Below are 138381 nucleotides of genomic sequence, written 5' to 3'. Positions count from 1 at the left end.
AAAAAAAAGAAGGAATGGGGAGGTAAGGAGAAGTGGAGGGTGATGGAGGAGGTGGATTAAGGAGGGGAGGAATGAAGAGGATACAAGGGAATCTGGGGGATAAGACGTCGAAACGACGAAGAAAAGGGAACGATGTAGTAGAGGAAACAAGAAAAGAAAAAAAGGAAAGGAACAAAAAATGAGGGGGGGGAGAGTGACGGGAGGCGGAAGAAAGAAAGAAGAAAGAAAAAGAACGGAAAAGAATAACTAGAGAGTACAATAAAAGAAGGAACGGAAGGCGAGATACGAAAGACAGAGGAAAGAGAGAAAGGAAAGAACGGCAAAAGAGAGACGGACAGGCACGCACCTGACACGAACTTCGTCTCCCTCCCGCCCTCTTTCCCTGTCTCCCTCCTCCCTCTCTCCTTTCCCTCTCCCTCCCTCCCTTTCCTGTCTCCTTCCCTCCCTCCCTTCTCCCTTCCTCTCTCCCTCTCCCCTCCTTCTCTCCCTCCCTCCCTCTTTCCCTCTCTCCCTCCCCTCCCTCCCTTCCCTCCCTCCCTCTTTCCCTCCCTCCCTCCTTTCTTTCCTCCCTTCTCTTTATCATCATCCCATTCCAGGCTGTGCTGCCCATGTACTCACAAGTGCGAGGCTATCCTCGGAGCATGCTACTAGGAGCCATAAACGCTAAAGAAAATGGACTCCCCTTCTCCCAGATGTTGTTAACTGTCACTAGCTCCTCTGCTGGGGGCAGGGACACATGAACTTCCCCCTCCTCCATGCTGGCATGTTGACTGGCTTTGGTCTTGTGTAGGTTTTGTGCAGACAAGCCCAGCTGCTGAGAGTTCATGGGTCCTGTTACATCCAGAAGACACTGCTTCACTTCAGGTCATCCCAACCCTTGGCTGTTCCAATCTTTCCTCCCGCTCTTTCCAGATGTTCCCTGAGCCTTGTAAAGAATGATGTCCCATTCACGACTGAGCACTCCACAGGCACATGTTTTCTGCACTTTAGTTAGTTGTGAGTTTCTGCACAAAGAAACTTCTTTAGTGAAGTCTGAGAGCTGCGCTAACCTATGGGTATAGAGATATAAATTTAGAGGGTAGTTTGATGCTATGAGTTTACCACTGGGGCCTATCAGCTCCCCAACCATGGGTTCTTGACCACATTTCCAATACTAGGCATACATTTTCTCCTGTAAGGAGGTCTTAAATACGATCCAAAAGTGGTTGGTTACATCCAAAACATTTGTACCATTATTGCACCCATGGGCATCTCTTGCCATGCTAGTTAGTCCTTATTATAGCTTGTAAGATTCATGGCTGGATAAGATTGCATGCACTCGTGCACACACACACACACACACACACACACACACACATGCAGAGAAAGAGAGACACAGAGAGAGAAACACACACACACACACACACACACACACAGAGGCAGAGAAAGAGAGACACAGAGAGAGAAACACACACACACACACACACACACACACACACGGGGGGGGGGCAGGGGAGGGAGACAGCAGCCTGCACAGCACTTTTAATACTGTAGAAACTAGCCAGCAGGGAGGAAGCTGCCTAGTCAGTGCTAATTTGATTTCTCCAAATCCTGTGACAAAAGTGCATGGTGTCTTTAGCAATAGGATCTTACTGTCAAGTTCTGGTGGGCAAACAATAGAATGGAAGTAGCTTGTACAAAGGCTATGGAAGTCAGAGGGAGCAGTGACAAGAATATGTTGAGATGTTAATTAAGAGGTTACTTAAAAGAGATCAGAGGGTTTATTGGAGCAGGCAGACTCATGCCAGAGCGCACCATGCTCTTAGGCAGCCTTCTAACCCAGCCCGTGACTGATACCTCCAAGAGAGATACCAGAACCAGTTGAAGAAGAAAACATCTAGACTCTTCTACGTCATCAGGACCTGAGCAGGCAGGAGGGTAAAGTACATAAAGCATTTGCCAAATCCTCTGCCAGGCAGAGGTACAACCAGAAAAGAACCATCTGGAACCCACTGTCATTTCTGGTACCTGATATGAGTAGAGAGGAAGTCAGTTGGCCACACAACCCAGAGAATGTGCAAAATAAATAAATAAATAAATAAATAAATAAATAAATAAATAAATAAATAATACAGAAAACGGGAGCAGATGCCCATGCAAGTAACTAGACCAAAAGGAGATGGCCTGAGAAGAGTCAGCTTGGTGCTCTGGAGTCTCGGCTCCAGCTGTGGCGGAGGACAGCACACTCTTGCCTGGAGTTGCCGAAAGCCTCGCTGCTTTTGTAATAAGTCCCTGGCTTTGCCTTGTCTTCAGTGTTGGCTGGTTGGTTGATTTTAAAATGAGTTTCTTTGAAGGTAAGGATATGAGTTCTCCTTAAGCATTAATTAAATTGTCTTCTGTGGGTTGTTTCCCCATCACTCACTAAGGTTGGCTTCACAGGCCACACTTTTCCTATATCTGGAGAAAACTAAAAGAGAGAGAGCAGCCCAGAAAACAGAGCCTTCAAGGGGAGGCATGTGGCCTCAAGGTTACAGAGACAACCAACCTCTGGGGGAGTGTGGCCTTCAGATAATCCCATGACCCCTGATACTTGTGGGACAGAGACAACACCAAAGGATGGATCCATTGATTATGTGTGACCCCTCAAGATCTAGCTATCTCTGGAAACACCTCTCATCACACCCACAGGTGTGTTGCACTAGCATCCTCAACATGTGTCATGTAGTCATACTGATTAGAAGCTCCATCCAGGGTGGCTCACCAGTGCCCCTCTTTTTTTCTGGATTTGGGCCAGAAGGGTGTTCTAAACAGATACAACTAAAATAGAGAGTCCAATGAGGTGTTTCCTCTGGGGCGTCATAGAGTAGAAGTGAAGAGTCTCATGGAAGGCTGGTTTCACACACCCCATACCTACTAAGTCCGTGTACCATGTCATGGAGTCACTGGAGCCTGGACTTGTGGTTAGTAGCTCGGAGCCCTGGGGCTCCTTCATGGGAGTCACTCGGGAAACAGTAAAAAATGAGAAAAGGGAAGAGGGGGTGGGGAAAGCTGGGTGCAGGCCAACCGTCTAGCCCTTCCGTTATGTAATTGATTTGTAACATGTTTTCCGAACTTAAGGCCATACTCAGGACCATATTCCAACTAAATGCCTTCAGTTGTGAACTTTCCAGCCTGGTGGCGAAGAACAAGGTTTGGGGACAGAGGCCGTCTTTCACATTGCAAAGAGCCTTCAAGCTTGTCTCTTACCCAAAGAGACTCAGTATTGAGTGGTCCATCAAAAGACATTTATGACCCCAAAAGGTCCATTAAGTGGCTGAGGACTATCTAGTACAGATAAATGTCTAAATGTGGTTAAGTCAGAATAACAGACAAGCCAGGGACATGGGTTATGACATGTTAATTTTCAGCTTGCTTCAGCTTGTCATTGAGCTTATGAGGCTTGTGGCATGCTTCTGTTGCATCTGCCACCAGGCTGCAATTTAGTGTCCCCTGAAATCTTTCTTTGGGTTGACTGGGGCAGAAAGAGATTCCTGACGGCAGCCTTCGTGGCCGTGGGCATCTGTGGCTACACTGCTGACGTTCTTGGTGTGGAAAATGGAGCGGGAGGAAAACAAGAGCCAAGGCCGTCTCTTCTCTGGAATGAACAGAAAAGAAAGGCCAAGGGGTGGAGCGTGAATGGCAAGAGGTCGCCGCCAATGTGGGGGCTGCTACAGGCCTCCACTCCCTTCAGAGCTGGGGGACTGTGCCTGAGTGCAGAGAGGCCAAGCCAGTCTGACCTCCAGCCTTGAGAGATGGGTTAACTAGTGTGCTCACAGGAGATTCGGTTAAACATCAGGTGGGCTCCGCCTAAGCAAGGCACGCCAGGGAGAAAGGAGGTGGTGGGGACGAGGATAGCCACCTTACGTCCTCAGCCCTTAATAGGATGGGGTTGCGTGGCCTGGTGTCTCAGGCCCTCTCCTGGACACTACAGCTCTCATTCTCTTTTCCAGTTGACCCATCCCTTTTCCAAACAGCAGACAGATGTCTCGGCATGGCTGCTTGGATTACAGGTATACTCAGGGTCGGTCTCACCCTGTCTGAAAACTCTGTGGGAACTGAGACTCTGACACTCCACGTCAAGACCCTGCCCCACTCTGGACCTGACATTCTGCTGTCATTCTGGTTTTAATGTGGGGGAAAACCCCGGGTCCGAGTGTGGCAGCAGCCCGAGACCTCAGAGGCAGGAAGAGTCTCTAGCTCTGTTTCCAGAGAGAGAGAGAGAGAGAATAGGAGCTTCTAGAAAAATAAAGTCAGGGCCTGGATGAGGTGCTTGTTAGAATTCTGCTTCAGTCTGCCTACCTGTGATGTCATTGCCTACCTGTCATGGGGGCGTGGACCTGCCCAGGGCTATATAAAAGGACAGTCCTACCTTGCCCCTCCCTCTTCCTCTTCCTCTTCCTCTGTCCCCTTTGTCTCTCTCTCTCTCTCTCTCTCTCTCTCTCTCTCTCTCTCTCTCTCTCTCTCCTCACTCTTCCTGTCTCTGTCTCTTTCTCTGAGGTACCCTTCCTTCTTCCTTCTTCCCCCATGCTCATTTAATAAACTCCTCTACAACATAATATCTGGCATCTGGTACCTTATTACCTTATATCTTATTGCCGAAATTATTAATCATAAAAGTGCTGGCCAGCATCATGCCGGAAAGTGCTGGGACAGAGCTGCTGCAGAGGCCAACGGTGCTCATGCCTCCTGGTTTTGATTGATGGGACCACAGCAGCATAGTAGAAAGTGATCAGATTGTGAATGGGCTGGAGGAGTACAGCCACTGCCAACAGCCAGCGGAGATAGGACGAAGGCCCTGGCCCCGCCCACTCCCCCGCCCCGCCCCCCGCCCCACCTCACTCCGCCTCCTACCTCTGTGCTGTGCCACCCGGATCCTTCCTCCTATTCAAATGAGAAGTGGGAAAGGCAAGGGCACGTTCACTGGGTTCCGTGGCTTGGACTATATAGGTGCGTGTTTTATTACTTGATTCAATCTCAGCAAAACTTCATTTTCCAGACGCTGATAGGCACCGAGTTTGGGTGATGAGGTTTGAATACTGAGCGGTTCCCTTCGTTCCTTGGTTCCTAGGGTGGTGCTATCAGGAGGTACTTGAACCTGAAAGAGGTGGGGCCTAGTAGGAGGTCTTCCGGTCACAGGGGACACGACTTTAAAGGGCATCATGTCCTCCTGGTCCCACTCTTCCTTTTACCCCCTTCTCCTTTCCTCTCCTTCTTTTCTGCCTCTTCTCAACGTTTCGCTCCGCAGCCCTCACTAGAAATGAACCATCGCAGCCGCCGTGCGGTTTATGAGCAACATAAACGTTCTCCCCTTACAAGGTAATTGCCCCAAGCCTTTCACTTTAGTACCACTAGTCAACTAATACAAGAAACTTCTTCCAGGTCACGGAGCGAGTGAGGTAAGATACGGGGAGACCCACACATAAACAATCTGGATCCAAAGCAAACTTCTCACATGTGTTCCCGGAGACCCCGGGAGCATCAACATGACCTGGGAGTTTGTTAGACACAAAAACTCCTGAACCGTATCTGAGGGTGTACTCCTATAATCCCCACACAGGAAGGAGAAGCAGGAGGATTAGGATTCAAGGTCATCCTCCACTGGGTAGCAAGTTCAAGGCTGGCCTGAGACCTAGCCTCAAAAGTGTGGGGTTTTTTTTTGGGGGGGGGGGGGTAGGAGCTTTATTCTCTTTATTCCTCCACTCCCGAGAGTCTGGGGGTGGGGCTACCGGTGTGGTCTCAAGTCTGCTGGGGATTCTGAGTCCACTCAAGTTTGGGAAGCACTACCTGCGCCATTTCCAGTAAGCGCGGGGTCTCATTTCCTTACAAGCCTACGTGAAATTGACTACAGCCGATTGCATCTTGTTTTGAGGGTATTGGAAGGAAATTGATGGAGAATATCGATGTGGGAGTTGGATGGGAACACAGGGGCCTCCTGGCTCCTTCCAGTTAAAGGAGCAAAGAACCGCAGGCGCCAGGGAGAAGCCCGGGTCTCAAACTGGCATTTTCCCTGCCCCTTGCTTTTGACCTGTTTATGCAAAAATGCCTTCTTAAAGCCTCTTAGATCACTGGCTCCAAGGCAGGGCCTCAGCCATTAATAATGCAGACCTGCACAAAAAAGCCAGGGTGCTTCCTTTAATTTTATTCTGATTTTTTTCATACACACACACACACACACACACACACACACACACACACACACACACACACACACATGCCTTATCCTTGTAGAATTAACCTTTCATTTCCCAGGTCTATTTCTGGAACTTTATAAGCCAAACTAGCGCTTCTCAGAACCTCTCCGTGAACCAGCACAGGCTGTCCGTGTGCACTGCACAATCCCGCAGGAGCATTCACAGATACATACAGCCTTTACCTGGAGTTATGTCACGCTGAGAGACCCTGATGCTGGTCTCCTGCCTCTCGTTGGCCTGACTCCTGTTGGCAGCCTCCCTGTCCTCCCTTCCTCGTTGGCCTTGCCTCATTCATTCATTCATTCATCCATCCATCCATCCATCCATCCCAAGGCTATCCTGGTTCATATTTTTGCCTAAGTCGAATGGCTGCCTCTTCCTGCTCCCCCCCCCCCACCAGCACCCTTCAGGGTACCCAGTACTATCCTTCCCTGCTTGGAGAGCCAAGGACACTGGGGTTTTTTAGATCAGGAGCAGAGTCCCCCATGAGTTGTCCTGTCCTCTACCCGTTCTAAACTCCCCCAAGTAAATGAGGAAAGGGACATCCTCCTGGAAGAAGCCCAGCAGAGTCAGAAAATGAGTTCTCAAGAGAAGCCAAAGCCTTGTGTCTCCTTTTCAACAGGGTGGCTTTGAGAATGGCCTGGGAGAAGCATCTCTGACTCTGGGCAGGGGGTGTGGAGAACAGACGCGATGACCTTGTCTGACTGAGCCAGCAGGCTGTGAGCCTGGGGATGAACTGAGGCCACACCCTAAAATCTGGACCTCCCTTTCCAGAAGGCTCCAGGCTTCTTGCTCACGGTACCCTTTCCACCTGTATTTCTTGCACGTCTACAGCCCGTGAGCATTTCGACTGCTTTTGGAACAGGATCAAGATCCCCACTCTGAAAGAGACCCCGCCTTCACCCAGCACCGCAAACCCTGCAGTCTGTGCTCAGTCAATAGTCTGATTCACAGGCCTACTGCAGGCTGTTTGTTGCCAGCTCTAAGGGATAGGTACATCCCCTTATTGTGGTCATTAAGACCACAGTCATTGAGCCCACATCTCCAGTGGCTACCCATCCCTTCTCAGAGAGGGAAAAGCATCTGCCACAGGCAGCAAGCACTGTGTCTTATGTTTGAATGTTCAGAGCCACTAAGGTTCCTCCCACTTCTGCTCCCCCCTGGGCCCCACCCCTCCCCCCCCACCCCCGCACTCTCCAATAAGGTAATGAAATTTAAGATTTTAAGGAAATGAGATGCTAGGCTTGTTGGATGATACACTGGGTAGTGACTCTCCAAGTGCTAGGGGCTCAGAATCCCCTGGCATGCTTAGGGAAACATGGACACTTTCTTAGTGTTTTAAGAGGTAGGAGACATGGACCAGGGGTTAGCATTTCTTCCAGAAGTCCCAAGTCATGCTGACTCAGCAGGTGGGTACAGGCCACACTGTGCAACTGTCAAAACTACTTGAACAGAAAGCTTAAAGCACTGCCCTTTGCCCCGCCCACTGCATGTGAATCCTGTTGCCACCTCCCCCCACCTCTTAGACCTGGGGCGGGCGGGACTGTGTGTTACTGCGGTGTGGAGTTCGCATTGTGAAAATAATGACAATAACTGCACCTGACCCTCGGGGCTCCATGCGAGCTGGCCAGCTTTTCTAGGAAGCACCAGACAGTGCATTTTCTAGGCTCTGAGGGTTTGAACAGTCTCGGGAGCAGCCACTCAACGGCGCCACCGTAGGAAAGCTGCCACAGTCCTTGGAAGTGCAGGACTGGCCATACTCCAGAGGCAAAAATAGGCAGAGAGCAGGATTCAGATGTCGGTTAAGGGTTGCCAACCCCTGATTTAGCAGAAACAAGAAATGTCTGGGAAAGTCAGCCTGCTGCTAAGAGCTGTCTAAAGTAAGAGTGAAGCGGCCACTGCCCAGTCTATGTGGTGTCAACACAAAAACCCAGCGCTCCACCTCCAAGAGAATAAGAGGGAATTGTATTCCAGAGCCAAATACACGTAACCGTGGTTCAGGAACACAGCTTCTGGTTACCTCAAATCCCAACATCGCAACAGATTGGAGAAGTTTCTATAGTTGTAGGACAAAGTTACAAATCAAGGCATGTTCCAAACACATCGGTGGAGACATTGGGTAGGTGGGTCAGAGCAGAGTGGAAAAACCTCTGCTTTAGGCCTTACTGTCTGATGACATGTTTAGCCTTTGTGACGGTAGAAGCCAGGGATCTGTTTTACATTCTAAAACGACTGGTGAGACGGAACGGGGCTCACACTGCAGCGATGGAACACTCCAAGGTCAGGTAATGGATGAGCGAATGGTTGACGGAAGAAGTGGGCGTTGCTGAGGAGACAGCATCCTCCAGCCAGGCCAGCAACACTGTCCACTCAGCTAGTATTCCGCATTAGCGGCATCTCACTCTGGGACACGGAAAGAGCCAACATTTAGTGGGCACATATTCCTGTGCACCTGGGTTAATTTTATTGGTCTGTTTGGCTGGGACGAGGGGCAGGGGACAAAACATTCCACCCTTCTGGATGTTTCTCTGAAGGCAGTTTTCTATGAGGTTTAGCATTTAAATTGACATGCTGAGTGACGGTGGTAGGCCAAAGTAGAATCCTGACCCTCCTGGGAGTCAGAGGGAATGTCACCCGCCTGGGCGGGGGAGCGGGGGGGGGGGGGGAAGCTTGAACTGGGACAGCAGCGGTTTCCTTGGCCTTTAAATAAGGAAAACCTAATTCATAAACCAAATGTTTTCACAGAATGAGGAAACAAGGTGGAAAACCTGCCGGGGGACCATCTTCAAGGGTTCAGATCCTGAGACAGGGAAGGGGCATCAGCACAAAGTGAAGACACTGGCCACCTGTTGCCTCTCAAGCAAGTGCACCCCTCCCCCCAAAAATAGCTCGAACCGTCTTTATTTATACAGTCACAATGCTGCTCGCCTGAGCAGTGACGTCATTGGTTACTTTATTTTAAAAAAATCACAGCATCAGCACCACAATAAGCCCCTCATTATGAAAAGCCCCCAATAGTTTCCCTTCCTCCTTCCCCCCTCCCACTGGGTCAATCCTTCCCCCTCCCCTCCAGCCATATTTCAAACTACAGAGCACAATTTCAGCAAGCCAAAAATAGATGTCTAGCCAGGCACGTCCTGTGGACATGAGCACATACGCAGCTGGCAGCAAATGCAGTCACATGGTGGCACGACGGGGTGCTGAGAAAGGTTAGCCATTTGTGGCTGTGAGTTCCCTCATCAATAGCATCCTCTGCATCAGGACTTGTTAAACTATAGACAGAGACGTGCGCATTGCACCGAGCAAGCAGCTTTCCTGACATGCAACCAGTCAATTTCTATACCACTTCCTAAGAGCCATGTTCTAAGTCTCCATCGATCAGGCACAGCCTCCCCGCTGTTTAAGTCTCTGCCGATCAGACACGGCTTCCTCAGAGCAGTCATGAAGCAGGACCCCTCGCTCTCCACAACTGCCCACAAGCTTACTCAGGGTGACTGAGTGTTTCTCTAGGGACGTGATTTCGTGTCCCAAGATTCCCAGAACTAATGGTCACAGCTGGAGGATCCATAGAGACAGAGAGAGGAGAAGAGGGTTTTTCCCTTCGAAAGAGTATTGAGAAAAATGGAACCATCCCTAGCGCTTTCAGCCTGCGTCGCCCCGGCCTTGACCATGACCCACAAAGGGACACTGTATTGCTAAGAGTACAAACAGCATAGCAAAAGCAAGGGCAGCTTGTAGCGCACGCGATCTAGGCAACAAGCATAGAGGCCACTAAATTCACCACAGGTCCTTGCCAAGGGCCTTGTCACAGTACAGTCCCATCAGCGAAGCACTTGTATGCCATTCCCTGCAGATGCAGGTTTCCATGGCCACCACCAGAAACCCTTACTTAGGCGTATGTGTGAGTATCTGGAGAAGACCTCCTAGAAACTACTGCCAAGTTGGAACTTAAGAGGCGTGGACCTCAGCGGCATGTCTCAGCATAACGGGCTCCGCGTGGACGCGGCCGATGCCTAGCTAGGGAACGCGCACACAGTTCGATGAAGGGGCTGCATTCTGAGGTGTGAGAAAACAGGATAAGGAAGGCAAGGTGCCAGCCTGGAGCCTGGGGAAGACAGTGCAAGGACTCAGACCTCTAGTGGGAGAAGCAGATGTGGGCTTAGGGAGAAGAATCTCACCACTTCCAAATGCACAGGCACAGGCAAGGCTTCTACCTAGTATGTGTGTATATGTGCGTGTGGTGTGCACAGGCCAGAGAGCAACATCACACATCTTCCTGGGTCACTCTCTCCCGTACTTTCTGAGACAGAATCTCCCACTTAACATGGACTCACCAGTTTGGCTATGCTGGCTTGTGTGTGCTGGAGCTCCCAGAAGGATCTTCCTATCTCAGTGTCCTCAGATCTTGGAACTGAACTCAGGTCTTCTGTGCTTGGATAGCTAGCACTGTACCAACTGCGCCATCACCCAGACATACCACTTTCTCTTCCTTCCCTCCCTCCAGTCCTGGTTCTTGCATTCCTCTTGCCAGACACAGTGGGAAGTCATTGCAGGGGTCCTTAGAAACGACAAGCCTCTGACACAGTGAGGAAAAAGAGCACACAAAGTTTAAACATCAGGAGACAGGGAAAACAGAGAGCCATATGTTGAAGATCATTAATATTTAATACTGATTTATAATTTTAGTATAATCAGCAGTTACTCCTTAACCAGCCTTATACCCAAATAACCACACAGAGAGACTACAATATATTTAATTAGCCTAGAATATAATACTGAGCAATAATTACTCCATCCTAAACCTCCAAGCTAGCGTAGCTTCCTCCCATTCAGATTTTCCACATTATGCTTGCTTTTTACTCATCTCCTAGGTCCGGTTTATTTCTCCTGGTGCTTCCTGGTCCTCTCCATGTGGATCCCTCCTGTCATTCTTGCTCTTTCTCCTCCCCCTCACTGGGCCAGGATATCCCACCCTATTCTCTGTATTGCTTAGCATTGGCTAGTTGTCTTTTATTGGCAATACAGAAAATAAATGGTGTCATGTTCACAGAAACTTGAGACAGGAGATACTTAGAATAAACATCACAATGCAATGTCTGGATTGAAACCAGATAGTGGTGATTGGGGGGAGGGGAGGTAAAGAAATCGGTACTTGAATGAACAAGGGTAAAGTGTACACAGTTCACAAGAACATTGTACCAACAGCCACATTGGAGGCTGCCTTCCACAGCCCACAGTATAGCTTATTGAAAAACAGACCAACATTCATCTTTTTCTCTAGGTGTCCTCCCCAAAATATCATCTGATTACTTCCCTTAAAGCCAACTCAAATTCCAGAATCTTGTCATCTGCCTTAGTATGGACGCGTCTCCTTGCTGTGCTTTGAGCACAGTTTGTCCCATTCCATCACACCTTGAAGGACAGGGGTAAGCCATTCACCCATGCTCCAGCCCAGCACTCAGCAGTGAGCTGAGCAGGTAGCACTGAAGAGCCGCTGCTGCTGTTCCCAAGGGTAAAGAGGGACGCACACAGGAGTCACAGCCCATAGGGATTCTGAAGTTCACTCAGCCTAAGTGAGAATTCTCTGCTATGACTTGAGACCTGGAACTCACTCTCCATGATACTTGATGCTCCTCTCCGTGTCTTCCTTCATCTTCTTGGACAATTAGTTTCTGTTTACAGTCTGCAAAAGTCTGAGGGTCCAAAGACCCATGAATTGTGTTCTCTTTGTGCCAATCAACCGCAGTGTGCCTTTCAGCCTAACCCTGAACACTTGAGTCTGCTGACTCCTCCTCATCTGCATTCATTCGCTTACTCATGAGGGAGCTGGAGAAGAGAACAGAGACACATATCTAGATATGTGTGAGTGTATGTATGTACAGCCATGCTCTGGGCAAGGGGTAAAAGCTGTGTTGTATATATCAATGTGGGGTGTGTGTGTGTGTGTGTGTGTGTGTGTGTGTGTGTGTGTGTGTGTGAACATGTATGTAAGTACACACATGGATGCAAATATGTGTATGTGTGTATGTATGAGTGCTTGCATGGGTTGAGTGTCTGTGTGTGTGCGTGTATGCGAGTGTGTGTGTGTGTTCGAGAGTATGCATGCTTGTATGTGTGAGTGTAGCTCCTACACAATTGGTGTCCTTCCTTCAGGAGAGAAGCTGGGCACAGGCAGGCACACCGTGTGATAATAAAAGAGGATGACGAAGTGAGGAGCGCTAACTAGAAAGCATTTCCATAGGTTCAGCTATCAGGAGTGTGAGCGGTGCGCTGGGATTTGAGCGCATGAACAGGACCTTTGCTGTAGGAACATGGACGTTTTGTGAGAACTCCTTCCCATCAAAAATCTGAGGTCAGCCTGAGTTGCACAACAAGTTCAGGCAAGCCCAGGTATGGAGGGAGACGCTGTCTCAAAATGAGTCAATAAATAACATTTCCCAGCGGTATAATTTATGTATGTATATAGTTTTAAAAACAACATAAAATCTTAACTGCAGTGAAGGAGAATGGTTTATATAAAAATGTCAGGTCAAAGTGTTCACTCAGGGCTGTCTTAGCAGCCACAGTGAATGAGCGTGTGTGCCCCTCCCCTTGGTAGTGCTGCAAGCCAGACTTCCACGTGCTATGGAGCCACAGTAAATGAGAGTGGTGCCCCTCGGTAGGGCTGCAAGCGTGACAGCCATGTGTTATACTGGCAACTCAAACACCAGTGTGGCCAGAAGTGCTGGTAAGTTCTAAAAAACCTGGTAATACTCCAGGCAAAACAAATTGTAAATCATTCCTTGATTTCCAGAGCTGTGGTCCTAAACTTTTAGCTTGTGAAAAAAGAAAAGAACTTAGTATGTATATGTTAAATGGAATTTGGTTGAGATTTAGGTAATTAAGGGCTAGAGAGAAGGTTCAGTGGTCCAGTGCACTTGCTGCTCTTGCAAAAGACCAAGTTTAGTTCCCAGTACCCACACCCAGGCCCCACCCCACAGCCAAATACAGAACCAGCAAACACTGGTTGGTGTCTTACAGGAGCCATGGGGCTTGTGGTTCTGTTGGGAGGGTGCTTGCCTCACATTCCTGGAGCTCCCACCACTGCATACAGCCATGTGTGGTGATGCATGCCTCGAATTCCCGCACATGACACGTGGAGGCAGGAGGATCAGAAGTTCAAGGCCACCCTATCATACATATTAAAGTCATTGTCAGTTATTGGAGGACACTGTGGCTTGAGGTTGCAAGTCCTCCATAGTTTGGAAAGCCGGTTCTGAACTCAGTGCTAGATGGAGGCCTCCCTCCCCTGACAGGGCCTCCTACTCTCTGCCTGACCTCCGCAGGAGAGTGGCCTTAGGTAGGGATGCTTCTAACCACATCTGGTAGATGACCTTTGGCACAGTTCCCACCCCCCCCCCCGTGTCTATAGGATAATTAGGTACTGTGTTCCTGTTCATATGACTGGACCATACTGCCAAATGCAAATAAAGCATCCCTGGCACTTCTAGCCCCATCCAACGGTGTACGCCTATCCCAGGAACCCTACTACCTGCTCCTCAAGAACTATATAGCCTTCGGTCACTCCGAATAAAGTTGAGTAGTCTCACTGAAGCTGGCCCCAGAAGTCATTTCTGTTGTACTCACGGGCCATCGGAATCCCCAGTTCATCTCTTCTGCTCCCTTGTCCCCAGGGACTGGTGGCCGATGGCCCCTGGAACAAGGGAGAGAGCCACAGCCAGTATGGTCTACATGAGACCCCGTTTCAAAAAGGGAAGTTGGCCAAGCACAGTTGCAATTTAAGATTGTCCAGGCACTGCAATGAAGGAGTAAGATGAAGCAATTAAAAAATTACTTTTATAGTGTCTCTTATATAACCCAGTTTACTAAAAATAATACCATCTCACCACCATAATCCATGCCAAATTGTTAGAGAGTTTTGTACTTCTTATCCTAATGAATTTTTGAAATCCATGATGATGGTGGCACTCAGACGAAGGACAGCAGGTTACCAAGAAGAGATTTGATACCCTATGAGCATATACAGGGGGAGGTAATCCCCCTCAGGAATAGTCATAGGGGAGGGGAATAATGGGAAAATGGGAGGGAGGGAAGAATGGGAGGATACAAGGGATGGGATAACCATTGAGATGTAACAAGAATAAATTAATAAAAATAAATAAATAAATAAATAAAAATTATAGCTTCTAATAAAAAAAAAAAAAGAAAGAAAGAAATCCATGATGATGTGTCTGTTTATGCATTTCAGCTCAGGAGAGCCACACTTTGTGTGATCTATGTCACAGGTGGCTGCTGGCTGTTGTCCTCCAGAGTCTCAAGTCCCCTTCCTTGGCACAAAGATGCCTTTTTTTGAACTCTTTGTCCTAGACTTTTTTCTTTTTTTGAAACATAGAAAATACCGAATAAGGTTTTTTTGTTTTTTTTGTTTTTAGACAGGCACGGGGGCTCCGTAATGCAGGGAATACACTGTTCAGAAGGAGCCACAAGGGTGAGAGTTGGACCAAGTCATACTGCCCAGCTTTCACAAAGAGCCAATAGCCACAACTAACAGCCACTAACCACACATGACTGAGTGCTGACTGCAAATTGAAGGTCCCCTGGAAAACGATGAAAACAGATGTTCTGAAGATGGTGACCTCTCCTCATTAATTTCAGAATATACATGCCTGTTAATTCCCCCCCCCCTTTTTTTTATTGCTGAGCTCCACACAGCAGCATATCCAATATCAATGGGACTATCCATTGGGAACATTCAATATATCAAATCTGAAGGTCATGGAAGTCAGGGCACTTAGAGAAAGGGAGGAGAAACAAGAGAGTGGGGTGAGGGAGCACCTTGGGGTTCAGGGAGAGGCTGCCTTTGCCTCTGGCTCTTGGTTTGAGGCCTGAGCTGAGAAGAAAGCACCAACCTGGGGCACACAGACAAAACCAGAACTCTCTGGAGCCTGAGGAAAACAGACAGTGGGATTTTCAGGAGCATGATTCACTCTGCACATCTTATGACCTAATGCTCGCTGTCATGCACTAGTTGCCATCATCACTACAGGGTGTGCCACACAGACTCCAGCCAGGCAAGCAGGGCATCTTCTTCACAAAGTGCTGGGCGGACTGTCGGGGCTTCGTAAACTCCAATTTCTTTTCCCTTTTATGACCTATTCTTACAGACTTGGTAGATGAAATTTATAGTGGCTGGTGACTTCAGGGACCTCCCAGCACTGACTGGGAAATGGAGAATGCAGTCCACCTGGGCTAGATTCAAGGTGACTTTCTCCACAAAGTAGAGGCTCCAGAAAAGTACTGTGGCTGATGAAGGCCCAGCTCCCAGCATGCCCACACCTCAGCCCATCGACTGGCTAATGCATGCAACCTCGGGAAGGGAGAGCGGTGAACGAACACGGAGGTGACTCCCTGGAGTCCCTGTTGTCACCCTAGCATGGCTGCCCAGGGCAGCAGCTGTAGCAGCACCTGCTGGCTGGGCCCTGGGAAAGAGGTGTGCTTGTCACCACCCATTGCCTCGGACACCCAAGGACAGAAGCTCACTCTTTCCCATTAAAAGTTTGCTGAAGACCCCCCCCTCCACTCTACCACCCCCCCCCTTCACCTTCCACCCCCAGGGCTGAGGACTGAGACTTCAACCATTTTCAAGCAAATCAATGATTTGCGCTCTGTCAGTACTTTGGGGAAACTTCAGTTTCCTTCACACAAGGGCGTTCTCAAGAGCTTTTAACTTTCCTTCTTTAAGGAGGTCGTAAAATGCCCTCAGCAACCTGCAGGGGCTCAAACAAAGCCTTGGAGAATGTCCCTGCCTTCCTGTTCTTCTTTTACTCTTGTTTCACATCCTACTCCGAGGCAAGGACAACAGGAGAGGAAAAGGCATGCAGGTCACCCAGAGCCCCAATGAAGACTCACTCTACCTGGGAGCTCCTCCCAGTGAAGTGGGAAACAGCTCACAGGAGGCTTGGCTCAGCTTTTCTGACTTTGCTAATATTGATGGGGTCACTTTACCAAAGCAGAGTCAAAGGACTAGCAGCGATCCCCCAAATTACAGCCTTGCGTTTGATAGCTGTGCCCGTTTTATAGCCACACCTAGCCTAGACAGGGGAAGTGAGGCCAGCGTCTTCTGGGATGTGTAGAAAACAGTCTACTGTGTCCCTCAGTGCCAAACAGGAAGTCCCCCCCCCCCGTTTCTTTGCTAGCCACATGGGATTTGTGGGCTTCTGGGGAAGCATGGTTGGTTCTCACTGGGATGGGTAAGGTATGGTGGGAGTCCTGAAGACTCTTCCACTCTGAGTTAGAGCTGCATGTGGTACCCAGACAAGCACACCTGAGGGCACTGCTGAGTACTGTCTATGGTCTGTATGTTATGATAAACCTACTTTGAGTTTTGAATACGTGGGCTTATTTACTATATAACAAGCAAAAGTAAAACAAAATTTAGCAAGAGATAGATGATGACAGGTAGACAGGAGGACGGATGTATAGCAACATCAGATACCTAAACTATCTACTAGAAACCCACAGGGGACGTCCCTTTAAGAGAGCCAGCTGGAGATCCCAATGGACAGAGTCCTGGTGCAGAGTGTCACCTTAGGAGAAGCTTTCAAGAAAAAGAACAAATAAGAGAGATGGCATTAAATCAGGGGTCACAGCATCCAGCAGAAATGACTGGGGAAGTTGAGGGAGGCAGCTGGAATTCCCAACTGAGCTGTCTCTGCACAGAATGCACTTCTGGTAGTTGGGTTTCCAGCTTCCTGTTCCCACATGGGCAGTTGCCTCTGCACAGACACATTTCTGGTGGCTGAACCGCCGGCTTCCTGTCCCCATACCAGCACTTTTATGGAGAAGCAACATAATGTCTGTTGGAAACAGTAGCCTTCTAGCTGCTCTCAAGGACACAGTGAGTTTAACTCTTGGGCTGGTTTGTTGTTCTTTTTCTTCTTGTGACAGATTGGTTGGGTGACAAGGGGTCTTAAGGACACTTTGAACAAACATGCCTGAAGGTAGAATGGCAAGGGAAACCCCACTTTCAGACCCAGCTCCTCAAAGCATCACATGACAACATACCAACACGATGCTCCTGAACCCAGATGAAAAGTAACTGAGCACTGCGTCCTCACTTGCAAACCCACCTGGAGCAGCACAGAGACTCCCAGATGGTCTAAGCCCTTTGCCTTCCAGTCTCCCAAAGTGAAACTGAGCCCCTCCAGCACAGCCTGCTGCCACCTGACTGTCCCAGCACATGACAGCCATACTTGTCCTTGGAACAATATGGCAGCCATTGTGGATGGTGATGCAGCATGTTACTTGCTGGCTTGGGCCCCTCTGCTTTTTCTGAGTTAGAAATCATGGATAGGAAGAGAGGTTTTTCCACTTGCTGATGTTCCATGGCTTTTATTCCTCGGTGTTGGGTAGCAGGAAGTGATGTCAGTGGCAGGCAACGCCCTCTGGTATGATGGCTGTTCTGCAAGCCTTGGGTAGTGGGCATTTAGTTTGATACATGCTATAGCTCTTGAGGAGGCCCAGGAAGTCAAGATCCATAGGCCTAAGGGGCAGCTGCCATTGTAGCTTCTAGGCAAGCTTAGGTATCAGGATTCCTCAGACCTTGACAGTGGCCAGTGTACAGCATCTGGACCTGGAGTGTCTGAGACTTTTTATCCTAAAGCTTGCCAGCCTCTCTAATTTCTCCGTTCCCCTTGTTTCCATCCTGGTCACTGTCTCCCAGTTTAGCAGCCTCCTGTGATAGCCTCGGGTGCTTTTGGGAGGCAGCTTGGGGCACCTTTTCACAGAGGCCACCGCTGTTGCTTGCGCTGTCGCTGGTCTTCAGTCTGTGGCTCTGTCTCTTTCACAGCTGTCCACACGGATGGTCACGCGGTGGCTTTTGCAGCTCATCCTGTGACTGCTTAGTTCCACTCCATCCTCAGCTGTCAGACAACCTTTCCAGTGCTTCCATGGCTCTGCAGCCTGCACCACCATCACTGTCACTCTGCTGTGTCCCCACCGTCTCGGATTTATCATTCTTCATGTTACCAGCCGAGTCAGCTCTAGGAATGGCAGCCAAGAAAGGACCACAGGAGAGGACCTATGTATTGGATCTGATGTCAGCATCCCGAGAGAGGCAGCACAGGAGGATGTCTCTCGCCTGATCAGTTGGTGAGCTTATACAAGCGAGAAGGGATGACTGACCCAACCATGTAACGAAGGCTTGGCTTGTGCTTGCACCAGTGATAGCAGTGTCTCTTTTAAACCTGCCATATTAGTCCTCCTCTACTTGGCCACCAAGGGGAGTGTTCCCTTCTGTAGCCCAGATGGAAATGGTTGTAGGGTCATCTAGAGTTGACTTATGATAGCAAAAACTGTGTGTTACAAACAGGCTAAAGGCCCTCACTACAGCTATGTAACCTCAGGAAGCAGACAAGATACTTGTAGCAAGTAGCCAAGTAAGTAATAAGTAACTAAGCAAGACACTCAAGGTTTCTGCGAGGTGTTCAGGTCGCTGATGCTGGCATCAAGGCAGACTGTCCTTGATTGTCCTCTGCTCAAGCAGCCAGGACAGCAGGGAATCAACAGCAGCCAATCACAGAGGTGAGTTACTCTTTCCCATTAAATTGCATCTAATGACTGGACATTAGATCCGATCACAGAGCTGACTTGTCCCCCCAACACCTTCACCTGTTTACAGGAAAATGAACACAAGGAGCACTGCTTCCAATAAAAACTTGAAGAATTTATCATTAATACTCACAGTGATGAACAGATTTTAAGAGTGCCTTCACAGCCTAACACAGCTGCCCAGTACTCCAGGGAGAGGTGGCTCTCTCTTCACCTTCCTCACAAGGATCCCTCTTCCAACGGATTGAAAACTGGATCTTAAATAATTAGTTTTAAAAATGATTATATGCAAAAAAGAAAAGAAAACCATATCTTCCCAAGCATGGTGGCACAGGCTTATAATACCAATATGGGGAGGAGTAGAGGCAGGGCGTTCAGAAGTTCAAGGCCATCCTTAGCTACACGGGAGTTGAAGACCAGTCTGGGCCTCATGTGGCCCTGTGTCAAAAACACACAAACAGGCCTGGTGAGATGGCTCCATGGGAAAAGCAGTTGATGCAGAAGCCGGCCAACTGGAGCTCAATCCTAGAACCCATGTAAAGGCAGAAGGAAAAACCTGGCATTACAAGATTGACCTTTGACCTCAACACACATGCCATGTGCATGCACCCCTCCCTAACACATGCATGTCACGCACACATAGAGGGAATACTAGTAAGCCACCGACTCAGCAGAAACCTTGCTTGTAGGCCCCTTGTGTTTCGTCTGTTGCTCATTCTCACACATTGAAATGAAACATGTCAGAAATGTCACAAACGCGCCAACAGGACAGAAAACTGGCATAAGATAAGTAGGCAAGGGTGGCGATCCCAGAAGGCTTCTTGGCTGCCACACAGCTTGAAGAATAAGGACTACCATGGGAGGGGGTGCCAAGTAAGGATGGTATGTGGGAAAACAGAGGGGGGGGGACACTGGAAGGCATTCAGAAACATGAGAGGGAAATCTGTCTAGGAACAAGAGGCCGGGGAGACCGGAACCCAGGACCTCATGTGGTCCAAGAAGAAATATTAGAGAGAGAAAAAAAGCCCTAATCAGAAGTGGAAAGACCCACACATGGACAGTGGATGTGCTGTTGGGAGGACCAGAGACCAAGAAGAAACTGTGCACGTTTGGAAAGCTGTAATGGTGCCTGGCAGGTGCATCTTTCCACCTCACCTCCCCGATGTCATGTCATCTTCAGCCCTTGAGACAGGCTCTCTCTCTGACCTGGAAGCTTGCCATATTGACTAGGCTGGCTGGCCAGCAAGCTCCCAGGATCCACCTCTCTTTAACCCCTGGGTATGATGGCTGGATGGGATAGCAAGTCTTTTTTTTTTTTTTTCAACTTGACTATATCTGGAATTAACTAAAAGCCCAAGCTGCTGAGTACACCTGTGGGGGAGCTTTAGTTAACTGGCTCAGTTGAGGTGGGAAGACCCATCTTTAATCTGGGCCATGCTTTCAGCTGGTAGCCTCTATAAAGGGCAAACTAGGAAGGAGCTTTTGCTCTTTGCCATCTTTCCCTCGCTCTCCTTAACAAGTCTGCATGTTCACTGGTATGAGAGCCTACTTCTTCTGGATTCCAGCATACACTGCAGACCAGCGGAGACATCCAGCCTCATGGGATGAACAGCAACTGAATTCCTGAATTTCTCATGGGAGACAGCCGTTGTTGGATTAGCTAGGACAGCAGCCTGTAAGCCATTCTGATGTAGGTCATGCATATATGCCTCCAAATCATGCGTACAGCTGCTGCTACACACTGAGGTGCATTCCTCACACTTGACCCTCAGTGTGTCTCATATTCCTTCTTAATAAATAAGCTTTCCAACCTTGTTCCATTCTCACTGGTCTTGTAATTCTTTTTTGTTTTGTTTTGGTTTTTTTGTTTGGTTTGTTTGTTTGTTTGTTTGTTTGTTTTTCGAGACAGGGTTTCTCTGTGTTGCCTTGGCTGCCCTAGACTCACTTCGTAGACCAGGCTGGCCTCGAACTCACAGCAATCCACCTGTCTCTGCTTCCTGAGTGTTGGCATTAAAGGCATATGCCACCATACCCAGCTCTGTAATTCTTTTCTGTGTCACCAAGTCAAAAATCTGGGTATCCTAGAAGAAACCGATCAAACCCTGAAAACCTCTCAGGCTACAAAGCCCTGAAGACAGGATTGCACTTTCTGGGGCCAGAGGCACAGTGGACTCTTTAGGGAACCTGGGTCTTACCTTCACCAGTATTTTAGGATTCCCAGAATGCCAATGCCCTGCGCCCTGAGTCAGAGAGTGCTGACATCCAGGGATCACAGAGGGATGTTTTAGGCTGTGGGTTTTCCAGGTTCTAGCCTAAAAGGAGGTTAGCCAGTCTTTTCCTGGCTCCCCAGTATTTTGCTCACTCTACTTTATTCTTTCAGTTTTCACTTGAAAAAGTCAGCAGAAACACATAAGGTTTTCATACAGAAGTATCTAACATATAAAACCAAACACAATGAAAATGAGGGCTGGGGGGCTGGAGAGATGGCTCAGTGGTTAAGAGCACTGACTGCTTTTCCAGAGGACCTGGGTTCAATTCCCAGCACACACACACACACACACACACACACACACACACGCACACACACACACACACAGAAGATCCCAACTGCCTATAACTCCAAGATCTGACACCCACGACACACATGCAGGCGAAACTCCAATGCACCGGTGCACTGAGGCACGCAGTGCTCTGCTCGTGTCCTTGCATGGTCTTTCCTCCATGTATGCACAGTGGCGGGCAGGCCTGCTGTGTCTTCTTTTCCTTTTGAGTTCTGTTCCCATTCATGAGGTTTCCTACTGACACCCAAAGCCCTCCAACCCGCATCGCTTGTGAGATGAGAGACACAATAATTTGCAGTCCTGATTCTGCCACGTTGCCTGGTTGCTGCAGAGCTGGAAAACAGACAGGCCCGGGCATTTGGAGACTACCCGTCTTGGCTCTGTGGCCCAAACTGCTGACCCCAGCTGCCCTGCTCAAGAGCTGGCATTTTACTTTGCCTTCCTTGCTGGTATTTAGGGATCCCTGGACTCCAGAGTGAGAGGGAATGACAAAACATCCCATAAATTAGACAAAAGCTGGAGAAGAAAGAAAATGCCCAAATCATAGTTGTTTTGGAAGTGAAAGAGATGGATTGTCACCTAGGGGGAGGAGTGAAACTGAAGGGCGTCCTGTTCCATCTCATCTGTGAGGACAAGACCATTCTGGGGATCACTTACTGTCAGAATTTCCACTTGACAAACAAAACCCCCACAGAACTCTGTAACCTTTCGAAGCCCCTATATCACCGGGCAAAGATCAACTGAGGAGATCAACGAGAGCCCAGGATTTCTCTTTAGGAAATGGAAGTTTCTTACGAAACCAGAACTTCTCCACTATATGTTGAGGCTAATATGTAGGACCAGGGCAGCAATGTGATGGTTCAGGCTCACACGTTAAATAAAGGCTTGGTTTCTTCATGGTAGAGTCAACCATGGATAGGTGATGGGGTCATCAGGCCTCTGTCCTCCTCAGTGGATTAAGTCATTCATGAATTCCTAATGTGATGTCATCACCAGATACTGGTAGGTAGAGTCAAGTTGGAAGAAATAGGCTACTGGGGGAGTTCCTTTCAGCAGTGTCTTGTCCCCGGTCCCTTATTGTGACTCTCTAATGTCCAGCTGCTGTAATGTAAGCCTCCACTCCTGTGACTCTGCCACAATGATGCTTTGTTTCAGCACAGGACACCTAGGCAACGGGGACTGCATCTATTTTAGCAGGACCACAGGACTAAGTGTATGGGAAGGCCACAAGCAACAGGCCATCTGTAGCCTACATGCTGAGCAGTGTCATTCTCTGTCAAAAGATTACTCTCCATAGTAGGAGGAGTTGCCACCATTCACAAGGGTTTAAACATTTCCTCTCCTCCTCTTCCTGAAGCACTGGCCTCAGGAAAGGTCAACCCTTGGTTGCATCAGCAATCTCAAAGCCAGACAGGAATGCTGGTGCCTGCTGCCAGTTCCCAGATGTGTCTTTTTTTTTCTCCTCCCAGGCAAGGTAAATCTAGAGTCCATTTTTGTTGATTATTCTTCTTCTTTGTCCTTGGGGAACATCCATCTAAGTGCTTTGACTAGAAGATTAGATAGATGGCGTGAAATCCCAGGAGAAAGAATCTAGCAAACGCGCTTCTCGTGGCTAGCTGGCTACTCTTCAAGCTAGCAGGATATCTTCATTAGTTAATGGGTCTGTCCAAAGAATTGATAAAGCTGGTGAAGTATTGATCATTTTGATCAGCATTATTTAAAGAATTCCTGGACTGGGTTAATTGTGGTGTCTTTTCTGGGTGTGGAAAAGGGCAAGAATTGAAAGCAGTAAGAGCAAAAAGTGTAGTGAAAACCCACTGTGAAAATAAACAGTGGGCTTTGCCATTTCCTGTCACTGTTGAGCTAGATGCCCTCTGAAGTTATTTCCAGTTACAAAAGCAGCTTATAAATTTATTAAAACATGAGTCACTAGTTGTTAAAGAGCGAGCCATTTTATCCTATGGCTCCCCAAATTCCATTTTTTCCCTTTCTCTCCAGAACAAGTGCCTCAAACACCTCTTACACAGGGTCCTTTACATATTGCTTAGCCAAAATCACCCAATAACCCTGTGTGGTGTGTGATGCCTCTCACAGCAGAGGCACGGAGAGCTTAAACACCGGCCCATGACAGCTCTAGTCGAGAAGGACGCGGTGGAGCCCCAGCATCTCACACTCCACAGAACAGCATCGCATGTCAACCACGCGCTGAGCAGAGAGCTAAGAAGAGAGAACCCAAGAGCATCACCAGACTCTGTGCAGTCATGTGTTATGCCAAAGGTAATGGGTGGAGAATAGAAAACACGGAGTAGGAATATGGCCCATCCACACACACCTAACTGACCCTGCAGGACAGAGCACATTAGGATTTAAGAATACAGTTCCCACGAACCATTCCTAAGGAACTGATTTGAGAACAGGTTTTAAACAACCAAAATTCCAGTGAGACATGGGCACATGGACTTGTGAGGGACAACATATGTTTACTTAAGCAGCTTAATGGTGGAAATATGGGAGACAGTAGGCTTTGTATCACTGACAATGCATGCACCAGTTGTCCTAGTTAGGATTACTATTGCTGTGATGAAGCTCTGTGACCAAAAGAAATATGGAGGTGAAAGGATTTATTTGGCTCACATAACCCAAGTCACAGTCCACTGAGGGAAGCCAAGGCAGGACTCGAATTAAGCAGGAACCTGGAGGCAGGGCTGATGCAGAGCCCATAGAAGGGTGCTACTTACTGGCTTGCTCTCCATGCAGTCTGCTTTCTTGCTGTCTCTCTGTCTCTGTCTCTGTCTCTCTGCTCTCTCTGTCTCTGTCTCTCTCTTTCCTCCTCCTCTTCCTCCTCTTGCACCTCTTTTTCTTTTGGTTTTTCGAGACAGGGTTTCTCTGTGTAGCCTTGGATGTCCTGGACTCACTTTGTAGACCAGGCTGGCCTCAAACTCAAAGAACCACCTGCTTCTGCTTCCCTGAGGGCTGAGATTACAGGCATGCACCACCACACCGTGCCCAGCTCAGCCCACTTTCTTATAGAACCCAAGACCACCATCCTGGATATGGCACCACCCACAATGGGCTGGGCCCTCCCCCATCAATCAATAATTAAGAAAATGCCCTAAAGGTTTGCCTATACTCTATGGAGACATTTTTTTCTCAATTGAGGTTCCCTCCTCTCAAGTGACTCTAGCTTGTGTCAGGATGACATGAAATAAGCCAGCACACAGGTCAACCACCGAAATATGGAGAGAGAAAGTGGAGGCCACATGGAATATAGAAAAGCCCTGAGAGGAAAATACTATTATTTAGAATAGTACACTTGGAAGGATCCTAGAAGAGGAGGGGAAGAATTACTTGCTACTATCATATAGCATAATGTGAGGAATTGATGAGTAGGATTCAAATAGAGGGATGACACGTCATAAGTAAAAGTGAGCACACATTTAGGATGCTCACCTCCCCTTCCTTTAAGCGACTTCAGGTGCTCTGTGAGGGTGGTTTACCCTACAAAATCCCGCAAGCCAACAGACTCAAGTCTTTGCGTTCATTTTAGGAACACCCTGAAAACTGCTCAGGCCATCGAGGGTACAATATCCGAAAAGCCACCAAGTATCCAAAAGATGTCACTTTAAGGAAGCAATGTGTGCCATTCCAGCAGTATTATGGTGGTCTGTAGGTGCGCCCGGGCCAAACAGTGGGCCTCTGGGCACAGGGTCAGTGGTCCAAAAAGAGTGCTGTATTTTGTTGCACATGCTTAAAAATGCAGAGAGCAAGGCTGAACGTAAGGCTCTGGATGTAGATTCAGACAAACCCAAGTGAACAAGGCATCTAAGGTATGCTATCACACTTACAGAACTGATAGCCAGATTAATCCATACATGGGCTCCCCTGCCACATAGAGATAGATGAGCCTCACTGAGGAGAAACAAACTTCCTAAGCCAGAAGAGGGGGTTGCATAGGAGAAAGACATCATGGAGGAAACAAAATGTAAGGTGTGGAAATAAATCCAGGATAAAAGAAATGCAATTAAAAATAAAAACAATAACAAAAAACAACACTTGGACAAAAATATAAACCTTTTTTTAAAAACAAGGTTTATTTTATTCTGATTTATTTGTATACATGTGTCTGTGTGCCTGTGCCTGTTAGTGCAGGTGCCCACAGAGACCAGAAGAGTTCATCAGATGCCCTGGGTCTGGAGTTCACCCGTGCTAGGAAGTGAACTTGGTATCTCTGAAGAGCAGGAAGGCTGGTGGCCTAGAGCCTGGGCCTTGTGTGTGTATGTTCGTGTGTGTGTGTGTGTGTGTGTGTGTGTGTGTGTGTCTTTGGATCCTGAAAACCCAACTCTTCCTCCCAAGGCTACTGTGTGCTGCATCTGTGAAAGCCTGTGTTTCCTTTTGGCAACACTGCTTGGTTAGCTTCCAGCTGCCTTTGGTCCACTGCGTGATAACCTTTTGTGAACTCAGGCCCATTTCCCCTCTGCAAACTGTATATAAGATGCTGCATTTCTTTATCAACTAGTCTGGCATAAGATGTAGATTGTGCAAGGCCTCCTGACCCCAGCTTCTCATCTCCTTTATTTTCTCATCCCCCCGGTACTTCTTCTCAGGAACCTGTCACTGAAGAATGACCCTCCTGGTCCAGGCCAAAGAGCAAGTGCTCTTAGCCACTGAACCATCTCTCCAGCCCCAAAATACACACTGTTAACCACAGCGGAGCTATCTGAGAGAACACATAAGCCAGGAGCCGCTGTGAAAGAATATGAGGTGGAGTAAATGATTCATATCACTAAAAATAATGCACTTACCCAACCCATAAAGCTAAACAGAACTTCAGATTGTCCCACCCAACAAAAATAAGCTCTATTTCTTTATAAAAATAATTTAATTTCTTCAGATTACAACTCAATTGTTATCCCATCACTTGTATATAAGCTCCATTTTTAACATCTTATAAAAAAGAGATTAGGATATGTTTAAAAAATTTTCAAACCATTTTCAGTAATCTCGGGATGACAGACTGATAGCATTGTTCTGTTTGTGTGTGCTATCTAGCATAAAGGAAAGTGTGTGGTTCTGATGCTATTTAGTGAAGCAGAATTTGTGTGTTTGTATGTGTGCATGTTTGGCATGCCAGTGTGCATGAGCATACATGTGGAGGTCACAGGTAAATGTCACATGTCTTTGTCAATCTCTCCACCTTATTTTTTTTTAAGACAGTGTTTCTCACTGAATAGCTAAATTACCTCCAGACAAGCCCCACCTCACCAACACTGGAATTGAAGGACCACTTGCCACTCCTGGTTTTATATGTGGGCGCTGGGGCTTGAACTCTGGTCTTCATGTTTGCATAGCAAACACTTTACAGACTGAACCATCTCCCCAGCTATGGGAAGAAGGATTATTAATGGAGTAGAGAGAAGATACTGGTGTGAGACATAAGAGATTGAAAACTTTGTGGTTCTGAATTGAAGTGTGCTTGTCTTGATATGAACTCAGTGTTTTATCTCTATGAGAAAATACAATATATGTATTTCTTGTTCTATTCGTTTAAAGGGCCTAGAATCAAGATTATAGTCTCTAAATATCATTCCTCACTGTGTTGGTTTGGATGAAAATGGTCCCTTTAGGCTCATGTATTTGATGTTTGGTCCCCAGTTTGTGGAACTGTTTTGAAAGGATTAGGAAGTGTGGTCTTTTTGGAGGAGGTGAGTCACTGGGGGTGGGCTTTGAGGTTTCCAAAGGCCGAGACAGGCCCAGTTAGCTCATTCTCTCTCTCTCTCTCAGCTCCCACTCCAGCACCATGGCTGCCCACTAGCTGCTATGCTCCCTGTCATGTCATGATGGTCATGGGTGCCAAGCCCCTGGAACTGTGAGTTTCAGTAAATGTTTTCTTTTATAAGAACTGACTTGGGGTGTCTCCTCACAGTACTAGGAAACTGAACAAGAGAGCAAGAAAGGTCTTGGAAAGATGTGCATGCAATGACCCTTAAAAATACTAGAAAATAGGAAGCTTTTTTTTTTTTTTTAAATGCTGAGTTGTTAAAAAAAAAAAGCTTAGCAATCAATCTGAAAAGACTCCACTCAGGTGAGACTTTTACTAAGTGATCTAACGCTGTTATATTAAAACCTTGATTCCTCAGAGAGGCCCCTGCTTCATCCAAAACAAACCCTTTGCTCTCTAAATGGCTGCAGCGCCTTCCCAGTGCTTACTAACTGTGGAAACACCCATCACTCTGACTGACTTGTTTGTTGCCCATTGACACAGACTGGAAGTTGTACATGGACAGGGAGTTGTCTTCAGCATCTGGGATGGTGCTGGTGGGTAGGGGTATTGTTGGGAAAAGCATAGCTCAGTGACACACAAAGCTGATGTAACTTGGCAGGTGATTTCTTTTTGTAGAAAGGCTTTGCCACAACTAAACCCAGGCTAGCAAGCACACTTGACCCAGGTCCATCTTTTGTCCCTCGAAGAAGGTGGTGACAGGATCTTGTCCCACTAGTTAAGAGTTTGGTTTTATAATTCGACTGGATAGACTAGCCAGGGCAAAGGGAAAGGAAGAGGTTCAGGAAATACAGGCTCTTTTAGACTGGCCTAAAAAAGACATTCTTATAGCGTCCAGATCAATAGTTTTATGATTTCCAAAAGGATCAATCCATTATCGAGTAATACCTTGCTGAAGAGCAGTTGACCGGAAGTTAAGGGTGAGATCCTGCAGGCTGGGAAAAGGGGAGAGACAGCTAAAAAACTGGAATGAAGAAGGCTGTAGGGTGAGGGAAGAAGAAGTTAGTGTAAAACACCAGACAGAACCAACTAAGGAGGAGAGGGTCCCGTGGGCCATAGTTTACAAATACTTCAGTCCAACATGTTGGTGTGGGCATGGTGGCATTCATGGTGTCAGGCACATGTGGCAGAGAGGCGTCTCATGTCTTTAAATATAAGGCAACAGAGATATTGAGACAAGAGCCAGCGCCAGGTATAATCTTTAACAATCTGGACTCATTGACCTACTTTCCCCAGTCAGACTCTACCTCCCAAATTCCAGAGTCTTCAAACCAAACCAAACCAAACCAAACCAAAAACCAAACCCATGGCCTGGAGGCTGAGAGACCAAAACATGATTGGAACCCTAAAGGGGGACAGAATACAATGCTCAAGCCTGGGTGACTGGTTCGCACTAAATCTTTCACACCTGATTTTCTCTTCCCAATGCTGCCTTCCCTCTGAAGACATGTGTCTAGAGGGCTCCTACCACAGGCCTCGAGGTTAGGCCAGGTACAGCTGTCTAACCTTGGGCAGAGTTCTCCATTGTTTTCAACCTGTAGTTTTTCATGATGGAACAGGCTGAAGAGTTCTTAGGAGAACTTGCTCTTGGAAAATGTAGAAAGTGAAAACTAAATCGATGGTTGTGACTTCTGGCTCAGTATCTACGCATACATGTCACGTTTTGGGGACTTCCCCACTTCATGAATCTGTGCTTTATTATTATTATTATTATTATTATTATTATTATTATTATTATTATTATTATTATTATTATTTATTTTTATTTCAAGCGCATTGGTGTTTTGCCTGCATGCATGTCTTGTGGGAGGGTATTGGATCATCTGGAACTGGAGTTACAGATAGTTGTGAGCTGCCATGTGGGTGCTGGGAATTGAACCAGGGTCTTCTAGAGGAACAGTCAGTGCTCTTAACTACTGAGTCATTTCTCCAGCCCGAATCTGAGCTTCTTGAGTCAAGGGCTGAGGCTGCCCCAACATCTTGGTTCCCACACAAGCTTAGGGTAACTCACTCCCTATACAAGACTCACACCTGACCAGTGGGAAACCCCCTCCTAACCTCTAACTATGGATGCCCCATTTGAACCAGCCAGATGCTGCCCAGCTACTATGCTGTATTTTAGAAACATGTTGTTAGTGTCTTTGAAATCACTTACATCCTTCACTCAGCAGGTTTATTTAGAATCTCGGGATTGAAGCTGTTCCCACAGTGAAAACAGCAAAAAAAGCTTACTCAACATTATGCATCAACAGCAAGGAAAAAACATTTTCATAATTGAAGTGACTTTCAGTTTATGTGTTCAAAACACATTCAGGAGCAAGGAAAAGCCTCCTACTCATCCTTCTCATCACGAACAAACATTTTCTCTTCCCACATAGAACTACAAAGAGGAAAGAATGAAGTCTCCGCACGGAGGGTTTTTGGAGTGTGGATATGAAAGAAAGAGAAGGGGTGCTAATGGCCAGCAACGTCAGTCTCTCCTCTAAAGAGCCCTCTGTCCTTGCTGTCCATAGCAATTAAAAGAACCGGGGACTCATCGCCAAAGAGTCACAAGCTCCCTCTTCATTGAAATCTCTGCATGTACAGCCTGGATGAGTCAATAGAAACCTGTACGTATTTGTTTCATTTTAAACTCAGAAGGGACAGAAAGGAAACAGCAAAAATGGTCCTGGGGCACACTGTATAATTAGTGTAAACTGAAGTTTCTAGGAGAAGCCATACCTGTGTTAATGGATTCTACTAGGCTGATTGACTGATAAGTACGTCCTGACTGTGGTCTAAGGCTATCCCACACACTACACGTCTGATCTGACCTTGGAAGCTAAGCTGAGTTGGAAGTGTACCTGGATGGGAAAACTTCTGGAGTGGGGAGCCTTGGAATATTCAGATATTCTAGCCCCTTAATAGCATTTTGCACCCACTTTCTCTATATGACCTAACAGTCTTTTCTTGGGTAGCTAGTTGGACACAGGCAGGCCTAGAGGTCACTGAGTGTGGGCTCTTCTCCTCCTGATCCCAAATCAGCATTGGCCCCTACCGCTCACGTCCCTGGTAACACATTACATTTAAGGAAGAGAAAGTCCCACAAACACCCTCCTTGAAACATCATGAAAAAAGGGCAGACATCTTAGTTGACTTGCCCTAAACCAACTTAAAGTACCAAATAAGAGAGAGGAGGGCGGGGCTTTGTGGAGGCCCATTTAAGGGAAGACCAGTTCCTCCTGAAAGTGCCTACTTTTTCATAGATTTGTTGTTTTTATTTTTGTCTTTTCTATTACATGGTTTTTGGTCAAAAGAATGAGATCTGAGTCATATCCCTGCCCTGGATGATAACATTATAGTCTACATTGCTAAAAGATCATAATACTGACAACAGTATTGTCCGTTCAAGAGTTAATTAAAATAGACTTGTCAATGACTTGGGCAGGAAACCACCCTTTAGGATTACTATCCATCCCAGAAACTTCAAGAAGCATGATCCACCTGAAGACATGCTAACTAGGTGGGAGAAATAATTATCCCCTCAATGATATATGCACTTATGTACCCTAGAGACCCCTCCCTTGGAGTGGCTACTTACAGAGTCTCAGGGCCAAGCCTATCTATTCACTTCCTGCATTCTGACTAGAAAAGTACGATTTCCCTTTTCCCTCTTTCTGTCTCACCTTTTGGATACTGACCAGCATCCTAAACCTGCTTGCCCTGACACTTGGACCATTTTCACTTTCTCTAAAGACTGGCCCCCAACCTAATGCACCAACTCACAGGCTTGCCAAGCCTGCCTGCTCTCCAGGATGCAAACTCAGAGTCCATGCCTCTCCTCCTCCTCTCCATCTCTTTCTGCCACCTTGCGGGTGCTGTTGTTTTTCTCGAACTCTAACAAGACTGTCTTTGAGTTTCCTTTCAAGTGAGTCCACTCTTAAAAGTCTTTTGTCTTCTAAACAAACAGGCAAATGTGATCCTCTCTGGGAAGAGCTATCAGGGAAAACCTTTGGAAGGTATTAGCTAACCAGTTTTACCAACCCTAAAGCTAGCATTATCATCTAAGACCCCGCTTTCCTGTTATCTGCCTATCTGATGTTCCTACCAATGTATTTAGTGCCTTGTTTGATAATTTCCTCAGGTACTGTGTCTATACAACCTTCAAATATATTATTTTTTTCAGTGGAGTGTAGGCATCAGACAAACCAGTGTAAAACCTAGAAGCCCTGACTATTCCGGCACTGTGGAAAGACAGGGTTGTGTTCGTGTTGTTTCTGACTTAGTGTGCTCATGTAATTGGGCTTTGCATTGGCATCAATTACCAGTATCCATGAAGTACTTGACCAGCTGTGGTCTGGGTTAGCACGTCTCCACAAAGCCCATGAGGGCCAACATGGATAAACTGAGCCCCCTCCTCTCCCCTTGCCATTATCTGCTTCTTAGAGATGCACGCTACACTTTCATTTATGCTGCATCTGAGAAGTCTTGACGGGAAATAAAAGATAATAGATATTGGATATCTATTTAAACACAGTAGTGTAAGATTCTGTTCCAAATGAAGTCAGTCAAAGGGCTTCAGAAGAGGTCTGTATTAACAGCTCATGTGTGGCTGCTAGAAATGCCATCGTGCCGTTTACAATTATTGGTTAGCATTTTACACTTCAAAATACCTAAAGGCTCCTTGGCCAGGTGGGTAAGTTTAAGAGGAAACCTGGTTTGCCCTTTAGGGGAATTCCCATTGTCTGTGAACAATCAAATTCAAGGTTGAACCCACTTAGGATTGTCATTAGCAAAAATATGAAGATTAATCAGACAATAATCTCTTTACCAGCTGCCCAGAGTGGATAATAGGTTTGTCAGTGTAAGCTACATTTGGAACTTAACCTATGTCTGCGATGGGCAACTGTTCTAGGCAGTTGGTTGATGGCAGCTACAATTTTGACAAATCTAATTACTGCTTCAAATGGCTCCTGATGACTTGTGACAGTTGAAATTCTTTATAAGGATGGCACAGGAGGCGGTAGTATCTGGCTCCTCCATTCCCTGTCACATAAGCTGGCCAGGACAAATCGTGAGCTGGAAAAACTCCCACCATTCACTGAAAGGCTATAAAAGCTAGGTATTTCTTGTTTTAGGGCAGTGGTTCTCAACCTTTCCTAATGCTGTGACCCTTTAATCAGTTCTCCAGATCCCCAACCATAAGATTAATTTCATTGCTACTTCATAAATATAATTAGGCTACTGTTATGAATAGTAATGTAACTCTCTATGTCTTCCTAAGGTCTTTGGGGGGTCACACCCCACAGACTGAGAACCACTGTTTTAGAGGCTTTCTCTGGAGTCTCCTCTCTGCCCCATCATCCTATCCCTGACAGATCTTTCATTACTATTGTTACAGTAAAAATGTATCGGTTCAGCCTAAGATGCTAAATAAAGATACAGAGTCCAAAGCGTACTTTAAAGCTGCTAGCACAACGCTCCAGGCAGAACCTATACTGATACAAATCTATTCCTAAACTATGGTAAACGAACTATTCTAAACTGATATACCCCAAGCACTTATCACTATAATGATCAACAGGCCATTAACTCCCCCTTGTCCACCTTCTCAGTCAACCGTGTCTGTCTGTCTGTCTCTGTCTGTCTGTCTGTCTGTCTGTCTTTCCTGCCAAACCTCCTCCTCTCCAGGAAGCTCCGCCTTCCACTTCCTGTCCTTCTGCCCAGCTGATTGGCTAAACAGCGATAGATATTACATCCACTCAGCATTTCTCCACAACTATTACTTTAAGTTATGCCATCTTGTCCTGCAGCTTCTCTCCAGACCTCAGGGAAAGCCTCTTCTCCTTAAGGACCTACTACTCTGTTTTAACGTATTCCTAGGTTGCACACTGCTCCTTTCCAATGCTCTCCCATCTCAAAGCCTGCCCACAGACTTGAGACCCTTTCGCCCAATGAAGCTAATTGAGAAGGGTAATTATGTTTCTGCTCCTTTCCAGGAGCCTACTTGTCACATTTTTCTTTTTCTCTACATAATAGTTCTTATGTACACAAACCAAAACGGAATTCAGGACTTAAAAGGAGACTTTCCATCACTCATTCACAAGTGGCCATCTGGGCAACCGAGCTTCCGCAGGGACAGTCCAAATAAGGCTCTGATCCGACCCGAACCAGCAAATGCCTTCTTTGCTGTGCTTCTGAGTTTGCCCTGAGAAACTGCCTCTTAACTACCTCTAGTGGAGGTCTCAGCCATTTCCCACTGGAGCTGCTCGACTCGTGAACTGTTGGTTGAGCAAATGGATGCTTTAAAGGTGGACATTTTGAGGTTGGAAATGTAGCTCCGATTATAGAATGCTTGTTTAGTACACAGGAAGTCCCGCCCCGGCGCCACACAGAACCAAGTACGGTGGCGCATACCTTCAGTCTCAGCACTTGGGAGATGGAGGGAAGAGTGCAAGGTCATCCTCAACTACATATCTAGTTCGAGGTTAGCCCTGTTTCTAAAAACAAGCAAGCAAACAAACAAACCAAAAACAAAACAAAAAACCAAAAAACAAACAACAACAACAACAACAACAAAAAACCCCACAAAACCCAAGCAAAGTTGGTATTTTAATAATTGGAAAATAAGCTCCTAGTGTCTAAATATAGAAATGTGTTACCACAGATGACAGTAATATACTGTACCGTTAAATATGTGCATTAATAGAAAAACATAGTGCGGAGAGAACAGGATGAAGAAAGTTATTTTGCAGAACTGACATTTGATGTATCTGAAAAACAAGTACAAACAGGGAAAGGGGGCTGCGGGGCGGGGGGGTCGTGAGCAGCATAGAGGAAGCAGCGTCTGCATTCATACAGAAACTGCTGCTGTCCTGTCATGGCACCTTTGTGCTATGGTACAATACTGACGACGTTCAGTGAAGAGGAGTTTCATGGATGGTCAGACACTGAGTCAGGAAGATACAGACAATGTAAGAAGAACAAGGGCATGATGGGAAGGGGATGTGGAGAGAAGGCCCATCTGGTAGCAGTGTCCCACGGAAAATCTAAAGCAGCCAAAGATTTTTAGGTAGAAGGGAAAGTCCTAGGAGCTTGAAATATGCTCCAGCCAAACTCCCTTTCTTCATAGATGAAGAGATGCTCAGAAGGACAGTTTGCACAGAGTTCTGGTGACAATATTGAGAACAGATGAAGAAGGTGGAGCTGAGTGCCCAAGTGTGGAGTAATAGCCAGTGGCTAGGGAATGATCCATATGAGGTGACACTGCGAGCTGTGATGGATCACACCTATAATCCTAGGGCTGAGGGTGGGGGCAGAAGGATTGCTATGAATTCAAGGCCAGCCTGAGCTTCAGAGTGAAACCTCATCTCAACAAAACAAAAAGAAATAAGATCTAGGATCTTGTATTAACTATTTTATTAGTTTGCCACTTGAATGTATTTTTAAATCAGAATTATTCATTTTTCACATGATTCTCTTGACCTGTGTCACATTTTAGTGATCTGAAATAAGGTGCAGCTCCCATCTCTTGCCTGCAGGTACCAAGCAGGTATCCTAAATTAGCTGCAGGATGCTCTGCCCTAAGCTGCTGATTTTTCAAGGATGAACTTCTGTGAGTTTAATTGCAGACAGAGTGCCATGCTGCATTTTTAAAGGCAATTCTTGTGTGTGTGTGTGTGTGTGTGTGTGTGTGTGTGTGTGTGTGTGTATGCATGCATATATACTGTAAAGCTGATTGAAATGTACTTTAGAGAAGGGACAACACAATTCTGGGCTTTCGTTGAGTATCATAAAGTTGCCATCATCGGGCCCGAACTGGCACCAGCATACCATGTTACTACCGAAACTGATGAAGAGATGGTTGGCAAACCTAAAACGCATAATCAACTCTCATCTTTACTGGGCATTCCTAACATAAGGGGCCAGGAAAAAAAAAAATGATACTCAACTTCACAGCCTCCTTGGCTTTCAGAGGTAGCCATGTGATAAAATGATGATAAATGATTCCTATCACCTATCAGAAATATAAAAGATACAAACCAACCCTTGTTTATTTAATCTATATTAATAGTGTAACCCATGGGTGTTTAAGACAACGCATGCTGAGAGAACTTTATGGGTGGGTGGGGGGCTTTCTGGGATCACTGCTTTACACTTAGTGGCAAGGGCATCAGAAGAAATACGCTGTCCAAATCTGTTTGTCCCCCCCCCCAACAACGTGTGTACAAACAAACAAAGATTGGTTACAAATTGAAGTTCTATTTCTAGTGGAACTGGGAGACAGATACAATCTTCACATGGAAAGAGAGTCAGAAGGGCTGCCAACGTCCTTTATTTGGAACAGTGAGGGGCAGAGAAGCAAGACTGGCCACAGAACTCTTCCTGGACTCAGGCTGGTTCAGGCTGGGCAGGGCTGCACACAGCTGAGAAGATAGAATAGCCATGGAGTATAGCAGGCGACCCTGGGCTGGATTTCCTGCAAACTACAGTATCATTTAATTCAGGAAAACTACCAGGTGACAGATCGAAAAATAATGTCTCAGAGGTTAAGAGCATTGGCTGCTCTTCCAAAGGTCCTGAGTTCAATTCCCAGCAACCACATGGTGGCTCACAACCATCTATAATGAGATCTAGTGCCCTCTTCTGAAATGCAGGTGTACATGAAGGCAAAAACACTGTATGCATAATAAATAAATAAATCTTAAAAAAAAAAAAAGAAAAATGGGAAGAAAAACATGAGCTCAGAAGTTACAAAAACAAAACACAGCACATTGAGCAATGCAATGAGACAGAGAATGAAGAGTTGCTTGTTCCTTGGGTCACAGACTGAGAACAGTGCTCACAACAGGAGTAATGGAAAGTTGAGACATCATTTATCTAAAAAAAGGGCTGCTTGGATACTGGACACTGGTAAGACAGTGTGTGTGTGTGTGGTGGGTGGGGTGGGGGCTGTCTCTATAAGAAGTCTAGAGGAGCCAGAAACCCAAAGTGTACCTGGCATTTGGGCTGGTTTTACCCACATGTCATTCTAAAATCTGAAAGGGCAACTGAAGAGTCAATCAGAAGTTGGGATGTTCTTAGGGAAGGCGGAAACACAGGCACAGAAGGACAAGGACACGTGTCCTTTGGGTTTGTGGAATGCTGGTGGGTCACCAGGGCCCAAGCATAATCTTTAGTCCAGGCTGGGTCACAGGGAGATCCAGGCAGCCTGGTCTTAAAACTCAATTAGAATGTCACCAGTGTGACAACAGTGACTCCCAGAATCTGCAGAAACAATAAAGACTGGATTCCAGGGTGGCAACTCAGATCCTGAATGTTTCCTACAGACAACTTTGTAAACTTTATTTTGTAAGTAAAGATGAGTAAGCCTAAAGGTAGATATATAAAAAAGAACCACCAGAAACACAGACCCAAGAGTAATACTAAATATCAGTATTGTCAAACACACACTCAGCTGTTGGCATCCAAAACACGGGCATTTAGAGAACGCAGGTAGTGACAATAATGCATTATAACAGCTAAAATAGAACAGAAGTCCATGCGTTCATGCTGACAAAAATGAAGAAGCAAACAGGTAAGGAGAGCAGCTCAAGCAGAACACTGACACGTGTGGGAGAAAGGAGAGAAGCAGACACAGCACTTGGCCCTCAGCATGGCAACAAACGTGAACAGACATATAAAATATAGACAGCGTTAGCATACTGTTCTTTTATGTCTATGTATCTTTTCTCCTTCAGTTACTTTCAAACATGTTCTCATAAGTAACATGGAGTTACTTTTCTGCACTTAACAATTCCTATCTTTAACTGAAATATTAAATATATTATTATATGATGTAACTTAATGAATACACTTGATGATGCTGATGCTGATGATGGAGACAGGGTGTCACTATGTAGCCTTGGATGTCTTGGAACTTGCTATGTAGACCAGGCTGACTCGTAGAGATCTGCCTGCTTCCCGAGTGCAGGGACTAAATGTGCACACCACGCCTAGCTACCCACGGCTTAGACGTGTCCCACCTGGCCATGTTCCTATTTACCTTTTAGAACAGGCCAGGTCTCTCTTGTAACCCACTATCCCCTGCTGTGCCTCTCAGCTCCACAGTCTGCACATTATAGAAGACCAGTTATCACCAGTTATCTGCACAGCAGCGTTTTGTCCTATTTCAGTAACACCGGACCTAAGTTTAGTGACACTTACTCTAAGAGCTGTGCTGTGGTAAATCCGCAGCATCACTTGCCGTAACAGAATCACCCACGCAGTGATAAATTCACAAGGGCTTTGGGAAAAATGTCCACACGTTGCACCAGACAGCAGCACTGAGCCACATGTAATTATTTTATGTCCTGTTACGGGTTACGTTGGTCACATTCCCATGAGGCTACTGCATCAGGCGGCACTCAGACCACCATTGTGGAAAACTGCAGAACAGCACTGCCCGTTCTGGTGCTGAGCGACAGCAGTTAGTACCACAGAAAGCAGATCTAGTCCAGCTGTGAGCACACGCCAGGCTCTCCAGTCCTTCAGCCCCCAGTGCTCCTCCCATCTTTGCCCTGCTGGCCCTGCCCTGCCCTGCAGTTTTCAGGTCTCATCTTGGCAACCTAAGACAGCAGCTACCCTACCCAGTCTCTGTTCTTTTATTTCCCTGACCAGCTTTTCCCTTCCTTCTAACTAATGCAATTTAGAAGTCTACTTACATCCCATTTTGCCTCAGCCGCTGAAACCGACAAACCGGCAAGCGTGCATTCCAAGACAGTGTAATAGGCAATCTGAATGTGAAGAAATAACTCCAGAGTTGAGAAATTCTGCCACAGCTCTATACAGAAAGTTACTAAACAACAACTTCACCTTCAGAATAGAGTCTATTACTAGGTCCAAAATGCCTACCTGGAAAACGCAAAAGGACTAGTGAATAAAGGAAATGCACTATATAGACTTTTAAAGGAGAAATTGACCTTTTTCTCCTCTGAGAAGGGATTTAACCCCAAGACACTAAGCAAGTAGTCTACCTTCAAGCTATATTCCCAGCACCACAAACCTTTTAAGATTTATTTTCTCAAGTTATGTCTGCCTGAGTCTGTACACCCGAGTGCAGGTACATGCAGAGGCCAGAGGCATCAGCTCCTTGGAGTTGGAGTTCCAGGTTGTTGTGAGCCTTGGAGAACCAAGCCGGTTGCCGTGTGGGTTCTGGGAAGAACAGCACTACTATCTCCAACCCCATCTACCTTTAAAACAAGCAGCAGGGCTCTTCTGGCAGCCCCTTCCTGAGGCTCTAAAGCGCCATCAATGGCTTCACTTCAGGAAGAAAGTGGATGTTCTGTAGACTTAATGTTCCACAGATAAAGACAAGTCAGAAGTTCCCAATGTGGCTATGAGGCAGGATGGGCAACATCAGAATTCAGTGGCTGGTGCTCCCGAAGACCAGCTCTGGGAATAGTGCGCTTACGTTACTGCCTATGCATACTTGCAAACTTTCGTCAACAGTGAGGCTAGGTGAAGAGCTGACTCAGCTGTTTGACCATGCCGTTCTCATTTACCTTACACTGCAGATGCACTTCTGCCCTTTCTCTCTAACCAGCAGCTACACTTAGGAGGCACCATTACAGCAAACGAACAAGCCTGTTAGACCTCTAAGTACAACAGCCCATTCCTACAGGCTGGAAGGTGTTTTCCAGGATATTAGGTCTAGAGCTCTTATTAAGAGACCGAACAAGACTTGGGCAGCATTTTTTTTTCTGTGTAACACTAAGTTTGGAAACAAGACTGAATAATCTTCACCTGGGACTATGAAGTTATGGAAAAAGTGATCTCATGCAAAATGGATGATCCTAAAGCTTTCCTTTGCTGCCTAACGAAAAGAAAGGCAGATTCAGCCATGAAGTTTCCATATGGACATATGAGGCAGGCAGGGTCTTTGTAGCTCTGGCTTTCTGGAAGTTTGCTAAGTGCACCAAGCTGGCCTCGACCTCACAGAATCCCCCCTGCCTCAGCCTCCCAAGCATGAGGTTTAAAGGCATGCACCACTACCCCTAACATAAATAAGTAATTTTAGATATTCTCAGCACAAGCGGACAAATGAAGTCATAATTTGTGTCATGTTTCACAATCTTGGAAGCTATTAGTTCTAGGACTTTAAATTTCTTTAAACAATTAAAAAAAAAATTTAAATCTTAAAGCTATCCACTTCAGTGAAGAAGTGGTTTCCTGCTGGCACTCACTCTCAGAGGTCATAACTGTCTGTTGTTTTCTTTTTGTTTAGAGCATCTGGAAAGAGAAAATGACACCAGGAGATTTACTTAGATGTCTCCTTTCTCCTCTGGCGATTTATCTTAGAAATATTCTCAAAGCTACTTTGAAAACAAGATTATTTCCTTTGCTATGTGGATATCCTACAGAACAACTGTTTCTTGAGATTGATGTAGAAGAAACTCAAGGCAACAGAACTGATGTTCTGAAGGATTAACTAATAGATCTGCTTAGGAGCATTAATCACACAGAATTCAGCTAAGGGTGCCCTGCCTCCAAACACCCCAAACATAAGTAGTATGCTAACCAGCCGATTAGGGGTAAGGGAAATCTAGGCGGCAACGATGTAAATGTCTGTCCATCAGGATGGACCAGCCATCAGGCCCATCCCCAAAGCACATGCCTCTAACTGGCAGTTCAAAGGGGGCAGTGCAGGGTCACAATGAACGTTAAGTCCTGTCTGCCATAAAGCCCCAGTTCTCATCTTGAGAAAAGCATAATTCTGCCAGGTGGGTGAGATGACCCTAGGTAACAACTATTCAAAACAAACAAACAAACAAACAACACTGGTGTACTTAAGAAATAAATCTGGCAGTATCTTTGCAGTGTAAATCTTCTCATCTGCAAAAGTGGCTGGTCTCCTGTCTCTGTTAAATTTGTTTAAAGTGTAACCTGGAGCCAGGACCTAACAGAGATTTAAGGATGACTGGTATAAAATTCATAAGCCTGAGGTATATGCAAGCTGGCAAAATCTTTTATTCACAGCTGACGCTTAATGTGGGCTTTGGCCCCAGCCAGTGTGATTATTGAAGAGATCGTCTTTGATCTCTCACTGGGAAGACATGCTATTTCTAGAACAAGATGGACAGGAACACACCAGTGCCATTATGCAATCCTCAGAGACGGGAACGTGAAGCCAGAGACAGGAAACACAGGCTCATGGCTTTAACAAACTCCACGAAAAGCCAGGAGTGGAATCAGACATCTCCTTTACTCTCACCTCAGTACTACTGTGTGCCCAAACCCCTCAACATGCAGTCAATCCCAAGTCCTCCTAAGAAGACGCACAGAGAACAGAGTGCTCTAAAGCTTAAAAAAAGCAGACTGTACACAGGACAGGATGTGGTGGCAGACTGACACCTGATGACAGGCCCGTGAGCTCTCCGCTTGCTTCCAGGGTCACAGAGCTGGATGTGGAGTGCATCTTCCAATACCCTCACACACAGGCAGGGAACTATAACGCTGATGGTACAACAAGGAAAGGGAACGCACATTTATTAAAAATAAAATAGCACACAGTCTCTGATAATGAACAATTAAACCCCACTCAAGAGTCCAAAGACTTCCAATATATAATGTAGCAATATACATGTGTAAAAAAAATCCCATGGAGTCATTTATTTTAGAATATTCAAAAGAAAAAACAAAAAAGCGCACTTGGGCTTCCTTTAGGTGGAGACTGCCTCCAGCTGTGTGTCAGGCCGCTCCCTCGGTGCTCGGTCGGCACCACAGCATGTGCAGCAGCTTGCATCTACGCCGCCTTTCTGACTAAGGTCAGTTTCTGTACGATAATCCAGAATAAAAATCAGTGCTTTTATATCATAGGATGTATTCACAGGCTGGAAGAGCAGGGATAACCTGGTTTCCTAAAATCTTCAATTTTTAAAGAAGACACAGACGAAACTACTAAATCTAGATGCTTTCACATTATTTTGCCTGAGTGTTGATTACTGTATAAAAACTAATGTACAATCTTAAATAAACCAAAACCAGTGTCTCTAAAGATAGAAGTTCTTCACTCGCAGTGTGGCTGGTGAATCTTCTGTCTTTGTAATTAGCAATGTCTTCAAAGCAAAGACCTCCAAGGAAGATTACCCACTGCTGAGAAGATGGAACCAGAGGGCTGTCCTCAGTTTCTGCCTAGGACACACACAGCTCCTGCTGGATACTGGACGGTGCTAATTTACTGTCTTCAGCCTTTTCTTGTCCAGGGGCATGGCAGGTGGTCTTCCTCTTAAACAGCCGTAGACTCAGCCGAAGCAGCTCGTTGTCCACCACTGGAGTGCTTGTGTACGCCTGCTTCACGGTTCCCTATTTGGAGGAAACAAAAGCAACACACTGTGCTGGGCAACAGTGGGACAGAGGCAGCGCAGCTCCAGCCCAGCCCGGATAACAGCTGAGCACTGACCTGAACTCTTCTGATATTAAAGCGAATCTGGGCTCTGTTCAAGACCAAACAAGCAAGGCCAGAGGGCACCTTGTTTAGCTCTTACAAAGGTTTCCCACCAAGTAATTAGCGAGCACTGCAGCCAAGCAGAGGCGTGTGTGCTGAGCTTCTGCTTCTCTTGAGGGAGACAACAGCGTCCACCCCCTGACTGACACTTGTATTCAATCCTGCTTTTGCCGACAAAGTGCAAATTCTGAGAGAAGAATCACTTCTTCCTCATTTTGCTTTCACAAGCCAAACATTCTTCACTCCTTATTAGTCTTGTAACATTTGGGCTGAAGAACTGGATAAAGTAATTTTTTATGTACAATTCTATGAGGTTTAATATACATACAGATTTGTGCAAATATGGTGACAAAATCCCATATCCTCAACCCTAACCCTGGTAACCACTGATGTCTTCCACTGTTTACCTTTCTCAGAATGTCCCAGAAATACAGGACAAGTCTAAGCTACTGCCGATGTTAGTCCCTCTCTTCAGCACAGTGCCTGAGATTCATGCATGCCGCTCAACATGCCAAGCGTCTGGTTATGTTTTGTTGGTAGTGACTACCTACTGCTTGGCTGTGTGACAGTTCATCTACTGGCCCCTGGAAGTGGTTTCAGTTTGGGGAGTGTGTCACCAAGTTTTAACTGGTTGGGTCTTTTAGGCCATCAACACAGGTAAGTAACAGAATGTCAGTGCAGTCTTAATCTATACACATCTAGTCATGTGGCCTAACTATACTGGCATAATGTCTGTTTAAATATTTCACCATTTTGAAAAACTGAACTGTTTTCTTATTAATTCTTGAGAATATTTTCATATATTTGGAGTATTTAAGAAGTGTATTCTGGCTGGGCATGGTGGTGTGTGCCTTTAATCCCAGGACTCAGGAGGCAGAGGCAGGCGATCGCTGTGAGTTCAAAGCCAGCATGGTCTACAAAGCAAGTCCAGGACGGCCAAAATAACATACAGAAACCCTGTCTTGAAAAAACAACAAACGAACGAAGTGTATTCTGTAAATACTGTCTCCCATTGTTTGTCTTTTTCTTTTTTTATCAGGCTCTTAATTTATGAAGATAAAATCATTATTTCATAATAAAAATTAATTTAAAAAATCAGAACTATTTTATACTCTCCTCTGCCCCTCTTAACTGGTCACATTTGTGTCTGTCTACTTGTAGAATCTGTTCACTTTCATTTAGCTGAAATTCTATTCTTTTACCAGTACTACATTATTTTAAATATATTTTTTATAGTAAATATTGAAACAAGTAGTAAATTCTCTCATTTATTGTTAGTGGTTGGGTTTTGTGTAAAACCAATATGACCAGATTCCACAAGAACTCTAGAATCAGCTTGTTCATCTCTACAAAGAGATCTTGGTTGGGTTTTTATTAGAATTTTATTGAATCGGCAGAGCAGTTTTTGAGAAAACAATACTCTTAACTATTGTATGATATGATCTTTTTTTTTTTTTCCTTTTTAGCTTGATCTGTAGATCATACTAAATGATTTAGAACACTGGCCAGTCTTTCATTCCCAAGGTAACCCATATCTGCCTGCAGTGCAGGATTCACTTCATATAGTTCTGAATCTGACTTCCCAACATCTCTGAGCGTCTTCACCACCATCTTCCCAAGAAAGGATGAGCAGCGGTTTTCCTGAGGTGTCTCGGTGCTGGAGCTGCAACATGAGCTGGGAAGGGCCCCTGTGTTCTTCAGCTTTCTGGAAACACTGTATAGAATCAGTGTTTTTATTGCTGTCCATCTTTTCTTTTTAATACTTAGAGTGGAAATTCCACTTTTTGGAAGATGTGAGCTGAAGCAGATGTAAAGCTAACTTAAGCTTTCTACTGCTTCTGCCACAGGTTTGGCTGTAGCCCTCCATCACAGAGCCACACCCCAGCCTCTACTACTCTCCTATCACTTGTGATAGCTGTAGTGACATCTCAACTTTTATTCTCATTGCTGCTCATTTGTATTTCTCCTTTATCGGTTTAGCAAGGCACTATTAATTTCTTAAATAAAACAAACAAACAAAGAAAAAAACAGCTTTTGGTTTTACTATTTTCTCCAATGTCCTTTTATCTTCGATTTTCTTAATTGGCTATTATTTCTTTCCTTTTATTTGCTATCTGTGTGCTATTTTAATACTATGATGCTAAAATGATATTTAAACAAATTTACAATAGCTAAATGTTTTTTCTTGCTATTTTCTAAGGCACTTTATACTAACACACTTCAAAGTAATTCTCCTATAAAGAGACAATGTCAAATATATGATTAATGGTTCTTTCACTTCTTGTCACTGGAGAGGAATCTATCTCTTCTCCCAGGACACAGTCCTGTTCGTACTTCTCTTTTAAAGTAAGATAAAACTAATGTGCGTCTTCTTCCTGAGGCTGCTGAGCATTTGAACTGTTCCTTAGTTTTACCCCTTCCCTTCAGCTTGTGCTGTTATCTGTAATGCAGGCTCAAGATCCTCCCACCTCAACCTGAGCAGCATTCACAAGCCTGCACTACAGGCCCAGCTGGTGCTGACATCTTTCACCCTGAGAAATCTGAATGCTTGCAATTCTTTCTGCAGAGGGGCAATGAAGACATGTATAATGAGTTATTAAAGTGTCACAATGTGTCATGTGGTCCGTTAATTATCTGCACTGGAAATTACAAGGTGTAAGTTTCTAAACATTCTCCATGAGATTTTTTAAGGGTGTCTGAGTTGCTATAGTTTTTGAGGAACACAACAGTACATTGGGGAGAAACCAATAAGTGCCATAAAATATTTTTATACAAAGAGGGCAGTATCTTGAAGACGCCAGCACCTATTAGAAGCAGCTATAACATGACACAAGTGATAATTTACAAGTGAAGGATAAAGATGAGGGTGGCTATTGTTAGTGCTCAACTGCAGAGGACTCACTACAAACATGCCTAGGGATGGGAGTGGGGATACACAAGACAAACGCTGAATTGAGAAAGGCAGCCACCAAAGATGGCCACCCATATGCAAAACAGGAACAATAAAGGAGAATGACGACTGTAACTTTTTCAAAAGTCATCTTGAGCCAGGCCTTTATATAAGGAAGAGGATAGATGGATGGATGGATGGATGGATAGACGGACGGACGGACGGACGGACAGATAGCCAGACAAGACAGTAGCGGGAAAGAGAGACAGAAGGAGACACAGAGAGGGAGACAGAGAAGGAGGTAGGCAGACAGAGGTGGTAGAAATCAAAGAAATGGAAAGACACACAGAAGGAGAGACATCACCCAGAGAAGCCAGAAGAGGGTGCACAAAATAGCTTAGAGGGCTGACATCTGCCTAGCTCTAGTGCTTTAAGCTTATAAAATAAATTACAGTCTCTCTGTTAATTATTTTGGGAGTTAGCGGGGTTAAAGAAAAACTGTTGCTTTATTACTTTTATGCTACAACACTCACCTACAGTCCCCGTTTCCCAACTTTAAAATGCTGAAGACTCTCAATTTCCCATCAGACTCCTCTCTAATCCAAAGTAACTCGTGTTTCTTATCTTCATTATTGTCTAGTAAATGCTTATATACACTCTGTATGTTTGCTTTTCTCACAGGCAAAACATTTCATGAAAATGGAAGTAGGAATGACAACTGCCATTCTCAACAACGACTCATCAATACTACTGAGGATGAAATGTGAATTCTTCCTTTACATGACTGGCTGACTACGAAAGCAAAGTCATAAAACAATTAAGAGGAAAAACATTATTCCTACCACCCACTGCGTGGTACCTTTTCATTCTTCACAAGCTGCTTCCGGATTGCAGAATCTCGTCTGAAACATAACGCTTTACAGCATGGCCCCAGGTCACTAAGAAGACTTGCTCGCTCTTCCTTTCGCAGTAGAGCAGCCATGTTGAGAGCGCCTAGTTCATGTTCGAAAAGGCTCTCTGCATCTTTCAATCAAAACAAGCACACATTAAGTTTCCCTGAAAGAGGAAGTGTCACCACTGACTTAACTGAACACTTCAAGAACCTGATTTACTCAAGTTAGCAACCTTAGTGACTTGTCAAGGCTAGCAGCAATGGTCTCCTGTGAAAGGACCTTCCATGTGTAGACACATTTCTAGCCTGCATAAACACAATAGTGCGATGCTATTTTAATTTAAGAGTATCAAAGCCGACTTCAGAGGGAGAGTGAGGCCACTGATTACTACTTAGAAGAAGGGTCAAATGAGAACATTTAAATCAAGTTCAGTGTCTGGCCTAGCATTAAATGCCACGTACAGCCCTGTATCTCAGAACTCTTCCACAGCAAGATACAAATGTAGTCATGGCAGAGACAAACCTCTATAACCTCAGTTAAGAGCAGTTAGTTAAGTAAGTGTTAGCCAGATAACACCTTAGACAATTTACAGTTTTAAATCGTACCATGTAAGGGAAGAGAAAACACTTAACTTGACACACACTGACTCTCTCGCTCAGGAAAATTTTGATAAAAAATTCAACTGGGATAAAGTAAGTAAAAAATTGGGGTTAGCATGAGTTATTTTCTGAGGGCCACAGATCTAACAAAAGTAAAAACAATGTGGCTAGAACCCTTAGGTCACTTTTCAGGTTACAAAATATTCACATACAATTTACTAATAGTATTAAAATGGAGAATTTTACTGATTATGGGAATAGGCAAAAGGACATGGGCTCACAAAACATAAAACACCTCCCTCCTGCCAAATTTTTGTTTAAACTTTTAGGAACATAATATAAAGTCCTAGGTAATGGTGCTTTCACCTTCTCTCTCTTCCCTTGTTTAAGTATCTGCTCAGCCTCTCATTGACAAAAGCTACAAAACAAACAACAGAACAAAACCACCAGAATCCATACACTAAAAGGTTCAGATTTGCTGGGCGTGATGGTGTATGCCTTTAATACCAGCACACAGGAGGCAGAGGCAGTCGGATCTCTGTGAGTTCAGGGCCAGCCTGGCCTAGAAACTAGGGCTATTATACAGAGAAACCCCATCTTGGAAAACAAAAACAAAACCAGAAGTCTCCAGAAGTTCATTAAGGTGAACAATAATTCAGATGAAGTATTTTCTGAGAGATAATGCCACTCCACTGCAGCACTGTTGTCAGTGTCTCACCTGATGGTGTAACTGTTCCAACTACACCTCACAGGAACAGGTGGAGACCAGGGGGCAAGCAGGTATTCTCTGGGCGACAGACCAGGGGCCATACCCACCAAGCTAAACCATCTGTTAAAGGCTCAACCTAGACATTCCGGTTTGAATATATATATTCCTCTGCTTGTTGCCAGGTGAAAAGGTTGCAAGACACATATTTTGCTTGGGAAAAAAAACCCAACTTCATGGAACTGTTTGTTTAGTTCTAAGCAAACCTCTGTGCATTCTGACATACAAACTTCTTTGTTAAAAAGCAACTTCCTCTCCTACAGTGCTGCAATTGAGCCTGGTGCCTGGTGCTTATGCTCTGCTGCTGAGCTAAACCTTCAGGCCTCAAAAATATTTTTGTTATTTTCTTTCTTACTTTTCCAACCTCTTTTTTTTTTCTTTCCAGAATCAAGCTTTTCTTGAACTTAAGAAATAACACTCCTAAAGCAGTCCCTAGAACACAGGCTGTATAAGCCAAGCAAACGGACCCCTTCCCCGGAGCACACTGACTGCTACAGTACATCTCACAGTTAAGGCAAACAAAGCGCACTTACCTCTGGGTTTTTCTAGAAGCCGCTGACACGTTTCTTTAACTTTAGTAAAGAGATCAGAACCTGCCAGCCTTTTGGAAACCCCAACTCGTAGCAGAACAGCCCCAGGCGTGAACTTTAGGAGGGCCGCCCCAGGCTCTCTGGGTTCTTTTGGATGCTTTGGCATAAGTCCAGACCAGTCCACATCGATCACATCTAAGGGATCTGTAACAAAGTTAAGGAAGTAAAGACAGGGCTTTATTTTATACCAGAAACCCAGTCTGAGGCTGGAGAGATGGCTGCAGGTAAATGTGCCTGCAGTCAAAGCTGTCAGCCTCAGTTTGAGTCTTGGAACCTACACAGTGGAAGAACTGACTCCCAATGCTCCACACACGCCCCGAGGCATATGCCCACCCTCAACAAAAAGATGAACGAATGAATGTAAAAGAGTAATACAGTGAATACTGACACACAGCAGATGATCTACCGAAAAGGATGTGACAAATTGCATCCATAAGTTAGGAAATATAAGGTCAAGTGAAGTAAGTATATTTTTACATATCCTGACCAAGCAAAGTGTCTCCTTATGATAAAAACAACAACAAAATGAAAAAATAAAATAGGTGTGGGGCACAATCCCATAACCCCAGGGCTTGGAAAGGTACAGGCATAAGAATCAGAAGTTCAAGGCCATCTTCAGCTACATGGCAGGTTTGAAGTCAGTTTGAGTACTGCTGTCTCAAAAACAAAAAATAAGTGAAAAAGTTGCACAATGAGAGCCTGACTGAAACAGATGGTTCCCTGAGTTCACAGTGCCCACTCAGTGAGTCGGGCAATGCTCACCATAGTCATGGAACTGACACAGTGCAGAAAAGGAACTACATTAACCGTGTTCAAACAACCTTCATCTATTTTTGAAAGTGGTTTAAGTTGGCTGAAGCCACCACAGTTGTGAAGTCCTGCACCACATACCTGCCATGTTGGACACTGGCAAGCAGCTGGGATATGGTGAGGTTCTGGGTGAGATAATAAGAATCTTAAACTCTGGAAAAGAAATCTTACAATTCTGCTCTTCACTAGGACACTCTTTTACACAGGCAGTGTGGAAAACCACAGATGCACATACTCTGACATGCCTTCTACTGGCCTCCCTTACTTAAGACCTAACAGAGTGTAAGTGCCCCTTACTTCTCACAGCATGGCCAAGAACCCCACACTCCAGTTCTTCTGAGCTCTGGGTGCATTACCTGGCATCTTCTCCTCTTCCTGCTGGTCCTCTCTCTTTTCTGCATCCCCTGCCAGAATTTCATCCAATTCGTCATCACTGATGGGCTCATAGCCTTCCCCAGCACCAGATCCTAATGAATGTGCATCATCTAACTTGGATTCGTCGTCTCCTGCTGCACAGACAAATTAAGTTCATGTCATAGAAAGACAGATAGACAGACAAACAGATAAAAGAGAGTGATATCTAAATGGAACTGAAAGGCAGAAACTATTGGGCACAATAAAAGGTCATAAAAAAGTTGTTTTATAGCTGGCATGGAGTCAGACACCTTTAGTCCCAGCACTCAGGAGGCAGAGGCAGACAGATCTCTGTAAGTTTGAGTCCAGCCTGGTCTACAAAGTGAGTTCCAGAACAGTTGGGATTATTGAGAAACACTGTTTTGAAAAACCAAAACCAAAACCAAAAAGGTGTTGTTTTAGCTAGAAAACTACGTTTTGTAATCGAACACTTGATAATTTAACCTGAAAACAAATTTTACTAGTTACAATCTTAAATGTTAAGAATACAATAGCAATATCCAAACACACTGTAAGGTCACACTTAAAATATCAGAAGTAATGCTGAGTATGTACACTGTATTAACTGACAGTTTCATACCTGTATACACTGAGTTTTGGCCATTCTACCCCTGCTTCCCTCCCTCCTGGAGTCCTTCCTCACCAAGTCCCTCCTCCTATCTCATGTCTTCTTTGTGTGTTAATTTTCAATGATACCATCTCAACACTAAGAAAAATCTAAATAAACTCATTTTCAAAACTCGCAAACCTATTTCAAATTGCATTTTAAGCTCAAATCTTATTCTGATATTCAGCTCATAGCACAAACTTTCTAGCACTGAGGCACAAATGTGAAAGTGCTTTTAAATTCCCCTACCTCTCAATTCTGCTTCTTGATCTCAATATTTTCTTCTCCTTACTGAGTAAAATTTTTGGAAGAATGCTGTAATAATATATGATCAAAGTGTTTTTTATGGCATTAGTAGCATAAATTCTATTTTGTTTTTTCATCGACTTTTTCCTTCAACTATTCCCAGGCGAAGCTTTTATTTCCTGCTGAGTTAGTTGTAAACCTAGTCCCCAAACTATAAATATGCTTAATTATTTCTAAACTACATATTTTATGGATCTATAACCCTTGTTTTCAAACTGTAATAACAGGCTCATGGGAATGCATCTGCAGCATAAAAAGTATGAGGCTATGAAATGTTTCTAATAATTCTAATAGTTTTTCTACTTTTCAAAAGAAAAATCTCTTTGTGTTGGTGTATGAGGTCACTGTACAGCACCTTAGTGAGCTTTCACACAATGAGAATACCTTCTTCTTTGGCCAAGCTGAGCAACGAGGCTGTTACGAATGAGAGAGGTGTAACCTAGGGTTTTACACCTTCTTGGCCAGACTTATTTTAATGCTCTGCAACTTGGTCAGCAGAGCAGATTTTCGATTTCTTCTGTTTGGAAATCTTGACTTGATTAATGCATTTCACAGCCCACAAGCAAAGCATCTGCAGGGCTGCCTTTTAGACTGTCAGGCCTGGTTGCCTGGGCAGCAGCAACAGCTGGACTGGGTACTACTCTCAGCTAAGTGGTCCATGGAAGCACTGGTGGGCCTCAGACACATGCATCAATGAAAACCCCACGCCAACATGGGTACCAAGCCATGAAAGCTGCACCACTGTGGCCCTCAACTTCTTTTGCACAACAGAGTCTCCCCTGCCAACAATGGTTTGTTGACTATTCTTTACTGGAAAGTTGTGTACTTTCCCAGTATCCCCACTAATTCATCTCCAAGGCAAATTTTATAGTAATATATTTCTAAAAATAGATATACATAATAGAGTTAAGGTTGTTAAGTTTGCCTAACTCATTTTTTCTACCTTAAGTTGAGTAAAATATTTACATGATACAGCAAATGACTCACTTCTAAATACATATGCCATATTGTCTGGAGTCACAATAAATAAATGATATGTTCAGGGTGAAGCCTGTGACCCAGTCCTAGAAGACCTATAATAACAACAGTTCAGTTATATTCCATTGCATCCCAAGTACTTCCATTAGAACCATAACTTTTGACCTGATGCTACTTATACTCAAAGTTGAGATAAAAATGTGATGTGATGCAAGCTGAAGATAAATGTTTTTGTTAAATGGGAAAAACAGGCATGCTGGGGGTTAGTAACCAACAAATCTAACACTCCACCTGTGTGTACTGGGGCTTTACTACACAAGCCAGTGTGACTATATAGCAAAACAAGACAAACAAAAACTAATAGCCTGGGGACTTGAAAGGTAATGTCAGAACAATGATTTAAATTCTGACAGTGAAACTGGAGAGTCTCAGGAAGGCAGAATTTCCAAAGATTTCTCAGAGAAGTCATCCCGTTATCCTGGGGTTTATATAATCCACCACAAATACCATGTGGAGAACGCACATACGGCAGAGTGTCAGCAACACAGTGTGTCCTGACACAGTCCTCATGACAAAGGAGAAAAGCCATGACTCATAAAAAGGAGGGGAGGGAAACACGGGAAAGTCATTCTGCTACGGTGCAGGGAGGCTTATGCAGACACAGCACAGTGGAGGCTCAAAGGGCAGCTGCCCTCAGCAGGGAGAGCTCCTGAAGACAAGCAAGGCATTAAGGTTCTGGTTTGAGTAAGAGATGATAAAAGGGAAAAGGAAGGATGGAGAAAGGTGAGAGACTGGAAATGCTGTGTCAGTTGTCTATGGCCTGGGAACAAGTATTTATAAGCAAGAATACTTTGTTATTTTTTTAATTGTCGTATGACAGGTTTGGCCCATAGTAAAACTCACTGATTTTACACCTTTAATCCCAGCACTCGGGAGGCAGAGGAAAGCAGACTGCCATGAGTTCAAGGCCAGTCTGGTCTACAAAGCGAGTCCAGGACAGCCAAGGGTACACAGAGAAACCCCGTCTCAAAAAACAAAACAAAACAAAAAACAAAACAACAACAACAAAAAACCCAAACCAACCAACCAAACAAACAAAAAAAGCCACGAAATCATGGGTTTAAAGGTTTAGACTTTCTGTATAACTAAACTGAGCTGAATCAAACTGTAGCGAACTGAACTGATTGAAGTAACTTTGACTGAAGTCACTATCCTTCCTCCTTAAAATGAATCAATTTGTGTGGCATAGTGGGAAAGTGAAAGGAGGGGAGAGGCAGTGAGGACTAAGGTCCCAAAGACTCAAGACTGGCTAACTGGGTCTGTCAGATGGCTGATGTGGCCCTGTGTTCTAACTGGAGGCCAGGGAGTGTCACCCGGCTGCTGCAGTCAATCTGCCATCAACCAGTTTTAGGGAGCACTGTGATGATAATATGTTCATTTTCAACTGTCCTAGCAAACAGGAACTAGTAATTGCTATTTAATTCCTCACTTCAAATTTCTTCATGTGTTGAGACAGGGTTTTGCTATGTAGGCCAGGCGACCTTGAGTATGAGTCTCCTGTCTCAGCCTTCCTGGAGACAGGACTATAGGTGTGGTCATCATGCTCAGATGACCTTTTTTTTCTTTTAACATGTTAAGTAAAAGAGGTGATGTTTATTAAAGGCTACAGACGATGCACCTAAGTGACCTTTTATCTGAATGTTAGGCAGCAGCAGGAGCGACTGTTCTGTCTTTTGATGCTCTGCTCCCTTTTACTACTTTTCACTACTTCCTTATTTCACTAAGCTCTGCGCAAGGCTGCCTGGACACTACTGCTAAAACGACGCTCTTCTACACTCACAGGCTTTCCTTCTTCAAGTACTCCACTCACAGAACAGAGTTGATTGTCTAGTGACTCACAGGTGACTTAGAAAACGCTGTCCTACAAGGAACTGGGAAGAGAATGGGGCAATACAACAGAGAACAGCGGTACCCTCACCTTCCAGACTCTCTGTTCTTCCAGCTTTACCCACATCTTCAAATCCCTGCAGCGACCCCAGGGCTCTATCCATTCTTTCCTTATCCAAGGCCACAGAGTCCCGGGAACTGCTGTCGAGGTCTCTTTCATGTTCGCTCTCCAACTTGGCTTCACTGCGCTTCACAGATTCCGATTGAGAAGTCTCAAAAGTTCTATCTCGTTCTCTGTCCCTTTCCATGGGGTCAGTGATCAGTCTCTCTCTCTCTCTGTCCAAGTCTCTCCTTTTGTCCCGTTCTCTGTCTCGTTCCCGCAGTCTGTCCCGGTCTCTGGTCCGTGGCCACTCTTTATCAGCGTCCCGGTCCCAGTCCCTCTGCCGGGGGTCTCTGCGGTCCCTCTCCCGCTCCCTGTCATGCTCATACCTATCTCGTTCTTGGAGTCTGTCTCTACTGTCAAACGACCCAGACCGTGAATGAACCTGCCGATCCGACTCAGGAGAGCTTCTTCGTGAGCTGTGGCTTCTAGAATCCTGGCGATCTAAATCAAGTACGCATATGTAAAGTTAACACAAGAAGCAGAAACAGAATGCTTCAATTTATAGTTTTTAACTTTTATATTTTCCATGTATGTTCTGTTTATACACTCTGTATATAACTTACAATTTATAACGTTTGTATTTTCTACTTATGTTCTGTTTATATACTCTGTATTTCTACATCTGTAATTCCATACATTCAAACTCATTTTAAGGAAAAATTTGCCTCTCAATTAAAGTGCTAATTAAAATAGTCTCTCAAGTGTTCTTGTCCATTTTCACTTTCACCCCCCCCCCCCACACGACCAGGTGCTGATACAGTTGATTGCTCTAGTCTTTAATCTCTTCCTTATCTTGTTTTCTATAGTGAAACCGTGGCACTGGCTAGGAGGGAGTTGAAAGTAAAATATGTAAGCTTGATCAGTACAACACACCACTAAGATCCTGATGTGAATATTCCGCTGCGTATGCATCTTCATAAGGTCAGTATTTCAGTGGCAAAAGATGAAATTTTAAAGAAATCGTTATTAACCTTTTGTTCTGTTTTGAACTTGCATGCAGTTTCAGGCAGCATGTAAAATAACCAGTTGGCACTGCTTTAGAGTTATAATCCGGACAAAAATCACAGAAAACACTAATTGGATCACAATTCAACTTTATTACCTGAGGAAGTACTTCGACTGGGTTCTCCACGCTTTAACTGATCAATTCTAGACTTTCTCTCTCCTGTGATTTCCAAGCTCTTTGTTTTTTCTCTGTCTCTGGAACCACTATGCAGCACTCTCTTTCGACTACCCTGGTCATCCCCACTTCGATGGGCAGAATCATTCGACGGGGAACGCAGGCGACCAGAGGTGTGGCTACGGTGACTTCGATTGCTTCCAAGGCTGCTGCTTCTCTTTTGGTCCACCAGCTTGCGATGTGGTGTGTCTTCTACTGTCATATGAGGTGCCTCTACTTTCTCCCCTCGTGTCCTGTGGCATTTTCTATGTGAGTCTTCACTGGCATTGGCATTGGAGGTGGCGGCAGAGCTGGGAATAGCAGCAGAGGTGGCGGCAGCAGTAGCTGAGGAGGCCAGAGCAGTTGCTGCAGTACTTGCAGCAGCCACAGGAGGCGGAGGAGGGAGCAGAGAGGACAGAGGGGAAGGGGTACTTCCAGGAGTGGCGGTGGCTGCGCTGTGCTCTGGTTCCATCCCCTCGGTGCGGTCAGGCACATCCTCATCTGACCAGTCACTGAAGGCTGTATCTTCTTTCTTCAGAGCATCCTCAAGGATGCTGCCATCCTTGTCAGTGGAAATGTCAATCAGCTCCTCCTTGATGGCCAGAGGAGGCGTCCGCGGGCCTCTCTTCCGTTTATTCTGTGGGGCCACTTCTTCGTCAGAAACATCAGAATCGCCTTTGGATCGTTTACGCTTTTTTTCGATGTTTTTCTTCTTCTGTCCTTTTTTTGGTGAAAACACCTGAGCATCTTCAGACGTCTCAAGGTTGCCCCTCTCTAGTCCAACATCATCCTCTTTTTTTTTCTTAACAGGTTTCTTCGGAGCTTTTGCTTTTTTCTTTTCATCGTGGGCTCGATCAGAGCCGTCGCGGTCTCGCTCTTCGGCCTGGCGATGGCTCAGCAGGTCTTGCGCGCGCCCCCTTGAGCTCTCCATGCTTCCTGCCGGCTCCCTTTGCCTGTCGCCAGAAGAAACCTTCTCTTTGAGTTCTTGCTCTTCATAGCGCCGTGAACTCTCTTTTCTCTCGGATTTGCGATCCTCCTCTTTCCATCTACACTGCCTGTCGTCTGTGAGGTGTGATGGGCTGAGAGAACGCGATTCCTGTGGTCGCACAACCTGGCTCAAGAGTCTATGTTTTTCATCTATACAAAAAAAATAAAAGTACTCACATCTTCATTAGGTCAGTAAACAGAACATCTCATTTAAAGTACAAACTGACTTTTCATTCAAAACCTTCGAAATGGCAATAAAGATAAAAACACATCTCTAACAAGCAATATTAGGAAGGGATAGTGGCCTTGTGAAAATGGTATTCCTAACACACCACATACGTTCAGCAGCACAGAACAAGAGCAGTTAAAAAATCTGTTCATCAGTTGCAATAAGGGTGGGCTCACAGCAACAGTGAGCATGCGCAGACAGAAAACAACTACTCACTCTTGTCATCCCCACTGTGGTAGGTGTCGCTGTCTGGAGAATGCTCCCGCCGGCGCTTGGGGGACAGCCGGGGGCTGGGACTCCCTTCGCTTCTATAGCGCTTCCTAAGTTTGGACAAATACAAGTTATAAGGTTCTACATTGGAAAAAAAAAAAAGACTTCTGTACTCAGCTTTTTACTGGTGTTTCTTCACTGTAAGTAGAACGTACAATTGCAGGAAAGCTGCGCTGTTACAGCTGTACTCACAAAGGCAGTGTGGGGCTTCTAATACAATTTATTTTACTTCATTTGCTAAAATGTACATCTGTGAGTAAAAAATCCAGAGGCACATTCCTCTTATCACACACAAGGAACACTCAAGGCACACTTGTCAGATCTAAATCCTACAAGTTGGTAACATACAGCAGAAAAATCAATACAATAATGTATTCCGTACTATAACTTGTCAATTTTATATGCCTCGTGCTGAGACGAGGGATGAGCATAATCAAGAGTTACACTAGGAGTTAAGAGCTGTGAGTGTGACTTACAGCCACATTACTTTCAGGCAACCTAAGTAAGTTCCTGGAGGTTCCCCAAATCTAAGTTCTCTCATCTGAAATTGGGAGAAAAAGCAAAATCCCTTCTCATAAGACTAAAGAGAATTAAATTAGTTATGTGGTAAGCCCAGTACCATGCAGGCACACTGTGGGTATGCTATAAAAATTCCTTACTGTATTTGTTTTCATAACTAAACTTTAACTGAATAGTGGCTTAGACACCCTGGGTAAACTATTCTAGAGTTTTCTCATATGCTCATTAAATTCTGACTTTTTTTTTCCATTACATTCTAAACTTTTAAGAGCTAACAGTGTTTTTAGATACCAAGGTCAAAGCTAAGAAAGAAACACAACTTCTTACATAGATGAATGATCCTGTGAAGGGGCAGCCCCAGGCATAGCATGACAACTCACAGGCCACAGCCTGTGCACTTCATTGTGCAATGCTTTTTCTGCTAAGAGGTGGTCTGTTCCACACTGTTTAAACTGGGCTTGGCTCGCACTTGCTATGCACGAAAGAGAGAAGGGAAGGGAAGTCACACTCAACATGGAGAGGACTCAAAGGGCTTTGGGGTTTCAGAGTTTGAACTACCGCAGGACCCAAGGCTGCAGGGAGGAGAGGTAAGACGCTGCGATTGCTAGACAGGTGATGAAGGCATACTCTGCTGAGCCCAGGTGACATGGCTCACCTACAGAATCATCAGAAAGCGTTTATTATTTGTCTTTAACTGCTCACTTTTGGGGTGAACTGTTAACACAGCAAGGAATAGCTCATAAAGCAAAATTTAAAACACAGGAAAAGCCAAAGTTAGAATAATAAAACAAACACTATGGTAATTCAGCAAAACTACATAAAACAATGAATTTTTGTCTTTTTTGTTTTTTTTTTTTTAAAGTTCTGTGTAAGTTCAGGGCACTGAGATGAAAAAGCAACGAGAAGATGAAGATATTAGTCTCATTTAACTAATTTTTGGTTACATGGTTCCTAAGTTCCTAGGCTCAACTTTTGGCTTGGATAGATATGAAAAAAAAAAAATCAGGGAAAAAATGCTACTGTAACACAATAGACGCATGAAAAAATATTAATCAAACCATGGAACCAAAGATAAACCAAGATAAAGACTTAAAATTTTTAGTCTTAGAAGACAGAATTAGAAAGAAATGTACATTTGCCTTACAGGTTTGAATTCATTATCCTTTTTGTTTGTATATTTGAGACAGGGTTTTTCTACATAGCCCTGGCTGTCCTGACAGACTTGCCTGCTTCTGCCTCCCACCATCACCTGGCACATTCATTATTCTTAACATGGAGCGAGGTAGAGAGCAGAAACAGACTAATATGGAGAAACATAGCCCTGGGATCCATAAATAGAACTCAGAACTAGGTTTCTAGACAACTACAAACATTTTTAAACACCAAATAAATATATGTATGGTGTATGCATGCATACACACGAAGCAACTCTGCAGTACAGGGAAGCAGAGCACAGCAAAGCATCGGATAGAACACCCGACTTGACTGCGCTAGAGGTCCCGCCCTCCTTACTTGGACTTCCTCTCCTCGTGGTTGTCTCTGGGGGTCCTGTCCTCTCGGACATCCTCACGCTTCTCCCTCCGGTCATCACGTCCCTTGTCTTTATCTTCCCACTCTCTCTGCCGTTCTCGTTCTTTTTCTCTGGCCCTTTCTCGCTCTCTCTCTCGTTCTCTCTCCCGCTCTCGTTCTCTCTCCCGCTCCCGTTCCCTTTCCCTCTCTCTCTCTTCTCGCTCTCGCTCCCGCTCTTTTTCCCGCTCCCTCTCTCGTTCCCTCTCTCTTTCTCGCTCTCGATCATGGTCACGATCTCTCTGATCTCTCTCTCGTTCTCTCTCCCTCTCCTTCTCTCTTTCTCTCTCACGCTCTCTAGCTCTCTCCCTTTCTAGTTCTCTTTCTCTTTCCTTTTCTCGCTCCCGATCTCGCTCCCGCTCTCTCTCCCGCTCCCTTTCTCGCTCTCGATCCCTATCTCTGTCTCTAACCCTTTCATCTCTTCTCTCGTCTACTCTGTCTATTCTTCGTTCCTCTCTTCTTTCATCGCGCTCAAGCTCCTCACTCCTTCCCTGATGTCGAATAGGTGAGCTTGGTCTTTGATCTACAATAAAAATCAAATTTGTCAGTGATTGATTTGTCAGATAACCTACAGGTCAGTCTTAAATTTTATCTGAGTATAGCTCATCAGGTTACAGTAGCAATAAATTATAGATCAAGTACTTCACTTTTGATTTATCATCTAACCCTTATATATACACACCAAAGAACAGCAATAAGTGAGAAAATAAAGCAATGTTTAAAACTTGAGGCTGGCTATTAATCTCTAATAAGCTAGAATTATTGGTACTGATGTCCAAACACATTTGTCATGTTATATGACAAAGTCGCTTTTCTCCTTTTACTTTTGCTGAAATCCATTACAACTCTAAATGGATCTACTGTATAACTTTTTTCCAGCAGTTCTATGCTTAGGAGGAATTTCTGATTTAGAGATTATAACCAAAAATCACCATCATGAAACAGCCTGAAAAAACAAATATGGCAATTTTCCAGCAGTTCCTATCAGTGACCTGGCGCAATAGCACCAGAAACTGGCTGTCCAGTCACTTTAATGGCAGTGAAACCTTTATGATGCCAACCAACACTTCCTATCTTAAAGGAAAACATAAAGGACCTAAAAATGCCACAATAACATGCCAAACTGTCTTCTTTCTGATCCCTCCTAAAAATGTATTCTTCAAAGCTGTGCTTTCTTTATGTGTGTCCCAATTCTGTTCTATACAGGTAGACTGGTTTCATTCTAACACTTGTCTCTTTTCCAAACCCTATCTCTACAGTTGCTTCATTAACGCAGAAGGAAACTGTTCAGCTCTGTTAGATGGTGACATGTAATCAACAGTCTAAGTGGTCGGTATCTTTGCCTTCAGTTCCCCGACCAGATGCATAATATGTTTCTCATGAAAACGCTGATCCACATGCTTAAAAGCAGTTACTTGTAGGCAGGGGGGCCACACTCCAGCCTCAGAAACTAATGGTTGCTACTTGGGAGCAGATGAGTCTTTCAGACCTGTATGTCTACTTATGCCATCACACCAATCTAGGTTTTCCCACTGTTCCTTCCAGCTAATTGACACATGCTCTGGGCTAATGTAGACAATACCTCTTTAGTTAAGGGAGCTTTCCTGATATTCCGCAGAATTGTTATTTGCCTAACAGAATTTTGCATAGCTCTGGCAATCACTCCGTCTTGGCTATCTGTCTGTATTGTGCTTACACTGTGAAAGTGGGAACAAGGGGTGCCTGAGCATGTGCCCACCCTCGGCCTCTCTCCAGCTTCCCTCTGCTCACTGTACTACAGCCACACTGATTTTCTTTCATATTCTGGGACATGGTAGGGTACTTCCCATCTCAGGAATCTGTAACTACTCTTTATTTCCAACACAATCTGTCATCTTGCAAAGCTAGCTGCTTCTCTTGCCTTACACCTCTACATAAACACCTTTTCTTGATGTTTAATAGAACTCTAAAGTAAGTAGACTGTATCAAAGAGACTCTGTTCTGCATCTGATCCTTATGTATTTTCCAGTGACCTGGCTACAAAATGGATTAAAAGATCATCTAGTAGACTGTCAGGATTCTTGTACTAGAGATGTACAAAGGAAATTAGCTACAGCAAGTACGGATTCTCAAGACAGAACATGAGCATCATGTTCTTCTGCATTAGCATACTTTACCCCCTCCATAGTTCCCGCCCTCACTTCCTCTCTTTTTTATTTTATTAGCTGATCTCTGACACTTTGTAAAATGACTGACAACAGCTAATTATTGAGTAGCCAGGAGTTTTAGCTGCAGGGGTTAAACTGGTAAAGGCACATGATAATCTACCTTCTTTAGAGAGCTACCTCCCACATACAATAGGGCAACCCCAGCTCTTTAGATCTGTTTATTAGGTTCTGGTAGCTACCGATATACTTCTGCACCACACAAACAAAGATTATATAAATAGCTTTAAATGTTACCAAGTATAGACCCTAAAATACATTTCATGTTAAAAGTGACTTGATACCAATTTAAAGAACCATTCTCCCCTAGCTGTTGAGCACTAAAGGATACAAAGCTGTTTGACAAACCTCGCTCTCGGTTGTCCCGACGGTCTCTTTCTCCATGCCTTCTCTCAAAGGAAGAGTCCCTTGTTTGATCTCGAGTGTCTCTCTCAGGGTATCTGTCTCTTTCAGGATAGCTACTTCGAGTTTCCCAGCTATCATGATAGTTGCTGCTACTACTATGGCTATCCATTTGGGAACCTCTTGTTCCTCGACTTCCTACACAAAGGACGTTCAAAAATATTTAACAGACACACTTTAATCAACAAGCTTATCAGTCATAATCTTTCCTCAAAACAGTATAAAATTTTAATTTTTTTTTGCATTCTATAATGTTATAAACACTGTTAAACAAAGGACTGACTATGTCACAGTAAGCTAAGCCACAGTTTGTCCTATCTATAAGGAAGTCATGTGATGGGAACATAAAGCTACAAAGACTGACTTACACTAATTCCTCAAACGGTAAAACAAAAAATTTAAAACTATTTCTTCATATTTAATACAGATACAGCATGAAAAACTGAAAAGTGGGTATATATATTATTACTTTAATTGTATGTTTATTGTGAAAACATTCCAATATAGATCCAAGGTAATTTGACAACATGAAGTAGTCTGTGAATTTTTTTTTTCTTAATTAAAAGATGTGAGAAACGGGCATGGCTGAACAAGACTGAACAAGCTTATAATCCCAGCAGGAAAAACAGGAAATCAAAGGCAGCCTAGGCCACAATGAGAACCAAGTCTCTAAACAAAACAAAACAAAACCCAACAAAGTAAGATGTGAGAAAAATAAATGATGTTCATAGTAACAAAATTCGTAACAGTCACTAAATTGGAAGGTACCTGCACGCCTCTCAGTGGTGAGGGGCAAACAAATGATGTGGATCTACCTAGCGTACAGTCACACTGTGTGGTAGAAGAAAAATGACTACCAACAAATTTTATGTACTCCAAGAAGATTGTGGTAAGTAAAAAGGCCAGTGCCTGTAAGATTTATACAGCATGACTCCATTTATGAAACATTAATGAAACAAGAGACCTGTTAAGAAGTTACCACAAGTCCAGGATGGGGAAGAAGTGAGTGTGGTTACAAAGGAGCAATGCACATGAGGAGTCCTTCAATTGTATAATGATCAACCTGACGAGGAGAAGGCACTACGACTCCTCATGACAGGATGTACATGCACATACAGACACACATGCGTACAGGCTGTGGCCATGTTAATTTCTTCTTCTGACGCTGTGAAGATGTTAACACTGGCAAAGCTAGTGCACAGAAGCTTCTTGTTCATTTCATTGTAATAGCCTATGGATCCTTCAAAACAGATATTTAAATGTTTAAAATATATAAAATTTTAATGGGAAAAGGTATAAATTGATATGCTAAATAGACCTGAAATAAGAATTTAACAGCTTTTCATAAACTGCAAAGTTTTCTAATATTTACATGAAAAAGTAAAGGATGAAGAAAAGCCTAGAAGCTAGGTATTGATACATGGCTATATTTCTAGTGCTGGAAAAAGAGGGGCAAGGAGGAGCTCATGTTCAGGGCCAGCCTGGGCTTCAGACGAAGAACAAAACAAACAAGCAAGCAAACAAACAACTCAGCAAGCAAACAAACAACTCCCTAACACAATAACCAAGACAATTATAAAGAAGTTGAAAGACCTTCACACTTAAATGGGAGTAAGTCTCTAATAACCCAACAGCAACTAATGAGAGGCCTAAGAGATGTGAGTCTGCAGAACTTGGGAAGAGGTTAGAGAAAGGGATGAGGAGGGAGGCTAAATTAACTAAATTTCAGTAGTCTGGAAGCAGGCAAAAATATTTCAGTTATTAAATTAAGAAAAATTCTATGTGATGGTTTGAAGCAAGTATAAATACTGAAGAATACATAAATCAATTATTTTGACATCAATTTTGAAAATACATCATTGTAGTATATGTAAGTGACCCCCAAAATTCTACCAGAGAACTCCTACAGCTGATAAACACCTTCAGCAAATTGGCTGGATACAAAATTAACTCAAAAAAGTCAGTAGCTTTCCTATATACAAATGACAAACATGCAGAGGAAGAAATTAGGAAAACTACACCCTTCATGATAGCCACAAGCAATATAAAATATCTAGGAGTAACTGTAACCAAACAAGTGAAGGACTTGTTTGAAAAAATAACTTTAAATCTCTGAAGAAAGAGATTGAAGATGACATCAGAAGATGGAGGGATCTTCCTTGTTCATGGATCGGGAGAATTAACATAGTAAAAATGGCCATCTTAGCAAAAGCAATTTACAGATTCAATGCAATCCCTATCAAAATACCTAAAAAATATTTTGAAGACATTGAAAGATCAATTCTCAACTTCATATGGAGAAACAAAAAGCCCAGAATAGCAAAAACAATCCTATACAATAAAAGATCCTCTGGAGGAATCTCCATACCCGATCTCAAGCTATAATATAGAGCAACAGTAATTAAAACAGCATGGTACTGGCACAGCAATAGGCTGGTGGATCAAAGGAATCGAATTGAAGACCCAGAGATGAATCCACACACATTTGGTCACTTGATTTTTGACAAAGAAGCCAAATCCATTCAATGGAAAAAGGATAGCATCTTCAACAAATGGTGCTGGTCTAACTGGAGGTCTACATGTAGAAAAATACAATTAGACCCATATTTGTACCATGCACAAAACTCAAGTCCAAGTGGTTAAAGATCTCAACATAAAACCAGAGACATTAAATCAGTTAGAGGAAAAAGTAGGAAGAGCTTGGAACACATTGGCACAGGAGACAACTTCCTGAACAGAACACCAACAGCCTAGGCCTTAAGGTCAACAATTAACAAATGAGACCTCATGAAGCTGAGAAGCTTCTGGAAGGCAGGAGACACTGTCAACAGAACAAAGTGGCAACCTACAGACTGGGAAAAGATCTTCACCAACCCTACATCTGACAAAGGTCTAATATCCAAAATAAATAAAGAACTCAAGAACTTAAACACCACCAAACCAAATAACCCAATTAAGAAATGGGGCTCAGAACTAAACAGAGAATTCTCAGCAGAGGAATATCAAATGGTTGAGAAACACTTAAAGAAATGCTCAGCATCATTAGTCACCAGAGACATGCAAATCAAAACGACACTGAGATTCCATCTTACACTCATCAGAATGGCTAAAATCAAATATTCAAGTGACACCACATGCTGGCGAGGATATGGAGAAAGAGGAACACTCCTTCATTGCTGGTTGGAATGCAAACTGTTACAACCACTTTGGAAATCTATCTGGTGCTATCTCAGAAAAATGGGAATAGGGCTTCCTCAAGACCCAGCTATTCCACTCCTTGGAATATACCCAGAAGATGCTCCAGCACACAACAAGAAAATTTGCTCAACCATGTTCATAGCGGCCTTATTCATAATAGCCAGAACATGGAAACAGCCTAAGTAAGTGTCCTTCAGTAGAAGATTGGATAAAGAAACTGTGGTACATTTACACTATGGAATACTACTCAGCTATTAAAACCAAGGAATTTCCGAAATTTGTGGACAAATGGACTGAACTAGAAATGATTATAATGAGTGAGTTCACCCAGAAGCAGAAAGAGTCAACTGGTATATACTCACTTATATCTAGACACTAGCCCAAGGGGCATGTCCCATGAAAGTCTTCACTTAGCAGGAAAGTGGGTCAGAGAGGTGGATAGCCTATTGGGACTTTAGGTGAAATAAGCATGGGAGAATGGAGGAACTAGAAGGATCTAGGGGGTCCTAGAAACCTACAAGAAGAACATTATGATGGGGGGAATCTGGGCCCAGGGGTCCTGCTCAAACTATGACACCAGCCAAAGACAATATGGGCAGTAAACTTCGAACCCCTACCCAGATCTAGCCGATGGACAGGACATTCTCCACCGATGAGTGGAGAGTAGGGACTGACTTTCATACGAACTCTGGTGCCCCATTTTTTATCACGTCCCTTGATGGGGAGGCCTGTTGGCACTCAGAGGAAGAATAGCAGCCTACCAAGAAGAGACGTGATACCCTATGAGCATATACGGGGGAGGCGGTCCCCTTCAGTCACAGTCATAGGGGAAGGGAGTAGGGGGAAAGCGGGAGGGATGGAGGAATGGGAGGATACAAGGGATGGGCTAACAATTTAGATGTAATATGAATAAATTAATAAAATATTCTAAAAAAAGAAAAAGATAATACTATTTGAATAATTATTTGGTCACGTACACACTAGTTTATTAGAAATTGGTTTCTTATGATTTTGTTGTATTTGTAGCAATTTTTATAGCACTCTAAATTAGTCAGTAGAGTGGGCATGACTTACCCAACTCCACTTAGGTTTTTCTACTCAAGTTACTAATTCCAATAAGGAATTCAGCTGACTGCAAATTGTTCTCATAAAACGCTAATAAATGTAAGAAATAATGTATTTAGAAAAGAAAATTTAGTTGTTTAATGCTTTTGGTATAAAAATACAAGATACAGTTCATTAACATGCCAAAAATCTTACCCTTTTCGGGCAATTCAGGACCTCTCCCCCTACTTCTGCCCATGCGGTCATTTCTAATTTCACTTCGAGACTCATTTCTAGAGTCATTCCTTAGCTCAACTCGAGAACTCTCTTCTCGCAGGTGGTTTCTGCCATAACTGCGGGTTTCTTCCTGGTACACATCCTCCTTCCGGTGACCATCCCGAGCATCCCGGGCATCGCGAGCATCTCGAACATCTCGCACGTCTCGAGCATCGCGAGCATCCCGAACATCTCGAGCATCCCGCACATCTCGAATATCCCGGGCATCGCGAGCATCTCGGGCATCTCGAGCATCTCGGACATCTCGAGCATCCCGAACATCGCGAACATCCCGAGCTTCTCGGTCCCTGTAGTCATGGACATCCCGAGCGGATCGAGAATCTCTGGGATCTCGGCTCTCCTTGGTATCTCTGCTATAATCCCTCATTTCTCTAGAGTCCCGGATGTCTCTGGAGTCTCTCAGTTCTCTGCGGTCTCTAGTGTCTCTCCGGTCCCGGCTATCTCGCAGTTCTCGGTCATCCCTGTGGTCGTGTTCAGACTCCCGCTCTTCTCTGGTGTCCTTTTCCCTATCCCTTTTGCCTCGAGTTTCTGTAACACAGTTTCGGGAACAACTCTAATTCTGTTTACAGTTTTAGGTAACTAGATATGTTTCACACAAAGCTCTTAAGATTTTATTACAAAAAGATTCATGTTTTAAACAGAAAAAGAGAGAATAAAGATAAAGCACAAAATTAAAGCAGGTGTGATGGCATCCACCAATAATCTTGGTTCTGGGGAGGTAAAGACAAGGCCATCTCTGGGCTGTCTAGCCTACTTAGTGAGCCGAGGTTCTGTGAGAGAGGGTCTCCAACACAAGGTAAAGAGTAATAGGAAGATATGCAATGGATACACACTATGGCCTCCACATGCACACACACACACACACACATGTATACATGTGGACAGCACACACACAAAGCACAGAAAGGCATGAGAGCTATTACTCTATACAGCATCTCAGTCTGAGCTGGGAGAGCAGATCTAGGGTGAACTTAATTTTCAGGGGCCCAGAAAGAACTGTTCTCTTACCGCTGCTGGGGAGTCAAGCTTAGCACTCACACACAGGAAGAGCTCTGTCACTGGGCTGTACTCCCAACCACTACTCACTACCCCATTGTGACCTACACCGAGAAATCCCATGAGTCAACTGCACTGACTTGGACTTTCCCCTGACCTCCTTTATCAAACCTTCCCAATGCTTTTAAACTTGGATCCACTACCTTCTTCTTTCCTTTCTTGGGTTGTCTGTCCGTCCGTCCGTCCGTCCTGTGATGCTGGGGTCTGAACCTTACAGTCTCACAAATGAGCCAAGTCCCTAGCTCATTTTTTTTCCTTGCTTTTTTATGAAACATTAAGAATTAAAAAGTGATACTTTAGCACTCAGACAGCCAAAAAGTATTCAATACAATATTTTAGAAGGCAGCACCAGCTTACATACTTCTAAGTCACCACCTGTGTGTACTTACTATTTTACATTTCCCTGCATTTAATAAGCCTTTGCTACTGCTGCAGTCCGCACATAACAGAAGACTCAGCACAGCACAGGCTCTTCTAGTCCTTATGTAAGGATAGACACGGATGTGCAATTTTTGAAAAACAAAACTCAACAAATACGGAGTATACCTTCCCTCCTTTCGTGACGCCGGTCATGTGACTGTGATGTCCGTTCATGATCATGCCTTCCTTTTTCTCGCATTGGAGAGCGATGTCTTGGAGGACTTTGCTTTCTCTGAGGAGAAGACAGACAATGCGATGGATAAGGAGAGGCAGAACGTCGTAAGGATGGAGTTAACGTCCGCTGGTAGGATGGGGAAGGAGTTCTTTTCCGACGAGGAGAAGGAGAATGTCTCTGGATAGAGGATCCTGACTGTGAGGATGACGAGTGGTGTCTAGAAGACAGAGGAGAATGGTGCTGTCCCGGGGAGGAAGACCTGTGCGTGAAAACAACAAGATACTCATTCAGGAGTTTTCAATTCCTGACAAGGAAAAATTTTAAAAATAAGATGGAATATAAACTAAAGACTGGAAGTACAGGTAATAACTAAAGAGACATTTTAATTCACAATACTGTAAAAGTACAAGGGCATTGGCTTTTAAAGATATAACTCATCTACAAGTCAAGTGCAAACAAAAGCTCTAGAAGAGATCTTGGGGATAGATCTATAACCAGCACTTTACTGAACCAGCATAATCCCTAGCTGCAGTCTACATATGTGTCCTCATGCCCACAAGTACAACAGACGGTCACCACTTCAGAAGAGCACAGCAATCAGAACGCACAGTTGTGGAGCCCTGGCCTAGCTGCTACATCCAAACACAACTCTTGCACCTAAGGTTCAGGGATCACTACAGAAGTAGGAATGGAAAGATTCTAAGAGCCAGAGATTGAGTCTCCTAGAAATGTCAGAAGGTACACCTATAAAGTCTCACCAACATGACTGCCTATACATTAGCTTAACAAGGATGACACCAAGAGACATGTTAACATGGATGGGGGGTGAGTTCATGAGGCTTCAATCCTAGGCAAAGAACTATAGGCAACTAACAAATACTTGAAGCAGGAGAAATAGTCTTCCCTAAGGAAGAGCATACCAACTAGTCATCCAATACCAAATGGTCAGCCCTGAAAATAGACACACAAGTAACATTATACAGACTAAGACGGTCATATTATGTGGTTAGGAAACAGAATGAAAACACACACACACACACACACACACACACACACCAGAGAAAAAGGAGTCATGAATTTGAAAGAAAGTGGGGGAGAGTACATGAGAGTTTGGAGGGAGAAAAGGGAAGGGGTAAATACTGTAATTATATTTTAATTCCCAAAATACAATTTAAAAATCAAAACAGGAACGACTGCCACAGAACTGCGGTACTGCGGTTCTGAGTTCCTTTCTAGGTTACAGCTAAAATTGATCTAAGTGGCCTTCTCCAGGCTTGGGCTTAGTTTCTGGTGATATGCCTAAACACACCAGGAAGATTGGAATCATTGGGAAATACGGGACCCACTATGGTGCCTCCCTCTAGAAAATGGTTAAGAAAATAAAAATCAGCCAGCATGTCACGTACACTTGCTCCTTCTGTGGCAAGACAAAGAGATGAAGCTGTGGTTCACGCATGAAAACAATGACTGGTGGAGCCTGGACCTACATCATCACTTCTGTCATACTCAAGTTTGCAACCCAAAGACTGAAGGCACTGAAAGACCAGTAGAAGAGCTATCATTTAAGACATGCCTATACTGTAATAAATGGCTTAATTTACGTTTTAAAAAAAATGATTAATGACTTTAAGCTTTTGTCATAAAAGTCTTAAACTTGCTTGGTTAGGGTTACTCTAACATATTTTAAATTATATTCTGTTATGCTCATAGATTGTTGCCTAGCCCAACTGTCATCAGAGGGCTGTCATCCAGCAACTGATGGGAGCACATGTAGAAACCCAAAACCAAATACTGGGTACAGCCAGGGGAACTTCTACAAAAGATGGCGAGGAAGGACTGCAGGAGCCAGAGGACTCACGGACACCACGAGAACACAGCACACAGAATCAACTGAGCAGGGCTCATAGGAGTTCACAGGGACTGAAATGACAAACATCAACCCTGAATGAGTCTACGCTATGTCCTCTGCATAATCCTTATGACTGTGTATCTTCCTGTTCCCATGGGACTCCCAGCAGCAGGAGTGGGATGTCTTTGACTCTTACCTGCCCTTGGGACCCTTTCCCTCCTACTGGGTTTCTTCCTCCAGCCTTGATATGAAGGTTTGTGCCTAATCTTATTGTAACTTGTTGATATCCCTGGGAGGCCGACTTTCTTTCTTCTTTTGTTTTTAAAGGGAAACAGTAAGGGAATGGATCTGGAGGTGAAGGGAGGTGGTGGGGGCTCTAAGAGGCGTGGAGGGAGGGGAAACTGGTAGGGAAGTCATGTATAAGAGAAAGTAAACTTGAAAAAGCTTAAAAAGAAAAAAAAGATTCAAGAGTATCTATAATATTCTTTGATGGCTGGCTCAAAGAATACACACATACAAATTCCAGTAATTAACCCACACTATCTTTTAAAGATATAACATGTAGCCCATTTCTATTAGATCTTGGTACCTACATCATAGAAGGAAAACTACAGTTCAAGCTTAAGATAGTCAAATTAACACATTAAAGCCACAACACTAATCGATCACCAAATAATGGTTTTATCATCTTAGCCATATTTTCTTCTCAAATACCCATTTAGGTTTCAGAAAACTGTTGATTTAAAGATGTTACACTTTCTTCTCCACTACTACTTTAAAAGTTAATGACCAGTCAGGCATGGTAGCCCACCCCTTTAACCCCAGCACTTGGGAGGCAGAAATAGGTGGATCTGAGTTCCAGGCCAGCCTGATCCACAGAGTGAGTTCCAGGAGAGTCAGAGCTATATAAGAGAGATAACCCATCTCAAGAAAAAAAGAAAGAAAGAAAGAAAAGAAGAAAGAAGAAAGAAAGAAAGAGAGGGTTAGGGGAGGGAGGAAGGGGCAAAGAGGGGGGAGAGATAGAGAAGGGGGGTTGGGAGAAAGGAGGAAGCAGCAGCAGTCAATGAGCAAAAATCATGAAAACAAAAAGACTGCAGCTCCAGACAGGAAGTAGCAGCTATGGCTGAGAGCCTGACTGGACCCTAATCCTCACAGGCACTGCTTAGATAAAAGGTGTGCACTAAGCAATGAAGCCAGCTTGTGCTAGAGTACAGTAAAAATACATAAGCATTTCCACTGAAGACAGGAGGTGAAATCCTAGCCACCTGTAGAGCACAAACCCAGTTTCTACCATTTTGGTCCAAAAATGGAGTCCTAGTTTTTTGTGGTGGTTGCTGTTGTTTTTTTTACCATTTTAGCTTAGTTTTAATTTAAAAGTATTCCCTCATTTAATCCTGACTTGAACCCAATGAAGTGCATTATGCATATTTTGAAGCTGAAAAAAATGTTAGAGAACAAGTAACTTGCTTGGTATCTATGTAGAAGCAGAATCAAGTAAAAATTTTGATACCACTAACAAAATTTTGATTACACTAAAACTCAAAAAGAAAAGACTAGCCACTTTCTTGAGAAGCCCCACACCTGTCATGGAAAGTGAGTGTTGCATCCTTTCCTGTGGCCTTCCTTTAGTTCCTGTATTAAAATCCTTCTGTGGAGAGGAGACTCATGAGGAGGCCAGAGCAAGATGTCAGCAGCTTCCTCCATCAATCCCTGCCTTGAGAGAGCCTTGGGAAAGGCTCCCGGTGAGCTAGGAGGTCGCTGCATCAGCTAGGCTGGCTGACCAGGGAGCTCTCAGGTTCCGTCTGTCTCCACCCCACAATGGTGGTGTTACAGACATGTGCAGCCATGTCTGGCTTTTTGTTGGCACTTGAGAATTGACCTCAGGTTCTCATGCACACAGACCAAATGTTCTTACCCAGCAAGCTATCTATTTCCTAAAAATCTTTTCTAATTCCAACTGCTGGGGGTGGGGGTGAGGGAAAGAAAACACGGTCTCTGTAAAGGATTACACTTTTCAAGGGAAGCACTAACTTTAAATAATTATCCTGAGAACTAATCAAGAATGAATCTGACTCTCATCAAATTTGTATTTCAAAAATCTTTTAAACCAGCAAGATAATTAACACACATAAAAAAAATCTCACATCCAAGAAATTAAGGACACCATGAAAAGAAGAAATCTGAGAATAGGCATTGAAGAAAGAGAAAATATCAGACTCCAATGCCCAGAAACTATTCTCAAAAAAAATCATAGAAGAAAATTTCCCCAATCTAAAGAAAGAGATGCCTATAAACATACAAGAGGCCTACAGAACACCAAATAGAATTGACCAGAAAAGAAAAACTTCCCGTCACATAATAATCAAAACACAAAACATACAGAACAAAGAAAAAATATTAAAAGCTGCAAGGGAAAAGGGCCAAATAACATTTAATGGCAAACCTTTCAGAATTACACCCAACTTCTCAGCAGAGACCATAAAAGCCAGAAGGGCCTGGACAGAGATCCTGCAAACCCTAAGAGACCACAGATGCCAGGCCAGACTACTTTACCCAGCAAAACTATCAATAACCATTGATGGAGAAAACAAAATATTCCATGACAAAAACAAATTTAAACAGTACCTATCCACAAATCCAGCTTTACAGAAGGTACTAGAAGAAAAACTCCATCCCAAAGGGTCAAGCTACAACCAAAACTACTCAGGAACTAGATAACTATACCATGGCAAAAACACAACTACACAAACGCTCGACTAGAAACAACATCAAAATTAAGACTCTTAACAGTCACTGGTCATTAATATCTCTCAACATCAATGGTCTCAATTCTCCAATAAAAAGACACAGACTAACTGAATGGGTGTATAAACAAGATCCAACATTCTTCTGCATTCAAGAAACACATCTCACCCATAACGATAGGCATTACCTTAGGGTAAAAGGTTGGAAAAAAATATTCTAAGCAAATGGTCACAAGAAGCAAGCAGGCGTAGCCATTTTAATATCGAACAAAATAGACTTTCAACCAAAATTAGTCAAAAGGGATGAGGAAGGACACTTCATACTCATCAAAGGTAAAGTCAACCAAGATGACATCACAATTCTGAACATCTATGCTCCCAATACAAGGGCTCCCACATTTGTAAAAGATCTGCTAAAAAAGCTTAAGCCACACATCAATCCCCACACAATAATAGTGGGAGACTTCAACACCCCACTCTCACTGAAGGATAAGTCATGGAAACAGAAACTATGCTGAGAAACAACAGCATTAACCAATGCCATGGTCAAATGGATCTAACAGATATCTATAGAACCTTTCACCCAAACAAGAAAGAATATACCTTCTTCTCCACACCCCATGGAACCTTCTCCAAAACTGATCACATCCTAGGTCACAAAGCAAGCCTCAATAGATACAAGAGGATTGAAATAATACCTTGTATCCTATCAGATCACCATGCTCTTAGGCTGCAACTCAACAACAACAGAAATAACAAAAAGCATACACCTACGTGGAAACCAAACAACTCTCTGCTAAATGACACCTGGGTTGGGGAAGAAATAAAGAAAGAAATCAAGGAGTTTCTGAAATTCAATGAAAATGAAGGAATAACATACCCAAATTTGTGGGTTACATTGAAAGCAGTGCTAAGAGGAAAATTCATAGCACTAAGTGCCTTTAAAAAGAAATTAGAAACATCACACAACAGCATCTTAATGACACAACTGGAAGCCCTAGAAAAAAAAAGAATCAGAAACACCCAAAAGGAGTAGACGTCTGGAAATATTCAAACTCAGGGCTGAAATTAACAAATTAGAAACTAAGAAAACAGTCCAAAGAATCAACAAGACCAAGAGCTGGTTCTTTGAGAAAATCAACAAGATAGACAGACCGTCCGCCAAACTAACTAAAAGGCAGAGAGAGAGAGAGAGTATTGAAATCAACGAAATCAGAAATGAAAAGGGAGACATAACAACAGACCCTGAAGAAATACAAAGAATCATAAGATCCTACTTCGAATGCATATATGCCACAAAATTTGAAAATCTAAGGGAAATGGACGATTTTCTTGATCAATTTCACTTGCCAAAGTTGAGTGAAGAACAGATAAACAAGCTAAATAGTCCCATTTCCCCTACAGAAATAGAAGCAATCATTGATAGTCTCCCAACCAAAAAAAGCCCAGGGCCAGATTGTTTCAATGCAGAATTCTACCAGACCTTCAAGGGCGAGCTACTACCAATACTCTTCAAGCTACTTCAAAAAATAAAAATGGATGGAACATTACCAAATTCATTCTATGAGGCCATAGTCACATTGATACCTAAACCTCACAAAGACTCAACAAAGAAAGAGAATTTCAGGCTAATTTCTCTTATGAACATCGATGCAAAAATACTAAATAAAATACTGGCAAAACGAATACAAGAACACATCAAAGATATCATTCACCATGACCAAATAGGCTTCATTCCAGGCACGCAGGGATGGTTTAATATACGGAAATCCATGAATGTAATCCACCATATAAACAAACTGAAGAGAAAAAACCACATGATCATCTCTTTAGATGCAGAGAAAGCATTTGATAAAATCCAACACCCATTCATGTTTAAAGTTTTAGAGAGATTGGGGATAAAAGGCACTTTCCTCAACATAATAAAGGCTATATATAGCAAGCCAATAGCCAAAATCAAAGTAAATGGTGAGATACTCAAGGAAATTCCTCTAAAATCGGGAACAAGGCAAGGCTGCCCACTCTCTCTTCAATGTAGTACTCGAAGTTCTAGCCAGAGCAATAAGACAACAAAAGGAGATCAAGGGTTTCCAAATGGGAAAGGAGGAAGTCAAATTATTCCTATTTGCAGATGATATGATAGTGTACATAAGTGACCCTCAAAATTCCACCAGAGAACTCCTACAGCTGATAAACACCTTCAGCAAATTGGCTGGATACAAAATTAACTCAAAAAAGTCTGTAGCCTTCCTATACACAAATGACAAGCTTGCAGAGGAAGAAATTAGGAAAGCCACACTCTTCACATTAGCCACAAGCAATATAAAATATTTAGGAGTTAATCTAACTAAGCAAGTAAAGGACTTGTTTGAAAAAAATTTCAAAACTCTGAAGAAAGAGATTGAAGATGACATGAGAAGATGGAATGATCTTCCTTGCTCATGGATTGGGAGAATTAACATAGTAAAAATGGCCATGCTACCAAAAGCAATCTACAGATTCAATGCAATCCCTATCAAAATACCTACACAATTTTTTTTAAAAGAAATTGAAAGTTCAATTCTGAACTTCATATGAAAAAACAAAAAACCCAGAATAGCTAAAACAATCTTGTACAATAAAAGGTGCTCCGGAGGAATCTCCACCTGATCTCAAACTGTACTATAAAGCAATAGTAATTAAAACAGCATGGTACTGGCACAGCAACAGGCTGGTTGATCAGTGGAATCAAATCGAAGACCCAGATATATGGTCACTTGATTTTTGACAAAGAAGCCAAATCCATTCAATGGAAAAAGGATAGCATCTTCAACAAATGGTGCTGGTCTAACTGGAGGTCTATGTGTAAAAACTGCAACTGGACCCATATTTGTCACCTTGCACAAAACTCAAATCCAAGTGGATTAAAGACCTCAACATAAAACCAGAGACACTAAGTCACTTAGAAGAAAAAGTGGGGAAGAGCCTGGAACATATTGGCACAGGAGACAACTTCCTGAACAGAACACCAACGGCCTTAATGTCAACCATTAATAAATGGGACCTCATGAGGCTGAGAAGCTTTTGTAAGGCAGGAGACACTGTCAAGAGAACAAAACGACAGCCTACAGACTGGGAAAAAATCTTCACCAACCCTACATCTGACAAAGGTCTAATATCCAAAATATATAAAGAACTCAAGAAATTAAACACCACCAAACCGAATAAACCCAATTGAGAAATGGGGCTTGGAACTAAACAGAGAATTCTCAACAGAGGAATATCAAATGGCTGAGAAACACTTAAAGAAATGCTCAACCTCCTTAGTCATCAGGGAAATGCAAATCAAAACAACTCTGAGATTCCATCTTACACCCATCAGAATGGCTAAGATCAAAAACTCAAGCGACACCACATGTTGGCGAGGATGTGGGGAGAGAGGAACACTCCTTCAATGCTGGTGGGAATGCAAACTTGTACAGCCACTTTGGAAATCTATCTGGTGCTATCTCAGAAAAATGGGAATAGGGCTTCCTCAAGACCCAGCTATTCCACTCCTTGGAATATACCCAGAAGATGCTCCAGCACACAACAAGAAACTTTGCTCAACCATGTTCATAGCAGCATTATTCATAATAGCCAGAACATGGAAACAGCCTAAGTGTCCCTCAGTAGAAGAGTGGATAAAGAAACTGTGGTACATATACACTATGGAATACTACTCAGCTATTAAAAACAAGGAATTCCCGAAATTTGTGGATAAATGGATTGAACTAGAAATGATCATAATGAGTGAGTTAACCCAGAAGCAGAAAGAATCAAATGGTATATACTCACTTATATCTGCATACTAGCCCAAGGGGCATGTCCCACGAAAGCCTTCACTTACCAGGAAACTGGGACAGAGGGGAGGACATCCTATTGGGACTCTAGATGAGAGACGCATGGGAGAATAGCAAAATAAAAGGATACAGAGGGTCCTAGAAACCTACAAGTAGAACAATATGACAGGCAGATTTGGGCCCAGGGGTCCCGCTCAAACTAAGGCACCAGCCAAGGACAATATAGGCAGTAAACTTTAAACCCCTACCCAGATCTAGCCAATGGTCAGAACATTCTCCACAGTTGAGTGGAGAGTGGGATATGACTTTCTCACGTACTCTGGTGCCTCACATTTGACTATGTTCCCTGGAGGGGGAGACCTGGTGGCACTCAGAGGAAGGACAGCAGGTTACCAAGAAGAGACTTGATACCCTACGAGCATATACAGGGGGAGGTAATCCCCCTCATGGGGGGGGGGGAATAAGGGGAAAATGGGTGGGAGGGAAGACTGGGAGGATACAAGGGATGGGATAACCATTGAGATGTGACAAGAATAAATTAATTAAAAAAAAATCTCCAACGAAGTACTAGCAAGTAATTTATACAGCATTTTAAAGGTACACATACCCTGACTACATGGATTTATTGCTAAAATGCAAGTGTGTTTGGTTGAACATTTTGAAAAAATGACTATGCAATATACCATACTAACTGAAAAAACAAAACATACTCAGGAATACCAATACACAAAAACAGCTGACTAACCTCCGTAGAGCTGGGCATGGAAGCACATCCCTTTAATCTCAGCACTCAGGAGACAGAATTTAAGGCCTCTGTGAGTTTAAGGTTAACGTAGCCTACATAGCAAGCTCCAAGCCAATTAGAGCTACATAGTGATACTGTATCTTAAATAATGATGATGATAATAATCAATAAGTCACTTATAAAAAGGTCACAGTAAATATATCACTCGTCAGAGAAAGACTGAAGCTTTTCCTATAATACAAGGTTAAATAAGTGAGGGTGCCCTTTTTATCCAATACAATATGTAAAAATCTTAGCCAGAGCAATTAGGCCAGAAAAATAAATGTCATTAAAATGGGAAAGAAAAAAGTAAAAATATTTGTAGATGATAGTATCTTGTATGTAGGAAACCTTGATTCTACAAAAACAAAACAAAATCCTGTTCACATGAATGAGTTCAGTAAAGTTCTAGGAGAAATAAAAACATCAGCCATATTTCTACATACTACCATAAGCAAATCTGAAAAGGAAATTAAGAAAACATATTACAATGCATCCAAAACAATATATTTAGGAATAAATCTAAGCAAGGTAGCAAAAGACTGCTAAAAGGAATTAACAAAATCAGAAGCCAGTAGAAGGTGTGTGTACTCGAATAGAAGGTGTGTGTACTCGAGTAGAAGGTGTGTGTACTCGAGTAGAAGGTGTGTGTACTCGAGTAGAAGGTGTGTGTATTCGAGTAGAAGGTGTGTGTACTCAGGTAGAAGGTGTGTGTACTCAGGTAGAAGGTGTGTGTACTCAGGTAGAAGGTGTGTGTACTTGAGTAGAAGGTGTGTGTACTCGAGTAGAAAGGTGTGTGTACTCGAGTAGAAGGTGTGTGTACTCAGGTAGAAGGTGTGTGTACTCAGGTAGAAGGTGTGTGTACTTGAGTAGAAGGTGTGTGTACTCGAGTAGAAGGTGTGTGTACTCGAGTAGAAGGTGTGTGTACTCGAGTAGAAGGTGTGTGTACTCGAGTAGAAGGTGTGTGTACTCGAGTAGAAGGTGTGTGTACTTTTAGATTAGAGATTTATTAAGCTGCCTACACAGACGAAAGCAATCTACAACCAATGCCTATCAGAATTCCAATAGCTTTTTTACTTTTACAAGAGAAAATTTTTATCCTAAAGCTTATATGGAAACCTAGTAGAGCTCAAATAGCCAAAATTAACTTGAAAATATCAAAGTTGGAGATTTCGCTCTTTCAGAATTCAAAACCTAGTACAGAGATATATTTTTTAAAAGCACAATATTGTCATATTTATAGTGACCTTCCTAATGAATTTGAGTGCTATCTCATGTCCATATGCTCCAATGGGAGCACATACAGAACCATGCACTCAAATGTTTGAGTGCTCAGAAATAACCCCGCAAACATATGCTCAAATGATCTTCCACAAAGATGCCAGAATCAATTAAAGGGGAAAAACAGTCATTTTAACAAATACGATGGCAAGCGAAATCTCCACATGTCCTTTCAAATGCACACACCAAGATGATATAACCCTCAAAAAAACCCAAAAAAACAAAAAACAAAAAACCAGTGAAAACTTTATATATTGGCCTTAGCAGCGATTTCCTGAAGAAATCTTTATAGGCCTGTGGCTATAACAGTACTATTTAGAAACAACCTAAAGGTGAAAGCTTTCACCTAAACTAAACGCTCTCCATGGAGGAATGAATAAACAAAGTATGATGTGTGCCATATGAAAATTCTGCCACATACACGGTATGAATGAGCTGTCCAGACATTACACTAAATGAAGTATTCCAGTGAAAGAGTGCATGTTTCTACTTATGAGGAACCTGAAGTCATTACATTCACAGAAACACAATCAGAAGGGTGTGTCAGAGGGTAAAGTGTGATGACTGCAGTTTCAAATGTATAAAATGACATTATGGAGACCTGTCTCACACTGCCATTCATACATGCAACGCTATACATCTAATAAGGTTATCATTTTCAATTTTCACTTACAGTAAATATACTAAAATAAGTTGAGGTTAAATAATGTATAACTCAGGCTGGAGAGATGGCTCAGAGCAGAGCACTGACTGTTCTTCCAAAGGTCCTGAGTTCAATTCTCAGCAACTACAAGGTGGCTCATAACCATCTATAATGAGGTCTGGTGCCCTCTTCTGGTGTGTAGGCACAAGCAGGGAGAATACTGTATAAATAATAAATAAATCTATTTTTAAAATGAATAACTCATAACTCATTGTGAGAACTGTTAAATTTAATACCCATAGTTGAAAACAATAATTTTAAATAGCTATCTGCCTATGCCCCAGAGCTTCTTGATTTTACATGTTGACCGAGCAGTTCTACTTACCTTGGCTTATCTCTTTTTTCTCTTTGCCTTTCAAATTCTCGTCCTCTGTCCTTTCCATCTCTTGGCTTTTCTTCTATCCTGTCTTTCACTTTATACTTTTCTTTGTATTTTTTCCCCAGAATGATGTCTTCTAGTATAGGAGGAGGTGGACTGGGAGTCCGTGGCCCTTTCTTTTTACTTTGGTTGCTTTTTGAATTCCTAAAGGTACACAAAGCAATAGTTAGAGGTCTTGGTATTTCTGGAACCCCACCCAGATAACTGTAAAGCGCTTTTTAAGAAACAGCAACAATTCTTTTCAATCACTTGCCCTTTTACTATTCTGCATACTAATAACCAATATCCAAGGAAAAAGCAAAAAGGAACAAAGAATTTATTTACTGTTTGTTTTTTGAATCAATGCTTGTTAGGTATATCATTCTATAGAGTAGTTTCTAAGAGAAGTTAGAGACAGTGGAAGAGTGATAGGAAAAGTATAACATTATAAAAACAACTGGTAAAGTTGTTTTTACAAAAAGCTTATGGAGAAAAATAGATAAAAACTATCACTAGCTGTGGTGATGGATGCCTGTACCAGCCTTTGGGTGGCTGAGGAAAGACTGCTGTGAATTCAAGGCCAGCCTGTGCTTCACAAAACACCAGGTCAGTCGTGACCACAGAGCAAGACCCTGTCTCAAAACACTCTCCCTATAAGAAACCAAATACAGAATGAAACATTCCTATAAAAACATGACTGTTATAAAGATCTTTAACACACTTCAATACTTCTGTGCCTGTCCATTTGAATATCTAGCCAATTAAAACTACATATTTGTGTACAAAAATGAAGCTTCTTATATCATATACAGAAATTAATTCAAACTGGATTAAAGACAGAAAGATATAACCCAAAATTTAAAATTCCATGGGGGAAAAAAAAAACATGAAAGAGAATAAACACTTGACTTGGCAATGATTTCTTGGCCACAAACCTATGGTGCAGAAAAGACGAGACAAATGGTACTTCAACAAGCAGTCTCAAGCACAGGACAGAAGTGATATTTGCAAATCATTCAGAGGTGATCACAAGAATTTTTACTGTTATTGCAAATCCACATTCTCACCACATATACACCAGCATTTTCCACAGTGTTTCATTTGGAATGAACACAGATAAAATGCAGGCATTTGTCTACAATAAAGAGCAACTTAGGGAATCATGCTATCAAAAACCTCACCGTGTAGGCCTGCCTGAAACAGATGCTCGAAACTTTTTAATCAATTTCAGTCACAAGTTTTGATCATAGTAAAGAAGGTACAATTAATTACATCATCTAAAAATGGCTTCCCCAGCACTTTTACCAAACATCCTTCCAATTCTCTGAATCTCATTTAAGAAGTCATCATCAACTCTGAGATCATACAGATGGTCTTCTCAAATTCTGGAGTTCTGCCTTTCGTGGCTAAGCATTCAATATCCTGTTAAGTGGTTTTGAGGTACAGACTCTCATTTGGCCTTTTAAAAATAGTTTTATGTGGCTTTAATCCCTTACATATTTAAACCTGGTCAACTTGGCTTTATATGTGGCACAAAAGCTTACTTGGACCCCATTTCCATGTTAACAATCTTTTCCAGTGATCTCTTTTTCAGAGCACTACTGCTTTTGATAAGAAAGACAAGGCGCCTCAAAACAATTGTTTCTCTATTCAGCTGATCTGGCTTTTCTGTCTGATACTTATAAGACATTCTTCTGTAAGCTTTATTTATTTTTACAAAGCCCAGGGACTTTTTTCTTTTTCAACACCTGCCAGCACTCAGTGAACTGTTCAAGATGAAATGTTGTGTGTTTTATCTCATCACTCTGCTGCATGGCCCACATCTGTGTGCGTCTCCTGGTCTCTCAAGCCAAGTCCCTGTCATTCCCATCTTTCTACCATCCCCACCCTTCTGTCATGATCTCAAATGTGTCTTCCAGTTGAACAGTTTTCTTTTAAGTCACAGCATTCTACTAATTCCATATTTAACAATCTCAGTGTACATAAAACATCTTTTCTCACCTAAAATGTCTTTACACAGATCTTTTTCCATTCTAAATCAAACCTGTCAATGCAACACTCTTATGAATGTGGTACATTTATGAATCTAGTATCTAAATTTATTTCTGTTTTCTGTATGGACACTTTTGAATATGCCATCTGCTCCCAGTATTTACTGTCATCTTAGGATTTTAAGGAGCCTCTTTATTCGTATTTCTGGTGCAGTTTCATTGAAGCTTATTTCATATGACCTGGAATTCTGCAATCTCAAGAGTCACTGGATATATTACTATAATGGATGGCCTAGTCCTCAGAATTCCTAGTAATATTTAAAAAGCATAAAAGCATTTGAATCATGGTCAGCCTTCAGAAAACTGAGCTCCTTGGTCCATATCCCTGTTATTAGTGTAGACAGACCAGCCTCTTAGAGCAGGTAAGAGAGTCCTAAAATCTGATGACTGAATGTTTGCATCCTTGCCTTCTACCAGCAACCATTGTACACACATCTTAATACATTATTTATGAGAGTACAGAAACCCTTCATGTACAAAATGGTAATAAATGTCATTATTTCTAAACATCTGCCCACTTTAAAGAGACACAACAGGGGCTGGAGAGTTGGCTCAGTGGTTAAGAGCACTGTCTGCTCTTCCAAAGGTCCCGGGTTCAATTCCCAGCACCCACATGGCAGCTCACAACTGTCTGTAACTCCAAGATCTGACACCCTCACACCAATGCACATAAATTAAAAAAAAAAAAAGAGAGACACAACAATACTTGTCATTTGTGCTGATTTTACAGATGAAAACATGGAGGAATTCTTGGCAAATGTCTTTCTACATCACTGCACATAGTGTAGATGAGCTGAATACTCACTATCTCCCTTCTGGCCTGGTGCTGAGCCATACTCTACTCTCTGAAATGACTCTTCAGATTTCCATCCTGGCTCCTGTACACCACAGAGCTTCCGAGGTGCAACATCCAGTTACTTCCCTTATACATCCCATTCTCTCAATTTCTTGAAAGCCCAAGAAAATTCCAACATGGTCATAGGGTGCATGGTTAGAGGCCCACATGTGTGAAGGCTCTAGACCAACCTTGTGTGTCATCCCTCTGAAGGCTGCCCACCCCAGCAGTTCACCAATTAGGCTAGATTGGTTGGCCAACGAGTTCCAGGGTCTTTCCTGTGTCTGTCTCCACACTCAGGAATTGCAAGTGCGCACCACCATGATGTGGGCCCTCAGGACCAAACTCAGGTCTTCACACGTCCAGGCCAGCACTTTAGAGACACCCATTCTGATTCACTGTACATGAGAACCTACTGCTGTGTTAAACCGCTAACATCCTAGGATTTAGCTACCACCATAACCAGAATTGTCTGACAGAACTTACTAAAATGAGGGCAACGGCAATGTGTGCTGTATGTGTGGGTGTGTGAGTGTATAAATAACTATAGAAGAGGTCATGAATTCAAGAGGTGATGGGAGATCATGAGAGGACTTGGAAAGGGCAGAGGGAGAAATGGTATAAACACAGTGCATTCATGTATGAGATTCTCAAATTTAAAAAGTTAATAAAGTTGGAATTTCTTCATATCACCATTAAAAGCACAGAGCTGACAAACAAAACTCTATTACACTGCTTGTTTTCCAAATGAAGGACAGAGATCAGGAAGATCCTTTACCATCTTAAAGTCTATTGGTTATCCTTTTAGCAACACTAAATCAATACACACCTCCTACTCATGGCATAGAGCCCACTGTCTACTCTTAACATTAAATCATTCTGTAACTGTTTTGAACAACTTTAAACATATTTCATATTTCTTTTTATAAAAATATCTGTACAGAAAGCGTCACTTGTGTTAAGAAAGCAAATGGTCGAAACAGAATAAATCTGTGATTATAAATCATTATAATACACATCTCCAGATATTATCATGCTAGACCTTACAGTGAATATCAAGGAAAGGAAAGGCTGACTTGATGTGCCTAATTACATCTTCTCAGTATGCTAACTTAGAAAGACCAAGGAGTCTGTGTGTCTGTCATTCAGTTGATTGATTGGCATTGGTTGAAACAGCCTACTCAATTTTAACAGAAATTCCAATCCTTGAGTTTAATGTCTCCCAACAATTTATAATATGATTCAGCAACGAAATTAAAGTAGGTTTCCTTCAGGTTACAGATGTAGCTCAGTGATACAATGATTACCTAATACTCAAGGCCCTCATTAACTGCCAGCAAAACACACACAAACACACACACACACACACACACACACACACACACACACACAAAAACACACACACCCCACATCTAACAGATTCAATGCAATGTAATGCTGCACAAAGACTCACAAGATAAGTCAGCAGGTAAAAGTACTTGACCTGAGTTTGACCCCGGCGGCCCATGTGATTGATGGAAGGAGACAAAGACTACTAGAAGTCAAAAGCTGTCCTTTGACCTCCACATACAGTGTGCTGTGGTGTGAGCACACCCACCATCTCATACACAATAATAAATATTAAAAATAAACACTATACTTGCACAAAGTGTGTTAGTACACATCCCTGTGATCCCCACACTTGGGAAGTAGAGATCAGCCTGCTATCAGTTCCAGAATGCTTTAGAGATGGGCCTGAGCTACGTAAGACTGTCTGAATTAAAAAACAAAATAAATAATGTTTTACAGGACCTTCTCTCTCTATTTTTAAAGGTACATCTTAAGGTAAGCAACATACTGGAATATATGAAACAGATCAATTAAATAAAAGTGATAAAATCCAAATCAATAAATCAAAGGATGAGCTAATAATAAATGAAAATAGTAAAATATTATATTAAAAACAGATTAAAATTAACCCTTTATATCTAAGTAGTTATTTAAAAATTCTATGAAGAGAATAAATGTCAAAGAATGCATAGACAGAAAAGTAAGAAAATAAGGGCTGTTTGGGTAACATAATTTGTTGGACAAATGGATAAGCTGAGGGCAAGCTATATAACTACTAGCGAGGCAAGAAAAGAGCAAGTCAGGACAGCTCACACCCTCCTTCATACCCTTCGTAACACCACTCAATCCCAGGAACAAAGAGAGGACTCAAGAGCATTTGTTGGAGGAGCTATGGGAAGATGGAACAATGAACAATCGAGGTTTCAATTTTCAAGCTTAAATTTAATAAAGATTGTAAAATACACATGCCACCCCTAAAATATAAGGCAGACAGCAATTAGGACGCAAGGACTCTACACAAATTCTGATAGGGGAATATATTATGTAGAATAAGGAAAAATGGGGAAACCTAACAGAAAATTTAGAATTTAAGCTAGAGCCTGTAGGATTGAATATGGAAATTAGGCAGATGGGACAGAATTAAATAAAAATATATTGACAAGACAGGAAAGGTCAAAACATAAATATCATTCTTAAGGAATCTGTTTCATTTTAAGAACAAAAAAAGTTTTTCAACAGTATAAAAATTAATTAGAATTGTTCTTCTTAGATTTCTTTTACAGCATCTACAAAGAGGATGGGCTGAGGTATGCTTGCTCAGAGGAGGGCACCACATTACATAGGCAAATACCGTAAGTGGAGTCTGAGCTGTGATCTGAAACCAGGAGATAACATGGGCTTTTACTGTAGATTCAACTAAACAGGATTTGCTAAATAATCAACATGAGGGTATGTTTTTAGTTAAAAAATAAAATAAGTGTATGTATCTTAATTCAAACTTATACAGTGGAGGGATATTTAAATGCCTCCTATCTTGTTCCTTATGTTCCTTAATGCAATTCCAGTTCATTATTTCTATTTTTATTTAGCTGATGACTCTAATTCTAGTCAATACACATATTGCTGGGTAGAGACTTTAAAACATCTAATAACCTGACATATAAACAAAGTACTAAGTAGAACACTCCCTGTATATAATGCTTAAAGACTGAAAATATGTAGTATAAATACTAAAAGTGTTTAAAATGTTAAGAAAAAAATCTACCTGAACAAAAAAAAGTTGCAGGGTATATTTATGCTCCAATTCAATACATAAAAATAGTACTTATTTTGTAAAAATGATATACACCGGCTGAAGTATTTTTCAAAAAATCAGCTGGGCATAGAGTCACACCCCTGTAATCCCAGCACTCAGGAGGCAGAGGCAGGTGGATCTTTGTGAGTGTGAGGCAGCCTGTGAGTCCAGGACAGCCAGGGCTACACAAGAAACCCTGTCTTGAAAAACCAAACAAATAAAAAAACCAAACCAACTAAACAAAACCAAAAAACTCCATAGGCATACATACTACACAAAATCCCAGAGTTAGGAAACTCCAGCGTGTGGACGTGACATGGATATTTGCTCACTGTCTCTATAACTTTAACTCTAAGAAGGAAAGAGGTTAGACGATGGTATCAGAATCACTTTCTACACCCAAGTTAAGTAAGTAGTTCTGCGGCTGAGATCACCCTACTGACCTCTGCTGGTCCAACAGTGGAGAAGCCACCACAGCAGCCTTCCGCTCTTTCTTGCCAGCTGAAGATGTCTTGGGGCTGGACTTTCGCTTTGGTGATTTACTGGACTTTCTCAGAGAGGGTGATGGAGACAATTTTGATCTAACCACTTCTGGGGAAACCTGTCAAAGTAATTTAGTAAGTCAATTCAGATACTCATGAAACACAAAAAGCACGTACCTTAAAACAGTCACAGGGGGAAAAGCTGAGAAAAAATTAAAAGACGGAGCAGTCCCCCCACTGACAACCAAGTCTACCTCCACAACTCATGCTTATAACTTATGTTAACTAAACTGCCCTAACATATACAGATACTAAGAAAGCACTTTAAAGTTAAAAGTTTTCAAATTTTCCTCAGGAAAATCAGAAATTATTTCAAAGTGAATTCTATTTCCATACCTTAGAAAAAGTAGACAGGGCAATCTAGAAATATCATGGGCCTGCTGATATGGGTAGAATCTCCATTTTGTATCAGGCTGATTGGTATAGGCAATGGAGTGTCAGTTTGGTTCAACAGCAAAAACCCTTTAACTTTAAAGTCATGTAAAGATTAAATGATTAATCTTTTATGGTACAGCTGATACATGGGGAGCTGACCAACTTATCACTATCCAAGTATGAGCTAAGACACAGCATGGAGTTGACTTATGTCATCAATATACATGTCTATATTAATATCACATTCACTTCAATATACACACCTCCTTTTGGATGATAATTTCTTCTCTCTTATCCATGTTTTCTTGTTCCAACTTCATTAATTCTCTCTGTATTTTCTGACGCTTCATTTCCAAAGATAACTCATGAACATAATCATAATTAATATCTCCATTGTCAGAATCTTCAAAATACAAATTCCACTATTTGTTAGACATTATTTTAATTATGTACAGAGACTCAAACTTTCCAGCTAGTATTTATGGAAATTTCAACATGTACACTTTCATTAGAATAATATTCCTGTAAAGAACTGAATTCCTTTTGAAAATCTAATAATAAGTTTCTATATTTTTTTAAAGTGTCAGGGTTATCACATTCTTGGGTTTCATTACAAGAGGTTTCTAACAGCTACCCTGTTCCCTCCCCCATGATGGTTGTTCCCTTATTTGTTCATCATGTAAAACAACATTTTTTAAAGAAATCATTACAAGAGGAAAATATATGAAAGTATATTGGTAATCTTATAGGCAGATTCATTGTCATAAAATAAAGCATAAAACCCCAAAGGTTTGAATACATAAAAGTTAAAAATGTTTTTATAACTAAATGAAGAAATTAAAGGTAGAAGTTATACCAGAAAATACTTGACATATGTAATCATTAGTAAAGATACCATATAAACATGTAATGAATATCACAGATATATCAGAAGATAAATCTGGTTAAAAGCTAATGACATTCTAAATAGGTAATGCCTAAGAACTAGAAATGACTAACGAATGGAAAACCCACAACAATCATAGGAGAGGGAACACAACGTCAGGCAGGCATTGGAGCAGGAGCTGAGAGTCTACATCCTTTTCCATAAGCAGGAGGGGGTCACTTCAGGACAGACAGACGAACATGGGAATGGCATGGACTTTTGAAATCTCAAAGCCTACTCCTGGTGACAGTATTTCATGTAACAAAGCCACACTTCCTAATCTTTCCCAAATAGTTCCAACGACTGGAGACCGCCCGCCGCCCCAACACACACACTCCTAGTACATATAAGAAAGCCAAAGGCATAAAAGAGAACATGTAATAATAAATGCACTAAACTGCTGAGAGAGAAGGAAAGCTTTCAAACTCAACGGAATATACTGACTTCATATAGTAAGACAAAGACCTCTTACATAGAATAAAAGGGAATTAAATAACTCCTTCAATATAGTAACTAATCAGTCACCTACAAGACAGTAACTCTGCAGCCTCATGAAGACCACAGTTGAAAGGAGTCTCAAGATGCACAACAGGCCAGGGAACACTCAAGGCTCTATCAGCTCAGCAAGGGTTTCCAAACTCACCATCTCTGTTCGTTTCCCACTCTACATTTTCTTCTTCACTTTCTGGAGTTCTCTCCTTAACAATTTTTATGTCTTCCTTGTCTCTATGTCTCCCTCTTGAAGATTCTTTCTAAAAAGTACATATATACACACATTCAGGTTACCATATGTCTAAGGCATTGTGAGCTCATTATTGAGTACACAGTATTTCCATTTCACTCAGCTTTGCTTCTAGGGGAGGAAGACATGTCAGTGCCATTTACCTGCAAGTTGTAGGGCAGCCGCATGAGAGTATTATTTACTAAAGAACAGTACTATAATAAATGTCAGAAGCAGCTCGGCTATGTTAAAAAGTGCAACGTAACCCAGTACTACTCCACACTAAGCTTCTATGTAAAAAATCCACTGGGTAAAAACCAGTTTTAAATGGATACAGTATAAGAGAAAAATTAGCTAAGTGACCATACGTAAACAACTTTGAAAGGCTAAACCACTGAGCAAACTCTACAAATAACCATCTAAAACTCATGCCCTAAAAGAACAGCTATTTCCCTAGACACTAAAGAATGCATTCAAAGTCATTTGAATAGTGTTATAAAAGCTTTTTAAAAAAAGACTATAAAACCCTATTTTGGTTAAAGTAAATGTTATTTAACACAATTAATGTATTAATCCTTAATACTGTATGTAGCTAAACTACTATGCAATACTAGGGCTTAGATGCTACTCCCAACCTAATAGTAACCTATACTCAAAACTAGAAAACAGTAATTCAATTTATAAAGTGATTAAGTAATTCAATGGAATACCTTGTTTTAGAAAATTCCAAACCACATTTTACTAGGTGGTGAGAAAATAATCAAAGCCCCTCACACTGAACTTACCACTTTTAGACATAATCTAAATACTCTGAATGTCAGAGTAAATGTTCAAACTTCTGAGTACTTCCAGTCAGAAAACTCAGTTGCTTGAAAAACAAATTAATTGTTCTTTAAATTTTTCTTTTTAAAGAATCTCTCTAAATTTTACATATTTAGATTTAATTTATAAACATTAATTCCAGAATTACATTATGAGTTTGCTTGCTAGGTAACACTGGCTGACAAGAGACCGAGAACAAAACCTATTATGGAAAATTTACAAAAGACCAAGAAATAAAGAAACGAGTGCTTGTCAGTGGCAAAGGGAAGGAGAGGAAGACAAGTACTGTGGCATAAAGTGCAGGCTGCTGTAGTGGGAATTTTGGAATTTTGGTTTCTTTAAAAAGCCAAATAATGTAAGAATATATTTTTGTTTTAATCCCAGACATGGAAATACGGGGCTGCTTCACAGCAGGTGACTATGATTTGCCTCGTGTTCTAGCAGAGGTATGATTTTTGCCAACTGCAGATAGTTTCTGCAATTGTGTGATGTTTGGAATTCTGGGGACTTTTCAGGGGGTATATAAATGCTAGGGCCCCGAGAAGCAGTGATGGGTTGCTGGCTGGCTGCTGGCTGCTGCTGGTCGTGGTTTGTTAAGTAGCCGTGTACAAAGAAGAAACAAGATATCCTGATTGCGAAGATCAAACTTGCTCCAAGGAACCTGACTCCCATAATCAGCAGGAAGTAGTTGTTGGCCCCTTTCTGGCCCCTGACTTTACTCAGGAATCTCTTTCCTTTCCTCTCTATCCTTTTTTCTCTGAGGGGTTGAAAGGGGAGAAGAAAAAGGAGGAAAAGGGTAGAAGAAAGAAGAATCCACAAAGTCCTAAAAGACAAGCTCTAGGCTGCAGAACACCAATGAAAAACTCCCCTGTGTCCAAAGCAACTTCTGATTACTCTGTGAACTAAACTCAAAAAGACTACACAGCACACACCCATGCTGAAAACAATTTTACAAGAAATTACCTCCAAATTACTGAATATAACATGTAGCCTTTTAAGATACCACACAAAACCCAGCTGCTAATGTAAATAACAAGGGTTTCAGAGCTGGCAGAGCAAAACACACAGGATAACCTGTATCTGTATGCAACAGACTATCCAGAGCACACTCTGAACTGGACATACAATCATCAGTCCAGTTCACCAGTTATATAAATAGTTCATACGTACAGGCTTAAAGCTGTCTAATCTTGAGCTGCCCATGCTTTTCAGTGCAACTCTGACTCTGCCCAGAGATCACACAGAACCTCTACTATCACACAGTGTGCACTCAGTCTTCAACATGGGGTAGAATCTCAAGTTAGAAGATTATGACTTTTCCTAATATACAGCAGCTGACCCACTTAAAATCATAATACCGGAAATTATCTTGATAGCACTTAAGGCTTTAGCTCATTTACAAGTACGCTGGCCAGCTTTGGGTCACCTTGACACAAGTTAGAGGCATCTGAGAGGAGGGGCCTCAATGAGAAAATGCCTCTATATGATCAGGCTGCAAGCAAGCCTGTAGGGCATTTTCTTAACCAGCGGTTGACAAAAGAGGGCCCAGCTCACTGTGGGTGGGGCCACCCTTGGGCTGACGGTCCTGGGTTCTAAAAGAAAGCAGGCTGAGCAGGCCATGGGAAGCAAGCCAGTAAACAGCACCCCTCCATGGCCTCTGCATCAGCTCCCGTCTCCAGGTTCCTGCCCTGTTTGAGCTCCTTCCTTGGCTTCCCTTAATGGACTGTCACTCGGGATATGTAATTCAAGTAAACCCTCTCTCCCCAAGTTGCTTTTTGGTAATGGTGCTTCAGCACAGAGGTAGTCACCCTATCTAAGACAGTGAGATGCCCTGTTTCCCCATTTTCTCAACTTGTTGTGCACATCACTCCTTTATCCTATTTGTAGCACAGTCTTCTTTCAACTTCCTGAATTTCCTCAACAGAATGGTTTAGTATCTTTTAATCTCAAATACACTAATTAGAAGGATAACCTTCTTCCTTTACTTATTTTATTGTGTATTCTAAAGTTAACCATCCCAGAACATACTCACTGGAATACTGTTAAGCAACCATAGTATTTTAGGCCAAACACTTAAGACTGGATTACTTAGAATTTTTAAAAATGTGAAAGCTATTGCCATTGTTATTGTTATCCTGATCAGAACTTTATAGTAACATTCTTTTGCTAGAGACACTGCACACCTGAGTCATAGAACACGAAGAAATCTAGCTCGGACTAAACTGAAAGGTTCATCACCAAAGATTAGCTTTCATAGTGCTGGAAGATGCTGTATACATTACGGGAGGAGAAAAGTAATCATCAGTCTCACCCAGCTGTACACTGTCTAGGCTACAATAATGACTTGCCTAGAAAAATATGCCTACTAGTGCAATAGTGACAAGAACGCTATGGAAGTAACCAACTACTTTTCTACTAGACTTATGGCCCACTCCACGAGATGGAACCCACACCTGGGACTATCAATGAGGTCAATAACCTGCAGCTAGATAGGTCATATGCCCTGGGGGGAATCTACTACTATTATTCTGCTAAGTGAATATAGCATTAAAATAACTAATGACTTATTGCTACACCCACAGATCTGTGCATTTCTAAACCCTTCTTCTTGCACTACATGGCAATTAACAGAGACCCACAACTGGTCTGAACACGGAAATTACCGGTTTCGAAGTGCTCTGCCCTAAATGGGCTATCTAGATATCTCCTCTCCTTTCTCTCCTCAAGGCTGAGGGACCTTTACAACAGGGTAAAAACTGTAAGAGCCAGAGGTGGTGGCTGGCTTTACTAAAACAGTGTTTTCTGGACACAACAGGACAGGTGCCCATAGGAACAATTCCACAGAATGCACAAGACCTGCACAAACTCAGTCCAGACAAAATCCCATCATGGAGTAAGAGCATGAAGTCCTAGCCTTAGCTGAGGAACTATTGGCATTTGGTTGCTGATGGGAGGGAGCAAGCCAGTTTCTTTTAATGGTGGGGACTCCGATGCAGCAACAGCATTCCAAGGCAAGGCCCACACCACACACAAACTGGATGGGTTAAGACAGAGACTACGAGCGTGTGGGGGAAGGAGAGAGTAAGAACAAGAGCATGTGAAGTGGAGACGCTAGGAAGTCAGCTGGGGTGGGGTGGGCCTGGGAGTTGGGGGAGGGCAGTAGATGAACATGAAGTTCTCGAAGAACAATAAATAATAAAAATTTCAAATCATATTAAGTAACAATATAGCCTATGGTCAAACACACTAATATTTTTACACTAAAGCCTAAGAGTTTATCAACTGAGTAAGATTTACAACTGGGTCATTTCAATTAAGACCAAGTTGTAATGCCTAGTAAGTCCATGCCTAACTTGCGAAAACATTTTAGGTTCATCCACTTGAGAGATCCAATGTTTGTGGAGTTTTAAATTATATTCACTCTTCCTGAATGTTTACCAGAAGTCTTATCTTACATAGTAAGGAGACATTATAAAGAATTTGAAGTAAAAATTATTGAGGCTAATAATTGAAAACCAATATTAAAAAAGAGTAAGTAGCCAAATAAAATGTTATACCTTTGTAAGGAATATATAATCCAATTCTAACTTTAGAGAAGAAAGTAACACTGTATAATTATATAAGTCCTTTAGTAGAAATTTTAACAGAGGAAAAATTAGCTCCCAAGATTTCCAGTGGCAGCTCCCTACTATATATCCTTCCACTCTCATCGCCAGAGAGCTCTAATTATCAGACAATTCATTCTTAATCTTTATCTCTCCAGATTCTATTGATTAAGACTAGTTCTAAGCTCTGGAATTATGCAAAACAGATCTAGCATTCTTCCACATGCTAACATTAAATAGGTGAATATTCCAAATCCTTTCAATACCTTTTTCTACCAGACCAAAAGCCAGAGAGAGCTTTATCACAGATTTACATTTCATGATCCTCACGTTTCTGCAGCTCTCTCCTCCTCTCTATCGTACGCTATTCTTGTTAGCTTTCTGTTGCTGTAATAAAACACTGACCAAAACCAAACGGAGGGAAGGAAGGGGTTATTACATTAAGGGAGGCAAGGTAAAAGCTCAAGACAGGAAATAAAGCAGAGATATTATTGAAGAGAGAAATGAAAATTATCATACTTGATATCATAAACAAAGTGTTATTTCAGGGTAAGCATCCCTAATTCAAAACTCCAGCATCTGTAATACTCCTAATCTGAGCTTCTGAGGCCCAGCACAGGCCGTGTAGGAACCCACAGCTGTTCTCCTGTAAGGTTCCACTAAAAACAGGTGCAAATAACCAGCAAATTACCCTCAGGCTTCATGTACACATTACATAAAATACAATGCCATTGTCAAGATAGCTTACTATGTATAAGTAAACATCCTAAAGTCTGAAAAAAAAAAAAAAACCTAAAATTTGAAACACTTCTGGACTCCAACATTTTCAGATAAGTCATATCCACTTTTTATCCATAAAATGTGGTGACTGAAAACCAGAGAAGACACCAACAAGTGGTAAGGGTGACAGAAGAGATATCAAGAGCTCACACTTAAGATACATAGTTGGGCGTGGTGGTGCACACCTTTAATCCCAGCACTTGGGAGGCAGAGGCAGGCAGATCACTGTGAGTTCCCGGCCAGCCTAGTCTACAAGTGAGTCCAGGACAGCCAGGGCTATACAAAGAAACCCTGTCTCAAAACAAAACAAAACAGATACATATGGATGCTTAAACTTTGTAAGAGAAATATAAATGAAAACTAACTGGCATACCGTCAATTTCCCTTTCTTACTGGAAAAGCAATTATGGCAATACACAACAAAGAAGCAAAGGAAAACAAACAGGCACTAAACACAGCAGCAACAATCTGAGGCTGCATAGCCACCCTGGCCATGACCCTCTGGCACAGCAGTACTAGTTCTTGAGATATACCTTGCTCTAAGACATACTTTTAAGAAAGCACACAGTCATTTCACTACAGCTCTACAGCAATGTGGAAATAACCTAAATCCCCATGCACAGAAGACTGGTTGAATAATGCATGGCACAGTCAAACAACCAAACACCACATTAACTACAAAAAAGCCTAAGAAGTCTCTCAATATATATAGTTATGGAATGATGACTTGTGAGGGAAAAAAAAAGTTTAAAAAGTCAAGTGAAATATAAGGTCAACTTTTATGTATGAGGAACACTACACCAAAGAATCATGTGCATATATGTGCAAGTCTATCAACATATGCTTTTAACATGTGCACATACACAAGTGTACATGCATACAGATAAAAGCAGAAGGGAAAATAAATATGATCTATGAGGAACAAGGCAAAGCAATCAAAAGATGGAATAGAAGCTAGGGTTTTTAAATGTAAACTGTTTTGAAACCATATATTTTGTATGTTCACAAAATTAAAAAATAAATCCCAATATGTCAATTATAATGGTACAGATTAATTCATGCATGTATTAATTTGATGCTGAAAAAAACAGTAACTAGTGAAATCCCTAATGGCCAGATTTAGCAGATATATCCCAAACAAGGTATATCCTAAGAACTAGAATGAAATTTAACTTTTCAATAACCTATGCATTAGTTATTCTCTCATTTCTATGACAAAAGACCAAACAAAAACCAACTAAATACTGGAGAACTCTACTTTGGTTCACAGTTTGAGGTAACAGCCCACAGTGGCAAAGAAGACACAGCAATCCGAGAACAGATGCGGAAGCAGAAAGCAGACAGGAAGCCATCCAGGAACAGAGAGGATGCAGAAACCAGACAGGAAGCAAGGATGAGCTAGAACCCACAAGACACATCCTCAGTGACCCACTTCCTCCCACAAACCTCTACAGCCCAGCTCCCCATGCGAGGTGTGTCTAACTTTGCAGATACAAGAGCCCAAAGAGAGCTAGGAAAGCAAAGCAACACAAAATCACAGTAACAGGGCTGAGGAGTGACACATGCGCATGCTCTTAATTGCAACAGTGCTTAGGCTGGGGGAACAAGGTTCAAGTGTAGCCTGGGCTATTCAAAAACAGTCCTCTAGCTCCCCTAAACATAAACTTAATTAAAACATTGTGGGCTGGGCATGGTGGCGCACTCCTTTAATCCCAGCACTTGGGAGACAGAGGTGGGCGGATCACTCTGAGTTCGAGGCCAAAGCGAGTCTAGGACAGCCAAGACTACACAGAGAAACCCTGTCTCAAAAAACAAAAAACCAAAACAACAACAAAAAACATTGTAAGAAATTTTTGCTTGTTTGCTTGCTCGTTTATTTTGTAATTCAACTGCCTAGTTCTGGAATGAACTTTGTAAATGTTGGGTTGCAACATCAAAAAGCCAAACAGCCCAACAACCCACCAAAACTGCCTTCAGCTGAGGACCAAGCTTTCAAACACACGAGCCCGTACAGGACATTTTACATGGAAACTGTAACACCTTGCTAGTAATAATATTGTTAATTGTTGCTGTGAAATCACTAAATATTTGTAATAATATAAAGATGACTAGAATTTTCTGCACAAAAAAGCAATACAACTGTGAAAGCTCTGAAATCTTAAATTTGAATGATTAGAACTTGTTTGTTTTTAAGAAAAAATACATATTTCCCAATCATGTTTAGTAAAAGGCCTTAAAAACCATGACTAGGGCTGGAGAGACGGCCTTTGGTCTTCCAAAGGTCCTGAGTTCAATTCTCAGCACCCACATGGTGACTCACAACCATCTATAATGAGATCTGGTGCCCTCTTCTGGCCTGCAGGTAGAACACTGTACACATAATAAACAAACAAACCATGACTAATCTAATAGTAGTAAGCCTCTAAGCATACAGTGTCTTGATACACCAATAAGAGAGACCAGGACTTCTGGATAATGTCAAAATGCAGAAAGGAAAATGTATAATGTGCTGGACACATTACTTCAAGAGAAATGACGGAACTACCAGAGACTACTGGGGAGGTAGGGGTTAAAACAATACAAGATACATGACAAGGAGAGCTGCACACTGGGAAAACACATTCACAATATATACACCTCACAAAGGACTGATATCCAGAATCTAAGAATTACAAATGTGTAATAAAACAAAGACCCCAATTTACGAAGAAAATACACCAACAAAAGCAAAGAGCCAATAAAAGGTGTGGGAGGGTGGGTGAGAGAGAGAGAGAGAGAGAGAGAGAGAGAGAGAGAGAGAGAGAGAGAGAGAGAGAGAGAGAGAGAGAGAGACACAAAAATAAATAAATAAATAAATAAATAAATAAATAAATAAATAAATAAATAAAAGATGTACAACACCTGTAACCCTCAAAAAATACGATTACAATCACCCCATGCTGGCCTGGCTAGGTACAGTCTTAGACCCTCACTAAGTTCTATTTAAATAACGGAAACCTGATGTCCATCAACTATTACATGAACAAATTCTGCTCTATCACAGATTACTAAGCAAGAAGAGGAGTAATGTAAGGATACAATGTGGTTGAAACTTTAAAGTATTAATTAATTAACTAACTACACAGAATCAACACAGGGAAATATACTACAGGATTCCAACCAAATGACAAATCTGAACACTTCAAGACTGGGTTTAGAGCAGTCTTTGTGTTGACAGAAATATTTTGCACCTTGACTATAGTGTAACACTTTGCTGAGAGCAATATGTACATGTAATGTGTACATGTGTCAAGAATCAGACCATATGTTTAGAAAAGGTATATTTTACTGTTTACAAATTGTATCTCAACAAAGTAATATTAAAAAAAAAAAAAAAAGACTTCTGTGTCCAATATAGAGATGGTGGTAGATTAAAATTGAAGAAATCTGCAAATACTCAGAGTTAGCTCAACATACACACAGGAGGTCACTAGAAGTAATATAAATTGGCATAACTCATATTTTTGTAGTCTGTTAGCTGAGATATCCAACCACCCAGATTTTGAATTCTGATAGCATTTTATAGTAACAGGAACCAAGCCACATTCACACTTATTCTTTTTCATTATGCAGGGGTCTCTCTCTCTCTCTCTCTCTCTCTCTCTCTCTCTCTCTCTCTCTGTGTGTGTGTGTGTGTGTGTGTGTGTGTGTGTGTGTGTGTGTGTGTGTGACATTTATCAACCCTTGGCATCAGCCATTGAGTGAGAAGAAGCCCAAGTTATTCACATAAATAGACCCACATAGCGAACTGAGGCTTCCAAATGACTACTCTCAACTTCGAGAGGTGCAAATAGATAAGCCTTCAAATGATTCCAATCCATGTTCTCTCAGTCCTTTGCTTAGGTTCACACATCAAGAAGAGACAAGATATCCATTCTTGACCTTTCTGAATCTGGACAGGATTCACCTGCACAGCACCTGCACAGCAAATGCACGGCAGCACGGTAACCCTGTGGGTTTCCTTATGAAAGAAAACTACTTATGATGAAAATAATATCATAATTATCCCTGTACGGTTTGCTATACGAATTTCTACCAGATGACATGTTTATATCTCTGTCTGCACTTCTGTTACCTAGCTTCTTCTTTATATCTTTTCCTTTTCAGTAAACACTCATTTGATAATTTACCCCCCACAGTAATCAGCTTCCTAAACTGTTAACTTAGTGCTTTCCCACTCTTTCTATTTTGCACTTACAGTTTTACTTTTTCTGAAGAATTCTTACTAGTACTTCCCCACTTGGTTTTTACCGTAACTTGTGGCATATGGGAAAAGTTACCTTACTTAATATTACAGATTTAAAGCAAGGTCACGGGGCTTGCTCAGGATATGGTTAGTTACTGATAACCTACCTTAAAGCCTTTTACTGCAAAATCCCTGCCTACTGTACCAGCTCTGGACCCACCCCCTTCTCTAGCCACAGTCAATCTTTCTTCATCTAGTCGGAAATATCAAGATGCAGATAGAAAAGGAACAAAGCACATGGCTGGGGTGGGAGTATGGAAGACAGTATGGAGGAGACTGTAAAACAAACTTGTAGTGAAGTGAATTCTGGAAGGAACCTTTCCCAGGCACAATGCACACACTAGAAACATAGTTTTGATCATAATAGGACAAAATTTGGCAACTAAGAATAGGAAAAGATCTAGTGTAGCGTGTGTGTGACATCAGAATAACACACCGAAAATAAGCTAGACGTTGGCCAGTCATTTTGAGCTCCACCTTCGAAGTAAAATCTGAAAAAGTAATTTAAATAATAGCCAAATTAAACTGGCCCATGATAGTATTAAGTCTAAAGCAGATTCCCTATCTGAAGATAAGTAATCAGGGTGAGAGCAGAAGTTTAAAGCAAGTTTCAAAACACATCTCTAAGTGTTCATTGTAGGAACAAGAAATGTTCATAAAATTGACAGATTGAAGGAGCTGAATTAATTAACATTTAAACCAACATCAAAGTTGGACACAGTGGCGTCTGAGGAGTTGAGGACTGTGAGGTGTCAGTATCAGACCCTGTCTCAAGAGCAACTAAGAAACCCCACAAACAAAACATGAAACAAATTCAAATGACAAACCCCACAACTATTTTTACCACAATAGACACTAAAGAAAACCATCAATATATAGCAGTAAAGCTAGACCACTGCTCTCTAGCCCATCTGTCCTGAGGAAAGGGTCTATGTAAACAAAGGGACCACCCACAGAGGGTCTCTAAACTCTAACAGACACTTTCTTATTACGACGAACTACCTACGCGACACAGCTGCTCTAGAGAGACAGTTCCTAGGACACATTTATACCTTTATCATTGACAAATGCTTAACTATTCTCACTGACTATATTCTGGTGCCAATTCTGCTCGCAATGCTAATTTATTTGCTATGTTCAAATTCTGAAAAATAACAAGCCTGTTAGAGAATAAAACACAATACAATTACTATATTGGAAAGGCTTTGTAGATTCGCTGAAGTACTAACTCCCTACTCACTCGAGCTAGGTCAACTGTATTACAGTCCGTTCAGATCAAGAAGGCTTCCCTCTCTAACAAAAACATGCGAGTGCACAAAGTTCTCCACTGTCACATGAGAAAGAAAAAGAAGAAGAAATGCGAATACATTTCATTTGACTCAGGCAATAGAATCTGTCATTTCAATATGTAATCCCATAAAAACTGACATTTATTTACTCCCATGCTGAATATCTGAGGCTCAGTACATATTTTATACTGATAGCACATTTCAATTGAGACTGAGCCAGAGCCAAGGCCACCATGCTTTCCCAACTGAGGCTGCACATCAGATGGTGTTTTGTTTAAGTGAACTGAACAGTGCCTACTCAGCCCTATCCTATGCTCAGACCACAGCAGGAGCCAAACACACGGCACCACAGTTCCTCAAGCACATTAGTCCTTAACAACTCGCCATGGTGAACTGCATTAGTTTTCTCTCCCTTTTTTGTCTTCTTACTCAGTAACCTATCCTTCCTTGTGCCATGCTCTCTGGTTCTGCACAGAGTTGTTTACTTTGTCCACATGCACTCTGCTTACATTTCCGACACCTTATCATATACGCTTCCTTATGCTATGGTGATTTTCCAACCATAAAATGATTTCATTGCTACTTCATAACTGTAATTTTGCCACTGTTATGAAGCATAATGAAAATACATGATATGCAGGGTATCTGATATGCAACCCCCAAAAGGGGTCGTGACCCACAGGTTGAGAACCACAACTTGAGATACTTCTTACGGTATTGGAGCGTCTTTTGGGGGTATTCAAATTCTCCTTCCTGAAAGAAAGTAAGCTATTTCTTTAATATTTTAGGACATTTTAGTCTTGATATTATCTATATTTTATATGACACACATAAAACAGTCATAAACCTTTATGACCCTGCATTATAAAAGCTTTTCAAATGACACCCAAAGAGTAAGCAACAATAAAAATTTTAAAAGAGCTGGGTGTGGTGATGCACACCTTTAATCCCAGCACTTGGGAGGTAGAGACATATGGATCTCTGTGAGTTCAAGGCCAGCCTGGTCTACAAGCCTGGACAGCCAGGGCTAATACACAGAGAAACCCTATCTCGAAAAAAATATTATAAAAAGAAATAACAGGTAAGCTAACTTTCATAAAAATCCAAAACGGTTCAGTTTTAAAGAACATGATCAATAAAGTGAAGACAAGGGGCTGGAAAGATGGCTGAGGACAGTGCTTGCTGCTGCTGTTTCAGGAAGTGTCTCTGTCGGTTTGAGGCTGCTCTCCAGCACCCATGGAATACTGGGCATCCTAGCACATGTCTGCAACCCAGTACTGGAGAGACCTGAGATAGGGGGATCCCAGGGGACCAATGGCCAGCCAGTCAAGCTAAAATGGTGAGCTTGGGTTCAGTGAGAGATGCCAGGACAGAGTAGGGCTAGAAAAGGAACACAGGAAGTTAGGAGGGATATGTGGAAGGTCACGTAGATACAGAAGAGGAGCTGGTGGAGCTGGTGGAGGGGATCTGACTAAAATATACTATATGCATGTTGAAATTTTCAGACAATTCTCAAAGTGTTTTTCATTTCCTTGTTTTTTAAATACAGTGGAGGGTGACAGAGGAAGAAACCCACATGCATGCATGCTCACACTGTGACGACAGCTGCATCTATCAGATGCTGAGGCAAGAAGACTGCCTGAGCCCACGTCAGTCATAGTCAAGTAAGACACTGTCCCCAGTCTTGAAAAAAATGTTAAATATGTAATGACAATCACAGAATGGCAGAAAATGTGTTTTAGGCACCTTAAATATGAACGCAAACAGAAATTATATGCTTATTCTAATAACTTTTCTTAAATTTTAAGTTATTTTAGAATAAAAATAGTTAAAGGAGTAGAAACAAAATTTTAGAATAGCCAATCTTATTTTTTGCTATTTTTAACTTACAAGAAAATTACCTATATTTATTTGCATTAACAGTTAACCAATTACCAATTAACACTGATAAAACTGATGGTACATAAATATACAGTTATTTCACATTACTAACCAGAAAAAAACATGGAAAACTTGAAACTTCAAAGAATATATTTTACTTGTATTTAAAATATAAAGAACTCTTACAACTTAATAATAAAGACAGCCCAATTTTTAAAATGGGCACAGTATGTCCAAATATGCACTAATAACAACTGAGTATGCACACAATGCTTGGCATCCTCCTCAGCTATCATAAAATAAAATCACAATTAAGTTAGGAGCTGGAAAAAGAATATGGAGAAACTGGAACCTTCATATCCTACTGTCAAGAAGTAAAAACAATACACCCTCTAAATGACAGTCAAGCACAGCAGTTTAACCATCCTGACCCCTAAGCGTCAAACTACCCTTTCACATATTAGATACCCCCAAAAGATGCTCGAATACTGCCAGAAGTGTCTAAAGCTGTGGTTCTCAACCTGTGGGTCATGGCGCTTTCTGAGGGTTGTGTATCAGATAGCCTGCGTATCATGTATTTTCATTACACTTCACTATAGTAGCAAAGCTACAGTTATCAAGTAGCAATGAAATAATGTGTTGACTGGAGTATCACCACAGCACGAGGAACTGTATTAAAGGGTTGCAGCATTAGGGAGGCTGAGAACCACTGCTCTAGCAGATCCTCAAAAGTGAAGGCGGCACACACACTGGACAGCTAATGCTGACCTCAGTGTGACAAGCTCTGGAATCTCCTGAGACATAACTCTGGACTTTCATGAGGGAGTCTCAAAGCTGCTTAGCTGAAGTGGGGACTCCTTCCTATGGGCTAGGGTCTAGAACTGAATAAGAAGAAGAAAGGAGCTGAGCACAGCCCTCACTGTTCTCTGCCTGCTAGCTGTGGGTGCAAACGACCAGTTAGTTGCCTGTACTCCTGCCTCCATACACTCCTGCCACTGTGGAGGAGCTTGGCTCAAACTCAGAGCCAAAATAAACTGCCCCTTAAGTTGTTTCCATCAAGTATTTTGTCACAGCAACAGAAAAGAAACTAATAGAACATGTATTCAGCATTTCTGTTCCCCAGGATAAAACCAAGAAAAATGGCCTCATATGTAACCAAGGACTTGTACACAAATGTTCTCACTCACATTACAGGGTGGAAAGAACTCAAATATCCATCAATGACAAGTGAGTAAACAGAACATGAGATACTAATTAGTGGAATACTCTTCGAAAAAAATGAAGACAAACAAACTATGCATCTTATAATCCTCCCTAAGTGTTAAAAACTAAGCGAAGGAAGCTAGTCACAAGAGACGATACCTTGTATGCTTCATTTAAAGAGGCACAAAGGGTGGACAACTTATTAATCAAGAAGCCGTTTCATGCCTGCCCTGGGCTCATGGTCAGTGAGTGACTGACAGGCAATGTGGACTTTCTTTACAGAGGGATGGAGACTGCACGAGGGCTAGCTACACAACTAGATACTACATTTAGGCACTCAGGAGTTCCAGGAAGGTCAAAGCCCTTCAAGTTGCACCTGACCAAGTTCAGCAGGCCAATCCCTTTCATTTTAAGTACACAGAAGAACAGTTTTCTCCAGGAATCCCTGCCTGTTATTTATTCATACAGGACATCTAATTAGAGACTTACCATATATTTATCGTACAACTTAATATTTAAAACAAATTTATGAAATGAATGACTGCTATTTACGTGGGTTTTATAAGTTGTATGCCTACCCTAACGGGTGAGGACGACTCCTCCGTGTTCCGCTTCTGAGACTCAGAATCCATATCCTGACGTTTATTCTTCATTCTTTCTCTGAGGTCGCCCGTAGGTCTTTCTGGTGACCTTTGATACAAAAGAAAACAACAAAAACGTGTATTTAAATGATGTTTTTCTAAAATGATAGAAATACTTCATAAAGATTGATATAACTGTTTTGTGCTTAGTACCTAAATTTCTGAAAATACTGTTTCAGCTTAAATAGTAGTATTTAAAAATATAAGCACTATTTATAAGTTTTCTCTCAATGTCATTCAAAATGCATGCTAACGTCCATGCTGTGGTAAGCACTGGTAACATGAGGGAGAAACGGTGCATGAGCTGAAGAGAACAAATATGTGCATGGCAGCTTGAGTTACTTCCTGTTTGCCATGTAAATACATCAGCCAGACTGTAGTTGAAGGATAAGAAGAAGAAAGGTTAAGTTATAAAGTAGCAAAGTTATTTCAGAGGGAAAGCTTTCCCATCCACAGTGTGTATGTAGTTGGACACACTACCAACTAAGAAAATACCTCATGCACCTTAGAAATGAGAGCCAGCAGCCATCAAGATGGCTCAGTGGGTAAAAGTGATTGTTGTTCAGGCCTGAAGGAAAGAACAGACTCCCAAAAGCTGTCCTCTCAAAACAAAAACACACACACACACACACACACACACACACACACACCCCACACTCTTTAAAAAATATTCCCAATAGCTAATATTCAGTTTTCCCACTAATGCCATATACAAAGCAATCAGCACACACAATTTCAGGACTAGGTAAATTCTTTGTTTATCGATTAAATTATTTCTGGAATAAAGCATTATGTATGTTACCTTTAAAAATTATTACAAAAATTATCAAAAGGGGACAAAAAGAATACTAAAAAGATCTTTGTTGTACAAATTCAGTTCAGCCAAGTTTCTATCAAATGCAAAATGATGTTCTCCATAGGAAATGTTTTCCCACATACTGAAAAGTTAGTTATCTGTTTGCTTGCTTGCTTTATGTGTGTGGGTATTTTGTCTGCAGTATGTCTGTGTATCATGTGCATGCCTGGTACCCAAGGCCAGAGAGGGACATTGGATCACCTGGGACTGGAGTTACACATGGTTGTTAGCCACTACATGGGGGCTGGGAACTGAACCCAGGTCTTCTAGAAGAGCAGTAAGGGATATTTAACCACTGACCTATCACTCCAGCCCCTAAACACTTTTATATTCACACAGTGCCCTAGGAAGTTTGACAAGTAGATTTTATAGCAAAACTTGTATAAGATACAAGTTTAAAATGTCTTTAGAAAATTAAAATTAAGTCTCATTTAAACTTTACTGAGTTATCCGGGCACACACCTGTAATCCCAGCATTCTGGGAGACAGAGGCAGGTGGATCTCTGAGTTTAGAGCCAGACTAGTCTACAAAGTGAGTCCAGCACAGCCAAAAATACAGAGAAAAACCCTGTCTTGAAAAAACCAAAACCAAACCAAACCAAACAAATATTTTTCCTGTGTTTTGAATAGTCTAACTTTACTGAAACTGAATGCTCACACCTCCGAGTTCTGTTCAAGTACCAATTTAATACACAACTGGGGCTGTGTGTGGTAGGGGCTTCTCAGGGGCTGTTCGCCCTGGCTCAGTTTCTCCACAGGTGTACACTGATTTGAATATACACATTGAGAAAAAGATCTATTATCAACACATGTAAGCATGTATACTTTAAAGCTAAGGTCTTGTTTTATTAATTTTAGAAGTAACAAACAGATCTTCCTAATCTTACGATTGCTAAGACTATTCGAAAACATAAAATCTGACCCAATATATGGCTCTATGTCATATTTTTACACTAAATTGCAAACGTTGGTTTTCAATACTATAGAAACGTTTGAGTTCTCAGGTTACCTTCTGTAATTGCTGCTGTAGCCTTTCCCACGAGGTGACGGGCCGTGTACGAACCTACATGTGTTCCCATAGAGGCAGCTGCCAGTCTTCAGCCAGTTACGGCACTGTGTCTAGGAGGCAGATATTACTATGTGAGTGTCTGAAGATAAGGAGCTACAGGGGCGAAATCAAATCAGAGCAACCCAAACGCCAGCTAAGTATATGCTACTCCAATAATACCATAAAGAAGTGAGAAACCACAGGAAGGTGTGGCGGGGTGGAGTGGGGCAGGAGGTGATACTGGAATGGGGCATGAATAGGATCGAGATACATTATACATAGAACAAATAAAAATATTATATAACAAGAAATTTGCAAACCTTAACATCCCCTTTTATTTCTTTTTATAAAATAAAATTTGCTAAGCCAAGCTCATGACAAAACAACACATTTTCCTTTATAATAGCAATCAGTACATCAATAATCATATTTTAAATGTTTCCCCCAGTGCACATGATCGAGCTAGGCCTCTTCATACATGCTAGGTAAGGGCTCAGCCACTGAGCCATACTCCTAGTTCCTTCCAATAAGCTCCCTGTGACCACAGTATTATCAACTCACCTCTGCTGTGCTGCCAGTGCTGGGCCCAAGCCGCTCAAACACACTAGGTCTTCTGGATGTACTCTCAGATATGGTCTTGGTGTTTTCCACTGTAACCTTCCTCCTAATTTTTGACATTTTGAACTACTTTAACCAAAAAAGAGAGAGTTAAAACTGTAAAATGTTTCAATTGTACACACCTGAGCCTAAAACGTTAAACAGACAAAGCTATGGGTAAAACTCTGAAGTTGAGAATTTTTCCTTGCGGCAGGGGCATGGACAGTAAGACACCGAAGAGGACACCAGTAAACAAAATGTTCCCTGCTATAGCCTGCCTTCTAGCTCTGCAACAACTCTAGAATCTGTTGACGAGGCCTGTACCGGACATTCACCTTCAAATGTTATTTTATCAGTCACTTGGAGAAACTGTTGTAAATTTTAGTAGGTCTGAGCTTTAGGGGAAGACTGCGAGCCTAAGAACTAGCTAACTTCAAAGGCTATGGAAGCCAAAGCACCCAGGGCACTAAAGCCAGGTGAGATCTTAACTCATGTAGAAACAGCTCTTGATGCTGTTTAAGCAGCTACAGAAGACCTGCTTCAAATGAGTGTGGCCTGTCTGGGTGGAGCCACAGGTAGAAACCCCTGCCCTCAGGAAGCTGAGGCAGGAGGATCTCCAGTTCACAGCATGATCATGTCTAGAAGAAAATAAAAAATAAAGCAAAACGAAACAAAACAAAACAAAAATATAAGTATTCTTTGCTATGGCGGTCACAGAAAGACAACCTGATAAAAAAAAATATTCATTTTTCAGTAATACCAAAAAACTGAAACTCTGCAAGGAATTTCTGTACTCTAACACACACTGCTATGAAAGTCAAAGGTGCTAAAAGTAATGAATGGGTCGTTATTATCAATAAAAAATAAAAACTGAAAAAGTACATTAAAAAGCCAAACAAAGCATTAAAAAAACCCAACTCTATAATCGGAAAACTAATCGAATTAAATAATTGAAAGTGAACATTGAGGTGACAGCACATGTTAGAAAACAAATGCCAGGCTAAGTAGCAACTGGTACAGTCTTATGAGCAAAAGCAAAAGAGCTAAACTGCACAGTTGATATCACCTAAGCCTTAGCAGGAAATGTAATTGTCAAGTTATTAGGAAGAGCCATAGCAGCTAAAACACAACAATAACAACAAACAAACAAAAACTATGTCATTTCTGTTTGGTATACAACTAGTTTCTCGTGTGTGTGTTGGGGGGGGGGGTGCGCGCACGCGTGCATTTGAGTCAAAATCTCATGTAGCCCAGTTCAGCCTCAATTCAATATGCAGCAAAGGATGACCTTGAACTTTGGGTCCTTCTGCCTCCCTTGATTTCTGGAATTCCAGGAATGTACCACCCAGCCTGGTCTTGTCTGCAGGGTTAGAGACTGAGCATAGGGCTCCCCACCTTCTCTACTAACTGAGCTACCCGCCCAGCAACAGGACTAGTCTTTATAAAGATCACAGACTCTCTTTAATATGGTATCAAAATAAAGATATATTAGTGGACAGGAAATCACATCAGCACCAGCTGGGTGTGTGGTCGGGCATACCCGTAAACCTAGCACTCAGAAAACTGTGGGTTTGACTGTGAGTTCAAGGCCAACTTGGACTACATGGTGAGCTTAAGGTCAGCCTGGAATAAATAGTAAAACCCTGTTTTGAAAACAAAAACAGCAAAAAGAAAAGAAAAAATATCCTGGAATATAAAAATCAAAGCTAAACATTCAATAGTGATCATAAAAATATTTAATTTAATTAGGTTATTTACGTCATATTGTAATAGATTCAAAAAAAGTAGGAAAAAGCTTAACAAGTAAAAAAAGATGGCAAATAAAGAAGAAGAAACCTTAAAATGGTACATCAAGGTGGACTTAACTGGGAAGTTTATATTACTAACTCTTTAACAGAAAATATAAACATTCTTTCAACACAATAGAAGTTAGGAAATAACTCTGAAGTAATTAAATACTTCAAAACATTGTAGAATACCACATACATGAGCAAAATCAGTTGTATCAGCCCATTCTCCAAGGGGACAAATGAGCCGAATATATATTAGCATCTGCACAATGTGTATCTATAATTTTTCTCATTCTCAGCCCAAACATAAATGTGCAGAGGAAGATACAGCAAAGCCCATATATCCCGTTGATTATGGTACAGAGCATGAATGAACTGAAAACTTAGAGATGTGGTGCAGAAAAAGATCTAGAAAAACAAGAGCTTTGATTAACTGAGAAAAACACATAAAATGTACAATTTCTATCTCTGTAGAAGGCAATAAGAAGTACGTGTATGTTAGCATGGTGGTGCATGCCTTTAATCCTAGCACTTGGGAGGGAGTGGCTGGCAGATCCACAGCCAGCCTGTTTTACAGAGTGAGTTCTAGGACAGCCAGGGCTACACAGAGAGATCCTGCCTCGAAAAAAACCAAACAACCAAAACAAAAACAAGACAAACACGCTCGTGCAGGCACACCTGTGCGGGCGTGCGCGCACACACACACACAAACACACACACGCACACACGCACGCATGCCCCAAAAAGTTTGAAGATAAAATTGCATCTTAAAGCTCCATTATAATATTATCAATCAATCATGATATATCATGATCCTCAAACATTTAATAAAATGGAATAGATTCCAAGTTCCCTATGAGCTAGCCAGTCAGAACCTGAAAAGGAATGCAAACCTTTCTTCTCATGAGCACATGGTCTCATCTTACAATACAGCCTCAAAAAGAAAAAAATCACTTTAACTTAACATTTTCTCCTGCACCATCACTCTCAGTGAACATAGGTTAGCTTTGTCCCCGGCATTCCTACACTCTATGTCTCTTCTTCCAACACCCCTTCCTGCCTAAAACAGTAACAGATTCCACCACTGCAAGAAACTATTTGTGATGGCTATTCTTGTTTGTAAACTTGACTATATTGGAATTAGCTAAAACCCAAGGGGCTGGGTACACCTCTGAGGAATTTTTCTTAATTGAATTTTATGAAGTGAGAAGACCCATCCTAAATCCAGATGTTCTGAGGCGAGAAGATCCACCTTAACTCTGGACCACACCTCCTGGTGGCAGCCTAGAGAAAGGACAAGAAGGACATGCTTGCTCTCACTCTTCCTTCTCTGGCAATAGATCCTACTTCTTCAGGATTCTGATGTATATTAAAGACCAACCAGCTGAGACAGCCAGCCTTGTGCACTGAACAACCACTGGATATGGATATATATATTCACATATATACATATATATATATATATATATATATTCATATATATTCATTCCATCCATTGTATGCCTATTACACAGGCTCTCAACCTGTGAGTCTCAACCCCTACAGGTGTTGCATATCAGATATCCTACATATCAGATATTTACACTATGACTCATAACAGTAGCAAAGTTAAAGTTATGAAGTAGCAACAAGATAATGTTATGAAGAACTGTATTAAAGGGCCACAGTGTTAGGAAGGTTGAGAAGCACTGCTTTAGAGAATCCTAATTAAACACTATTTACTACTATATTTGAAGTACTGATCATCTGCCACCTCCTTTCCTGGTCTTCTTTTTTTATTATATTTATTTATTTATTTATTATGCAGTGCTCTGCAAGAAGAGGGCATCAGATCACATTATAGATGGTTGTGAGCCACCATGTGGTTGCTGGGAATTGAACTCATGACCTCTGGAAGAACAGTCGGTACTCTTAACCGCTGAGCCATCTCTCCAGCCCCCTTTCCTGGTCTTCTAAAGTAGTCCCTTGCTCTACTTCTTCACCTGCTGTCACCTCCATTCAGATGGTTACTGCTCTCCTCCCTGAGCATGCTGAGACGCCTGGCTTCACAGCTGCTCTCCCATCCTAGATGCCTAAACCCCACCAGGACGTTACACCAAATGAAGTAAGCACTACAGGTCGCAACTTATGAGCCACACTCCCACATTTGTACTTTTGCCAGTAAAAAGCTTCCCCCATACAAACAGAACTGCTTTTGCAGATGGCATAAAGAATGACTCAAGATTCACCTGAGGGGCTGGAAAGAAACTTGTTGCTCTTGCAGAGGGCCATGGTTCAACTCCCAGCACCCATATGATAGCTCACAGCATCCATAACTCCAGTTCCAGGGGACCCAACACCCTCCTCTGGTCTCCTCTGGCAGCAGGCACACATGTGGTGCACATATATCCATCCAGACAAAACACTCATATACATAAACCAAAAATAAAATCAACAAGTCTTTTAAAAAAAAAAGATTCAACTATAGGGTGATTTCCTAGGAATTTTTATTCCAGCTACTACTTGGCCTTCCAAACTAAGGGGGAAATACAATGAAGTAAAAGATGTATTCTTTGCCTCAGACTCCTGCAGTGCTAGATTTTGTCCCACAAATACACTGTATTTTGGTAACAGGTCTAGATTATAGAGAGGTCTAAACCACGAGGCACAAAAGGTGAAAGAATAAAATATCCATCTAGAATGAATCCTCCTTCTTCAGCTTCTTAGGTTCTGGAATGAACACCTCTGGTCGCTTGCTAAGGTTTGGACGAATGCCCCCCAGAGCCCCAAGACTGACAGCGAAGGCTTGGTCCTAGGGTGGTAGTAGTAGAAGATGCTATGGACCCTTTAAGGGGTAAGGCATGATAGGAAATCCCTGCAGCATGAGGCAAAGGGGTGCTTTCAAAGGGGGCGTAGAGCCTGTCTGCTAATCTCTCCCTCTAACTCCACTTCCTGGTTTATCCCACCCACTCAAGAGCCCAAAGCAATAGATCCAACCTTGGACATAAATCTCTAAAATAAGATTGCTTTTCTTCATAAGTATCCTATATCAGGAATTTCATTACAGTAACAGTTCATTAATACGTTGTTCACCTAAGAACTCCACTAGCAGCCCACAATGTGACATTGCCCTTGACATTAGTAGTCACATATTTATGACTTTACATAAAGAAATGCTTCCTATTTGCACAGAAGACAATGTAACTTAAAATTTCATGTGTTGGAGAAAAATACATAATCTGCAATACACCAGAAAAAAATTTTTTTTTCATATATTAAACCATGTAACTCAAAACCATGTAATCAACTGATGTGAAAGCTCAAAATTTTCAATCCTAAATGCTGAGTTCACAAGGAAAGATGACCACCACAAAAGAGTAGAGAGTGGATTTGATTAAAGGACAAAAAAGCATTACTGAGATAGGTATGAGTGCTTCAAATTGGAGGAGAAATATTACACACAGAGACCAGAATTGTAGATGCCAATGTCTTGTCGATCACAGAGACTGTAAACCAATAACTTATTAGTAAACTGGCTCTTGTCTGAAGATGTTCCTTCACTTGGTATTCAAATTATTCTCTGGTTTAAGCTTCCATCATCTACTTCATGTCTTTCTCAAATGCAAGCGCTACCATGCAGCTGTTTTCCTTTACCTATTCTCCTTTGGAATACAATAAATACTTCACGCTTTCATTATCTCCTTTCAACTTTAAGAAGAAAAAAAGAAAATTCAAATTCTGATACATTAACGCTGAGCCTATTAAGACAGAAAATTTACCTCAAATATGAGAACTACTCCCCTTCTTCAGGGAACAATGTACTCTGGGCTCTGCACCGTAAACACGGCTGAGAAAAAGTGTGACAGAGGTGGCTCTTCTTGAATAAGTAATTATTGTTAGTAAAAAAAATATGCTGAGAATTCCCTTATCCTAAATATTTAAGACAGGTATATTTTGGATTCAAATCTTGGAAAGTAAAAAAACGTACGTGTGTGTGCGTGTGTGTGTGTGTGTGTGTGTGTATGTATATATATTATGTAATACATAGATAATATATGTGATATCTTGAGAATGTGACCTAGGTTTAAACCCAAAATTCATGCTTAATACAATATAAATTAACACTAATTATTTAATAAAATGTATTAATAAAAGGTACGCTATGCTTTAGTATTTTAAATTTATATTCAGACATCAAACTGAGATAAGTGTGTACATCTCCAATCCAAGTATTAACCAGGCCCGATCCCCCTTAGTTTATGATATAAGATGCTTTCGGGCAAGTATGGACAGAGTATACATCTCAAAATAAATGGTTAGTGTTCACTCTAAATCACCAGTAAAGAGAAAGCAAATAAAGCGGCTGTATCCCTGGATTGATTTTTTTTTTTTAATGCTGTTTTTAAACAAAATCTCAAACATTCTATTTTACCAGTGAAGACTCAGGAGCCAGATGCTGGTGTGAAAGTCTTCTAGCTCAAAGAGGCAGAGAAAGCACCCACTGACCTTCCTCCTTAACAGGTGTCCCAGAAGGAAAAAGCCAGTTCTCCTTCTCAACACTGTCCCAAAAACCCTTCAAACTGAATTTCCCTCTTTTCTACTTCCTGTTCGTCTCTCTATCAATCCTCCTGACTTCCTCTCACTCAAAATTTTTTTTCTTATGTCAACTGGTTGCTTGCTCCACCTCTTGACCTATGGTTGATTTTTATTTAATCCTGTTTACAATAAACTGAAAGCTCTTGGATTAAAGGTATATGCAAGGGCTGAACCACACCACAACTAGAAACAGATTTTTCCATAAATAACACAATTTCAGAGTCCACAGTGTGATCAAATATCTTGCAACACCAAAACTACACGGAATGTGTACAAACCTTTATTTACATTATCCCTAAACAATTCAGTATAAACATACTTATTTACACCATGTTATGTACTGGAAGTATAGAAGTGAGCACTCGGGAGGCAGAGGCAGGTGGATCTCTGTAAGTTCAAAGCCAGCCTGGTCTACAAAGAGAATCCAGAACAGCCAAGGCTACACAGAGAAACTCTGTCTCGAAGAAAACCAAACACGCCCTCCCACTCCCCCAGCCCGCCCCAAATTGAATGTATGTAAGATGTAGCCATGTTCAAAGACAACATCATTTTCTAGAACTGATTAGAGTCTCTACACATTTGGGTATATGACCCACCCTCTATGGGTTGGTGGCAACTGTGTGTTCGATACAACTACGTCCTACCAGAAGCTCACACTGAAACTCAAGTGGTTTGCACGCAAAGGCAGCTTGCTAAGTCTCCAGATCAAACTGTCATTTGATACAATCTAAATAATTAAGCTGGAAGTTGTTTTAAAATCTATACACTGTGTTGCAAAATACTGTTGCTTGGGTTCTAACGCTAGTAATGCCAAATATTACATAGCAAACCTGAACACATAGCCAGAACCACAGTCGTTTCGAATTAGCTGAGCAACCAAATCAGACTTTTAAAACCTTAAATGCCAAACTTAAAAGTTCCAGTCTTTTCAAATTACTTCTTTAAAAGACCCACAAGCCAGGAGAGACTGCACACGCCCATAACTGTCAAACTTCAAATTAGCGTTAGACTCATAAGAAAACTAACGTAAGACACTGCCCTTCACAAACAAGAACCTACCAGTATCATCTGCATAAATGTTAACCTGCCTAGAAAACGAGACTGTCCGATCTACCTTCTCCTTTCCTTCCCTGCTTCTGATAGTTGCCAAAAGTGACTGCCCAGGGAGTGTGAAGATAAGGTAGCACTCCTACACTCCCACTAGTATTTATTACAGCCTGGAAAGAAACAAGACCAGAAACAGTCAAAACTAAGCTTCTCCTTTCTCCGACAGGTCTGGAAGAATACGCGAAGAAGGCAACTCTAAATCCGAGATCACACTGCTGCACCCTTTCACCACACGTCAACGCGACCGACCCACCGCGCCAGCGTACCCGAGTCCGCCTGCCCCGTGACATAGACTCCAGAATCACAACTCAGAGCAACAAACACACAGATCGAAGAAGCACTGGGAGCTACTGCACAGGTTAAGAGCGAGATGCTCGAGCAGAGTTCAGACTCGCAAGTAGCAGAAGCCGAGAGAGGACGGATAGCAGCGCTGGCCTCCTTGCTAAGCCCGGCCCAACGCCTCTCCCTGTAAGCTCCCCGACTGCTTACCTCCTCTCCGAGCACCCTTGGTAAGCGCAGTGTTCAGGCGTCCCTGCCACCTCAGCTGTCCCCGCGCCCGGCCCCGGGACGACGACCAGGAGGACGCGCACGCGCGGCTCCCAGGAGCCGGCCCTCCGCAGGCGGGAGGACGCCGGGAACAAGGTGCAGCGGGGCAGCCCGGGTCCCTCGCCAGGCTCCAGAGAGTTCGGGATACAAGAGGAGCCGCACAGAAACCGCTGCAAGGCAACGCGCTAAAACCGCAACTCTCCCAAGGCCGCTAGCCCGGCAGCATCTAAAGGCCGCCGGAAGTCGCGAGTTTGCCCTGCTCCTTCGCAGGACCGGCGGCTTCCGGCCTCCAGATTAGTCGTCATTAAGTCCCGCCCCTCCAGGGCTCCGCCCCCCGCCGCGTCCCGTGGGCGGTGCGGAGAGTGTGTGTGCCTGTCGCCTTCTGTGTACTGAGGTGTGGGGAAGGAAACAGGGAGCTAGCTTGGGAGGGCTGAGAGTCTCAATTAATTGGCTGAGGTTCTTGTTTTTAACTGTTTTCTATTGCGTAAAGTGCCATTTTGTTACTGGCAGTAACCACAGCCTGGCTTGCTTCTAAAAGAACTGCAGAATATGACATCCGCCCTTTCCCCAGCCTGGCCTGTCGCTGGTGCAAAAGCTGTGCGCGCGAATTGTGCTTTCAAGAACAGGAAGAGAGATTTTTTTTTTTTTTTTTTTTTTAATTTTGCAGTGGAAATCCTTAAGATGCTTCATAGCGCCTTTGCTTCTGCTGCTTGGACCCGTTGATCTCCATAAAGTTAGTGTAAGAGTTGCTTAAGAGGAGCTGGAGAGATGGCTCCAGCCGTTAAGAGGGTTGCTGTTCTTGCAGAGACTATGTTTGGTTTCCAGCACCCACGAGATTGTTAACAACCTTCGGTAACTTCAGTAACAGCCGGTTCAGCGCTTTCTTCTGGCCTCTGATGGGTTCAGCACGAACCTGATGCTTAAAATCACGCAGAAGCACACACATAATATATATACATATATACACACACACACACGTGGATATATATATATATACTTAAAACTGCTTAAGATAGCTGGTCATCATAAATCAAGGGGTGGGGGTACCAGTAGCTAACCTCTTACAATGAAAAAAATAAATAAAAAAGTTAAATCACACATGAGCCATGGTCACTTCTAAGCTCAAAGTATTACGCATTTTATTCTTCAACAAAACCAAGGAAACTGACTAAACTTAGAAAGAAACAACAATTTAGTGTTGCTGACATCGGTGAAATAAAAATAACGGAGCAGAGGCAAGGCATTAAACGTTCCTGATGACGTGCCAAGCTATTTTAGAGACTGCAGCCAAAGCTTCTGTACAAGTGGGTTTGATGTATCTCTCAGGCAGCAAGAATCCGTATCTGCCTTTATCTCGAAGTTCAATCGTAAATGAATATTTGATGCCCAAATCATAGATCCAATCATCGGAACCTCCAGGAGCTAGATCTAAAAGAAGACAAAGAGGCGATTTTGAAATACATTTATTTCAAATCAATTAACATTTTATTTTTTGTCGAAATGAAAATAATTTTGCTTTCTTCTGATTAAGTTACTTAAATTTCTTATCCGAAAATTGTGAACATGGAAAAGAAAACATGTTAAGAAAGAAAACAACCCTAGCTTGTCTGGAGATGGTGGTGCAGGCCTTTAATCCCAGCACTCAGCCTGCAGTGGCTGGTTGATCTCTTGAGTTCTAAGCCAGCCTGGTCTACAAAGTGAGTTCCCAGAAAAAAGAAAGAAAGAAAGCAAATGTTGCTGAGAACTCAACAACAATCTGGCCAAGGAGTGATAATTGCTACTAACATTTAGTGCATTTCACAGTACGAGCATTTTCTGACTTAATTTTAATTACATAAAGTCAAACAATTCCTGCTACTATTTTGTGGGATTTCTAGAGGTAATTATTGTAACATTTCCAAAGGTATTATTACTGAGTTTGAATCTACATCGTTTTTAATGATTTTAAGGAAATACTGATAAATAACAGTTTCTTTAGAGTGAGCACCTTTATTTTAAAATCAATGTTTATTACTTCAGAGTATTTTCTAGAGTTAGAATTACTTGACTAATGTTGTATACCCTTAATAGTTACCACACTTGTTGTTATCAAATACTATTTAAAAGACTGGAACATATTTCTCCCAGCAGGGTGTGAATATACCCACTGCCAACTCCTGCACCACTGGCAAGAATCATGCATCCTGGCAATTTTCTGGGAATAATAATAATAATAAAAATAATAATAATAATAATAATAGTAATAGTAATAGTAATAGTAGTAGTAGTAATAGTAATAATAATAATACCACCATCATTTTTCTTTGATTTAGATTTCTTTATCAGTGATTTGTATACTTTCATATATTGTTCATTTTTAGAGTTTGCTATCAATTTCCTTGATCACTTTTCTACATGGTTAATTTCATATATTGTTTATAAGAACAGCATTAATGTTATTAGATCTCTGTTAAATGTGAAGTTTTTCTCAATCAAGTTTTAAGCATATGGCAGGGCTTTTGTACTTTAATATTTGATCAGTTTGGCATCGATTTCCATGAAAGATGTGTTAATAACTCAATTCAGTTTTTATTCTTAATGACTTTGTCAGTTTTTTTCCCCAGGGCTGATAATTAAATAGTTCAAGTGATTTGAAATGTCTCTTTATGAAATACCAAGTGTCCTTATATATTTGAATATCTGTCTGTGCCCGTTAGTCCCTTCTAATGATCTGTCTCTTCCAAGCTCAGTTCCACATCCTCCTAATTATCCTATGTTTTATAACATGCTTTAATACCTCTAGGGGGAGCAAAGTGTCTCCAATTAGCCTTATTTTCAGCATCTAACAAATTCTTCTACCATATGTATCCTTCCAAATAAACTTCAAAATTATATCAATGTTCATAAGGTTGCATCGAATATACAAATCTATTTGGGAAATGTTCAATATTGTTCACCCATCACAAAGCACATAGGCTTCCTTCAATATTTTTTAAGTGTTCATGGGATTGCATCAATTACAGAAATCAGTTACAGAAAATTTTTAATAGTGTTTGCTTATTGCCCAAAACAGGTAGACTTCTCCTGTCATTTGTCTTTCAGTAAGTTTTTTATTTTTTCTGTAGTTGCAAATATTTATTGTGTGTCTATGTATATACATGTCCCCATTTAACAACCCACGTGCATGTGTACATATGTATGTGTGTATGCATGTACACAAATATGTTCGTACATGTTGTGGCAAGCAGATAAGTGTCTCTCTTTCTCTCTCTGTCTCTCTGTTTCTCTCTCTGTCTCTGTCTTTGTCTCTACGTGTCTGTCTTTCTCTGTCTCTCTGTCTCTCTTTCTGTGACTATGTACACATGTGCACATAAATATCTCCATACACATTGTAGCAGTCAGTCAGATCTCTCTGCCTCCATACTCGTGTGTGTGTGGTGTGTGTGTGTGTGTGTGTGTGTGTGTGTGTGGTGTGTGTGTGTGTGTGTGTGTTTGTGTGGGTGTGGTGTGTGTGTGGTTGTGTGTGTGGGTGTGTGTGTGTGGTGTGTGTGTGTGTGTGTGTGTGTGGTGTGTGTGGTGTGTGTGTGGTGTGGTGTGTGTGTGGTGTGTGTGTGTGTGTGTGTGGTGTGTGGTGTGTGTGTTGTGTGTGTGTGTGGTGTGTGGTGTGTGTGTGTGTGTGTGTGTGTGTGTGTGTGGTGTGTGTGTGTGTGTGTGTGTGTGGTGTGTGTGTGGTGTGTGTGTGTTGTGTGTGTGTGTGTGTGGTGTGTGTGTGTGTGTGTGTGTGGTGTGGTGTGTGTGTGTGTGTGTGTGGTGTGTGTGTGTGTGTGTGTGGTGTGTGTGTGTGTGTGTGTGTGTGTGTGGTGTGTGTGTGTGTGTGTGTGTGTGTGTGTGGTGTGTGTGTGTGTGTGTGTGTGTGTGTGGTGTGTGTGGTATGTGTGGTGTGTGTGTGTGTGTGTGCATGTGTGTGTGTGTGTGTGGTGTGTGGTGTGTGTGTGTGTGGTGTGTGTGTGTGTGGTGTGTGTGTGTGTGTGTGTGTGTGTGATAGGTCTCATTATATAGCCCAGCCTGCCTTGCAACTAGTTTTAAGTTTTCCTCAAGCTAGTGATTTTCTTGCCTTGTCCTCCCAAGTGCTGAGATCACAGGAATGTACTGACATACCTTATTTTACTTTTATTTTCTGCCTGGTTACTTCTACATATATGGTAGTTACATTTGTATATGTATTTAGCACTTAGTGAACCACCTTACTTAAAACTATGTTATTAATAGCTTTGATTGATGGTCTAAAGTTTTCCCATTAAAAATATGTAATGTACAAAGAAGAACCACTTTACCTCTTCCTATCTGTGCTTAGATTGATTGTGTGATTTGTTTGCATTATATGTGTTTGAAACAGAGTCTCATGTAGCCCATGCTGGCCTCAAATTCTCCATATAACCCAGGATGTCCCTAAACTCTCGATCCTCCTGCTTCCCCCTCTTGAGTGATGGGATTATAAATGACTTATGCAGTATTTCAAATACTTTTAAAACATCCATCAACAGTGGAGGTGTTCAGCCATCCATAAGTATTTCTGCTAATTATGATCAACAAATGCCTAACATTTATAGTTCCATCCTTTATCCTGTACACACACACACACACACACACACACACACACACACACATATCCTAGGTGAATGTGTGTGGAAATTCCCTATGTCAAAAGAGGCAGCATGGGTCAGCGATACCAAAGGACCAACGTTTGTGGCTCAATCTGACAGACAACTCCAGGGACCATTGCAGACCAAGGAAGAGGGAGAGCTTAACTGTCCTGCTACTAAAGCATTTGGTTCTTATAGCAGTATTGAAAGGAAGAAACTGCTGTTACAATCTTGTGTCAATCATATTTATTAAGTAAGATCATGGGCCTGCCCTATATTGTCTCAAAACCTTTTTCATGCCTTTATATAACATATTACACTGTCGTCTGGCAGCTACTTAACAGTTTTCCAAAGAATGCCACCTACAGAGAGTCACCTTGCCAGGCTACGTTAGCCACACAGCTTCTCTCAGCTACAAACTTATAGGTCTCTTTTATTTTCTTTACATCGCTGAGTGAAATTGTACTTTATTTTACTATTTGTTTGCATCAGGAGTAGGCAAGGCTTTTTTTTTTTTTTTCTGAAAAGCGATTAGAAATAGTTTGTGTTTTGTGAGCCATCTGGTCTCTGTTGCAATTATCTTGGCTGTCATGAAAGCTGCCACAGATACTATGCAAATTAACGAGCACGGCTGTGTTCCAATAAAACTATTCATGGAAACAAATATGAATTTCATATCATTTTGATGTGTCAAAATTTAAGTATTTACATTTTTTTGAACATTTGAAAAAATAGGAAAAGTATTCTGGTTCGAAGGCTATGAAATTATGTGGTGACCTTGGCTTGGTCAATGAGCTGCAGGTTGCTGACATTTGTTTACATGTTTGTTTTTTGTTCTTATCCCATTTTTAGTAGTAAATTCCTCCTAGATAAAACATTCCAGCAGCATGCTCTAGGGTTCCAGTTTCCCTGAGCCATCATCTAGGCTGGAGTGGGTTTAGTCCCTCCTTTGGTCTGTTGTCAGTTCCCCTGTCTGGAGTGAACAGACATTTGTTCCTGTCTCCCCAGGAACTGTGTCAACCAACGCCCTGTCCTTCGGCTTCAGAAGAACAGAATCAGAGCCTGCCAGTCTGCTTGGGAGTTTCTCAACAGATATCTCCCAGTAGAAATGGACCAAAGGCATTTGTTGCTCTCACTATGAGTCAGGAAACAGGCTGCCATTAAAATACATGCAAGGCAAATAGCATCTTCTAGATGTTTATATCACATGATAGCTCTTTTGACCTTGCCTGGCCTTTTCGTCTTAATTACTTGACTACTAATTATATGACCCCAACTCTGTAGAGATAAGCTTCATCTCTTGAATACCACTTTGGCTTCTTCTTCTTCTTCTTTTGTTGTTGTTGTTGTTGTTGGTGGTGGTGGTGGTGGTGGTGTGTGTGTGTGTGTGTGTGTGTGTGTGTGTTATATCTGAATGTGCACACACACCTGCATATGGAGGCCAATGGAGGACATTGGATGCTTGCTCTACCACTCTCCACTGTATTCTCTTGAGACAGTCATTAAAGACATGGGAGCCAGGCTGGCAGCCAGAAAGCCCCAACAACCTTCCTTCCCGCCCTTGCCCCAGCACAGTGCTAGAGATGTAGGCGCATGTGGCCTTACCTGTTTTTGTTTGTTCACCTGTTTGTTTTAAACAGGAATCCTAGAGATTCTAACTCATGTCCAGCCCAGTGCATTTATCAGTCAACATGACTTTGTTCGGCATGGTCACTGGTTAAATTATGCTTCTGTTTCTAATATTAAGATTACTTCAATATGACCCTGTTTAGAGACTAGATTTGGAAGCCAGGCGTGATAGTGCACACCTTTAATCCTAGCACTAAGGAGGCAGAGGCAGGCAGATCACTGTGAGTTCGAGGCCAGCCTGGTCTACAAAGTGAGTTCAGGACAGCCAAGGCTACACAGAGAAACCCTGTCTTGAAAAACCAAAAAAAAAAAAAAAATAGATTTGGAAGACTAAACCTATACTAGAAACCAAACAGCTATCTCTGTTGTGTCTCATGATTGAAGCTTCCCAGAAGATACATTGTCCTAAGAAAACATGCCCTCAGTCACAGTATGGTTGTCCAGCATACACAAGGCCATGGGTGTCATCCCCAGAGCTGCTGAGAGAATGCAGAGATGGGGTAGAGGAGAGAAAGAGAAGGGAGGAGAGAAAGGGGTGAGGGGAAAGAGGAGGAATACTTACATAAACTTTCTGAGCCACTGCCATGTGTATATCTGGTGTTTTTATTAATTCTTTCAATCGCACGAACTGCCTCACTGGCCACTAGTGACTAGAAGCAATAAGATAAAGATGTTGGTCAATTTGAAGCTTTGAAACAGGAGAGTTTGAACTTTCTAAACAAGCACAAGCACATTAATGAATCCAAGTACATATGTAAAAAGGCTGGGTTTATCCAAAGAGTAACTTAAAAAAAAAAGATTTTCAATTTATGGCAATCACAATTGAGTAGCTTTCAAACCTAAACTCTGCCAATGCTTTGAATGTTTTCTTTAATTTGCATTTTTTAAATCTCACATGATTTTTCAGGAATTAATTTATTATGCAAAAGGAACTAGATATTTATAATACTGGGAGCTATTCCATTCCTAGACAAAATTATCACTACACTTTAAATTCCACTGCTCTAAGGTGCCCACAAGGCACCCACTTTACAAATTGTGAGAATTTGCTTCTCACAAACTCTATTGTGTATTTGTTTAATGGCTTCCAAAGACTCATCAACGGAAGGGTCTTGCCACTGATGTGAAGCAGGTTCTACTACAGGTGGTCCCAACGCTTAGAAATGGCTTCTGAAGTTCCCACTAAACACTTGTCTTCTAGCTAGCACCATGGCATTCACTAGCAGTTACTTAAGGACGAAGAGGACTATCCATGGCTACTGTGTTATGCCAGTTTCTCATGTAAAAAAAAGAGTTGTTTTTAGGAGCCAGTGGGGTAGTTCTGTGGGTAAGTTAGGCTACTTGCTGGCAATTCTGATGACCTGAGTTTAATCCTTGCTACCCATCAGTAGAAAAGAACCAACTCCTGCAAGTTGTCCTCTGACTTCCACATGTGTGCTATAACGTGTGCACTTGTGGGTGTGTTTGTGTGCTCAGGTGTGTGTGTGCTTCTTTGAATGTTGACAGAATACATACTAGGTAGTCATGCTGATAGCAACTACCAAAGAAGGTAAAACCAGACCAATTCTACAACTGCATCATGGTCAATATCCTCTTATTTCTCTCCACACAGTGCAAACAAATAAACTAGTAAATAAAAACACATAACAAAAGTGATAAACATTTCTTTAAAATGTTTCCTTTGAGGATAAAAACCATAAATATCAAGTAAGTTTTTATTTTAAACAAGCTATTTGCAGAAAATGCAAAAGGAAATACATTTGTTCTAAGTAATTGACAACCTACCTAAGCAGCTATACTTTATTCCGTTAAGAGAGCCAGGGAACAGAGAGGGACCAGTAAAGACAATCCACTAAACACTGTTTAGGTGCCAATGCCAGGGCACCCACACTGTCTGGAAAGCACCCGGGACAAGGGTTTGACTAAGTCTGAGTATAGACCAGTGGTTCTATACTCAGTGTTGGTGGTAACTCCTTTGGGACGGTCATACATTAGATATCCTGAATGTCAGATATGCACATGACAGCAGCAAAATTATAGTTATGAATCAGTGACAAAATAATCTTCTGAATTAAAGGGTCACAGCATTAGGAAGGTTGAGAACCACTGGTGCAACCCATTGAGAGTCCTGCATCCTTTATACCTATCTATCAATCCAAACAGAGCATCTGGGACCAAAAAGCAGTAAGAAGATAGCAGACTGCATTGGCCTTCTTTGAGCATCCTGTTTTGTCTGCTACATTTCGAACAGGTTTGTCTCAGTGTAGACGCTGATGGCTTCTTGACAGCACCAACCCTTGGGGAGTTAAAAAGGGCAGTGCTTAAGTAGTTCCCACTGCTGGCACCCACATAAGCGAGGGGCTAGCAGTTAACCAGAAGCAAGCTGTCCTAGGAGGTTAGTGACCACTGTGTCACCCCAGCATCCTCAGCTTCCTGCCCTTGCTAGAGATCAGGTCAGGTGAGCAGTTCCCTCCTGGCTTCTGGTTGTCTAACATAAGGAATCCACTCTCTGGGAATGAAGTTCCTGTCCTCAGCTTCACGGCAATGCTAAGAATTCTCTTAGAGAATCCCAACCCGAGCTGATTCCTGGCAGAGTTAGAGGGCAGAGAAAAACACCTACCTATTGTTCTGAGAAGGGAAAAAAGTTTGCCCACCTTTTTCTTTTTTCTTTTTCTTTTTCTTGTTTTTACTTCCAAGATGCTTGTGAGAATAAGCAGCACTTACCAGTTCCTCGTGGTCCTTGCTTTTGCTTCTGTTGTAGGAGTAAGGAAACAGGATTTGTTGGGAATATGAGTGCATGCTGATGTAAGCTTTGATGTGGTTGATATTTCTTCTCAGGAAGTCAGCCACTGCCTTCACCTCTGGCTCAGACTCCGGGTAAAGCCCACAGTAGGTTTCAGAGCAGGAGAAACTGGATGCACCTTCCTCTGTAGAAAAAGGGTTAATGTGACATTGTCCTCTGTGCTTTGTGACTGATTCCTCTTATATCAATAGTGCAGCAAACTCAGAGAGATGGATAAGGGGGCGCTCTCTAAAGAGCATGTTTCTGATGCCCATAACCATCTGTGTTTCTTCTGAAGTCAAGTATTTACAGCAAACTTGCTAAGGCCATCCTAGGCGGGTCCCCTTTACTGCCTAGGTCAGGCTTCTTGGATCCTGAAAACACAACCAGGGATGTCTCAGGAGCTACTTGTTTCCAAACTTTTGGTTAAATGAGAAAAAATAAACTGAATTTCCTTGGTAACTATAAATGATTTTATTTTTGCTCTTAGTTTAAAAATCAGCGTAGCTCATTTTTAAAAAAGAAAAAAAGAGCCCTCAAATGGAAGTGAGACCTTGGAAATAAGTCTCCAGATCTTTTTTATAGTCAGAAACATGGGCTATGACATACAATATGACCATGATGTTTGCTACCAGAGTAAGATTTATTAAGTACTTTGAGAAGCCATAATATGTATCCCTTTGTATGGTAGCCTGAGTGATGGTTTTGTCCTACTTGTCAAGTTGACTACACCTGGAATTAACTAAAACCCACATGGCTAGGTACACCTGTGAGGGGTTTTTCTTAATTGCTTTATTTAAATCAGAGAGTGTGTGTGTGTATATGTGTGTGTGTGTGCGTGCGTGTGCATATGTAAATAGACCTATTTTTTTCATTCTATCAGTTCTGTTCCTCTAGAGAACCCTGACAAATACACCTGCCTTTCACCATTTCTCCTTTGTCCCCAATTCACAGGAGTGGAGCCCCAGAGAGCCACATTTTACCCAAGTCACATGTACATGTTTTCAGCATGGCAGATGACTGAAGTTCTTGTTTGTACTTTCTTACAGGGTCATGCTACATAGCCCAGTCTGACTCTGAACCTTCTTATCTGCTTGCCTCAGCTCTGGAGTGCTGGAATTACAGATGTATACCATCTTTCCTGGCCCATACATAGTTGTTTCTTTCTTTCTTTTTTTTCGTTTTTGATTTTATAGCCCTGGCTGTCCTGGACTCACTTTATAGACCAGGCTGGCCTTGAACTCACAGAGATCTGCCTGTCTGCCTCCCGAGTGCTTGGATTAAACGTGCACACCAACCATGCTTGGCTTCATAGTTGTTGGGTGCAGTGGGAAGAAAGGGTGAACTTGCATCTGCCTCCCCAAGAGCAGACTGTTTCTATGACACAAGTCCATGCTCACTGAGACGTCAACTCATTCAAGCCAGAGGATGATAAATTACCACTGTGCTTCTTTAATATCATTTTAGATATTTTTTATCATTTCTTAGTATTTTATATTACTCATGAAAAAAAATGAACTTGTTAAGAATGGCAATATTTGAATGCGAAAGAAAATATTTTCAAACATTACAAAATTACCTGTACAATTGAAAATGAAAGGCTGTCCCCTCCCCTAATCTTTGTTACTCTGATGATGTATTAAAGCGACAGCTCTGATAACTTCCTTGGCATTCTGAGGTTTTTTGTTTTTTGTTTTTTTTTTTTTTAGAAAGTAGAAGAGACCTTTAAAAACGGATCCTTGTTGAGTCTTCAGCCTTAAGTGGATCAACTATATCAAAGGACAGGAAATACAGCGGAAGGGGCTGAAGAAAGAAGACAAGAGCCAAGGGACTGCAAGCAGAGCTTTGAAACGCTGTGCCTGAAAACACTGACGCGGTTGGCGCGCTCCGAAACTCACAGCAGTTACGGTTAGCTGCACACACCTGCACAAGATCAAACCAGCCAAAAGTTCCAGCGTGGATACGGCCAGAGCTCACCAGGCTCCATTACCCAGCCAAGGAGCCATTGCAACTGATGGTTGCCAGGGGAGGGGGTCATTTTTCATTGTGGATTTGGTCATTGGTAGGTTCCCGACCCTCATTGGACTGGTGAATTGTAGGAGAAGGAGCAGGAGGGAGCAAGAGGGGGGAGGAGGACGAGGAGAAGGAGGGGGAGGGAGGGAGGGAGGGTTGGGGGGAGAGGAGGAAAGTAGAAAAGGAGAAAATGAAAGAGAGCCACACCTTCAGGGCAGTTTGGGAAGAGGGAGAGGGAAAGTCGAAGATGGATATAATCAAGATACATTGTCTCTATGTGTTAAGATTATCAAAGAATAAATAAAACTTAACTGGTTCAATTTCCTTATTTAAAGATGAGCCAGCAGCAGGAGGGAGAGGTCGAAGTGGTTTGCTGGCTCCAGTCAACAGTCACAGCACTACACTGTCTTTAGACATTTGTTACTAAGTGATTCCCTTGATTTAGTCAGGCCTCCCTGTAATCACTTTGAATTCATGGTGGGGGCGGGGGAAGGGCCTCCTTCCGCCATTTCCATGAAAAGATGCAAGAAGCAAATGCTTACCACACCAGTGTCTGGAAGCGAAGTTCCTATTCAGGTCTGTGCCCACGCAGTGGTTGCTCTTGTGGATAGAACGGTTCTTTCTCCACATCCGATTCTAAAGGAACCAGGGGGTTTACAGGTTAGCATGACGGCCCATCCTGCCAGAGCATCCTGTCTCTGCCACAGCCCCATCTCCAGCCAGGTCCCAGTCACACCCACTCAAACTGTTAGCTTGAGCCGAACAAAATGATGTTATCTCAAGGACCTCGATCTACACAAGTATAAGAACTCACCTGGCTCCGTTCAACTGCACGCCGGCCTTCTTCTTTAGCTTCCTTTAAACTAATGTCATGGGAAAGCTCATTTTGAACTCCTTCAAAGTAAAACAACTTGTCTCTCAGCTCAAACTGTGAGATGTGCATCTCAGCCTGTACTGTGCTGGTTTGGGTTGGTATGTGTTGGCTGGTTGGCTGGTTGAGACAAGGTCTTACACTGTAGCCCAGGCTGACCTACAGAACACCACTTAGCTGAAGCTGACCCCAAACTCCCATCCATTCTTCTGCCAACTACTGGGGTTACAGACATGAGCCACCACTGCAACAATGAGCTTTTTTTTTTTTTTAAAGCGTTTCTTTATTTTTTGAGATGCATGGTGAAGTGTTTATCAATAAAATAATGATACAGTGTCTCAGAATTTCTTAAAAACATGATGGGTGAAGTAGAAGACGGGAGAGGGCATAAATGAATCATAATGGAGCCTTGAGTTTTGGGATGATTTGCATCTGTAGCATTAACAAGAAGCCCAAGTGCTACAGGCTTGGCTCCCAGCCTGAGGCACTGTTGGGAGGGAGTGGAAGTGGATTCTAGCAGAAGAAACAGTTCCCTGCAGAGTGTGTCCTTGTAGGGGACAATGGTACATTGACTTCCCCCCAGTCTCACTCTCTGCTTCCTAGCCATCCTGACAGGAGGAATTTTGTTTCACCATGTGCTTCCAGCCATGATCTCCTGTCACAAGCTCCACTGACTGAAATTTCTGGAACTCTGGATCAAAACCAACCTTTCTTCTTTCTAAGCGTTTACGCTCAGGTATTTTGTCACAGATGGATGCCTAGAGGGCTAGTGTGCAGTTGGTATGCGATTACATCTGTGTTTATGGATATTTGAAAATTCCTATGATTGAACACTTTATTTCTTAGTAAAACTGTGTCGCCAAGGCCCAGGATTCCATGAATAGTTCACCCTGCCCCTCTGTATTTTCCGTATTTTGCTTCTTTTGCCTTCACCCACCTTCTTCCACGTGTAGTCGTAGCCATCCACATTCATCACCGGCATGATGTAAAAATTCACGTGCCTCATCAGATTGGTGTACAGCTTCTCTTTCTCGTAGAACTGAGTCACCTGCAGTTAAACCAAGCGTGTTCCATGTCTCCCTTCAGGTCCTTCCAAGCTTGCCCTCAGTTTCAAATGAGATTTCCTCTCTTCCTAACTGATTTGACAGTTTTGCACAGCCCCTTAAAGTGACTGAATTATGGTACTCCAGTACCACATGGGCCAATGCCTTGTACACAGCGCCCATCCATGAACCAGGCGCGGTGCTGCATGCCTTTAATCCCAGCACTCAGGAGGCAGAGGCAGGCAGATTGCTGTGAGTTTAAAGCCAGCCTTGTCTATAAAGTGAGTCCAGGACAGCCAAGGCTACATAGAGAAACCAAGTCTGGAAAAACCAAAATGAAAGACAAAATAAAACAAGAAAAGAATGCCATCCATGCTATAGACAATTCAGCTTTTGTGTAAGTATTTTTCTAAATCCATCTATCGCTTATTGGATTTGTTCACAGTGTCTGTTAAGATGTTTATGTGGTCAAAAACAAGAAATGATAAGATAACAAACAAAAAAAAAAAGTAAAATACTCCATAACTTGTACCTACGTCTTTGCCTATTCCCTTCAGATAGTCAACATGCTCCTGTATGTCCGTGAGAGTCCTGTCACAGTTGCTTGCCAAAATAAAAGAACGGAAAGAAAGCAGAAAGTGTTTCTTAAATCTTCAAGTCAGAGGCAAAAGCTTAATGAAAGGGAGGAAAAATATGCGTATGAGAAAAACTTCCTTTCAAATAGTTGAGTGACCAGTTAAGTGCACTTCCTGTTACAGGTTTGTGAATTATGCTGATGTCATTTTCCAGGAGGAATGTAATATTCATTTTTAGAACAGCAACAGAGGAGCCTATTCCAAAGTAATAAGGCATGTGCCATTTTGATTTTTACAGTGTTCCTTTTTTAAAAAAAAAAAAAATTTTTTTTGATGTTATGAGAATTGGTTGGTGTCCTTAACCACTGAACCGTCTCTCTAGCCTCCAGTGCATTTTATTTTGATACGTGCGGTGTGAAAACTTTCTTCATTGATTCACTTTCCTTTATCACTGATTCTCAATGTTAGCCCTTGAATTTCTTTAATCCACAGTGAAGGATCCAAAGAGATGGAGGGAGATTGTGAACTGTAAAAACCTGTTTCTAATCGTGGTGTGGCTGTCTTTGATCCTAGAGCTTTCTGTTTACTGTGAACAAGCATTTGTAGTGTGGCCCAGCCCTAGCACCCACCTTTAATCCAAGAGCATTCTGTAAATAGGATTCAATAAAATTTACCCTAGGCCAAGTGGCAGAGCAAGCAACCAGCTGACAGGGATTAAACAGAAAGGAGGGACACTGACTGAGTAGAGGCTATTTAAGACAGCATGGAGAAGGAGAAAGTAACTTTTCAAAGTAAAATCTACCTACGCAAAACATGTTTTGAACCCCGTGCCTTAGGAAAACTCGCACACTGAGTTACAACCCTAACCCCATGCAGACTGTTTGAAAGTATTTGAACTTGCTTTCTCTCCTGCACTGGCTTGAGCTATTTTAAGGGCCAGTGACCTGGGTTAGTTTTTTAGGCTGGTTGTGCTGGAATTTCTTGAATGCTCATTCAGTGGAAATTACTGACACAATTATTGACTTGCGTAAAAAAGGACCCAGTGAGTACTATTAAGATAAAAATACTTGATGGTAAGATCCTCAAACCCTATTTAATTCCCTATATCTCCAGAGCCTATGCTCTCATAGTCAACTTATGAATATTTGTGCAATAAATAAGATCATCTTAGAAAGTTTCAGCAAGTGGATAAAGGGTAACTACGTAACAGGAAGAAAAGGTGTGTTGAGAAAGAAAGGCATGAAGTGTGACTTTGCTAAATGAATCATTGCCAGTATACTGGGGTTCCATTCTGGCTATCTTAAGTTTCAGAGGTAGATGAAAAAGAAACGTTCTCACTTTCTTGCAAGTATCTTCCTTCTTGACTGCCTCATGATCCCTTTATTAAAGCTATCCATCTTGTGTAAGATTCAAGGCAACCAAATGGCTGGGCTGATGAGGGTCTCGTGAGTCAGAACCAATCTCATTTGGTCCAAATAGTTCCAAAGATGGGTGGAAACTGTTCAGTATGCTTTAGGGATGCTGCAGTGCTGCTGGGTACCGATATCCTTAGAAGCTCTTTGAAACACAGGAAGTTCTAAAAGGAAGGTTATTAAGAAGCTCCGGCAGTATAAAACTCAGGAGTCTTAGAAAACCCTTGAAACTGTACAAGTGAGAAGTAAGGATTGCCAAGGGGTACGGATTTCTGGAGAGACACAAAGCAGATGAACTCCCTGGATGAGGATCAGACTAGCCAAGCTGCCTGGAAGAGACACTCTTCAGTGTGTAAAGCTGCCTGCGAGTTGTGCAGTGAGCTTTGGGGCTCCAGCTTTCGTGATTTGTCAGTCATGTTGAGGTGGACTTTCAGTGATAACAGCTGTCTTTAGGTCATTCTGGCTCCTGGGAGTAACTCTTCACTCACAGTCCCATCTGTAACCCCAGTAAACCCACTGGTTCTTGGATGCTATCCTTACTTTGGCCTGAGGCTACTTCCCTTTCTGGATTAAGTAGACATTTATTCATGTCTCTCCAGGAATAGTGTCATGTTGGGGAAGGGAATTCTGTAAAGCAGGTGATGGTGGTTGGGAGTGTTGCATTTGTTAGGACAGCTTCATGTTTGATGTGTTCTATTTGTCAGGAGAGATCAAATCAGTGATGTCTTAATTTTCTGAGTGGTCTATTTTGTGTTATAGCCTTTATGAATACTGTTATCAAGGGGGTATGCATTTTGAATTTTCCAGGACTTGTGTCTTTGTGTTAATCAAGTGGATGGCATTATTTGTAGGATTAGAAGCATAATCTTACTGTTTTTATTCATTATGGAGGCCTAGAGCCTTCCTACATGCCACTTTTATGGCATCCTCCTTGTCTTGTATATGGCTTACTCTTAATGACAATCCCTTCTTCATGAGGAGACTTTTTTTATTATGGCACCTGGAAATGCATTATCTGTTCTGTAAATGTTTGCTTCATGTTTGGTTCCCAAGGATGGGATGTGGCAGAAGATGTTCAGACAGTTCAAACCAACGTGATGATGATGATGATGAGGAGGAGGAGGAGGACTGAACAGGCAGTTGCTTCAAATATGTTTTTCCTGCTTAGGAAGCTTATCACCCAATAATATGTTGTTTCTTAACTCTCATTCAGTGTGGACACTACAGTTTTCCAAGCTTTGCTTGTAAAACATGAACCAAGAATTCCAGGATGTGATGTGGGGAAATGCTGCTTAATTAAAACCCGGTTAATTGTGACTCTGGTGATCCCTTGCAGGAAAACACTGGCCCATGGGAAGTACTGGTACTTAGGTACTTACATAGCCTACGAACCACAAGCAGAAAGCTGGTGAGATCCACTCTCTCGCATGGATTCCACAGTCGATCCATATGGCATTTTTGGCTGTTTGTTCCTTTCCTGAAACCTGCATACACACACACACAAACACACACACACACACACACACACACACACACACACACACACACAAGCAAACAGTAAATAAATAAATAAATAACACAAACAACATATCCCCACCTTTTCTTTCTTTTACTCCAACCTTTCAATGGACTTGCTGCATATAAATTGTTCTCTTGAAAATTTGCAACGCAAACTGAAAGGCTGGTGAGATGAAAGGGGAAGTTGCTTGGGTCTGATGCATGTGTGAATTGGGAATGATTTTGAAGTCAGGTCTGTTTAAGTCCTCTGGCCCAGGACTGAATAGGCAGGTAGATTGAAAAAGAAGCAGAGACCTGCTGCTTTAAGAGTGTCTTTACTCCTCAGAGGTAAATGGTGTTTGCTGGTGGGCAGCTGTCCACGGGAAGGGTAGAGACTTCAGAAATACAAACTCCCTCAAATTTTCCCCATGGAGTACACTTCTTGTGCACATATTATTTCTCCACTCCTCCCCCAAAGGATGAACACATCACCATTTGATTCATACAACTGGTACCATTAGATTAGGGACAGGGGCTTTGACCTCATGCGCAGGATGGAGGCCTAGTACAGGGTGTCAACTCTGTGGAGCAAGAACACTCAGTCTTACACAGTGACCTCTGAAGTCTTTAGAAGGATTCTTGAGGTCGAGCCAGATAAAATCCCAGTGGGATTGGAGGAGACGCTCATGAAGTCCCGCCTTTAGCTGGGGAGGAACTTGGCAGCTGATGGCCACTGAGGGAGGGAGAGTTAATTTTCTCTAGGAAAGAGGCCCCTGAAAGTCTACCATGCTTCAGCAGATGAATCTATATCTATCCACATATGGGCAGCATTAGTGTGTGTGGAGAGAGAGAGAGAGAGAGAGAGAGAGAGAGAGAGAGAGAGAGAAACACTCCTAGGTTGATATAGATGGAGATAGTTAACTCTTTTCTTCTTTTTGCCATTCTACATATTCAATAATTTTTACAACTCTTCTCCCTTATTTGCATAACCTGAAATTATTTTTGCAACTAATCTTCAAAAATCAAATTCCCTCCCACAGGACTCTGCAGCTGAAAGGGAATAGCCACATGGGGCATGGCCGAGGAAAGGCTGCTGTGCTGCCCTACTCTCTCTCCTTACACGGTTTGGTGGCTCAGCTCCTACTTTGGTTTCAAAAGCTCGGCTTCTGTTTGTCTAAGCGCAGCTCTCTCCTGGCCAATGGGAGGGAGGCAGTGATATAAATAGAACAAGGGCTTGGGGAATAGCCCAGGCTACTCCCTTTGTTTTATGAGTGTGGCAGCTGAAGGCCACGGAAAGTGGTGCAGATTCCAGAGCTGCGTTTCACAAGAATAAACTCATTACTCAAGGGGAAGAAAATTAAAGGTACTTTATCCCTAAGTCGCTGGATATTACACTTAAGAAATGCTTGAAATAAAAATACTTTCAGAATTTGAGGAAAAGTGGAACTAGGTCATAACAAACAGCACTGGAGAGCGAATCTCCCCCTCTAAGTGACTCTCCTCACTTACCTTTAAAACGTAAAGTGGGTGCTTCTCATATGATGAACCAATGAAGATTTTCTGGAGCATGTCAGGATGCCGTTCAGTTATAACTTCTATCCAGGAATAGATCTATGTGAGCAGAAGCCACAGATTAGTCACAGGACAAGCAAGTCAAAGGATGTCCCCGACACAGGAAATAGGCAGCTTCCGCACTGACAGGCACCATTTTCTCCTATAAAGGAAGTGAAGGACCGAAAACTGTTGGGATGGATGGGATATTTCCTCTGCTGAAAAGGAATAAAAGCAGAGTTTTGATAGGTTCTAAAGATTAGGGGAAAGGTAAAATAGCTCTAAAAAGCAAAGAGCAAAGAGTTATTTTTTCAAATGTGGCCTTGGAAATTATTGACGTCTGTTTAATTTTATTTTATGTCTATAAGTATATGTCTGTGCACCACTTGGGTACCCTTGGAGGCCAGAAGAGGGCATTGAATCCTTTGAAACTGGAGTTACATGGTTGCACCATGTGGGTGCTGGGAATTGAAGCCAGGTTCCATGGGAGAGGGAGGAGCTGGTGCTCTTAACTGCTGAGCCATCTCTCCAGCCCAGACATGTTTTATTCATTTTCTGGTTCTAAGGATGGAATTCTGGGCCTTGTACATGATAGATGGACATTCTAGCACTGAGTTATACTTTGGGCTTTTTGTTGTTTTGTCTTTTGAGACAGAATCTCACTATGTAACCCAGGCTGGTCTTGAACTTCCTGCCTCAGCCTTCTGAATGCTGAAGTTATGGTCTTAAGCCACTATGCCTTACTTCAAAGGGTTTTGGTTTTTTTCTTTTTTGTTTTTTTAGAGCAGTGGTTCTCAACTTGTGGGTCACAACTTCTTTGGCAAACCTCTCTCTCTAAAAAAATTTACATTATAATTCATAACAGTAGCAAAATTAACAGTTATGAAGTAACAACAAAAATAATGTTATGGTTGGGAGTCACCACAACACAAGAAACTGTATTAAAGAGTTGCAGTGTAGGAAAGATTGAGAACCCTGTTTTAAAGACTCATCACATTGAGACTCTGTATTGTAGTCCTCCTACCAAGCATCCTGGAGCTCACATTATAGGGCTTTAAAAAAAAAGATATTCAGGGCAAGGGAGGTTACTGTTGCTATAGTAACTGTTGCTATAGTACTGTTGCCAAGCAAGTGTGAGGACCTGGGTTCAGATCATCATCACCTGTGTAAGAGTTGGGCACTACAGCATGCATGTTTAATCCTAACACTGGGGAAGGGGGAGTATGTTGGGAGGGATAGAGACAGGCAGACCCTTGGGGCTCACTGACCAGCAAGTCTAGCTGAATCAGACACAGACACAGACACAGACACACACACACACACACACACACACACACACACACACACACACACACACTTCACCTTTTAGGACCAAGGCAATGTGGGCACCATTCTTACACAGGAAAGGTGTCAGCTTTATTGTTTCCCACCGGAAACCCAATGAGATTGTTGTGACAACAAAAGGAAAAGAGGAGGGTGGGCTGAAGAAAGCAGCTCCACCACTAGCAGTGGCTTCGTTCTGAACTCCCTGCAGCACACAAATCCAGTAGAATCTGAGGCTCTATCCAAACCACAATGGGAGGAGAAAATAATGTCTGGGGCTGACGTTAGCAACCCCTTTAAAGCAGGTTGTGAATTGTCATCTGAATTGAGATAGCTAGGACCAAGTTTGGTCACATCTTACTACAGATCAACTTCCCAGGGATTCTTGAGCCTTCTGAACTCGTGATGACCAACACTCTGGTTTTGTGTCTGGGAGCTTTTCTAGTATGATTTCACACAGCAATCCTGGCTGATGGTAACTGGAGCATCATTTACCCAGGGTCTTCTTGTGGTGGCATAATCAGTGAGAGCATGTGTGGAGTTCTGCTACCAATCTTGGGGACAAAGATGCTCCTGAAAGGCCCGTCACCAAGTTCTGACATTATCGGCTTCTAAGGTGTCAGACACTAAACTACCAAAGGGTTATTCACTAGAATCCTGTCTCCTACATTTCTTATCCAGGGCCGATCTGAAGAAAGTCCAACATGGATTAATCAGTGTGGTAGCCCTGTTGAGTCAGCAGATTTCTTCCAACAGAGTTGTATCAAGTCAGCTTCATTGGTGAGCTTACTAGACCTTCTTGGGTGGAGAGCATGATGAGGTGACGATAAGTAGAAGGGAAGAGAGAAAAGAATTTCCTGAAAGTAAAGCACCACATTTCCCATGTGTCTCTTAGAAAGGATTTGGAGAAGTTTAAAATACTTTCTGAAAATACCCCGGTGATGATACACTGTATTTCCCCAACTGGAACCAAAGAATGTGACTGTGGTAAGGTTCAAGGGCGGCACTGAGCCAACTGCTGTCTTTAAAAGAAGGAGAGATTCAGACGGAAGGGGACAGGCGCGAAGGTTAAGAGAAAAGCCACACATCCTGGGTGGTTTTATGTCAACTTTTACAAAAGCTAGCATTATCTGAGAAGAGGACCCTCAACTGAAAAACAAAAACAAAATCGCCTCTATCAAACGGCTACAGACAAGTATGTAGGGCACTTTCTTCCTTTTGAACTGAGAGAAGGGTCCAGTCCACTGGGCGCAGTGCCATCCTTGGACAGGTGGTTCTGGGTAGCATAAGAAAAAATCCTTTTCTCCCCAAGTTGCTTGGTCACGACATTGATCACAGCAGTAGAAAGCAAACTAGAACAGCATTTGAGGGCCAGGAAATAATTGTCTACAAGTCACAGAAAGAGGCCCCAAAAGGAAACCAAAACCTGCCAACACTTTGACCTTGGACTTCTTGCCTCCAGAAATATGACCAAATAAATTCCTAGGCAGTCTGTATTGTTTTGCTATGGACTCCCTAGCAAGTGAATGCAGTCATGGTGTTTGTTTGTAAGACAACACAACTTTCTGGAAAAATAAAATTTTTAATGTATTTTGAAGTCCTCCTGTTTAAGGTCTACCCCTCTGTCCATCAAGCTCAACACAGTGGCATCACACTCATCTTCTGTGTTTCAAGCCACTTCTACCTAGCCTCATTGCATCGTTTGTCACCCATCACTGGTGACAGCTGTTAGGAGGAAGTGGCCTATGTAGAATAAATAGCTGTAGGATGCTAAAGAGAAATAATTCGGGGGTGTGACAATATAACACCCCCATCAATCAGCCAGGCATATAGGCTCTAGAAGCAGACTGAGTTCTGCATTAACCAACTGGAAAGAAACAGATGATTTCAAAGATCAAATATAAAATTGATTCTTGTTACCCAAGTTTAAGATGTGGCTTCTGCCAATTTTTAGGCATCTAATCAAAGACATCCTGATTTAAAGGTTCCTACCCAGAAGGATAAAATGCATTCATCTGTAGCATTTTAATATAAGTGAATGCACCATTTTAATTCTATGAATTAAATGAATAATCTAATGATTATTCATTAAGGATACAATTCAGGTAATGGCTCAAAGATATATGAGCAATTGCAATTATTTTGCCAGTTTCAGCACAGCAGTTTTATTCTTTTATTTTCTGTTGTTATTAGCATTCAATATTTTCTTCAGTATTTTCCCCAGAGATGCCAGCGACACTTAGTCTCAGATCCGCATGCCATTGTAGAGCCTGTTCATCAAGCATGGGGGCAACCTTCCCAGAGGATGAATTATCACCATTCAATCAACTCAAGTGTGATTAAAAAAAATAAGCCCTTAGTTGGTCATGATTCCTTGAAACGGCAATGCTGGCTACGTGCAAACGGCCCCTTTGAGGAGTGGCAGGATAACTTACGTCATTTAGTGAGTGATACTGGTGCAAACGGCCCCTTTGAGGAGTGGCAGGATAACTTACGTCATTTAGTGAGTGATACTGGTGCAAACGGCCTCTTTGAGGAGTGGCAGGATAACTTACTTCATTTAGTGAGTGATACTGTTCATAGTATGAGGAGGAGGCCCGGGGGCTGACCGTGTCATTGGCAGTCTGCTGTTGAATTAGATCTTCCACATCGTTCACCAGGACGCTGAGGATGAAACAGAAGGTGAGCGGTTTCCAAGCATAGCGCTGGCTGGCCTTCCCACGTGGCCCATTGCAGCCACAGTGTGTGAGCTTGTGGGAGAGTTGCCAGCAGGTCTAAAGATCAGTTCGGCAAGGAAAACAACACAGCTGCATACATACTGAGACGAGACGGACCCACAAGCCCTGTTAGCAGAGCCCTGTGGACACTGTGGAGAGAGTATGATGGCTCAGACCTTCAGGGTTGCCTACATCTCCTCCTGCTCTACCCACATCGATGTTTCTGGACTGTGGTTCTCCAGTGAGCTTTCTATGACAAACATGATGGCTGAAGTTGGCTGTCAACTGACACACCTGGGGAGAGGTAGCCTCAAATTGAAAAACCGCCTCCACCAGATTGGCTTGTGGGCAATCCAATGGGGGCTTTTTGTTGTTGTTTTGGATTGCTGGTTGCTTGTAAGAAGGCCAAGCCCACTGCAGGTGGTACCATCCCTAGGCAGGTGGGCCAGGGCCGGTCAACAAAGGTCACTGAATGTGATCCCGACAGTAAGCCCAGTAAGCAATAATCTTCTGTGGTTTTACTGCTGCAAGTTCTTGCCTTGAGTTCCTGCCTTGACATCCCTCAATGATGGACCATAATATGTAAGATTAAATAAACCCTTTCCTTCTCAGGCTGCTTTTTCGGTCTTAGTGTTTATCACAGCAACAGAAATCTGGCTAGACCATGAAACATTCAATCTACTTCAGTCCAGAACAAGATCTGTTTTCAGTGGAGGACACAAGAGAAGTAGGCCACCTTTCTTTCTTGTTTTTCACAGATAGATTCCAGATGTCCTGCAGAATGAAACATGAGCAAACTTTTGCCAAGTCAAGATGCAGGGAAAGGTTAGATTGAGACTGTTAGCCTGCTTACCCTGCTAACGAGGCAAGTGCTTGATCAGCCCTATTCATCAGCTGAGATGAACATTCGGAATGCGCTCTCATACTAATAAAAAGTTCTTTATTTAGGCCAATGGCTAAAAGTCACGATTTCGATGTCTGGATATTCTGAGTCTGCCTTCTGCCTCCATCATATTTCAACTGGATGACTTTGCAAAGTTTCCTTGTAAATCACCTCCTACCCTTCCACCCCACCCCCAACACACACACCAGGGCTGAAGAGATGATGCAGAGCACTGGCTGCTCCAGCAGAGGACAGGGTTTCAGTTCCCAGAACCCACATGGCAGCTTACAACCATTTCTCTCTCCAGTTCATGGAATTTGATGCCCTCTTCTGGACTCTAAGGGCAGGGCATACAAGTGGTTCATAGTTATACATGCAGGCAAAATACCCATAAAATAAAAATAAGTGAATCTTTAAACATTTTTCATCTGTCTCTGGGAACAGTATCTACCTTGTCCAGTTTTAGAAGGACAAGTGTAACAATGTGTGGCTTTGCTCAGTACAGTTCTTGTACTGAGGTACAGTAAATACCTCTAATAAACCATCAACAATTCTCCCAACATGTTAAACAGGAGGTGCCTGCTGTCACACGTAAGACCATGGTCTCAAGAAGTACAAAGGACAGCAGGGGGACTCTGGCTCGTGGACAGTGTGTCAGGAGAGGAAAAAGTAGTCTAGAGATATAAAAGAGGGAATGGATTCTGAACAGAAACAGCACCCAATGTTGTTAAAGAGAAGAAAGAAAGAAAGAAAGAAAGAAAGAAAGAAAGAAAGAAAGAAAGAAAGAAAATCACAACTGTTTGATTTTACCAAAGAAGACTCAGGATCCAGATACTGGAGTAAAAATCTGCTAAACTCAGAGAGGCAGATGAAGTGCCCAGTTGACCTTCCTATTCAGCTCACATCTCAGAAGGAAATGCCCCAAAAGCTTACTAGCTCAGCTGACAGCCCAAGAGGAAAAGGAAAAAACAAACAAACACCCAAGGCCAAAGGCTTGCTAGCTCAAAGATCAAAAGCCTAAAAGCGCCCATTTTCTTATCCACCATGATATAAAAACCCTTGAACTCAAAGTCCCTCCTACTCTTTAGTCCCTGTCAGCTGGTTTCTTGGTCCGCCTCTTGACCTAGGGTCAACTTTATTAAATCCTATGTACAGAACACTCTTGAATTAAAGGTGTGTGCTAGGAAAGTTCTTCGCTTAAAGGTGTGTGTTAGGGCTCAACCACCAAACAAGAAACACATTTTTACAGTTCACAATCTCAGGGTTCACAATGAGATCAAGCATTCTGCAACAACCCAATATACTGTTTTGTTTTGTTTTAACACTTTTAAATCACTTAAGATGCATGGCGAGGGTTATTTTATCTCCAGTGTACACTAGGTGATTAAGTATCAGTGCCAGGCAGGTGTGGTGGTGCACGCCTTTAATCCCAGCACTCAGGAGGCAGAGGCAGGTAGATCACTGTTCGAGGCCAGCCTGGTCTACAAAGCAAGTCTGGGATGGCAAAGGCTGACACAGAGACCCTGCCTCGGAAAAAAAAAAAAAAAGCATCAGTCCCAAACTGCAGTGCTAGCTGTCTTGTTGAAGGCTGGATCTTCACAAACATTTGCTAACTTTGAGAAGAAAGGATTTGTGACAGAATCTTCTTTTCCAGAAGATATCCCAGAGCCTACCAAGGTGTGATGCTTCTTGTTAACCTGGAAGTCTGTAGAGTCACTGGGGGAAAAGGTGTCTGGGCACATGAGGGATTTTCTACATTGGGTTCACTGAAACAAGAAGGCCTATCCTAAGTGTGGGTGGTGATATTCCATGGGTTGGGGTCTAGGGCTGAATAAAAAGAAGAGAAGGGGTCAGCAGCAGCATTCATCGCTTTCTGCGTTCCTGACTGTGGATGGCACCTTGCTCTGCCTGCCATGATGGCCTGTGTGCTACATTAAACCCTTCCACGATGGCTTTTCTTGTTGGTCAACTTCGCTACATGTGGAATTAACTAAACACTTAAGCAGCTGAATACATTTGTGAGGAATATTAGTTAACTGGGTCATTTGGGGTATGAAGAGTCATCTTAAGTCTGGACCATTTGTGCCTGGAAGACTCATCCTAAGTCTGGGCCCCACCTTCTTGTGACAGCCTATTTAAAGGACATGGAAGAAAGGAGCTTTTGCTTTTTGCCTGCTTGTTCTCTCTCTCTTACTGACAGGTTCATCTACTCTGCTGCTGAGGCACTCCTTCACTGTATTGAATAGAGCTTACTTCTTTAGGATTCCAAAGCACTCTGAAGATCAGCTGAGACATGTTAAGTTCTAGGGCCTCTGATGTCCTCTTCTAGCTCTGTGGCCACCAGGCACGCCCATGGTGTGTGCAGGCAAAACAGACATGCTCATAGTAGCAAAGGAAATTCTTTGCAAGTAGGCCCACTACTAAGTATATATTTCTCTGTATATGTAATTATATTATTTATATGCAGTATAATTATATAAATATGTAAAGCACATATACATATTATAATATATATGTTATACATGTCACATATACACATTATATATGTATGTTATATGTGTGTGTATTACACACACACACACACACACACACACACACATTCTGCCAGTTCTAGAGAACCCTGCCTAATATGCCTTCCATCTTTCCTTAGGTTTCTTTGTCCAATTATTATTATTATTATTATTATTATTATTATTATTATTATTATTATTATTATTAATTACAATAAGGAGTTAGATGACTAATATGCACAGTGAATGACAGCTCTGCCCACCAGGTCTAGGAGTGGAGTAGTCACAGAAGGAGGGTGAATGGGAGGTTCTGAAGACCACTAAAGTCTTAATTTGGATGAAGGACTGAGGTGGTAAGAGGTTAAACCACTTATCCCTGAGTGGGGTATGGGGTCTTACTACCAGCCTGTCTCAGAAACTGCCACCACACTATTTTTAATGCACTGGATTTTCCCACAAAGTAATCACGCCATCTTGGTCAGAGCCGCAGTAGGTGTCATCACAGCTGTCGGTAGCAAAGGGTACCTACCTAAATAGAATTCCGCTCACATTTAAATGGGCTTTAACACTGTGGACATCAGACGCATTCACAAAAAAGTGCACTTCTTTCTTCTTCTTAATGAAGTCAGCTGTCACTGGCTGCCAGAGAACAACCTACAGTTTCCAGGGGGGGAAATTGGTAAATTGAAAGCTGAGTTGTTTACATCAGTTGCACCTATAGTTAGGCCGGCAGAAGCCTTGTCTCTAAAAGGGCGGTGACAAGGACGCCTCTCAGCCAATCTCCACCCCCTACACAGTAACATAAATACTCATTTTTCAGCGAGTTCTTTTTATCCACTGTCACTCTAGCTGCCAAACAGGCCCTGGAACACTTCAGACGCTTAGTATTTGATGAGTAGATGAATACATTTACAGCTCCACCGGGGCGCTGGATGCGTATTTTAGGTGCCTAAGAGAAAAACGAAATTCTCTCCCGGAAGAAGTTGGATTGCGCACTGATTTCACTTAGTAAGGATTCCATGTGTTTGATATCACTGTCACGTTAGTGTCTCTTTCTTTCATCCAATGCCTCTGAATATTTACATTTTTCTCATTCTGCTGCACTCTTCTCCAACGGGCGTTCACACTCATTTCCGCCACTCATTAGAATATCAACTTTGCTCATTAGACTATCAACCAGGCAGATGTTATCATTTTCTTAGCAAAGACTAGCCAATTAAGGATCATAGCTAGTTTGTCTAAAATCATCTTCTCGGTCTCAGAATAAGCAGTGAGATTCTGAAGTAAATGAGGACACTGCACTGGGACATATGTATGAAAATGTCAAAACGAAACTCAGGTTGCTTGGTTGGTTGGTTGGTTGGTTGGTTGGTTGGTTAGTTGGTTGGTTTTAAGCTAAAGAATAAAAGTAGAAAATAAACTAGGAACAGAACCAAGTGATGATGTTTGAGGTTTTTGATTCTTTCTCTAGAGACTTTTCATTTTACCTTATGAGAGGGCCACTACCATGTTCCACTCAGCTCTGTGCCTGCCAGAGGCACAGGTGACTCCCTAGCCGCCACCCATGGGACACACCTCAGGCTGAGGCCTTGCTGCCCAGGGCTGCTGCTCAAGAGGCCTGCGCACTGAGTGTGTTCCTGCAGGGCCATTCCTCCCAGAAGTGGGATTCCCGTAACAAGGGAGTCTGCTAAAGCAAATCTATGCCTGCCTGACCTGCTAATTGCTCTGCAGTCTGAAAATAGAACCAGGCCCCTTCTCCTTGCT

At 42.3% G+C, this 138381-nt stretch overlaps 2 protein-coding genes across 4 annotated transcripts; both read right to left on the bottom strand.

The window, feature by feature from the left end:
• Positions 1-40644: 40644 nt before the first annotated feature.
• Zc3h13 (zinc finger CCCH-type containing 13) lies at positions 40645-111326 on the bottom strand. 3 transcript variants are annotated; one of them, XM_051160841.1, is made up of 19 exons: positions 111133-111326; positions 103136-103261; positions 102536-102645; positions 100608-100719; positions 86087-86195; positions 84782-84921; positions 84045-84202; positions 77559-77756; positions 66003-66310; positions 64320-64928; positions 59808-59999; positions 57202-57778; positions 55117-55220; positions 53628-54821; positions 52454-52966; positions 48527-48676; positions 47304-47504; positions 45372-45535; positions 40645-41480 (listed from the first exon to the last, which is right to left on the bottom strand). In XM_051160841.1, the coding sequence occupies exons 2-19, from the start codon at positions 103250-103252 to the stop codon at positions 41310-41312; spliced, it is 5127 nt and encodes a 1708-aa protein (XP_051016798.1). In that variant the 5' UTR covers positions 103253-103261; positions 111133-111326; the 3' UTR covers positions 40645-41309. The 3 variants fall into 3 exon arrangements, with proteins under 3 accessions (XP_051016798.1, XP_051016795.1, XP_051016797.1); XM_051160838.1 differs by having other exon boundaries at positions 48527-48679; positions 111133-111325; XM_051160840.1 differs by having other exon boundaries at positions 48527-48679; positions 103136-103258; positions 111133-111325.
• Positions 111327-112311: 985 nt separating this feature from the next.
• Positions 112312-137748, bottom strand: Cpb2 (carboxypeptidase B2). The gene is made up of 10 exons (XM_051160601.1): positions 137701-137748; positions 137167-137271; positions 133063-133281; positions 129143-129244; positions 127516-127620; positions 124044-124154; positions 122778-122871; positions 120165-120367; positions 118003-118090; positions 112312-112617 (listed from the first exon to the last, which is right to left on the bottom strand). The coding sequence occupies exons 1-10, from the start codon at positions 137746-137748 to the stop codon at positions 112433-112435; spliced, it is 1260 nt and encodes a 419-aa protein (XP_051016558.1). The 3' UTR covers positions 112312-112432.
• Between the last annotated feature and the right edge of the window lie 633 nt (positions 137749-138381).

Source organism: Acomys russatus, chromosome 18 (assembly GCF_903995435.1).
Source record: "Acomys russatus chromosome 18, mAcoRus1.1, whole genome shotgun sequence".
In the NCBI taxonomy this organism is placed as follows: Eukaryota; Metazoa; Chordata; class Mammalia; order Rodentia; family Muridae; genus Acomys; species Acomys russatus.
Note: the sequence above shows the minus strand (reverse complement) of the source record. Positions and strands in the feature narration are given on the sequence as shown.

Coding starts and splice junctions, on each gene's coding strand:
- Zc3h13 (XM_051160838.1), bottom strand. CDS start 103,252: ATGTCAAAAATTAGGAGGAAGGTTACAGTGGAAAACACCAAGACCATA. Junction 84,922..86,086: donor GTGGGAAACGAACAGAGATG/GTGAGTTTGGAA, acceptor TGTATTTTGAAG/ATTCTGACAATGGAGATATT. Junction 45,536..47,303: donor GCTTCTAGAAAAACCCAGAG/GTAAGTGCGCTT, acceptor TTTGATTGAAAG/ATGCAGAGAGCCTTTTCGAA.
- Cpb2 (XM_051160601.1), bottom strand. CDS start 137,748: ATGAGTGTGAACGCCCGTTGGAGAAGAGTGCAGCAGAATGAGAAAAAT. Junction 129,245..133,062: donor AGTATCACTCACTAAATGAA/GTAAGTTATCCT, acceptor CTGCTCACATAG/ATCTATTCCTGGATAGAAGT. Junction 120,368..122,777: donor CGCTTCCAGACACTGGTGTG/GTAAGCATTTGC, acceptor CTTTTTCTACAG/AGGAAGGTGCATCCAGTTTC.